The 115,185-nt window shown below is 43.7% G+C and overlaps 2 protein-coding genes across 5 annotated transcripts; both read left to right on the forward strand.

Moving 5' to 3' along the window:
* Positions 1 to 8,607: 8,607 nt before the first annotated feature.
* Positions 8,608 to 114,249, forward strand: LOC310635961 (7-dehydrocholesterol reductase-like). 4 transcript variants are annotated; one of them, XM_083355358.1, is made up of 9 exons: positions 8,608 to 8,696; positions 78,200 to 78,257; positions 89,047 to 89,150; positions 89,522 to 89,744; positions 91,360 to 91,447; positions 92,502 to 92,715; positions 106,440 to 106,644; positions 110,462 to 110,593; positions 113,347 to 114,249. In XM_083355358.1, exons 3-9 carry the CDS (start codon positions 89,053 to 89,055, stop codon positions 113,809 to 113,811), a joined length of 1,425 nt encoding a protein of 474 aa, XP_083211484.1. In that variant the 5' UTR covers positions 8,608 to 8,696; positions 78,200 to 78,257; positions 89,047 to 89,052; the 3' UTR covers positions 113,812 to 114,249. The 4 variants fall into 4 exon arrangements, with proteins under 4 accessions (XP_083211484.1, XP_083211486.1, XP_083211487.1 ...); XM_083355360.1 differs by having other exon boundaries at positions 8,609 to 8,696; positions 78,204 to 78,257; XM_083355359.1 differs by lacking the exon at positions 8,608 to 8,696 and adding an exon at positions 77,854 to 77,911.
* On the forward strand, positions 24,930 to 52,999 carry LOC310635979 (7-dehydrocholesterol reductase-like). Its single transcript, XM_083355396.1, has 9 exons — positions 24,930 to 25,201; positions 27,171 to 27,224; positions 28,539 to 28,560; positions 30,918 to 31,021; positions 31,394 to 31,616; positions 32,419 to 32,506; positions 33,566 to 33,779; positions 41,667 to 41,871; positions 52,787 to 52,999. The coding sequence occupies exons 1-9, from the start codon at positions 24,957 to 24,959 to the stop codon at positions 52,964 to 52,966; spliced, it is 1,335 nt and encodes a 444-aa protein (XP_083211522.1). The 5' UTR covers positions 24,930 to 24,956; the 3' UTR covers positions 52,967 to 52,999.
* Positions 114,250 to 115,185: the final 936 nt, after the last annotated feature.

The following is a 115,185-nucleotide window of genomic DNA, read 5'->3' on the forward strand; positions in this document are numbered from 1 at the left end:
GGGATATTGGGAATGTCAGCCAGTATTGTAATACTGAAAAGTATTTTTAAAAGTTGACTCTTTAAAATCCTGCAAAGTTCTATGTTATGGGCCTATATTAAAATAAACTGCAAGGCACCTGGGCCATAATGAAAGTACTACTAAATTACAGATAGTTCATGAAACGCAGGACATTAATTGAATTCATTGCATTTGCTATGGGTTTATGGCTTCAGTTTCTGGTTGGGTGGTTAATTCCATTTCCTGAAATGTTAATATTTTGTCATATTTAGAGTGTAGATACTACTGACCTCAATGGATATACCCCTCTTATGTTGTCAGCCCACAAAGTAATTGGGTGAGTAATGATTGCTACTGCTCAATTCAGTGAGAATGTCTAAGGGGAGAATACACAAAAGATAGTATTACTTTCAGGAAGGCAAAACAAGTTACATTATTTGTTACCAAAGCAGTTGTTCGCAGCTGTTTAATCCCTGAAAAAAAAGTTTTATACAATACATAACTGAGCTACAATAGTATGACATTGGGGAAAGAATGTATTTTTATTTCATTTTGATAGGCTAATTCAAATTTCTTGTTTGTTTGTTTTTTCTTGTTTAGTTTTCATATTTTTGGATGAAATTTAGAGTTTTGGAAACATCTTTGTAGGATAAAGTTTACAGTGTAAAACCATTCTCCTACCTCATCCTAGAATATTATAATATTGAACTACTTTATTGAATCATTTGCTAAGCACTCTAGTCATTTTATAAATGCTTTACTTCAAATTGCTTTGTTATTACTGCATACCACAACCAGTCTTTACATTCACACAAAACAGTCTGTGATTCAAGCCTATTTACATCATTCTCCATAATCTATAAATGTAAACTGTACCAACTTTCTTACATTCACATATTCTCACTATCTTGCTGCAGAGCAAAATCTGGCCTGCTTTCTCCCTGGCAGGATTACATTTTCCAGGTTGTATTCATTATCACCTCTTGTACCTTTGGAAACAGCCCCACATAGTAGAACACATGGTGTGACTAGAACAACTCTTTCTGTTACCAACCAGGCAGGCTGCTCAAAAGGAGGGGACGAGCTGTCTTAAAAAGTAAGTAAAAAAAGACAAAAGAAAGAAAAAGAGAGAGAAAAGAAAAAGAAAAAAGGGAGGAAAGAATAAAAGAATAATACATATCCCTCTTAAACTAACATATATTTATTTCCAGATTTTTTGTGTTCTTTTTACCCATGATTAAACCTATGTTTAATCTTTAGATGTTCCATTTAATAAATTCAATCATCTAATTATTTAAGTCTATTCAGAACATTTTTAGTTACCCTTTAGAATTTTCTTAAAATCAATTACCGGTACATTTAAATATCTAAGGCATTCCCATAGCTTCATTGAATTATGCAAACCCCTTCGCCACAACAAGGCAGTAATACATGAAGGCATGGCAATGTTTAAGTCAATTTAAATATCCCTGTTGTGAAAGATAATGGGTTCATGTGTTGTTACTCAAAGAAAAAAACACTTTTACCCAATTCTGAGTAATTTATGCAGACTTCAGCAGCCTTGCATTAGAGCAGGGGTCTCAAACTGCCAGCCCGCAGGCTGGTTGCATCACCCCAGCTCCGGAAATGCAAAAAAAATTGTGATATGTCATGACGCGGTGAGTTTGATACCCGTGCGTTAGAGGAAGAACATGTTAAGGCACTTCTAGCCTGGTGTGGAAAATTATTGGAGCATATGATGGTGATGTTAGGGTAAATATGGGCAAAGTACACTTCTGAGCTTGTTGCAGGGTTTGGTTCTCACATTAGCATATCCTGTTTGTAGAGATGGAGGTCAAGGATATGAAGGGACCGTGTGCAGAAAACTGCCTGCCTCAGTATCTTGTTTGCCACATGTCTGTGAGCTCACTCCAATTAGCACCGCCAAGGACTGCCAGGAACCATCAAGATATGTGAGACTCTACCCTGGCTGGGATGTTCTTAAAGATTGACAAGGTAATACACCAATAAACAATGCTTTTGCTGTGTGCTCTGTCCTGCTTGTTAAAACCAGTGCTTTTTTTGTAAAAGAAAAAGGTGCCGGAACTCACACATGTCATACAACCCGCCTTGCCTATCCTACAAGGTTCCATCCAAAAAAGGTGCCGGAACTCCGTTCTGAGCGTTCTATGAGAAAAAAAGCCCTGGTTAAAACTGTATAAAAGTAATAAATTCTGCGTAGGCAGACAGACATTTTGGACACCCTGAGATGACTGGTTTCTGAATCCCACATCTGGTGCCCGAACAGGGACATCCCTCCAGGGGAGCAACTCCCAACATATTTACCTTTGTCTGGAATAGACCCCAAGGTGCACCTTCGTCCTATGGGACCCCTCAAAGGTAAGTATGGGTTGCAATCTATCTCACCAACAGCAACAGCATGTACAGGAACTTCGATTCCTGCTACAAAAGTCAGGGCCTACAACGCTTGAGGCGGAAATAAGGAAGCTGGTTGGAGAGATAGGGAAACATTGTCCTTGGTATCCGGAGCGTGGAACACTCCATTTACAGGACTGGGTAAAGATAGGGCATACTTTACCCTGGGCTCATGCTCAGATATTACATCTGTGGTTTTAATCTTGTCATGCAGTGGAAACATTTGGCTCTCATGCTTGGCAGGACAACAATTGACCACAAAACCTCCACCTGATTACGATCAAATAAAATCCCCCCCAAGTCATCTTTAATTGGACCTTCAGCTCCTCATGAAGAGGTTAATTCTTCTGCTTCTTCACAGCCATTGTATAACCTCATGAGGCAAATTTTAGAGGAACAGTTAGCAAAAGATGGGGGGAATGTAGAAGAAATTGCTGACGGGTCTGGTCCCTTTGCTCCAGTTGATGCTCAGATTGTTTTACTAGCTGCCACTTTACAGGTTTCTTCTGAATGCGCTTACCAAGCATTTGGAAAAGTGCCTGTTTCTGGCAAGCCTCATCAAGCCTTCTCTAACATCAGGCAGAAGGCTACTGAGCCGTATCCTGATTTTGTTAACAGATTACAGGAAATAGGAACAGCCTCTTATCAAACCAATTTATTGGCAGCTGCTTTATCGCAAGGTAGCAAGCCTCAAGGAAAGTGTTATAACGGTGGTAAACCCGGTCATTATAAAAGGGAATGTCAAAATCCAAGGGGGGGTATGTCTGCAGCATCCCGCAGCCCTTGAATAGCTCTTTGGACTATTCAATTCCTTTTGTCGGAGGTGAGGACACCTCCCACTTCATACCTGCAAAAGACCCCAGGTTCAATATTCCTTTTAGTCTTTCCCCACTGTCTTTTGAAGTTGGTGGCATAAATTGTAAGTAACCATAAATGTTCTCATTAAGTATTTAGATTTAGATTAGGTTCGAATCTCAAAAGAGTATGGCTGACTGATGACAACAAATAAGTTTGAAATGCATATCAGTCTCCCTTTAACTCTTTGTTAGCAATCCAAAAAATTTACATATATATGTGTGTGTGTGTGTGTGTGTGTGTGTGTGTGTATTTGTACATTTGGAACATTAAGCTTGGGCTTGGAATGGTGAGAAAAATGGGAGATGGTTAAAGGGCCCTATAAAACCATGTTTGGTTGGAATCACCTCCTGATTTTTCTTGCTTCTTGCAGGACAAGCCATGTGTCTAAATGAATGTTGTTTTACTAGTATTTGTGTATATATGTCTGTGTATGTTGTTCTGTGTTATTCCAAGACTTGGAAGAGGGTTAAAACCCCCTCTAATAACAATAAAGAAAAAGGCCTTATTTGAAAACAAACAAACAAAAAGATTTGGAACAAGGAGCTCATTGGCTTGTGAACAGCTCCCTGAAATTATAATAATAGTGATTGGTTTGCCTGGAGAAAGTATGAAATGAAATTTTTGTATGTGAAATTGTTTATGCCAGCAGTTGGAATGGACGTGAATGAGTTAATTTGCTGATGTGTAAATGTGTGTGTGTTGGCCTTCAAAAAAATAAACCTTTATTGTCAAAGTACAACATGTGTACATTGAGATTAGCTGAGCCTCCCCCCGTGCTCTCTCCCCCCAACACACAGTGACAACAAACCCTCCATCCTACCACACCATGTGAACCAACTACACCACACACCGGCCTCCCAAGTCAATTCTGCATAAGATTATGTCCCATTTAAAAGCCTAACAGCCCACGGATAAAAGCTATTTTTCAGCCTGTTGGTACAGCTGGCTATATTCCTATATCTCCTACTGGATGGTAGGAGAGTAAAGAGATACCGTCCAGGGTGTGAGTCATCCCTGAGAATCTTCCTCACTCTTCCAAGGCAACGAACCCTGGCGATGTCATCCAGTGGTGTCAGGGAACAGCCCACAATGTCTTGTGCTGTGCTCACTACCCTCTGTAATACTTTTCTGTCCGCGGCTGTCAGACCAGCATACCAAACCACAATACCATACGAGAGGACGCTCTCTATAGTAGACCGGTAAAACAGGGTCATTAGCTGTTGTTCTACCCTGTTCTTTCGCAAGACCCTAAGAAAGTGAAGCCTCTGTTGGGCCTTTCTAGCCACCTGAGTTGTGTTAACTTTCCAGGTCAGATCTTCACAGAGGTAGACTCCCAGAAATTTAAAGGAGGAAACTCTCTCTACACAGTTCTCCCCGATGTAAAGAGGGGCAGGTTCCTGCTTTTTTCTCCGGAAGTCTAACACCATCTCTTTTGTCTTGCCGATGTTTAGGTGCAAGTTGTTGTTACTACACCATATGGATAGTTTTTGTACCTCCGCCCTATATGCTGTCTCATCCCCACCTGTAATAAGACCCACCACAGTTGTATCATCTGCGAACTTGATTATCACAGTGGATGGGTCAGATGATACACAATCATAAGTGTATAAAGAGTACAGGTAGGGGCTAAGCACACAGCCCTGTGGCGTGCCGGTTCAAAGCTTCAGGGGGGTGGACAAAGCAGAGCTGACCCTCACTGTTTGTAACCGATCCCTAAGAAAGTCTTGAATCCAATCGCAGATGGCGGGGGAGAATTTCAAGTCAGTCAGCTTCTTGATGAGAATGCTTAGCAAAATGGTGTTGAAAGCTGACCAATACAACCCTACCACCCCACCTCCATCCCAGGCTGTGAAAGGAACAGTAAATTGCTGATTTTATTGTTGTAAGTGTTTGCATGAGAAGAGTTTTATGGGGGATCTGTGAGTGAATTTATGGAAAATGCATGTGAAGGAGAGCAAGCTATTTTTTTTAGTAGTGAGATTTTTGTACAATTCCTTTTACCTTTTCTTTTCCCCTCCAGTCTCTTTCTCCCCCCTCCCCGCTGTGTTACTTTAAGAGAGAGAGAGAGAGAGGCAGAAGAAGGGGGAAAGGGCTGGTCGTTTATTTGGGTCAAAAAATGTTGCAATCTTATTCTGCTCCAGCTTTTCCTCGCTTGAACTTATCCAAAGTTATTTCGCTGGTAGATTTACAGCAATTGCTGGGTACTCTTAATTGGGTTCACCCATATTTTTCCTTGCCTACACATTTACTTAGCCCCTTATCTGATTTATTGACCAAAGGAAAACAACCTGGAGATCTCATTGCAGTTCCCTCTGCAGCGCTTGCCACAGTTAACAATATCTTGAGCATTCAGTTTGTAGATCGTATTCCTTATAGAGACTGTCAGTTAACTCTTTTGGTGTTTCCTACTAGCGAGCTGCCTACGGGAGTATTAGCTGTAATAGAAGACAAAAAGGTATATTGTATTGAATGGCTTTCAGTACATCTCAAAATGTTTTGCCTTTTACCGAGGCAGTTGCTGAATTAATAACTTTAGGATGCACTCGAGCTTGCCGCAGAAATGGGACTGATTTGATTAATATTGTTCTTCTTATTCCGAAATCTGACTTTAAATTTTATTTTCAGAATAATCTATCTCTTCAGTGTGCTTTAACTGATTATGTGGGCTGTATTGCATATCATTTGCCTAAAGATCCTCGGCTTGTGTGTTTAATGACTTCTTTTCCTGTCTGCCCATTGCTTTTGTCTTCTCCGCTTTTGCAAGCTCCAACTGTTTTTTCAGATGGAGGGTGAATGAGAGGAGCGATTGCTTACAAGGATTCTCATGATGATACATGGAAGGTGTCCTACACTGCAATACAGTCGTCCCCGCAATGCTCAGAATTGTCTGCTGCTATTTTAGCTTTTCATACCTTTTCTCAGCATCCTTTTAATTTAATTTCTGACTCTCTTTATGTGTGTCAACTTATTTTTAATCTTCCAGGTGTTTACATTACACCCAGGATTGACTCCAATCTCATGGCTCTGTTTTTAACTTTGCATCAATTACTACAAGACCGAAAGCATTTATACTTTGTTTCTCATATACGCAGTCACTCGTCTCTTCCTGGACCTCTTTCTGAAGGCAACAGTCATGCTGATGCTGCTGTTTATGTTTTACCCAGTTTGTTTTCAGATCCTTTCTTCAGTCACTTTTTTTCATCAAAATGCCAGGGGGCTGGCACAAGCTTGCCATATTCCACTTGACCAAGCCAAGCAAATTGTTTCATCCTGTCCCTAATGTTTTGGGGCATCCCCCTTGGGGGACACGGAAGTTAATCCCCATGGTTTTGCCTCTAATCAACTATGGTAAATGGATGTTACCCATGTTCCCTCCTTTGCTCCCTGGAAGTATATTCATTTATCTATTGATACCTATTCAGGAGCACTTTGGGCCACACCTCAATGAGGGGAAACAGCTAATCATGTTATTTCACATCTTTTTTTCAGTCATTACAGCCTCTTTAAAAAGTGATAACAGCCCGGCCTATTCTTCATCAGCCTTTTTGCAATTTTGTACAACCTGGAATATTGTTCTTACTCATGGGCTACCCTACAATTCCACAGGTCAAGCCATCATGGAACGTGCTAATTGGTCCTTTAAGGACTGTTTTCACAAACAAAAAAGGAGGGATCTCGGGTACCCAATTTGTCGTGGATAACACAACAGGTTAAAAAAGTATTATTTACCTTAAATCAATTGAATGTCTCCATTCAAAATTCGACCGCTTATCAGGGACACTTTCAATAGAAAACCAGCTTGCTTCCCACTCTAGTATATTATCAGGAATTACCAGACAAAACATGGTTAGGGCCAGTCCCTCTGATTACTTGGGGAGGAGGATATGCTGCTGTGCTTGCTCCTACAGGACCCTTGTGGATTCCAGCATGTTGTGTCCGCCCAGCTAAGGATGTCGTGGTACCTGTCCCTGAATCCAGTTCCAGAAAACTTCACTGACTTGAGCAGATTTCTATAAAACTTTAACTATGAGACTATATCTAGTTGGGGGTTGACTGCCTATGATCCACCCCCTGATGCAATTGCTTTGCACACCCCGATAGTAGCAGTCCCTGAGAATATAACATGCGCAAAAATAGTTAATTGTACATCTTCAAGTAAAAAACCTCACTGTCTTTGTATTAGTTCACCTCTTTTAAATTGTACAGCTTTTGAGGAGACTTCCTTTAATTTTGCTCATGTTTGGCTCCTGCAAGGATGGTTTTTTACATGTGGTCAAGAAACTTTTAATTACATTCCTGCTAATATTAGTGAAGCACAGTGTTGTCTCAGCCGGTTGATTCCTGTTTTGCTTTCCAAACAGCAAATTCACTCAAACCGTTCTCGACGTGGAGTCATGCTAGATAGCACTTGTGACTCTGAAACAGCTTTACTTAATAAAGCAGAATACGTAGCATTGGCTATATCTATAGTGGGTGTGCCAGCGCTTGCTGCTCGCGCTCATCTTAACATTAATGCTGTTGCGTGTAATTTGGCAAAAAACAATGCTACTTCTATAGCTATTTCAGCAATCAATCATGAGCTGCAAGCTTTGCGAAAAGCTATTTTACAAAATTGCGCTGCTATTGATTATTTGCTTCTGCGCCAGCATTCGGGTTTTGAAAGTTTTGAAGGAATGAGTTGTTTTAACATTTCAGATGAATCACGAACCATCCAGCACCAGCTCAATATTTTACACAATTTGGCCTCTGATTTGAAAATAGATACTTTAGGACCTTGGTGTGAAAGCCTTTGGGCTTGGCTACCCACAGGTTTATTGGGAAATGTCCTACGTTATTTAGTCATTATTTGTGCTATTTTGATTGGTGGGTGCTGTTTTGTTTAGTGTCTTCCTTTTGCAACATATGTATCACAGCTTTTCGCCCTAAAACCCCTCCCACACTGCCACAGGGTCACATATATGCCCTGTATAAGCAATTGCAAAGATGTTCCTCTCCTGAGTATGACCCTTTCATTAACTTTTTACAAAACCTTGGCTAACAAAAAAGAAAAGAGTGAGATGTAGAGATGGAGGTCAAGGATATGAAGGGACCGTGTGCAGAAAACTGCCTGCCTCAGTATCTTGTTTGCCACATGTCTATGAGCTCACTCCAATTAGCACCGCCAAGGACTGCCAGGAACCATCAAGATATGTGAGACTACCCTGGCTGGGATGTTCTTAAAGATTGACAAGGGAATACACCAATAAACAATGCTTTTGCTGTGTGCTCTGTCCTGCTTGTTAAAACTGTATAAAAGTAATAAACTCTGCATAGGCAGACAGACATTTTGGACACCCTGCGATGACTGGTTTCTGAATCCCACACCTGTTGTTTCTGATGATTTGTGAGAATCTACTTCTGGCTGACTGGCTGTCTATACGCAAGTATGGGCCTTCTACCAAATGCTGGACTGTTGTTTATAGCTTATTAATAATGTGTTGTGAATTGTGCAAACTATAAGTTATGGCTGATCACTAGTAGTAATCTGTGGTTCTGTTTTTGAGGTCTGTTTTTTAATTGGCCCTCCTGAAAAAATGATCTGGCTCTATTCATTTGTATGTTGATTTCTCTGGATGGGTAGATCAGTCTCTTAAATACCTAATTTAATTTCATCAGTTGAACATCCTTGTCAGAACAAATACAAATGCAACAAAGATCTTTACAATAGACAATAATGTTTTGTTGTTAGACTGTATTCCCCTTCCTCATGCTGGGATGGGGAAAGACAGTTGTTTTCTTTTGAGGATGTGGCTTATTCAGTTCCCCCACAGATCTATTCTCTCTGTCCCTGTGACTGCTTCATCCCCTGCCACAGATGCCTGCAGCGGAGCCTTCCTTTCCATTAACCACCCTTCATCTTCAATAAATGCCAGTTGGTAGGGGCAGGGAAGTTACCTTTAGCCCTTAAAAAAGAATTGCTGTATATCAAACATGTTTAGCAATATATCCAGTTCAGCTCCTAGAAATGGGAGAATAAAGTGAAAGGATGAGTTGTTATTGTAAAGAGGGATTTCTTTAGGTACACCTAGGTTGCAGGAGGGAAGTGTTCGCTAGATCTTCTTCTACCAACCCACATATTATTTTGTGTGACCACAATGTTGCTATGGTGTTTGAGCATGTGCACTTGATTGTACCATACTTAACTTCTAGCTTGGGTGATGTCCAGGTTTTAGCAAAATAGTGAAGGACATGGCTTTCTAGCAAATATGAGATTTGTCATAACTTTTTTAAAAAAGAAAAAGCCACATAGATGGCCATTGTTCTATGCAGAACATCCTGCAGATGTTCCATGAGGGCAGGCCCTAAAAGCCCTGGCTGGTATCTTCCAAAAGAGGCAGAAAGATCTGATAGCAAGAGCAGGAAGAAAGACAAGGAAGAAAATAACAGGAAGATGAAGATATTGGCCATGGCCCTGTCTAGAGGTCAGGCATTTGCAATCATAACTTCAGGAATGTGTTGGGAGGATTAGTCAGACCTCCAAGAATAGTATGGCTATCGGTTATCATCAAGCAGGGGGTTCTGCTTTCATGAGTAGGCCTGAGTGTACTTAAATAACTTCTGAGAATGTCCACTTATGGCATGTTAATTGTGGAAGGCCTATCTGTGCAATGAGGCCTATCTGCATGGTGCAGAAAGCAATCACATGCATAGGGGTACCAAAGGCTAGTATGAACACATAAGCTGGGCCAGTCTTGATCTGGTAAATGGCTAGACATGTGCATCAAATATTCTATGGAAGACTGTTGAATCAGAATCACAGGATCCAATGTTTCAATAGGTAAAGGTAAAGGTTCCCCCGCACTTGCGTGCTAGTCGTTTCTGACTCTAGGGGCCGGTGCTCATCTCCGTTTCAAAGCCGAAGAGCCAGCGCTTGTCCAAGGATATCTCCGTGGTCATGTGGCCGGCATGACTAGACGCCAAAGGCGCACGGAACGCTGTTACCTTCCCACCGTAGTGGTCCCTATTTTTCTACTTGCATTTTTACGTGCTTTTGAACTGCTAGGTTGGCAGAAGCTGGGACGAGTAACAGGCGCTCACTCTGCTACGCGGCACTCAGGATTCTACCCGCCAAACTGCCAATCAAGCTCAGCGTCCTAACCCACTGAGCCACCGCGTCCCAATGTTTTAATAGCTATGTATAAATTTCCTGCCATCTTCCCATTCCACGGCGCAAGAAAAATACAAGGAAACTGGCCAGTATAAAAACATTTGATAGCCTTCTTAAGGCAGCAGCTGCCAGATTCACACATCTAAGGAGAATCTCAGAGGAAAAGGATCAGGAAAGCCTCTAAGAACAGGACGAAGCACAAGAAAAGGAATCCTCCTGGACTGATGGTGGAAAAAAGAAATGACAATACACTACCTGAATTCCACATCACCCAGGTTAAATAGCCCACATTGTGCTTAGAGTGACAATAGGCCCCATCTGTATAAATGCAACTACGTCAGGCATACATGGGTATAATAGGGTGATGAGATTAAAGCAAGGGTGAGCAACTTGTGGCCCCCAAGCTCCCTTTGTGCCGTGTTGCTTTCTGACTGTGCCTACTGAAAACCGAAAGCATAATTTCCTGCCTTTTGAAGTAGGAAATGGATGCAAACACATAGGCATACTATAGATAAAAAGGATAAAACCTCTAAAACTCCTTCCAAGATCTTGGCACTTGTGTAATGTGAATCCCATCCACTTGTGGCCTTTAACTTTTCTCTCCCAAGCTGTTACCGTAAGTGTGACTTTGGTGCCTTTGACCAGTTAAAATTGGCCTCTCCTTGGAACTGTGCTCAAGATGTCATGGCAAAGATGGTTTAGGAGGAGAGATTTGAAAGATTTAAGAAAAGTGTCCTCAAAGAGGCATTCTTAGAGATAGTTCCAGAGGCTGCAAGGGGAAAAAATTGAGCTCAAAATTTCTGTTGCTAAGTGAAACAATTATTAAGTGTATTTTGCCCCTTTTTATGACCTTTCTTGCCATGGTTGTTAAGTAAATCACTGCAGTTGTTAAGTTAGTAATATGGTTGATAAGCGAATATGGCTTCCCCATTGACTTTGCTTGTCAAAAGTGATCACATGACTCTAGGACACTACAACCAACATAAATATGAGTCAGTTGCCAAGCAATTTAATTTTGATCATGTGACCATGGAGATGCTGCAACAGTCATAAGTGTAAAAAACAGTCATGGTCACTTTTGTCAGTACCATTGTAACTTCAAACAGTCACTAAATGAATTTTGAATTACAGAATTACAATTTTGTTGTAAGTCGAGGACTACCTATATAACTTTAGGGGAGTCACATGATATTTACAGCATTTTGCATCTCTTGATTCTGTTCCTGCTAGTATGAAAATAATACAGATAAAATACAGATATCCAAACCCTTTACTTTTTGTGAGCCCATCCCTGATGCTGTTTTCCCTGGATTTTATCATAGTTAAACAACCCACAACGTTTACTTGCTCAGTGGAAGAGAAAGAGAGTGCCATCATCTATTTACAGATAATACAGTTATAGGCATAACATTTGCACTATTCCAGGATCACCTCCATGCCTGTGATCAAATGGCATTTCCCCTTTTTAGCAACTGAGGTGACTTACTTCTGGCTTAGAAGTAGTGTAACTAAAGCCGTTATGAGGGTCATTTCTCCATCTGCATATTGCAGGAATTGCATAGAACGTGGGGGTTGGCCACATTCCCATTGTTGGGAATTTCAGTCTTCTGGATACTGAGTCATGGTATTATGCCATGTTTTTATTTTAGCATTCATCACTGAATAAAATTGTGAGCAGAGGATGTAATTTTAAGAATAGCACTAGCACCTAGACCAGGGGTAGGCAACCTCAGTCAGCATATTGCCCCTGACAATCTGGATCTTGTTGTATTAGACCTAAGACAAATAGGGTATATTCACATATTATCAAATGATACTTATCAAATTAACTCTTTTTCTGGGTTCTAACAATAAAATAATTCATAAATTAATCAAATAAGTTGGATCTTCATAACATAAGAGTCCACAAAACACCACCCAAGGCTAATACTAACTGAATTTAATATACCCAACTGTATCTACTAAGATTTTAATCACATTAGCATCTTATTTTTATTACTGGCCATTCTCCCGTTAGTACATTATTTTAGTCATAGGTTCCTTCCGAACCTGTGAGTTGTACATTTCATCACAGTTAATAGCCATTGAGAAAACCCTTATCCTCCATGATTTTGTCTCATTCCTTTAAAGCAGCAGTCCCCAACCTTTCTGGATTTGTGGACTGGAGGAGGATGGTGAAGAGGGTATGGTGGCAAGCGCAGCTCCATTTGCGCAAGTGGTGGGGAGGGAATGAGCCAAAACAGCACAGCACAGCACTTGCCATGAGAAGGTCCTCATGAGCTGCAGGGCAACTGGGGCGAGGCAAAGGCACCAGGATCAGCACTTGCAGCTCACCCAGAAGAGAAAGGAGGAGGAGGGGGCAGAGACAGGAGAGGCTTTAAAAGGAGACAGTTTGGGTGGGAGAGGGAGAAGAAAAAAAAGACGCAGCCTTGGGAAGAGAACTCAGCTGGAAAAGCCTCCAGAGACAGAAAAGACAAGCCACTGAGGGAACTATCTTAAAAAGGTACATTCCCATTTAAGAATTAGCTACTCGCTAGAAAGGAAAGTCAAGTAGCCAGTAGCCAACACTTAAAAGAAAATGTACCAAGTACTGGCTGCTGGCTAAGGCAGCCTCCCCAAATGGCTCCATTTATAAGTAAACAAATGCTACAGGCAAAATCCATTCAGGACAAAAATACTTCAAAATCCCAGGGACTTCCAGTTTGCCACAGCCGTCACGGCCTCCTGGGAGATGAGCTTTGTCTCCTCCGTCCAGTTTCGCATTGCTGGGGGTCCTTATTGATGAAACCTTATTGATGAAAGCCATAAATATGTTTTTATGTCTTAAAATAGAATATACTTAAATGGATAAGATGTGTACTTTGAATATAAGATGCTGTTATGAGTTGAGACAAAGAAAATTTTGGTTAGGTAAAACTCAGAAGCTAAAATATTAACTGCTGCTTTAATGGAATATTGATTTGTGCATAAGGATTATGTAAAGATGATCAGATATACGGTATATAAGTTAAAACTTTATTCATGGGAAGTAATAAATATATCTTTTTGTAATAGTAAAGGAAAAAAAATAGTTTTAAATATGAGATAGTAGATGTAAAGAGGAAGTATTAAATGTGGAAATAAAAGAAATTTTGGTTATTAAATTTAAGAATTTAAGATACTTGAGAATTATTAGAAAACAAGAATATTATATTGCATTACTAACTTGTTGATGTAAATGGTAAGAACATATAGATAAGAGGTGTATCTGGAACATTAAACTTTGGGAGGAATTGTGATAAAGGAGTTGGGGTCATTTAAAATTTGGAAATAATAATTATTAAATGTTAAATTTAAATATTAATGGAAAATTAAAAACAAGAAAAACTTTTTAGGTCATTGATTGTTTAAAAGATTGAAAGTTAAAGCAACTAAGATATATATAAACTAAAAATTACTGATAAATGTTAGAAAGTTATTTTCCATTTGATTGATAGAACAAGAATTGGATTAGATTAAATATGAGACAGTAGATATTAAGGGAGAAAGAGAGGGAATGGTGATTGTAACAATTTGAGTTTTGTACTAATGATATCTATGTGTAATAGAATTATTGTACTCAGCCGCCACATTGCTTTTCAAACATTTAAATGTAATATTAGAAAATCAATAAAAATTTATTTTAAAAAATACTTCAAAATCTTTTGTGGCAAAACTTACAGCTAACAATAGCAGAGTAATAAAATTAGAACCAGTAACCTCTCACCCCAAAATCCAACCCAGGACATAAGCCATCAGCCACAATAGAAATTGCCAAACATTCCTTAAGAACACAAAATCCACATTGCCCAAATCCCAGAACTTCAAAGTCACAAAATGTAAGAATCCTTCCACTCTCCCAGTTCAGCTGACTCAGAAACAAACTCCTGAAACGGCACTTTGCTTCTACCAATAAACATCTCTCTCTTTTTTTAAAAAATAAATCTTTATTTACATTTCGTGTTAAAAACACACCATACACCGAGAAAGAAAAAAAAAAACATTTACAATATACAAAAAACGAAGAAATCGAAAAATTGAAAACCATTTCAAAAATTTCACATTATATCTACTTCTAAACTAACAATTATATTCCACTCATTAAGTCTCTTATAACCATCCAACTCCAAAGCTTATTCATTAACAAAGACTATATCACTTCATTTTTGACCAACCTCCAAGCCACCCTCATTTCTTTAATCTTTTATCCATCCAAATATACCATTTATTCCATGATAGAAATGCTGGTGTCTCTTCTTTACCCTTCAACTTCTTAGTCAATGTGTCTGCTTCTGCACAATCAAGTATTCTCCTAATTATAACTTCATCCGGCGGGGTATGATTTGCCTTCCAAAATTGAGCATACCCCATCCTTGCCGCCATTAAGATATGTAAAACCAAATACCATATTTCCTTCTTAATATTTCCAGGCCTGGAGCCAAGCAGATACGTCTCTGGTTTAAGATCAACTAAACACCCTGTGATTTCCTCTATCCATTTTTGGATCCTCATCCAATATCTAACCACTTCCGGACATGTCCACCATAAGTGATAGTATGTGCCAATCCCTTTACCACACTTCCAACAATTGGCCGACAATCCAGGGAACATTTTGGAAAGTCTAGCCGGAGGGAGATGCCATCTATAAAGCATTTTGTATATGTTCTCCTTATATGACGTGGAAACCACCAGCCTCATATTAGTCCACCAAATCTCTTCCCATTTCTCAAGTGGAAGTGCATAACCAAAATTCTTCCCCCAGGCAATCATCGCATCTTTTACCACCTCCTCCCCTACTACCCTAGTTAGCAGCAATTTATAACACTTAGATATCATCCCTTTCTCCGGACCCAGCAGAATCTTATCTAATTCCTGCAGATTCAGATAAATACCCCTTCCTTCCTTATCCTTCTTATACCTTGACTGGATCTGCAGGTAGGCCCACCACTCCAATTGAAACCCTTGCTGAGCCAGATCTTGTCGTGTTTTGAGTTCTCCCCTGCTATCTAAAAGTTCTTTGTAAGTTGGTCTTCTTCCCTTCTTGAGTAGGATCGGATGGGTCAAGGCTTCCAAAGTTGATAACCAACACGGAATTTGTGCATAGTACTTAGCCCTTGTCTTATCCCAATTCTGAATCAGTATATCCCTTATGTAGTGGCGAGTAAACTGTTTGCTTGGAGGAGTACCTTCCCGCCAAAGAGCTGCATGCCATCCCTGCAGCAAATCAAATCCTTCCAAACTCAACAATCGATTATTCCTTAAACTTATCCATTCCTTGCCCCAAACTAAGAGAGCAGCCTGATAGTAAAGTTCCCAGTTTGGTAGGCCAAGGCCCCCTCTTTCCTTAATTTCTTGCATCATTTTTTCCCCAATCCTGGGCCATTTCCCCTGCCATACGAATTTAGAAAATACCCCTCTAACTCTTTTAAAAATTTCAGCGAAAGTTTAACTGGTGCTGTCTGAAAAAGAAAATTCAATTTCGGCAAAACATAAGATTTCACCGTGGCTACCCTTCCTAATAATGACAACTGTATCCTACCCCATTTTCCCAGGTCCATTTTTGTTTGTATGAGTAATTTAGAATAATTATCCTCCCTAATACTTGAACATCTTCCCGTCAACCAGATTCCTAAATATTTCACCTTCTTCACGATTTTAAACCCTGTAGTGTCCTCTAACATCGGTTTACTTCTATTTGAAAGATTTTTCGTCAATATATTTGTCTTATCTTTATTTACTTGTAGACCAGCCACGTTTCCAAATTCCTCAATCCTTTTTAGTAATTCTGTTGTGTATGTAAATAGTTATTAAATAGGGAATTAGCTGATTGCAGAATAGCAGGGTTTTGAGCGGGAAATCCTGGTGCAATCATTGGTTGCAATAACCTAGGAGCGGGAAAATAAGCTCCATCGATTGGCTACACTTCAAACACTACCCCTATATAAGGTTGCAACATTTGACAGTTGACAGTTGACTTTGTGTATTCAATAAACTCGTTCATTGTTAAACCACTCTGAGTCCTCGTCTATCAGAACCAAACAATTGGCGACGAAGGTGGGATAGACAGAAGACCAGAGAATTGGCGGAATTGTCGCACAAAGGCGGCAAATTCGAATACGTGTCAAAGTCAACCGAGCGGCCGCGGCAGAACAAGAAAAAGTCTCCGAATGGCGCAGATTGGGTCATTGAAGGAATTCGACCCAAACTTCCCCGAAGATTGGGAAGAATACGTAGGACAGGTCGAAGGGTTCCTGCTCGTGAACGGAATCACAGACGACCGGAAAAAAGCGGCAGCATTACTGACGATTTGCGGCACACCGGTCTATCGAGTCGCTGTCGGACTGTGTCAACCGCAACCGGTCTCAAGCGTGCCGTATGCCGATCTCCTAGCCAAACTAAAGGTCCACTTTACACCTAGGAGATCCGAACTATTCTGGCGGCGCATCTTCGAGAAAAGAAACCAGAGGCCGGGAGAATCCATACAAAAATTTGTCGCTGCCGTCAGGGAAGCCGCAGTACGATGTAAATATGATAATCTTGAAATAAGAATTCGCGACCGTGTAGTACTGGGCTTGAGAGACGAGCAGCTACAAAACAGAATTATATCCAAACCCACTGGCAATCTGCAGGAGGTGATCGACGAACTTTTAACGTACGAATCAACTGGGTATCGCGACCCCCCCCCGCAGTAGCATGGCAGCATCGTCCGAGATCAACCAAGAAGGCTATGTGGACTGCGGGGAGGTGGACCAACAGTGGGAAGAAGATATCGCTGAAGTCTCCAGGCGGTTCGGAAAATTGGCACCAAGACAACCCAGAAGTGAAGGGCCCGAACCTGCCCGCCGTCAACAACCCGCAACTCCGCAAAGACAAGCGACGGCGACACAACGACCCTGGCGGGACACCACAACCAGACCGCGCGACATGGACAACCAGAACCGGTGTGGCAGCTGCGGAGGCAACCATCCCCGTGCCTCTTGCCGATTTCGTACCGCAAAGTGCAGGGCATGTGGCAAGACCGGCCACATCCAGGCCATCTGCAGGAGCCGTGTTCGCGACAACCGCCTCCACGAAATCGATGTGTGGGCCGAGGGTAAGGTAACCCCTAGTTTAAGTGGCAAGGAGACCCCTAAACCCCGGGTAAAAATTCCAAATTTAGGGGAGGTGGCGCGTGTCAGCCGGAGGAAACAGGGAAATGGGTACAATTTTCCTGGAGGAAAATCAAAAATTACAGTCCACCTGCAAGGGGTCCCTTGCAGAATGGAAATAGACTCAGGGGCTTCAGTGTCAATAATTTCCACTGAAACCCTTGAGAGGATAGAACAAATAAGTGGAAGGAAAATTCCACTTAATTCAACAAATATTCAATTAACCGACTTCCAGAAAAGCCCCATAAAAATAAAAGGAAAGGTCAGCCTTAGCGTTAAATTTAAGGGATTTAAGGGGATCTTAGAATTAATAGTCACGGAGGGACATAGGACTAGCTTAATAGGGGTTAACTGGTTCCCTGCCCTGGGCATTTGGATCGGGGGGATAAATTCAGTAATTAAAAATAAGACCCTCGAATCAGTCTGCAATGAATTTGCAGACGTATTCGATGGGTCTTTGGGTAGGTACAAAGGGCCCCCAATTAAATTTAACCTAGACCCCTCTGTAAAACCGATCAGGCTTAAGGCCCGAAGGGTACCTTTCGCCCTAAAGGAAAAAATCGAGGCCGAGCTCGACAGGCTTGTAGGCCTAGGGGTACTAGAACCTGTTGAGGGTGGCTTGTGGGAAACGCCGATTGTCACACCCCTCAAACCCAATGGGGATGTGAGAATCTGCGCTGACTATAAGGCCACACTCAACATGGGAATGAAAAAGCATGCTTACCCGGTCCCGACGGTGAAGCAGGTCCTCGCCACGATCCAGGACGGCGCCATGTTTGCCAAGCTAGACTTGGCGCATGCGTACTTACAGTTGACTGTTTCTAAAGAGGCTGCAGAGGCACAGACGATAGTTACCCACAAGGGGGCGTTCCGAGTCCATAGGCTGCAATTTGGTATTGCAGCAGCTCCAGGCATCTTTCAAGAAGTGATGGAGAGGACCTTAAAGGGCATACCTGGAGTATGCCCTTACTTTGATGATGTCCTGATAGCTGGAAAAGATGAGGAAATGTTAGTAGAGCGACTGGAACAGGTACTGGGTAGATTTAGGAGGGCTGGTTTGAAACTAAAAAGGGAAAAATGTAGCATAGGGGTTAAATCCACTGATTTTTTGGGGTTTAGAATTGATAAAAATGGAATCCACCCTACCCCTGACAAAATTAAAGCAATTAAATGGGCCCCAGAACCAAAGAATAAGGCAGAACTGCAGGCCTTCCTTGGACTGGTAAATTTTTACCATACGTTTGTGCCCCACAAGGCTGTCATCGCAGAACCCCTCCACAGACTCTTAGATAAGAAGACTCCTTGGCAATGGCTAGACAAACACAGAGTAAGTTTCCAAACTTTAAAGGACATATTGTCCAGTAAATCAACTGTAACCCACTTTATAGAAAATAAACCTATTTACCTGGCGTGCGATGCTTCGCCTTATGGTGTAGGGGCTGTAATCAGTCACTTAGACAAACAAGGAATACAAAGACCAATTGCATACTATTCACGCACACTAACCAAAGCAGAGCGGAATTATGCTCAGATTGACAGGGAGGCATTAGCAATAGTGGCAGGTGTTAAAAAGTTCCACGACTACCTTTATGGCAGGAACTTTACTATACTGACTGACCACAAGCCCCTGTTGGGACTGTTTACCACAGATAAACAGACTCCCCAAATAATGTCACCTAGAATGCTGAGATGGTCCATTTTCCTCTCAGCATACTCATTCTCCCTCCAATACAGACCGGGCAAGGACATGGGACATGCGGACGCCCTTAGCAGATTGCCCCTAAACATAACAGAGGAAGACCCTGCACCTGCGGGACAAATAATGTCCCTACAGGATATCCCCGATTGGCCACTAACTGCTAAAGACATAGCTGAGGCAACAAATAAGGACCACACTTTAAAGAGAGTAATGGCCTGGGTCCTGAGCGGGTGGCCAAACGCCAACCCGGATGAAAAATACATTCCCTATTTTAGAAGGAAAGATGAACTGTCAGTTCATCTGGGATGTTTACTCTGGGGAAATCGTGTGGTTATTCCAGGAATCCACAAATCAGCCATTTTACTAGAATTACATGAAGGACATCCTGGAATAGTTCGGATGAAAGCGTTGGCTAGGAGTCACTTGTGGTGGCCAGGACTGGACAAGGACATTGAAGAGTGTGTTGCCAATTGCCATCTGTGCCAACGCTCTAGGCCGGAACAACAACACATACGTACGCATAAGTGGGAGTTAGCTAGAAATCCTTGGTCCAGGATCCATATTGATTTCGCTGGGCCTTTCCAAGGGTTAACATTTCTGGTAGTGGTTGACAGCTTCTCTAGATGGCTAGAGGTAGTACCAGTCAGTTCAGCAACCTCAGGTAGAACCATACAGGCATTAAGGGGCCTCTTTGCCACTCATGGGTTGCCGGATTTAATCGTGTCTGATAATGGGCCACAATTCACATCTATTGAATTTCAGGATTTCCTCAAGGCCAACTCGATTAAGCACAGGACATCAGCACCCTTCCACCCATCCACCAACGGCTTGGCTGAACGAAATGTGAGGACCACCAAGGACGCCTTAAAAAGAATCATTCGAGGTGACTGGCATCAGAGACTGGCCGAGTTTTTGTTGGCCCAACATACGACCCCATGTTCCGCTACAGGGAAAAGTCCAGCTGAAATGCGGTGGGGATGGAGACTAACCACCAAATTGGACAGATTACACCCCGACAGACTTCTGCCAAGCGCTGAATTGGACATTCCTAACAGAACATTTAAAGTGGGGGACTTGATCTGGGCCAGGAATTATGCCCAAGGGGACAAATGGATGCCAGGGGTGGTGACTGAAATTTTAGGACCTCTGTCGTACACTATTGAGGGGGAAGGGAATAGGATCTGTAAAAGACACACAGATCAGCTGAGGAAAAGATCCAGTGGGTGTTTGCCAGCAGAGGGGGGCCAAAGCTCAAATGGGGAAGGAAGCACATCCAGATTCATTAATAACAACATGCCAGAGAGCGTGGTAGAGGAATGGCAAAACATCTCTTTCCCTGTATCCCCACAACAACAACAATCTAGTCAAGTAGATTGGGAGGCACCCCTGCGAGGTAGGCCAGTGACTACTGAGTATCAAACACAAACCAACGCACAAAACAGCAACATGGAAACATCAGAGTCAAGTAACCCAGAGCCTAGGTCCAACACAGACGAGCAGCCAAGTGGTCAATCTGGAAAGGGGGTCCCCAGCAGCCAGACTAATAGATACCCTACTAGAATACATAGGCCACCAAAATATTTAAGGGACTTTGTAAAGAGTTAACAACAACTGGGGGGTAAGGGGTGTTGTGTATGTAAATAGTTATTAAATAGGGAATTAGCTGATTGCAGAATAGCAGGGTTTTGAGCAGGAAATCCTGGTGCAATCATTGGTTGCAATAACCTAGGAGCAGGAAAATAAGCTCCATCGATTGGCTACACTTCAAACACTACCCCTATATAAGGTTGCAACATTTGACAGTTGACAGTTGACTTTGTGTATTCAATAAACTCGTTCATTGTTAAACCACTCTGAGTCCTCGTCTATCAGAACCAAACAAATTCCGTGCTGGATTCCAGAGGGTTTTCCAAAAGGAAGACCATATCATCTGCAAACGCCTGCAGTTTATAAATTTGGTCTCTTATCTGAAGCCCAGTAATCTCCTCATCTTTCCTTATTATTCTCAATAGGGGTTCTAAGGTTAGGATAAATAAAAGTGGGGAGAGTGGACAACCCTGCCTAGTGCCCTTACAGATATCAAATTTGTCAGTTAAATTCCCATTTATCAACAATCTCGCTTCCTGCTTAGTATAGATTGCTTTAATCATATTACAGAATTTAGCCCCAAATTCCATATGTTCCAACTGACTCATCAGGAAATCCCAATTAACCCTATCAAATGCTTTTAGAGCATCGATAAATATTAAAGCTAATTGTTTATCTGGTCGGCTTTCATAATACTCCAGAACATTTAATATAATTCTGAGATTATCTTTTATTTGTCTAGTGGGAAGGAACCCATTTTGGTCTGTATGTATGAATTGGTTTAAGTAAATTTTTAATCTATCTGCAATTATTGTTGCAAATATTTTATAGTCTGAATTAAGAAGGGATATTGGCCTATAATTTTTAATATGCTTCGAAGGGAAGTCATCCTTAGGAATCAAACTAATATTTGCCTCCAACCAAGATTGCGGGACTATAGCCTCATCCAAAATTTCATTAAATAGATCTTTCATATGTTTTCCCAACGCTTCCACTAATACCTTATACAATTCTGCAGGAATTCCGTCAGTGCCTGGGGGTTTTTGACATTTCTGTTGTCTGACCGCTTTTTCAATTTCTGCTATTGTTATCTCCTGATCTAAGGCCTCTTTCTCATTAGGAAATAACTTAGGAAGGTCTGACTCTGTCAGGTATTGTTTAATCCTCTCCTCAGGAACCTTTTCTTCCTGATATAATTCTGTAAAAAAATTATCACTATCTTTTCTATCCCTTCTTTATCCCCTATCAGTGTCCCCCTCTTATCCTCTAACTGCTCAATTCTTCTACTTTCCTTCTCTTTCCTTATTCTATAGCTAAGCCATCTCCCTGGTTTAACTATTCAAAATAGTTCTGCCTCGCCACCCTAATTTGACGTGCTATTTTCTCTTGGTCCACAAGGTTGAGTTTATGCCTCCAAAAATCCACCTGCTCCTTCCTGTACACTTTCTGTGGGTTTACCTGGAGAGCCTTCTTTGCCTTAGTAAGTTGCTCAACAATTTCCCTCCTACTTTCCTCCTCCTTCCTACGTTTAACTGCCATCTGTTTTATTATCAAGCCTCTCAAATAAGCTTTAGCTGTATCCCAAACTATTCGTAGGGGCATCCCTTCCATCCTATTTTCTAAAAAAAACAGACTCATCTCTTGTTTAATTTTTTGTACAAAAACCGTATCCTTCAGGGTCTCCAGGCTCATCATCCATCTACTCCTCACTCTACTCCCCCTTATCAATGTAATAGCCACCGGGTTGTGGTCCACCCATTCGTTTGTCAAAATCATGGCATCTTTTGCATAAGGTATCAGCCCATCCGACAACCATACCATATCCAACCTAGACCATGAGTTATGCCTGGGGGAGTAGTAGGTATAACGTTGAGAGGCTGGGTTAATCACACGCCATATATCCCTAAGGCCAAATTCTTCACACATATCCCTAAATACTTTGGGTAAGACCCTCCTATCTTTCCCTTTTTTCTTCTTCAAATCAACCCTGCCTGTTTTGTAATCCTTAGCCCTATCTATCACCGCATTAAAGTCCCCCAAGAGACACATCTGCTCATACTCCAAATCTAATATTTTCCAATATATTTTCTGGAAAAAGTCTCCCTGATTATTATTAGGTGCATATATGCCTACCAGTAACACTTTGCTTCCCACCATTTCTATCTCCAGCATCAGGCTTCTCCCCTCCGGGTCCACCCATAATTCTTTAGGACACAAGTACTCCTTAACATACATTGCTACACCTTTCTTTTTCTCCTCAGCAGATGCTACAAATAATTTCCCTAGTTTAGAGTAACTCAACAAATTAATTTGGCTTTTCTTAATATGAGTTTCCTGAAGGCATAATACATCAGCTCCAAATTTCCTTAATCTGGTTAAGATATTTTTTATCTTAACAGGAGCATTGAGACCATTAACATTGAGTGTCAAAAAATTCACCCCTTGACACATCCTTACTTACGTGGGGCCTTAGATTTGGTAGTCTGTCTAGTTACCCTCTTATATTCTTCTCCCTTTCCCTCTCCACCCCCCTCCCCCCTCCGCTCCCCCGAGATTCCTCTCCTCCCTCTGACTTCTACTTTCCACTTCTCCATCACTCTCCTGATCACTAGTCCCACAAAAAATTTTATAGAAATCTTGTGCGTCGCATAGACTCTCAATCTTTATCTTTCGGTCTTCCCACATCACCAGGAGCCCCTCTGGAAGCAGCCATTTATATGTCACACCTTTTTTCCTCAATTGCGAAGTAACAAATTGATAGCATTGACGTTGCTCTCGGACCCTTCTTGGCAGTTGCTTAAGAATTGTAACCGGACGGCCTTTATACTGAATTGGTTGATCTCTAGCTCTATGGAGCACTTCATCTCTAAGCGCCTTTTTGGTAAACCTAACATGCACTTCCCTAGGGAGGCTGTATCGCCTGGCATAATTGGTATAAACTCGAAAAGCCTCATCAATATTGCACCGAACCTGTTTTTTCTCTTTCCCCACCAGGTCTGCAATCATTTCTCCTACCACTTCTTCCAGCTGTTCTTCTCTGTCTTCCGTAACATTTTGGAAGTGCAAAAAAAAGGCCGCTTTCTCCATCTCCAGGTACACCATATCATCTTCCAGCTTCTTGGATGCTTGCGTGCACCTGTGCTCCCATTTCTCCATCTGCTTCTCCATATTCTCAGAGTCCTTTTCTACTGTTTTAATTCGCTCTTCATGCGTATCCAGAGTCACCTGGACTGCACCCAATTTTCCTTTAATTTCCTTCATCTCCTCTCTTATGTCCCCCAACTCAGCCTTCAAGCTGTCAAAATTCCTCTCCATTATGTCCTGCATATTTGGAACATTGTATAAATCCCTTGAATTGTAGCAGATTTTTCTGTCGCTGGTAGGTTCTCCAGCGATTTCCTAACCCCTGGTGGCGTCGTAACTGGAGAGGCCGCTGCTGTCAAGGTAGAGGCCTTCCTTAAGGTTTTAGTTGACATTGTCGTTAAAGACATTTCAGTTTGTCCCAGGAGGTTTCTCCACACTACTGTACACCACAGGTTGACTCCTTCCCAGAAACTTTATCACAAACCCCGTACTTCCTTCTAATAATTTCACTTCCGCTCTTTAGGTAGAAAAAAGAAAGAAAGAAGGAGTCACATCAATATCCGTCAGTTTCTATAAGTCCGCAAAGCAATACACCAACTTTTTCAGGGAAGAGAAAGCTTCCACCAATCATGTCATATTCGTAGACAAGTCCATTTAAGCCTCTAATCAGCATTCACGGCAGCAAAAGACAAAAGGGGTAACAAAAGAAAAAGAAAAAAGAAAAAAAGAAAAGAAAAAAAGGAAAGAAAAATATTTGTTGCCAAAACCACCTCCAATAACTGGCTGCCGCTCCTTTCACTTCTGCTTAGCACCCCGCCGGCGCGCTCGCTCAGAAAGTCTTTAAACTCACTTCCACTCTTTCTCACTTCCCTGCTTTTTCTCAAACTGCCGAGTCATTGGCTTCGGGGCTGCCAAACTGTGGCCCTCTTTCAAGCCTCCGGATCCTCGGGGTGCTTTCCTTTTTCCAGCGAGGTGATTGCATCACACCTCGCCTCCAAAGATGCCCCCTCCGCTTCTCCCAGCCTCTCCAGGGCTGGAAACAGCAGAATATCGCCACAGGAGGCCTGAAACACAACAAGAGGCTCGGCCGTCTATCGCCTCTCCTCCCAAGGCAGCGCCATCTTGGATTCCAGCTTCACCAATAAACATCTCTCGAGCAGCCGGCTTCCTCTCGTCTATTTCAAATGGCGGGACTTCATTTTTTTCTTTTTTCTTAAAGATATACCCTCCCAACTGGAGAAACTGGTATGTTTATCTTGCAACCTTATGAAACTTTATGAAAAAGGTCTTTCATTGCTGAGTCTATCTAGTTAAATCCTGACATCTCATCTCATCTCCTCCAGGCTTGAATGATACTTATAATATAAATAACTTCAGCCTATTTCATCTGTTAGAGACCTGCATGAAGCTTTAATTACTCAATTGGACAAGCAGCTTTAAAGAACTTAAAAGACAAGGAGGTGCTCCTTTTTTAGGAGGCAAAATATTTCACAAAGTTGAAGCAACTCCACATAACTTTATATGGAATGGCTAGAATCATAGCTTCTTGTTATAATTCTGTTCACGTAGCCCAGAATTTGTAAGTTTGACTCTTTTAGTGGATTTAATATATTTCAAATATGGTAAGTTATGATTTAAAACAAGTCTCCTCCCATTTACTTGGTTTCATAGTATATGCTTGTGACAGGTTTTCTTTTTGTTTTGACAAGGAAAATTCTTCTGATAAGGCCGAAGATAGCATTGGCAAATTCAGGAAACTATCGAGAAATGAGGTGGTTCACTCCTTGGAATAGATCACAGTAACCTCTCTTAAATTTGCTTCTGCCCAAATTAATCTGAAAATTTGGGTTACCCTTGATGTTTGCCCCTGCAAGTCTGCATTAAAAGATCTTTCAGAAGACATTGCGATTTTAAAAATATTTATGATGTTAGCATCCCTTCTGCATATACTTACTAAGTGATAGCAGATGTATAATAATATGATGGCTTTAGAAGACACTGTAGATTCTAATCATCTTAACTTGCATAGAATAATGTAAACAAATTATGTTTACAATGCAAGCTCCAATCATTAGATAAAACTTAGAACTGATTGTGCTTGTGGCACATAGAAGCTTATGTTCAGTGGCTTCTGGTTCTGTGCAGTTAGTGCAACAGGCGATGTATCATGGGGCTCTGCACCCTACAGCTGATTTCTCTCTGTTTGGGGGCCCTAAATGGGCCAAAAGCCACCCTAGAGAGGTGGCAAAGAAGGAGGGAAGCCCCGACGATCATGGGGAGATGGCAGTCTATCTGGACATCCAGGGAAAGCTCTCCAGAAACCAGCAGAAGAAAGGCTAGTGTTATTCGTGGATCTAGCCCAAGCTAAGTGCAGCGGAAGCCATAAAGCACTAGAAGAAGCATCAGCTGGAAAGCAGGACTGATCCTGGCACTTCCACTGAGCCCCAAATAAGCGCTGATCAGCTGAAATGCGGCACTGATCCTGGCGCTTCTGCTGAGCCCCAAATAAGCGCTGATCAGCTGAAATGCGGCACTGATCCTGGTGCTTCTGCTGAGCCCCAAAGAAGCGCTGATCAGCTGGAAAGCAGTGCTGATCCTGGTACTTCAGCTGAGCTCTGACAGCCCCGAAGAAGCACTGATCAGCTGGCATCCGGCGCTGATCCTGGCGCTTCTGCTGAGCCCTGACAGCCCTGCAGTTCCAGCTGTCTCTGACTCAGACTCGTGCATTGCTGCCACCAGTTCAGCTCATTGCCCTCCCCTGCTGCCACTTCTTTAGGATGGTTGCGTACCACCTGCCAGGTACCAATGTACCACACGTTGAAAAGCCCTGTGTTAGGTGGTCGTTATCAAGTTATTTTTTTCTTTCATTTAGTGAGCTTATAAAATGTAATGAAATTAAAGTAATGGTGCAAAGAGTTGACTGATTGCCCAGAAAGCGATGTAAAATGGTATTATTAAGTGAACAAGGCTCCAGTTATAAAGAAATTAGAAGAAAAATTGGTAGAAACTTAACCAAAGTTTCTACTGTACACTTTTCCCAAAAGGTTTTCACAATTTTGGCTACTACTGTAAACAGAAATAAAAAATATTTCTTGCACATGGTAAAAAGAAAAAAGAAATTTGATTGCAATCCAAAATCAGTTTATATTCTTGAAATAAAAAGGATCCAATTTTAAGTAAGGAAATATATAACTTAATATCTTTATTTTAATAGGCCTATTATGCACTGGAATGGTTGTTACAGCTCTAGAGTAATTTTTCTGAACAAGTAAGTAATTAGAAATACTGTTGTAAGCTGTCCAGAGTCATTTGGTTGAAATGGACAACTATAAAAATCAATCAATCAAATAAATAAACACAAGTTGATTTATAAAACAAGATGATAATAATAATAATAATAATAATAATAATAATAATAATAATAATAATAATAATAATAATAATAATAATAATAATAATAATAATAATTTTATTTATATACCACCCTTCTCCCGAAGGACTCAGGGCGGTGAACAGGGCAAACATATAAAAACACAAAGATACAAAAGTTAAAAAGAATTAAACACAATGCCCAGCTAAAACAATAGATATATTAAAAACAACAGTAAAATCCCAACCCATCCCCCATCAGGCCAGGCCGGCTTGTTCGAATAAGTGAGTCTTCAGATCGCGTCGGAAGGAGCGAAGGTCGGGCGCCATCCGGAGCTCGACCGGCAAACGATTCCATAAATCCGGGGTGCCCACAGAGAAGGACCTCCCCCTGGGGGCCACCAGACGACATTCTCTGACCGGTGGCACCCTGAGGAGGCCCTCTCTGTGGGAAAGCACAGGGCGGAGGGAAGTTGATGCCAGCAGCAGGTGATCCCTGAGGTACTCCAGACCCATGCCATGTAGGGCCTTGAACACCATTACCAGTACCTTGAATCTCACCCGGAAGACAACTGGGAGTCAATGCAGCTCACGGAGCAGAGGTGTAACATGGGAGTATCGGGAGACTCCCAACACAACTCTCGCGGCTGCATTCTGTATCAGTTGGAGCCTCCGAGTGGTCCTCAATGGCAGCCCCATGTAGAGAGCATTGCAGTAGTCTAAACGAGAGGTCACGAGTGCATGAGTGACCATACACAGGGCATCCCGGTCTAGATAGGGCCGCAACTGGCGCACCAGGCGAACCTGGGCGAAGGCTCCCCTAGTCACAGCCACTATGTGATCTTCCAAAGTAAGCCGTGAATCTAGGAGGACTCCCAAGTTGCGAGCCCTATCTACGCGGGGTAATAGCTCACCCCCCATAGAAAGAGATGGAATATTCTGAATATCCCGGGATGCCGGGATGCACAGCCACTCAGTCTTGTCGGGGTTGAGTTAAAGTCTGTTCCTCCCCATCCAGACCCGAACTGCTTCCACCTGCCAGGTGCCAATGTGCCACAAGTGGTACACGTACCACTGGTTGAAAAGCCATGCTTTAGTTAACTCATCTCTGGAAAATGCAGTTCTTGATTTTTATTGTGGGTGGTTGAAATTGGATTTTAGGATCATATGAATCTGACATTTTTAGTGATCTTCTATTATGTTTTCAAAACAGAACATTCAAGCAATCATATACTGTAAGTAGCTGATACTAATTTTATTAATCAATATTTGTCCAAAACGTTTATCCTCTGTGGAACTTCAGAAGCAGCAAAATGTTTGGATAAATATATAGAATAGAGGTTTATATGGAATAAAGAACGTGGGGAGGCAACACAAGGCAAATAAGTTTTCTTTTAATTCCATTTTTAAATACATACATTCTGCTTGGGAAACCATTGCATATATTGTTTTGTACGCTGCATTTGTGGGATAGAAGCTAGTTGGTAGCAGGCTTTGGAACATTTTTTATTGTCTTGTCTTCTAGTACTTTGGAAAATAAGTTGTCCCCTTCTTCTTTGTGGCAGCCCCTGAAATACTGGAATACAGCTATCATGTCACTCCAGTCCTTTTCTCTAGACTGGCCATACCCAATTCCTGCAACCATTCTGTACATGGTTTTGTTTCCAGACTCTTAATCATCTTAGTTGCTCTTCTTTGCACTTTTCCAAAGTCTCAACATATTTTTGGGAATGTGGTGACCCAAACTGGATGCAGTATTCCAGCTGTGGTCTTACTAAGGCTTTATAAAGCGATCCTAATACTTCACATGATTTTGATTCTGTGCCTCTGTTTATACAACCAAAGATTGTATTAGCTTTTGGGGCTGCTGCCACACACGGCTGGTTCATGTTTAAGTGAACATCCACTAGGATTCCAAGGTCCCTCTCACAGTTACTGTTTTTGATCCAGGTTTCGCTAATCTGTACTTGTACCTTTAGTTTTTCCTGCCTGGGTATTATACCTTGCTTTTCTGCACATTAAATTTAATGTTGTTGGATAGGGCCCATTGGTCAAGTCTGTCAAGCGTTAGGTCTGTAACGGTCCTGGATTCTTTCCCCACCAAACACGGAACAAAAAACCAGGAAACCAGGAAACAGGAACACAGAAGCTAGAAAAGCAAACAAAGTTAGCACTAGAAGTGGTTTTGCTCCCAGTGCTCTAAATATCCTGCCCCTGCAGCTCCACCCAGCTCCACCCAGCCCCACCCTTCCCTTCCCAACAAGCCAGCATCCTGGTGGGTGGGTATAAATCCCACCCCGCTTCTTAGATACAGCCCTCTGGCTGTCCCCTGCTGTCCATGTAACATTCCATCCTGCCCGGTGAATTCTTTTATTGTCCTTTATTGTTCGTGTGTGTCAGCTTTAGGAGGAAGGAAAATCCAGCTCCAGTCTCCCCCAGGGAACACAACTCCAGACTGTCTCTGCAGTTCCGGTGGCTACTGGGACTTCCCGCAGTCCGCTGGCTGCCTGGCTGTCCCTTAATGTCCCAGCTGTCCAGTGGAGCTCCCAGCTGAGTGGCGGGGCTTCCTGGCATCCCAGTTGTTCAGCGGAGCTCTCAGGCGGCAGGTGGCATTGGCTGCAGCTCCCAGCGGAGCGTCAAGGCTGAACATGGCCGGCAAGACAGGCGGAGGCAAGGCAGACAGCTTCCCCCCCAGTAGAATGTTGAGCCTGGAGCTTGACAGGTGGCTCCCCCTACCAGGGCTCCACCTGGAAAACAAGAAGACACATTTAGGGATGTGTTAAGGGACCAGAAAGCCGCCCTTCCCCCCTGGCTTACCTGGGTATCGGTGATGGAACCTAGGCACTAAACACCTGGTTCCCGTACCCAGGAAGCGTCCATTACAGGATACTCCACCCACCTCAGCAGGTATTGCAGTTGCCCCCTTCGGTACTGGGAGTCTAAGATCTCCTGTACCTCGTACTGATCCCCTTGGATGGGACCTGGTTTGCCCACCCCGGGTTTCCAGGGGGTGTTCCCTGCCAGCTTTAAGAGGCTAAAGTGAAACACCGGGTGTATCTTTCCTAGGAGTCGGGGCAAGTGCAGTCTAACGGTCACCGGGTTAATGAACTTTGTAATACGGAAGGGACCCAGATATTTAGGGGCTAATTTCTTGCAGGGCACCCTTAACCGCAGGTATTTGGTGGATAGGTAGACATGGTCCCACACTCGGAACAGTTTCTGGAGCCTCTGTTTCTTGTTGGACTGGGCTTGTGCACTGGCCTCTGCTTTAACCAAAGCTTTTTTCACATTATCCCACACACACACCCCATGTGGGTTATCCAGTCCTGTGGTTGGTAGGATGTGGGGTCTTCTTGCTGGTACTCAGGGATGGCGACGAAGTCCTGAGGGTTTTTTTTTCTCCCATAGTAAGTTAGCTATGCCACATGAACCTTGCCTTATTTTTCCTAAGGCTGTTAAAAGCAGAATTAATTATGAAGAAAAAATCAAGTAGAATTGCATATTGCATAATTGGACATAACATTTCACAAAAGAAAGGTTCTTTTATACTCAAGAATTTTATCATACGTTTGTGTCACCTCTTCTTCTGCAGTTTCCAATGGCATCTCATAAAGACAGTCAATTTTCTGAAGGAAGAAAAAGTCAAAATGCTATAAATCAAAATGGAGCCTCTCATGGAGAGTGGGGTAGAGCATGGTAAGAAAATCTGCCATGTAGTGACTATAGCTGTGAAACATGTGTGCTTATAAAGAACTGTACAGGCTGGTTCTGTAAAATAGCCAGCTGCTGCTGAATTTTAGGGGCATTTGTTTAACAGCCAAAGGAGGAAGGGGTGTCGTAGAGTATTTAAATTTACTTCTTTGAAATATTTATATGCTGGTTTTCTGTTGACACATCCAGAGTAGTTCATGAAACTGGCTTGTTTCAGCAAATACTGTAACTGTTAAGGGCAACAACACACTAAAATTGTAGAAATCATAATTCTGTTCAGAGTCAACCATTGACAGTAGAGTTTTGAGGTTTCTTTTTTTTTTGGGGGGAGTAACAATCTCTATGTGTGTTTTTCAGGAAGGCTGATTGGTTTTCTTTGATAAGTGTCATCTTTCTACTCTTCTCTTGTCCCTTTATGGTCTACTATTTTATAATGTCATGTGATCAGTACCATTGCTCTTTGAGTGAGCCAGCCATCCAGTTGCTTACGGGAAAAGTTCACCTCTTAGATATCTGGAACAAGACGCCCTCTTTCTCTTGGAAAATTCTAATCCTTTACTTTTCTTGGGTAATATTCCAGGTACGTGTCTTGAAGCTTCTCTGTTGGAATCCAGTTATTGGGATCAAAATTAAGATTGTTTTTAAAGCTGCATTCTAAAATTGGAGCTCTACATGTGAAAATGTGACTAGCAATATTGTGTTTGGGTGATGCTGGGAATAATGCTAACAACTAATATCCCTGGTTTCTTTGAGACATTTTTTTGTCTTGCTCTGTTTCATGTTTCCAACACTTCCAAAAGATTATGACTGACAGAAGAAAATGAGAGACTTGTGGTCCTCCAGAAGTTATGAAACCGAACTTCCAAAACCCATTACCATTGGCTAGGCTTATGGACTATGCCAGGGGTTGTTATTTCAACCATATTTGCAGGGCAATAGGTTCCTCACCCAGAGCTAGATGGTTATTTGAAATAAACTAACACAGGCTCACCTTCAATCTTTAGTTGTTATTTCTATATTATTTCTATATGAATAGTTGATCATGGTATTGTCAGCTAGAAATTAAATGTTTTCTATAATTTCTATATCCCCAAATAAGTTTTACTAAAATAGTCACAGTTCCATATATATATATTAGCTACATTTTTAAACAGCTACACTATTATGAGAGGTTGGGATATGAGTAAATGTCAGTTATGAAAAAATAATTATATTTTTATTTATTTATTTTATTTTTATTTTTATTCCATTTATATCCCGCCCTTCTCTGAAGACTCAGGGCGGCTTATGGTCAATCCATAATTTATCCTCCTTCAAATGTACGATTGTACAACTTTAATGCACTTGTAAAGATATTGGCTTATACGTTCATTCCGTTACAGGGATTTTTGTTTATGATTCCTGACTTTTGTCATAAATTTATTCCTGGTTTTCGAGGAGGAGTACAAGAAGGTGTCATTTCACCTGCTGGTAAGACCATTTTTATTATATCAAGTAATAAAAATAAAGGAAAAATGAATGCCTCAAAACAATTATCTGCTAATTCAGCATGTTTCTAATTAAATGATACAATCACTGATCCCTACCATACATTTCCCTCTCACCCTCAGTTGTTCCTAGGAGTCTTTTTGTCTTACACTTGGAGATATGTAATGTTGCTTTTCTCTGTTTTGAAATGCCTTGGACCTTGCTGATATATAATCACACACACACACACACACCCATATTCATTGCTTGTAACCTGTGTCTATCTTCTTCAAACCTTCTGGGACAGGGCTGAGCAATTAATTTTTCCAAGGGGTCACATGAGAAACTGGGACTTTTGTGGAGGGCCAGACCAATAGGACTGTGAACGTGTGTAAACATGCACTCATGCACATATATAAATTGGGGGGGAAACTTGTTAGCTTCAAAATAAAAGCAATGAGGTTTTATTGTATGCGTGGTAAACACTTATTTACATTTTATTTCTAATTTCCAATTGATCTCATGCAAGCCTGACAGGGACAGCCAAAGGGCCAAATGTGGCCTGGTGGCCATAAATGCCCAGGTTTACTCTGGAGGGATGAGTCCTCTCCCCCTGCCTCCAACAAGAAGTCATGAACTGTGGCGGCACAGTGGTTAGAATGAAGTATTGCAGGCTAATTCTGCCAACTGCCAGCAGTTCAGTACTGACCAGCTCAAGGTTGATTCAGCCTTCCATCCTTCCGAGGTTGATAAAATGAGGACCCAGATGATTGATCCCTTCGTCTCCCAGCACCCAAACCCAGAGGAGACAGCTGTACTTTGGTCTCCCCATAAGGAGCTACTGTCTGGAGCACATGTGGTTGATCTCCTGTACTCTCCTTGTTCAGAGAGGTTCTAAAGAATCAATCTACTCACTGGTTCCTCGGTCTTTGCTGCAGTTGTGTTTAGCTCCTCATGCCTTCCCCAGAAAGCCTATTGTTTTCTGTTTCTGTTTTCTGTCATCCAGAGTTCTTTTGGAATTGGACAGCCTCTGAATCATCGTCATGCTCTGTTTCCTTTCAGGTGTAGTACTCAAATATGAGATAAACGGACTACAAGCCTGGTTTATAACACATGCCCTCTGGTTTGCAAATGTTTACTACTTCCAGTGGTTCTCGCCCACCATCATTTTTGACAACTGGATTCCAATCTTGTGGTGTGCAAATATTATGGGCTATTTAACATCCATATTTGTTTGGTTAAAAGCCTACTTCTTCCCTTCTAATGCGAAGGATTGGTATGTTGATATTATTTATAATTTATATTACTATAAATGTGATGATAAATTGATGAGGACTGAATGTTTTTTTCTGATCAGTAAAGCTAATTAATCCAGAAGCTATTTCTCTGCCTTCCTTGCTATTGTATTATTACTTGCTACTGAAGATCATAAATATCTAAGCTGCTATGGTCGACATGGTTGCATCCAACTTAGAAGGGAAAGCATCCAAGTAGCTGAACAATTTATACAGTGAGCAAGCACCCAAATTGGGGGACCCCCATTTCTTCCTTCTAGGACTGGGAGCAAGATTCGAGGATCCATCCATTGCCCTCAAAGAAGAGGAGCAAATCCATAAGATAAGACAAGCTGGTAGACCTGCACTGGAATATGTGCTAGAGTTTCACAAGATAGACAGCCGAATAGAGTGGTGGCCCAAACAATCCCTAGTTCATCACTTCAAGGAGAGACTGGATGACCACCTGTCACAGGCTTGTGTCTATCAAGCAGTCCCAAATCAGTTTCAAGAATGGTACCAGGCAGCAGTAAGACTGGACGTCCACTTGCGCGCTATAAGAAGTCCCCACCGCAAGAAGCTGGGCCGAGGGCAGACCAGCCCAATTGGCCGCCACCCCCCCAGAAAGCCTCCAACCACTGTGGCTACTGAAAACCCCAAGACACCTGCAGGTCCATTAATTAAATGCTTAGATGTGGACAACAGGGACATCGAGCAGCAAGTTGCCCAGTCCCCTTACCCTCAACAGCAGAATAGATCGGGACCACCAGCAAGGAAAAAACCAGTCCAGCAGCCAGCAAAAGAGAAATCCAACTGGATCACACTGGAACCCATTGCCCAAGTCACATCCCCCACCCAGGAGAGTGCCAAGGCTGAAGCCGGACCTGCTGCTGCTGTACCCTCCTACGATAACGATGACAAAGGAGAATGACCCGATGATGAGTTGACCTGTTCCATCTTTTTCTCTACCTGCCAAACCGCCCTGAGTCCTTCAGGAAAGGGCGGTATATAAATCTAAATAAATAATAATAATAAAAAAATAAACTCATAATCCCTAAGACGGAGGTGGGGCAGGTAGATCTGTAAGTGCTAGTGGACTCAGGATTCTTCCAGTGCCACGTGCCCTGAAAATGGACATATGACCAAGGTTGTTCTCCAAATACAAGAGGTTTGAGCAAGCCGATGGCTCGCTAATGGGAGGAACTTTAATCACACAATTAACTGAACTGCTACGCTTAGAAATAGGTAAGCACTGGGAGTTCATTCATTTCATGGTGGCTCCGAAAATGACTGAGGCTGTGATCCTAGACTAGCCTGGTTAGACAAATGGAAGCCATTTATCTGGTGGGAGAAGAGAATGAAGACTGTGAGATTACTTATAGGACCCAAGCTCCCCCCAACTCAACGGATGTTACAGGAGAGCTCAGCCCACCTAATGAGCTAGCGCAAATAGCTGCCCTGTCTCAACCAGGCGAGTCACTCATCCCCAGTGAGTACCGTGACCTAGCGGAGGCGTTTAGTGAGAAAGAATGCAACACCCTGTCTCCCCATTGACCCTATGATTGCTGTATCGAACTGTTACTGGAGCCAAGCTCCCACAACCGAGAATGTATGCTATGTCTCCCCTTGAAATGGAGGAGATGCAGCAGTATGTGGACAAGAACCAGCGAGAGGATTTGTTGAACAAGCCAAGTCTGCCATGGGAGCTCCGGTGTTATTTAAAGAAAAAACAGATGGGTCAATTTTTCTCTGCATGGACTATAAAGGTCTGAACGCTGTGAGCATGGAAAACAAATACCCCCTCCCCCTCCTGAAGGACTTACTAACCCACCTGGCAAAGGGGAGTGTCATCACTAAGTTGGACTTGAGAGAAGCATATTACTGGGTGAGGATAAAGGAGGGAGATGAGTGGGAGACTGCTTTTAACTGTCCCATGGGGAGTTACCAATTTAAAGTCATGCTGTTTGGATTACAGGGGACTCCAGCTGTCTTCATGCAGCTGAGTAATCAGGTACTACATGACCATTTATACAAAGGGTTTTTGGTGTATCTTGATGACATCCTGATATACAGCACAAATATGACTGACCATGTAAAACTAGTGAGAGAAGTGCTAAAGAAACTGTCGAATGCCAAACTGTATGTTAAACTATCAAAGTGTGAGTTTCACCAGACTCGACTAGATTATCTTGCCTACAGAATTTCCAGCGAGAGCATTGAAATGGACCCAACCAAAGAGAAAGCCGTAACTGAATGGCAGCCCCCAAAGACTCGCAAACAGCTCGAGAGCTTTCTGGGTTTCACCAACTTCTACCATCAGTTCATCCCCTCCTTTGCTGAAATTGTCTTACCCCTTACGGAATTACTGAAAACAGGCAAAGAGGGAGGAAAGCCGTGTCCAGGCCAACCACTAGCATGGACTATGAACTGTCAAACTGCTTTTGAGAATTTAAAAACGCTATTTCTGGTCAAACCAGTCTTAAAGCATCCTTGCCCAGGGAAGCCCTTTGTGATTCAAGCTGATGCCAGCGATGTGGCCGTTGGAGCTGTGCTACTGCAAAGGAACCAGAGTGGAACCCTACAACCCTGTGCCTAAACCTTGAAAAAATTCACTGAGTGTGAGAGAAGATGGGCTGTGTGGGAAAAGGAAACCTTCACGATCTGTTGGGTGACACTATCTAGAAGGAAACAAGGTGCCTTTTGAGGTATGGACTGATCACAAAAACCTAGAAGCACTCCTCACCAATTGTTCCCGAAACAAGTACGATGGGTGCAATACTTTAATCATTTTAATTTCACCCTAAAGTACATACTGGGAGGAAAAAACTTCTTAGCTGATGCTTTATCCAGACTGCCCCAGTACAAGAGCCAGCATGAAGAGGTTAATGAAGCAATTATCTCCACTCCACAAACTGCTTCTCAACTTACGCTGCACAGAGTCTCACCTTCAAGAGCCCCTAACCCCCGATGACCCTCGGGCAAAGAAAATAAAATGAGAGCTCCTCACCGACCAACGGTTCAAGGACAATCAAACCTCCCTAACATGCAGGAATGGTTTGGCTTACAAGGGGGGAAAGCTGTACTTGCCCAAGACCCTCCACCTTAATGCGCTCTGACACGGCCATGATGTAAAACAGGCTGGGAACTTTGGATATTTAAAAACACTACACCTCATCCGCCGGCAATTTTGGTGGCCGGGATTGAAACAGGACGTGGAAAACTATGTTCGGACTTGTGCTGTATGTGCCACCATGAAAAGAATTCTGAGGAAACCATCTGGGTTATTACAACCAGTGGCAGACCCTTCCCAAACATGGGAAGAAATTGCTATGGATTTTATAGACCTACCTGAATGTAGGGGAAATACGGTCATCTGAACTGTGATAGATCTGTTTTCAAAGCAGGCTCACTTTATTGCCTGCAAAGGACTCTCATTTGCTCAGTGATTAACCAAGATGTTCCTGAAACACATCCACAGGTTGCATGGTGCACCAAATCAAATAATCTCTGACAGCAGGGGTGCAGTTTACAGCTAAGTTTTGGAGGAGTTTTCTTAAACTAATTGGCTCATCTCAAGGACTATTGTTGGCCTTTCACCCATCTACCAATGGGGTGGCTGAATCTGCAAACTCAATAGTGTAACAATATCTCTGATGCTATGTGGATTATCAACAAATGAACTGAACTGAGCTCCTCCCTTTCGCAGAGGTGGCTTACAATAACTATGTTCATAGCAGCACAAGCTTCATACTCTTTTAAAAGAGTTCAGCCCAATACCCGAATATCCTCAGGAACCCTCCGCTTCCGAAACTCTTGATCAATGGTTGAGGGGTGGGAAGAAGTCTGGAAAACCACAAAAACTGCTTTGAAAAAGGCTTTCAAGACATATAAAAACAGGCAGATTTAAAAAGGCTCATCAAAGGACATTCCAAGTTGGGGAAAAGGTTTGTTTGTCCACAAAATATTTACGGCTTAAGTTACCTAGTAAGAAGCTAGGACTGAAGTACTTAGGACTCTTCTCCATTGTAAAGATTATTAACCAGGTCACAGTAGAACTAAAACTTCCCAGACTCTTAGGGAAAGCTCACCCTGTATTTCACTGTAGCCTACTGAAACCTTTTCAGGATTCCACCTTAAGACCTCCCGCTAAGAAGTCATCTGGAACTCTCGTAGTAGCAGGACAGACTCACTATGAAGTAAAGCATATTCTTGATTCTAGAATTTTTAAAGGGAAATTGTATTACTTACTGCAATGAAAGGGTTATCCATTGTCTGAAGCCACCTGGGTGAAATCTAGCGTTGTAAAAGCTGACACTCATTAATAGATTCTATAAGTAACTCCATAACAAACTTAGAGGCAACCTTTAACCTATGATTTTCTTTGCATTACAGGATTTGTGCTTTTTGTAAGGGGGGGCTGGATGTCAACGCTGCTAACATTGGATGTTCTTGCTTTGACAACAGATGGAAATGCAGCCATTTTCTCTATTGCTTTTAGAATTAGTTGCTGCTGGGAGGGGGAATAGGGATGAGAGTCCATTTAGCCATAACAATAATAACTTAATTGTGGGAACCCAAGGACATTGGGCCCAGAGTGGGTAGTGTTTTGGCGGGCTGGATTGCTGGGGAGAAAGCCCACGCTTCAAGCTAATTGGGCGATATGATTTATGACTGTTTATTGGAGGAGGGAATTACACTTTGTTACTTTGTATCCACGGGAGGGGAATTTAGTTTCTGGTTTCAACTACGTAGTGCTGATACTTTGTTTCTCAAATAAAAGATTCTTTAAGGTAAACAATGCCTTGAAGTTCTTTTGAAGAGTTTCATCTATCAGAACCATGACAGTAAGTTTCCCCACCCTGGGCAGAGTTATACTACCCCAGAAAGAGCAGGTATACACCTATAGTATATACCTGGATTCACCTCTATCTCTGTCACCACAGCAACACAATACATTTTTCTACCTGTACCTATCTAATCCTGAAATCTGCAACCTTTCTGGATAGGAATGGACTGGCCTCATCCTCTGATAAGCTCCCATTTGGATTACCATGACATCATAAACAGGACAAGTGTTGTATGGGTTCATTATTAATTCAGTGGTATTTATGAACTTCTTCAGTCTAAATCCAATATCACACCATCTAATGTTTCTTCTCTTCTTTTGGTAGTGTTTTCCACACTAGGCAAATACAATTCTTATTGTTATTAATAAGCATACAATTAAATATCAACATCTTTGTTACATTTTTCTAATAGTATCAATAATGTCAGTTTAAGATATCTTTCCTAATCAAAACATACCTTAATTGCATTTGCACTTAGTATGTATACATTCAATCAGTATCCTGTTTTCACCATTTTTCAAAATTTTATTTCCCATCAGTATTCAAAATGTCTCTATTGTTTATAATTTCAAATTTGGTTATATTTGGGTAACTAAAACCAAAACCAGTTTCATCCACGTTGCTAGTACGTTGCTCGTTGGTGCTTATTTCCTTTGGCTGTCAGCAGCTCCTGACTGGCTACTCAAATGTAGCCAGTCTTTCCCCCACTGGTTTGGAGGGCTTCCTCCAGATAAAACGGAAGGGCCACCACACTCCCACGATCAAACGGGTGTCCTCTCCTTGCTTGTCACCTCTATAGGGTGACTTTTGACCCTTTCCAGGGTTCCCAATGTGGCAAAATTGAATGTGGAAGATGGAGCCCCATCTTCCTGTGCCTGTTCTGCCACAACATCAAGCCGGAAGTTCCCCTTGGAATACTCTTCCAAGACAATATAATACTGGTACTGAAAGAATAGCTCTGGTTACCTACACTTTATTATTAGAGTTCCAGTAAAAATATTAATAGTCTTAATTTAGGACCAATACTTGCGGGAGTGCTTCTCAGCATCTACCTGTCCAGCTGTTAAATTCTGTAAAGTCTTCATAGGTAGTTCTCGACTTACAATCATCACGGAACCTGCCCATAACAGTCAGAAGCCACAATGGTCATAAAGCGGGTCACCCATGTGACCAATCCAATTTTATAACATTTTTTGCAGTGGTCATTAAGTGAGTGCCACAGTCATAAAATTATTAGTGCACTCATTAAGCAAACACATTCACTATGGGGCATTTTTGCTGAAAACTGGAAGTAAACACCAGATTTTAGCAAAAACACTGTAAATTGTGGCCATATGACCGCAGGATGCTGTAAAACAGCCATACGTGCAGGCCGGTTATCAATAGTAATAGCACTTAGGCTTATATACCGCTTCACTGTGCTTTTCAGCCCTCTCTAAGCAGTTTGCAGAGTCAGCATATTGCCCCCAACAATCTGGGTCCTCATTTTACTGACTTGGGAAGGATGGAAAGCTGAGTCAACCTTGAGTCGCTCAGAATCGAACTCCTGGAGTGAGCAGTGAGTTAGCTTGCAGTAGTGCATTCTAACCACTGCACCATCACCAAGCACCTGAAATGCAGTCATGTGACCAGGAGGTGGCCCAGCCAACGGAGCTTTGAATCTGTACTTTCCGGGGGCTTTGTCATACTTTGAATGGTGACTTGTAAATCAAAGACTATTTGCATTTACCCTGGAGCCAGGTCAATACTGACATTATCCACCTTTTGGAGTCAGTTGAAGATTCTTTTGGTAAGGAATGTCAGCTCTTATCTGGAAGTTATGAAGGCTAATATGACTTTTATTATAAGGTTACAGTAACAAGAACCTTGCAAGTCTGAATATTCTACCCCAAGGGCCTTCAAACGTGGTCCATTTATGACTTGTGGACTTCAACTCCCAGAATTCCTCAACTAGTGTGCTCCCAGGAAATCTGGGAGTTGAAGTCCACAAGTCATAAAAGGGCCAGGTTTGAAGACCCCCGTTCTATCCCCTCCCTGCTTTTATGCTGAAGAGAAATAGGGAGAGTTAAATCATAGATGTTTTCTCAAATCATATTTCTTCCCAGACTCAGCATTGTATCTCACCATTGTATTGGTCTCCTCTTGTTCCTCAAGAGTTATTCCTTCTCCCCATTACACTTAACAGGTTATAAATATCTGAAATCAAAATAAATAACATTGTAATTAATGTCAATTATTTGCATCAGACTAATCAGTAATGAAGGGACATGGTGGCTCAGTGGGTTAGGACGCTGAGCTTGTCAATCAGAATGTTGGCAATTTAATTTTTTTTTTTTTAATTTTAATTCCATTTATATCCCGCCCTTCTCCGAAGACTCAGGGCGGCTTACAAGCTTAGCAGTAGCCTTCATTCTATGTATATGCCTGCTTGTTAGGGCTTTCACACACACACACCAGCGGCATTATTACAAAGTCAGCTTATTGCCCCCAACAATCTGGGTCCTCATTTTACCTACCTCGGAAGGATGGAAGGCTGAGTCAACCTTGAGCCTGGTGGGATGCGAACCTGCACTAGTTGCAGGCAGCTGGTGTTACTTAAGGAGGCATTAGCCCACTGCTCCACCAAGGCTCTTTTAGCGGGTAGAATCCCAAGTGCTGCATAGCAGAGTGAGCACCTGTTACTTGTCCCAGCTTCTGCCAACCTAGCAGTTTGAAAGCATGTAAAAATGCAAGTAGAAAAATAGGGACCACTATGGTGGGAAGGTAACAGCGTTCCGTGTGCCTTTGGTGTCTAGTCATGCCAGACACACGACCACGGAGACATCCTCGGACAAGCGCTGGCTCTTCAGCTTTGAAACAGAGATGAGCACGGGCCCTAAGAGTCGGGAACGACTAGCACGCATGTGCGGGGGAACCTTTACCTTTACCTTAATCAGTAATCATGTCCATTTTGTTTGTGAGTGTTCTTGCAATTTCATTTGGTTTTCAAATTGATTGATGTACAAGAATGTTTTGTTTAATACTCTTAATATTCTATTTTAGCAAATTCACTGGCAATTTCCTCTATGACTTCATGATGGGAATTGAATTTAATCCACGCTTGGGAAAGTGGTTTGATTTCAAATTGTTTTTTAATGGCCGACCTGGAATTGTAGGATGGACTTTGATTAATCTATCCTATGCTGCAAAACAACAGGAATTGTATGGACAAGTCACTAATTCTATGCTACTTCTCAATGTCCTACAGGTAAACGTCAACGAGGATTAATGTTAAGTGCTATCAATAACAATTTCCCCCAAATAATTTCCTCATGTGATACGTTATAAGTTTGTGTGTGTGTGTGTGTGTGTGTATGTACACACAAAAATACAGACATGTATGAACTACATGCACACACCACTTTTCCATCTGTCTGCAATTTAATCAGTCTCTTAACTCTTTCAGGAGTACTGTAGTTCCACAAATTTCTTCCTTATATCAGTACCACCGTTTACAAGCTATTCTTCACAAAATAATGCCCACAAAATTATTGGAATTGTGAAATATCTCAATATGCTGTTGATTTCAACCTCAAAATCTCATAGGTTCTCATATGAGAATAGCAAAATGTCAGGCAAGTGTTCACAAAACAATATTCTTGCACAAGATTTCAGAGTGAGATAGGTAACATCAGTGTTTTTTGGAATGATTTTTTTCCACTCATACCATGGTTGAGCTCCGGATGGCACCTGACCTTCGCTCCTTCCGACGTGGCCTGAAGACCTACCTATTTGAGCAAGCCGGCCTGGCCTGATGGGGGATGTGCTGGGGTTTTTATTGGGGATTTTTATCACTCTACTGTTTTTAGCTCGGGCTCTTATTTAATTCTTGTTTAATTTTTGTATTCTGTATTTTTATGTGCCCTGTTCTCCGCCCTGAGTCCTTCGGGAGAAGGGCGGTATACAAATATAATAAATGAAATGAAATGAAATGATGAAAACATTGAAAATCTCAATATAAATCATTATATTGGAAGGTATATTGGAATGTTTCTCTGACAGTGCAGTAATAATTAAGCACTAACTTACAATACCCCTACATGGATAACTGCCTTGTCGTGGCGAAGGGACTTGCATAATTCAATGAAGCTATGCCGTGCAGGGCCACCCAAGATGGAAAGGTCATAGCAGAGAGTTCTGACAAAACATGATCCACAGGAAAAGGAAATGGCAACCCACTCCACTATCTTTGCCATGAAAACCCTATGGACAGTACCAAAAGACAAAATGATATGACGCTGTAAGATGAGCCCCTCAGGTCAGAAGGCATCCAATATGCTACTGGGGAAGAGCAGAGGGCTAGTACTAGTAGCACCAGAAAGAATGAAGCGACTGGGCCAAAGCCGAAAGGACGCTCAGCTGTGGATGTCTGGTGGTGAAAGGAAAGTCCGATGCTGTAAAGATTTTTTCTCCATAGGAACCTGGAATGTAAGATCTATGAATCAAGGCAAGCTGGACGTGGTCAAACCAGAGATGATAAGACTGAACATTGACATCTTAGGTATCAGAGAACTAAAATGGACAGGAATGGGTGAATTTAATTCAGATGACCATCAGGTATACTACTGTGAGCAAGAATCCCTCAGAAGAAATGGAGTAGCCTTCATAGTCAATAAAAGAGTAGGAAAAGCAATACTGGGATACAATCCTCAAAATGACAGAATGATCTCAGTTCGAATCCAAGGCAAACCATTCAATATCACAGTAGTCCAAGTCTATGCCCCAACCACCTGTGCTGAAGAGGATGAAACTGACCGGTTCTATGAAGCCCTACAGCACCTTATAGAACTAACACCAAAAAATGATGTCCTTATCATCATGGGGGATTGGAATGCTAAAGTAGGAAGCCAAAGGATAACCAGAAAAACAGGGAAGTTTGGCCTTGGAGTACAAAATGAAGCAGGGCACAGGCTGATAGAATTTTGTCAAGAGAATACGATGGTCATAGCAAACACTCTTTTCCAATAACCCAAGAGATGGCTCTACACATGGACATCACCAGATGGTCAACACAGAAATCAGATTGACTATATGCTCTGCAGCCAAAGATGGAGAAGCTCTATACAGTCAGTAAAAACAAGACCAGGAGCTGACTGTGGCTCAGACCATGAGCTTCTCATTGCAAAGTTTATGCCTAAACTGAAGAAAGTAGGGAAAAGCACTAGGCCACTCAGGTATGAATTAAATCATATACCTGTTGAATATACAATAGAGGTGACAAATAGATTTAAGGAATTAGATCTGATAGACAGAGTGCCTGAAGAACTGTGGACAGAGGTTCGCAACATTGTACAACAGGTAGCAACCAAAACCATCCCAAAGAAAAAGAAATGCAAGAAAGCAAAAGGGCTGTCTGAGGAAACTTTGCAAATAGCTGAGGAAAGGAGGGAAGCGAAAGGCAAGGGAGAAAAAGAAAGATACGCCTAATTGAATGCAGAATTCCAGAGAATAGCTAGAAGAGATAAGAATGCCTTCTTAAATGAACAGTGCAAAGAAATAGAAGAAAACAATAGAATAGGGAGGACCAGAGATCTTTTCAAGAAAATTGGAGAGATGAAGGGAACGTTTAATGGAAAAATGGGCATGATAAAGGACCAAAATGGCAGGGACCTAACAGAGGCAGAAGAGATTAAGAAGAGGTGGCAAAATTACACAGAAGAACTATACAAGAACGAGCTTAACGTCCCTGATAATCACAATGAGGTGGTCACTGACCTCGAGCCAGACATCCTAGAATGTGAAGTGAAGTGGGCCTTAGAAAAGCTGAGCAACAACAAAGCTAGTGGAGGTGACAGTATTCTAGCTGAGCTATTCAAAATCTTAAAAGATGATGCAGTAAAAGTGCTACACTCAATTTGCCAGCAAATTTGGAAAACTCAACAGTGGCCACAGGATTGGAAAAGATCAGTTTGCATTCCAATTCCAAAGAAAGGCAGTGCCAAAGAATGTTCAAACTATCGCACCATTGAACTCATTTCTCATGCTAGTAAAGTTATGCTTAAAATCCTACAAGCTAGACTCCAGCAGTATGTGGATCGAGAACTACCAGTAATATAGGCAGGATTTCGAAGAGGCAGAGGAACTAGCGATCAAATTGCCAACATACGCTGGATCATGGAGAATGCTTGGGAGTTCCAGAAAAACATCTACTTCTCCTTTATTGACTATGCTAAAGCCTTTGATTGTGGGGATCATAACAAACTGTGGCAAGTTCTTAACAAGATGGGTGTACCAGACCATCTTATTTGTCTCTTGAGAAACCTATATGTGGGCCAAGAAGCAACAGTGAGAACTGGACACGGAACCACTGATTGGTTCAAAATTGGGAAAGGAGTCCGGCAAGGCTGTATACTGTCGCCTTGCCTATTTAACTTATGTGCAGAGCACATCATGAGAAAGGCAGGGCTAGATGAAACAAAAGTTGGAATTAAGATTGCCGGAAGAAATATCAACAACTTAAGATATGCAGATGATACCACTCTAATGGCAGAAAGTGAAGAAGAACTAAAGAGCCTCGTTGCAGGTGAAGATGGAGAGTGCAAAAGTTGGGTTGAAATTTAACATTAAGAAAACCAAGATCATGCCATCCAGCCCTCTCAATTCCTGGCAAATAGATGGGGAAGAAATGGAGGTAGTGACAGATTTTATTTTCCTGGGCTTCAAGATCACTGCAGATCGGGACTGTAGCCAAAAAATTAAAAGACGCTTGCTCCTCGGGAAGAAAGCCATGACAAATCTAGACAGCACACTAAAAAGCAGAGACATCACCCTGTCAACAAAAGTGCGTATAGTCAAGGCGATGGTCTTCCCAGTTGCAATGTATGGTAGTGAAATTTGGACCATAAAAAAGGCTGAACGCCAAAGAATTGAGGCCTTTGAACTATGGGCTGGAGAAGACTCCTGCGAGTCCCTTGGACTGCAAGGCGATCAAACCGGTCAGACCTAGAGGAGATCAACCCTGACTGCTCTTTAGAAGGCCGGATCCTGAAGCTAAAACTCAAATACTTTGGCCACTTAATGAGAAGGAAGGACTCACTGGAGAAGAGCTTAATGCTGGGAAAGATTGAGGGCAAGAGAAGAATGGGACGACAGAGAATGAGGTGGCTGGATGGAGTCACTGAAGCAGTAGCCATGTGCTTAAATGGACTCCAGAAGACGGTAGAGGACAGGAAGGCCTGGAGGAACGTTGTCCATAGGGTCACGATGGGTCGGACACAACTTCACAGCTAACAACAACAAACTTACAATAAAAAGTTAAAATTAAAGAGAACATTATTTATGGAGATTCTCAACCATCCAGGTCCCAAAATCATACTTTTCCAAAAGGCAACTGAACTTTTTTGGTTTTTAATTGAAAACATTTTGCTTCTCATCCTAGAAGCTTTTTCAGTTCTAAGTGAGGACAATGGAAGGATTTATGTTCTTTGCAGTCATTTTGTCATTAGCACTTTCAGTTGGTTGGTAGGTCTCTGAGAGTAGTTGAGGCCACTTGGGGGTTTATCTATATCTCAGAGTCACTTGAATAAGAGTGCCAACGGTGTGGAACCTTTTTGGGACTGCTGAAACAACGGTATTGTAGTAGACAGGCATCAGGTACCATTGTATTCCTCCCCCTCTGATAAAGGAAGGCTGTTCAGTTTTAACATAGATGACCTCTTTGACCCCTCTTTCAAACCAGTGGTCCTCTCTGTCTGGAATATGAACTTTGCTGTCTTCAAAAGTCTGACCCTTTAATTTCAGATGCAGATAGACTGCTGAATCCTGTCCTGATGAGTTCGTTCTCCTGTGTTGGGTGTGTCATGTTTGTCAAAAGTTTACTTTGTTTTTTCAATGTACCAGTCTGCACATGTCTTGCTGCACTGTACTACATATACATTGCTCTGTTTGTGTCTGGGTGCTTTGTCCTTGGGGTAGACAAGCTTCTGCCTTAATGTATTCCTAGGTTTAAAGTGTGCAGGTATGTTTTGTTAAAGGTACGTGGTGGCTCAGTGGGTTAGGACACTGAGCTTGTCGATCAGATGGTCAGCAGTTTGGCGGGTCGAATCCCGAGTGCCACGTAACAGAGAGAGCACCTGTTACTCATCCCAGCTTCTGCCAACCTAGCAGTTCGAAAGCACATAAAAATGCATGTAGAAAAATAGAGACCACTACAGTGGAAAGGTAACAGTGTTCCGTGCGCCTTTGGTGTCGAGTCATGCCGGCCACATGACCATGGAGACGTCCTCGGACAAGCGCTGGCTCTTCGGCTTTGAAATGGAGATGAGCACTGGCCCCTAGAGTTGGAAACGACTAGCACGCATGTGCGGGGGAACCTTTACCTTTACCTTTTATGTATTGTTGGTTGAAAATCCTCTTGAGTTTTTCAGTTATTCCTGAATATAATTATTCCTATATTTTTGTTCCTTTTCCCCCACCCCTTTGCTGCTAGGTATTTATGCCTTCCTTTAAATATTCGTCCACGGACTTGTGCGCCCTCAGGGGTGCTCCCCCCTCCTGGGTGCGACCCGCCTTGCCAGCCGATTATAACCTCGAGGAAGGGCCCATTTATTGGGACCCTGAGAGTTGGCTGGGCACGGGTAGGGGCCTTTGACGTAGACCTAATAAGAGGCCCCTGATTGTTTTTCTTTCAAAAATTTTTAGGGGGTTAGGGAGGCGGGAGGGTTCTTTTGGTTGTTTGGATAAGGGGAGCTATCCAACTACCACTGTTCTGGCTAGGGCCGATGGAGATCGCTGGGGGGAGGAGCGGGGGTCGGTCACCTCCGGGGCTCCAGGGCTGGTCGTGGGGCTACCTATTCCCACGACATCAGGGAATGGCAGCAGATGGAGGAGCAGAGGGCCGTATCGATCTCAGGGAAGGCCTCTCCGCTACTTACAAGCGGTGAGGCACTCCGACCCTCTGGCTCTACCCCAAGGTCCCGGGAGTGAGGGTGTGCAGCCCCCTGAGCTCCGGCTGGTGTATTTGAACGCCAGGTCCGTCGCTAATAAGGCTCCTCTCGTTCATGATCTGGTTGAGGGTGAGCAGGCGGACCTGGCTTGCATCACGGAGACTTGGTTGGGCCCAGAGGGCGGGATTCCTCTGGTTGATCTTTGCCCACCAGGTTTCCGGGTGCTGCACCGGCCTCGGGCTCAGGGTAGGGGTGGGGGTGTGGCTGTTGTTATGAGGGAGACCTTGTGTCCGCGGGAGGCCACTGTTCCTCAGATAGTCGGGTGTGAGTCTCTCTTTTTGAGATGCGGCCCTGGTGCGCAGTTGGGCTTGCTGCTGGTGTACCTTTCGCCTAGTCATGCAGCAGCAGCCCTGCCTGAGCTGCTCGATGTCCTCTCTGCGCTGGTGGTTGAGTTCCCGAAACTTATAGTTTTGGGGGATTTCAACCTACCATCGCTGGGAGGATCATCTGAGTTGGCCCGGGAGTTCATGGCTTCCATGACGGCCATGGACCTGACGCAGGTAATTTCGGGACCGACTCATGAGGGAGGCCACACCCTTGACCTAGTTTTCTTATCTGGACGGTGGTTAGATGATCTTGGTGGGGGCTCTCCAATTATTATGCCCCTGTCATGGACCGATCATCATCTCCTGCGGCTGGTCTTCCGTTTTGCCACCCCCCGCCGTGGGTGTTTGGAACCAATTAAATGGTACCGCCCCAGACGCTTAATGGATCCCCAGAGGTTCCAGACAGCTCTGGGGTCCCCACCTGCCTCCCTTGCTCACAGCTCGGCAGATGCCTTAGTGGAAGCCTGGGAAAGGACGGCCACTGAGGCTCTTGACCGAGTTGTACCCCTGCGGCCCCTGACCCGGTGCAGATCCCGTCGAGCTCCATGGTTCTCTGCGGAGCTTCGGGAGATGAAGCGTCGGAGACGGGGCCTAGAGAGCGGTTGGAGGTCCAGCCGATCCGAATCCGACCGATTGCGACTAAGAGCCTACATTAGGTCTTATCTCGCTGCGATAAGGGAGGCGAGGTCTAACCACTTCGCCACCCTTATCGCGTCCGCAGATAATCGCCCGGCCGCCCTGTTTAGGGTGACTCGCTCCCTCCTAAATCAGGAGGTGAGGGAGGATCCCTTGCAGGGCCGTGCCGAGGAGTTTAACCAACATCTGTCGGACAAAATCGCTCGGATTCGGACCGGTCTGGACTCTGACTGGGCAGAGTCTGACGATCAGGACACGGGTGGTCTTGTCGATATCATCTGGGAGGAGTTTGATTCTGTGACTCCGGAGGAAGTGGACAGGATCATGGGGAGGCTGAGCACCACCACATGTTTATTGGACCCGTGCCCTTCCTGGCTGGTTTATGCAGCCCGGGAGAGGACACGCAGCTGGTTCCAGGCAGTTATATCGGCTTCTTTGAGTGAGGGTATCTTCCCCGCCGTCTTGAAGGAGGCGGTGGTGAGGCCTCTCCTCAAGAAGCCTGCCCTGGACCCGGCTGTATTGAATAACTTTCGTCCTGTCTCCAACCTTCGCTTTCTTGCGAAGGTTGTTGAGAGTGTGGTGGCGCATCAGCTCCCTCTGGTCCTGGATGAAGCGGATTATCTAGACCCGTACCAATCGGGTTTCAGGCCCGGGCACAGCACGGAGACGGCATTGGTCGCGCTGGTGAATGATCTCTGGAGGGCTCGGGACAGGGGGCATTCCTCTGTCCTAGTCCTATTAGACCTCTCGGCGGCTTTCGATACCATCGACCATGGTATCTTGCTGCGGCGTCTCAGGGGATTGGGAGTGGGAGGCACAGTTTTACGGTGGTTCTCCTCCTATCTCTTGGGACGTTCGCAGTCGGTGTTGGCAGGGGGGCAGAGGTCGACCGCGAGGTCTCTCATTTGTGGAGTTCCTCAGGGGTCGGTCCTCTCGCCTCTCCTGTTCAACATCTACATGAAGCCGCTGGGTGAGATCATTCGTGGCTTTGGAGTTGGGTATCATCAGTACGCTGATGATACCCAACTTTTCTTTTCGACCCCAAACCACCCCAGTGATGCCCTCGACGTGATGTCCCGTTGCCTGGAGGCGGTTCGGGTCTGGATGGGGAGGAACAGACTCCAGCTCAACCCCGACAAGACTGAGTGGCTTTGCATATCTTCATCCCGGGTTTATTCGGACATTCCACCTCTAACTATGGGGGGTGAATTATTACCCCCCGTAGATAGGGCTCGCAACTTGGGGGTCCTCCTAGATTCACGGCTCACCTTGGAAGATCATATAGGAGCCGTGACTAGGGGGGCCTTTGCACAGGTTCGCCTGGTGCGTCAGTTGCGGCCCTATCTTAGCCGGGATGATCTGTGCACGGTCACTCATGCGCTCGTGTCCTCTCGTCTGGACTACTGCAACGCTCTCTACATGGGGCTGCCCTTGAGGACCACTCGGAAGCTCCAACTGGTACAGAATGCAGCCGCGAGAGTGGTGTTGGGAGTCTCCCGATACTCCCACGTTACACCTCTGCTCCGTGAGCTGCATTGGTTGCCAGTTGTCTTCCGGGTGAGATTCAAGGTACTGGTAACGGTATTCAAAGCACTCCATGGCATGGGGCCGGAGTACCTCAGGGAACATCTGCTGCCGGCATCAAGCTCCCTGCGCCCTGTGCGTTCCCACAGAGAGGGCCTCCTCAGGGTGCCACCGATCAGAGAATGTCGATTGGTGGCCCCCAGGGGGAGATCCTTCTCTGTGGGCGCTCCGGAGCTGTGGAATCAGCTACCGGTAGAGCTCCGGATGGCGCCCGATCTTCGCTCCTTTCGCCGCGATCTCAAGACATTTTTGTTTGTACAAGCCGGCCTAGCCTGAGGGGGAGTGTTGGGGTTGTTTTATCTTTTGTTTTTTAATTTTTCTGGGGGTTTTTAGCGTTGTATTTATATTGTTTTTAACTAGGGCAATTGTTTAATCTGTTTTTAATGTTTGTATTGGTTATTTTATTCTGCCCTGTGAACCGCCCTGAGTCCTCAGGGAGAAGGGCGGTATATAAATGTTATTAAATTAAATTAAATTAAAATTAAATATCTTCAGCCTGGTGGTATAGGATCCTGATTATTCCCAGTTTGTGGTCCAGTGGGTGGGGAGAATCAAAATGAAATTAGTGATCTTTGTATAGGTTTTCTGTGTACTTCAGTGTTGAGGCTTGATATGTACTTGCACAATCCAGGAAAGCCACACTATTTTCCTTAACTTCTTCCTGTGTGAAATTAATGTTTCTGTCCACAATGTTTATATGTTTGGTGAAGGATTCCACTTTCTGTGTTTTAATCTTGACTCAAGTGTTATCTACATACCTATACCCTTGAGTAGATGGAATCAGATGCTTGCATTGGATGTCTAATTCTACCTACTCACTGTGGATGACACTTGATTCAAGATTAAAACTCAGAAAATGGAAGTGGAAGCCTTCACCATAAGTTCACCCAGGAAGATGTTAAGGAGAATAGTCTGACCTTCCTGGATTGTGCAAATACACATCAAGGAATTCAGAAGCCTCATCACTGAAGTATACAGAAAACCTATACACTTATTTACATTTTCATTCTCACCACCCACTGAACCACAAACAGGGAATAATCAGGACCCTACACCACCGGGCTGAAGGTATACCCATCACCAAAGAGGCCAAAGAGAAGAAACAAAAACATATCAAGGAAGAACTTGTGGCTATCCTAACTCGGCCTTCATGAAAATCACAAAAAGATCCAGCAGGAGCTCCTTCATAATAAACAAGGGAGAGAACAACAAACAGTAATGTTGTCATTCCATACGTTGCAGGAATAACTGAAAAATTCAGAAGGATTTTCAACCAACACAGCATACATGTACACTTTAAACCCAGGAATACATTAAGCGTATCTAGTATAAGGATAAAACACCCAGATGCAAACTGAGCAACGTGGCATGTAGCAATAGCACTTAGACTTATATACCACTTTACAGTGCTTTACAGCCCTAAGCCGTTTATAGAGTCAGCTTATTGCTCTGAACAATCTGGATTCTCATTTTACTGACCTCGAAAGGATGGAAGGATGAATCAAACTTGAGCAGGTGAAAATCAAACTCCCAAATGGCTGGCAGCTGGCAGTCAGCAGAATTAACCTGCAATACTGTATTCTAAGCACTGCGCCACCATGGTGCAGTGCAGTAAGACGTGCAGATCTGCGCATTGTGAAAACAAAACCACTTCACGAATGCATGACACCACACAGGAGAACAAACTCATCAGGACAAGATTCAGCAGTCCATCTTCATCTAAAAGAAAAGGGTCACTCTTTTGAAGACAGCAAAGTTCACATCCTGGACAGAGAGGACCATTGGTTTGAAAGAGGGGTAAAAGTAGCCATCTATGTTAAAATCCATCTTATCGGGGGGAGGGGGGTATATGATTCCATGTATCTCCTGTCTACAACCCAATACTTTCAGCAGTCCCCAAAATATTTCACACCTGTTTGCCCTCTGATTCAAGTGATTCTGAGGATATAGATAAACCACCGAGTGGCCTCAACTACTCTTGGAGAGCTAACAACCAACCCAGAGAGTGCTAATGACTAGATCAGAGGTCCCCAACCTTTTGGGCACCAGGGACCAGTTCTGTTAAGTCCGGAATGATGAACCACTCCCATAACTATGGACACAACAAGTTCCATGGAGAGAGGTTTTTCCGTGGACCAGAGGGTGTGTGGTTTTGTGTGCTGCCTGCATCTGGTGGATGGGGCTTTGCTTGTTTGTGTGGACTGGTTTCTGGCAAGCTGAGGCCAGGTACTGGTCCATGGACCGGGGGTCGGGGATCCCTGGACTAGATGACTGCAAAGAATATAAATCCTTCCATTCCCCTCCAGACAGTTAAAACTGAAGAAGCTTCTTGGATAAGAAATGAAACATTTTCAAAGAAAAAAACCCAAGAAAGTCCAGTTGCCTTTTGGAAAAAGCACCTTTGTGATAAAGAGGACATTGGAGTATCATGTTCTTCAGTTATAGGGCTCTATGAAAGCGCTGATAGAATCATTAATTTAGAATTTTAATTATTAATCCTATATAAATGTAATTCCAAAAACCATGACTTGCATTTTATATCTAGATAAATTTGAGCTTCTCTCTCTCTCAAAGATAGCATTTATTCACATGCTTTTTTTATAAGTGTAATAATAATGTGTATATTTTTCAGGGTCTGTACGTTCTGGACTTTTTTTGGAATGAAACATGGTATTTAACTACAATCGATATTGCTCACGATCACTTTGGATGGTATCTGGCCTGGGGAGACTGTGTTTGGCTTCCCTATCTCTATACTCTGCAGGTATTTCATCATATGCGCTTACTCTGGTTTGCATTCAGCTGCTTCTAGAAACAGTCGAATTTTCCCCCCTTTAAAAAAGCACCTTGGGTATCATGATGGCTGTTCATCTTTAAGGATTTTTTTTTAATGTTTGGGCCTACTGCTGCAGAGAGTAAACTGCCCTGGCAGTATTATTTGGGGGAGGTAATGGGCAACTCCTACTGTGATGGTTGCTATGGCAGTTGGAGGTTAGCTAGGAAAACAACTGGAAGCTGATGTTTTGTGTGGTGGCTGTAGGCCAGTGCCTGATAGCTGCATGCCAGAGTTGAAAAAGTGGAACACAGACTTTCAGAGAGAAAACCAGAGCTGAGGAAAAGCGAGAGAGAAAAGGGGAGAGAGACGGAGACTCCAAGAATTTGGATGAAGAGACCAGAGACTGGTGAAACTAGGATGAAGTGGGGGGGAAATAGAAAATATACAAAAATGTGATGATTGTTAAGTCGTGGGCTCTGGTGAGCAGAAAATGAAGACTCACAGCTGAGTACAGAGGAACTCCATTCTTTATTCAAGCTTGAACTGTACTAGAGCTTGGGCCGCTCCCAGCCCCAATATATAGCCAAGCCCTATGGTAGCAACCAATAAGATTGAACCCGCGCTTGCTGCCTGAGGCTGACCAATTACAAAGCCCGGAGATGGCCTGTCTGGGTTGCTGGAGAACCTTTAGTTCTCCAGCAACGCACATGGTGTGGAACCAAAAGCCCAGTACATAACACCTCTCCCTCCTAAGATCAGGCTATAATCCCCCTTAAAAAACTTGACAATAGTCAAGACTTATGGATCACTCCCAACAACCAATACATTATAACAAAACAATAATAATAATAATAATAATAATAATAATAATAATAATAATAATAATAATAATAAAAAATAATGCTTGTTAATTCAAGGTAGTTAGAATGACATTATGCGACCTTTACAGACATGCCCTTGTAATATGGACTACAATAAGATTTAACAATGGCTAAATGGCTTGTCAATGCAGTAAGCTCTACAAAGAGATGAAACAACGTCTCAATGAACATGCTTGCCAGCAGTTACAAAATGCCCCCAATTTCTGTAGGTAGTGGTACAATTGTCACAACACTATGCATCACTTTATTTAACAATATAGTCTGTAAGATATGCCGGAGGCTTGTGTGGCCTGGAGGAATGCCTTGGAGTTCCACTCACTTTGTGGTCTACCAGCTTACCCGGTGGGCTGGGTAGACCCATGTCCCTTTGTGCTTCATCGTCCAGGGGAATTGAAACGCTCTGGCTGGCCTCACCAGGTTGGCCCACCCCAGAGTCAGTCTGTTCTGCAGAGTAGGCACAGCGGTTGCGGAGATTCGGCTGGTTCGCTTGGTCAGGGGTCCCATGTTGCACTTCCGAGCTTCCTGGTTCTTCCTCGGAATCAACTTCAGCTGAAAAGGGAAAACCTTGGTGGTTCTGGTGTGGGCAGGCATGGGTGCCAGTTTGAGGACTTTGGGAGGGACTTATGCCACAGTCCTCACTTAGTGACCATTCTGGAAACCTCTTTCTAAGTTGGTCAATGTGTTTTCTGACCAGACTTAAAATATTTTGCAAAAACAAGTTTACAAATACATTTATCAGCAGTATTTTTGGCGCATATAATGGTGTATGATTTGCTTACTTCTTAATATGTTAAAAATAACATATTTAGCATAAAATAAAATGCACATTGTATAAACCTTTAAAAGTTATTTTTGTTTTGTTTTTTTAAAGTTTCTTTTTGTACTGATTTGTTTTGCCTCCTCCCCACCCCAAATTAAAAAAACCCCATCCAGTAATTTCAGTTTTACTAATCTGGCTAAAGGGAAATTGTGATCTATAACTGCCAAGAAGATTATTTATATTGCCATGTGATGATTGTCCCATTATTGTACTTGCATTGAAGATTCTGGAGTCTTCAACACCCTCTAAATCCATACATTTCCATTTTGAAAATGATTGAGTAATGATAAACACTTCAATGAAAGTTTTGACGCACTGTATATCCAATGTAAAATAGGCCAACAGCATGTTAGGGATAATAAGTCATGGTATCGAAAATAGAGATGCCAATCTCATAATGTCCTTTTACAAACCATTGATGCAACCCTCTGGAATATTTTGTACAGTTCTGGTCACTGCACCTCAGAAAGGATATAGTGGAGCTAGAAAAGGTTCAGTAGAGGGCAACTAAGCTAACCAAGGGACTAGAACATCTTCCCTTAAAATATTGAAAAGAATAAAAACCTGGTACCAAATCAAACTTCTAAAGTTCAGATTATTTCCCAGCATTTGGGGGGAAAGCCAAGTCTTTCACGTGACCATGGGGGGGAGGATGCTACAAAGATCGTTAAATGTGAAAGCTTTGGTTAATCTAAATCACTTTTTTGAGTGCCGTTGTAACTTAGAATGGTCACCAAATGAACTGTTGTAAGTCGAGGACTACCTCTACATTCAGTTAGCCACAAGTTCTCAGGGGGCCATTTAAGTCCTTCCTTCCTTTTTATTGCTATTTTAAAGAAGGGTTCGGTACAGTTACACACGTCTCCTTCCAGCTCTGAGGGAAGCTGTGTATATTACACTGCAATTTTAATCCTCGGCAGCATTTATCCGAAGCTCTCAAAATGGTTCCACTGAACGAGGGGCAGAGAGAAGCAAGCCACCTCCAGGCCGCGAGGGGCCTGGTTCAGAGTCCCGGCTCCAAGTGGGCGTGACCCGAGCCCCTCCTTTTCTCTTTCAAGGGGCAGGTCCGAGGGCATGTTTCTGGCCGTAACCAGGAAGTCAGACCAGAAACTCCTGGGACCGCCGGGCCAGCGGTGACTCTGGACCGCTGACCATGGAGGGTGCCGGCCCCGTGGTAAGCAGCAAATGGCGGGAAGGCGAGATGAAAGAGAGCCCGAGAGGAGGCCTGGAAGTAAGGCAGGCAGGAACTACAACAGGGGTGTTGGCTGCGTTTCAGTCCCACTGTTTCCCACGTGATCCTCGAAAGAATTTGGGGTCAAGGTTGAATGCGGTTCTTGCCCCCCAAAGTCGAGGTCAGCCACCGATCTCCCAGCTTCATTTGTACAAGGATTGTCAGGGTGGGCAGCTACAACTAATAGAAGCAGATGGGCGCAAGTTCGCTATGCCCTTCCCCCTTCACCTCCGGGCAGATATACTTAGCACAGGAAAGTTTATTTAAATCCCAAATGAGAAAGGAGTGATTACAGATGATGTACATCATCATCATCATCAATTAAATATCAAGTAAACTGTCAACATACAACTTTAATTGATGATGCTGATGGTGATGGTCCAGTATGAAAATTGAGGGCAAAGTTGCCCACTATTTGGAAATAATGATGATAAACTTGCTTCTGTGGTTAAAAAGAGAGGCCCATCAACTTTTCCTAAATGGAAAGACTCATCCTTTTCAGTGAAAGCAAGTTAAATAGAAGGAAATCCATTATTTTTTTAAGAGTTAGGGTTCCAATTTGTCTAGATTTAGAAGTGAAGAAATATATAAAGCTCATTTCATAATTTTAAATATTTTGGATCTTTACCATCAATACTATAAATGACTAAACTAAAATGGTAGGATGGAAAACATTTTCTGCTTTGGGAAAACATCTTTTTATAGAAGGGCTGTTTCCAGCAGTAGAATTATGTTATTTGAGAAAAATCACTTTAAACCTAGAGGATTTAGTATAAGCTCACAAGAATGATATATATAGAGGACTTCTGCTAAAAGAGAAGGAAAAACTAACTCAGTAGTTTATAATAGATTTTTTTGTATTTGTCTGTTGGTATTTGTTTATTCCTGTTTTTGAATTATACAGTGTTACTGCAGTACTTGTCATTAATTGGTTATGGAAGTACCAAACCACATGACTTACCACATGACTCTTTCTTTAGGCTGGGAAGAACTTTCTGACTGCCCCTTTTCTTATGTCAGTGACTTCCCAAATGGCTGACTTCCTGTCCATTCTCTATGGCCGTCCCTCTCTTCCTATTGCAACATGCCAAGTATCAAAAAACAATGAGTACTGGGACAACATTTTCGCATCAAAATGAGTCGAGTACCAAATTCGATGAGTTTTAAAGCAGTTGAGTACTAGGGTACCACTGTATAATCTCCTGTGTTAATAGATTTGTCAAAGTTATTTTGTGACTTTTTTAATATTTCTCAATTATCTGTACCCATATTTAATAATAAAGGGATTTTTGATTGCACTGCAGACAAAGCTGCTTTCTAAGAATGTATTACTATATTATTAAATATTAAATAACTTTATTTCTAAAAATATTGTGCATGAGAAGCCAGGGAATAATCCACTTTCAGAAGAAGCATTCAATCAAACGTAATATACAGGTAGTCCTCACAGTGACCACAGTTGGGACTGACAACTTCATAAACACTAAACACAAAGTCATTTGAGTGCAGCATGATTTTACTTCCAGATTCTCCATTAACTTTGCTTGTTGCAAGCCAGTTGGGAAGCATGCAAATGGCAATCATGTGAGTGCAGGACAGTGCGGCGGTTGTAAACAATGGTTGCATTGTTATAACTTCAGACGGCTGCTAAACAAAACGGTAGGTGAGGATTATCTGTATATGTCTTATATAAAAGGATTTTCTTAGATGTTAACTGCAGTTTGACACTGTTAATTCATCATGTATTTATAAACCAATTTTCCTTTGTTATCACACAGGTATTTTATCTCCAAAGGTGCAGTAGTCGATCAACTAGGAGGAGATTTAAATTCAACCCCACTTCATTGGGCAATTAGGTTTGAAGCAAATCCTTCTTTTGATTATTGAAATGCTTACAGTTGCCTGTGTAGTATTGTGATAAGGTAAAGGTAAAGGTTTCCCCGCACATGCATGCTAGTCGTTTCCGACTCTAGGGGCCGGTGCTCATCTCCGTTTCAAAGCCAAAGAGCCAGTGCTTGTCTGAGGACGTCTCTGTGGTCATGTGGCCAGCATGACTAGACACCAAAGGTGCACGGACGCTGTTACCATCCCACCGGAGTGGTCCCTATTTTTCTACTTACAATTTTACGTGCTTTCGAACTGCTAGGTTGGCAGAAGCTGGGACGAGTAACAGGCGCTCACTCTGCTATGCGGCGCTCGGGATTCGACCCGCCAAACTGCCGACCTTCCGATGGACAAGCTCAGCATCCTAACCCACTGAGCCACTGTGTCCCTTTTAGTATTGTGATACAGTAGGGCAAACTGAAGTTTTGATTTTGTGACAGTGACTTTAAAATTTGCATCTTTCATCTTGCAGCCAAAGACTTGCTTAAGTGGGATTTTAGGTCAACCTAGAGTCCTGTCCTTCTACATACAAAAAATGGGGCTGGGAAATAGAAGCCACTCAGTTGTTAAGAAGACTGACATAAGACGAAGTGAACATCAGGAAAAACTAGTCGATGCTCTGAGAGGTTTCGTGCTGATATCTTGCAAGCCAAACATCTTCCCATGTTCCTGTCTTCCATACTGACTACAGATAGTCTTTGCTTAATGATCCTAATTGGGATTAGAATTTCTATCGCGTCAACAATAAGCTGAGGATCTGAGGGTAGGTTTTGTTGGTGCTAGACTTGCCTCCATGCCTCATTGAATCCTGCAAGCCAGCTCTCCAGGACAACTTTTAATGTGCGCTTCAGAACACATGCCAGAAGCGCTCCTGGAAAACCTGTCTGTGGACTTCAGTGTGCTGGAAGCTGCTGGCCCTTTGCACTGCTTTGCAGGAGGAAAGCTGGAGCAAGAGCAAGCACAGGGCCTCTGCCATCTCTAGGCCCACCTTAGTTCTTCCTGAAGCCTGCCCTCATCATTCCGCTTTGTTCAATTCTGCCACCACCTTTGCTGCCTCCTCCCCAGCTGGACCAAGCAAGCTCTCTTTGGCAGATGAGAATCAGCTATTTTGCTATACTCGCTGCATGCATCCCCTGGCTGCACCCTTGCCCAGCTCCTGGATCATGGGCCAGTAGCAGGAGAAAGAAGATACTGGGCTGGGAAAGGCAGGGGGCAGCAGGGTTTTGTGGCAGAGTGGAGGGCAGAGATGGGGCTGATAGGCGCATGGGTGGAGTTGAAGTTTGTGTGGATAGGCTGCCAAGTGCCCGAATTTTAATCACAGGAATGCGGGATGCTGCAAAGGCTGGAATTTTTAAGACCAGTGATAACTACCATTTGTTCACTACTGTTGTAAGTTCAAGTGGTTGCTGAACAAATGATTTTTAAGTGAGGACAACCCATAGTTAGTTAGAATGATCTCTTAACTAATGATCTCTTTATATGTGACTCACTATGCAGGTAGTCCTCGACTTACAACAATTCATTTAGTGACCAGAGTTACAACGGCACTGAAAAAAGTGAATTGTGACCATTTTTCACACGACTGTTGCAGCATCTCCAGGGTTACGTGATGAAAATTCAGATGCTTGGCAACTGACTCGTGACATAAATAAAGGTTGCAGTCTCTTGGGGTCATATGGGAACATACGTGTTTTGTCCGTACATAGATCACCTGTATGCACCAGCATATTGTTCTAAGCGAGGAGATGTTAGCGATAAAAGCCAGTGGAGGGGCGAATACAGTAGTGGGTAGCAGAGGAAGAGTGGGAGGTGGGTTCATGCACAGAATGCAGGGGATGATGTGAGATCCTAATACTTTTCCACTATTTATCTCTTAAGACTCCTCCAGCTCTGCCTCAGCCAGATATGATCAGCCCTCATCTGGATCTTACTCAGAATGGCTGGAATGAACTTCTAACGAACAATAGAGCCAACATTTTTTGCCTTGCACACACACCTTTTAGACTAAGCTGGGATTTGCACTTGGCTATTACTAGTTCTCGGCTGACACTTAAAAAATAAGAACAAATTTAGAGCTGAATCAATTTCTTATGTGTTTGTTCCATAACATTGCTTTTCTTTTTTCCTTAAATGTTTTTAAAAGATTATTTTTATTCTATATTTAATCATTTATATTAGCTCAGACATATTTTGGTTACCATTGTTCCATAATTAGGATATTTTTGCTTTTGTTAACTTTCATTCTCACTCTGAAGTTTAAATATAAATTCTGAAATTTAAAGCCCTCCCCATTGACATGTATTAGTATTTCTTTTCCATTAGAAATAATGTTATTTTGTCTCGATAAGAAAATGTTTTAAAATTAAACGTGCTCTTTTTTTCTAGGCAAGGGCATTTATCTATGGCCATATTGTTGTTAAAATATGGAGTGGATCCAACTCTTATTGATGGAGAAGGATACAGCAGCCTGCATTTAGCTGTGCTTTTTAACACATGCCTATCATAGCTTACTTCATATCAAAGGGTCAGGTATGTCACTTTATACAGTGCTGTAATTAATCATGTAACAGGCATTAATACTTATGTGCCTTGGGTTCCATGAACATTGAATTTTATAACTGCACAGGTACAAAGATTTCTTGCATGTTTAGTTAATTAGGAATTTCCATTCCAAACAGCTGTTTTTGGCATATACCAAAAATAAGAATGAAAAGAAATGGAATAAACAGAATACAGTGTCAGCAGTACAAGTAGTTTCTGACTTACATCTATTTGAGCCTAACATTTCCTTTGCTAAGCAAGACAGTTGAGTTTTGCCCCATTTTACCACCTTTGTTGCAACAGTTGTTAAGTAAATCAGTGTAGTTTTTTAAGTTAGCAACATAGTGGTTAAGTGAATCTGACTTACCCACTGACTTAATTTTGTCATAGATTCACAAAAGGTCATCACGTGACCCTGGGATACTACAGTAGTCATAAATCCATTATAGTTGCTAAGCATCTGAATTTTGATCATGTGACCGTGAGGATGCCACAGCTGTTGTAAAGTATGAAAAACTGTCATAACTCACTTTTCAGTGTCATTGTAACTTCAAACAGTCACTAAATGAATGGCTGTAAGTTGAAGACTACATGTAATGGCACCATTGAGCAAGAGCGGATCCTAAACTTAGTATCTCCAATTCCTTCAGAACCAGGTGTTCACTTCTATACAGAGCTGCATCAGGAAAGCGGTGATCTGAATATTCGGGGAGAAGGTATTCCACAGGAGGAATGCTAGCATTAAGGAATCTCTCTTGTGAGATCACCGAACTCCTTAGGCAGCAGTCCCCAATCTTTTTGGCACCAGGGACCTGGGGGGGGCAGAATCGTTTCGGTTTTGTTTGCTTGCCCACCGTTCAACTCCAGCTGTGCAGCCCAGATCCTAATAGACACGGAATACCGGTTCGTGGTCCGGAGGTTGGGGACAGGATCCTCAGGAGGATCTCTATCAAAGATCTTATATAGGCAGATTCATATTGGGATATTGGGAATGTCAGCCAGTATTGTAATACTGAAAAATATTTTTAAAAGTTGACTCTTTAAAATCCTGCAAAGTTCTATGTTATGGGCCTATATTAAAATAAACTGCAAGGCACCTGGGCCATAATGAAAGTACTACTAAATTACAGATAGTTCATGAAACGCAGGATATTAATTGAATTCATTGTATTTGCTATGGCTTTATGGCATGACATTACATTATTTGTTACCAAAGCAGTTGTTCTCAGCTGTTTAATCCCTGAAAAAAAAGTTTTATACAATACATAACTGAGCTACAATAGTATGACATTGAGGAAAGAATCTATTTTTATTTCATTTTGATTGTTGTTGTTGTTGTTAGTTACGAAGTCGTGTCCGACCCATCGCGACCCTATGGACAATGTTCCTCCAGGCCTTCCTGTCCTCTACCATCTTCTGGAGTCCATTTAAGCTCACGCCTACTGCTTCAGTGACTCCATCCAGCCACCTCATTCTCTGTTGTCCCCTTCTTCTATTGCCCTCGATCTTTCCCAGCATAAGGCTCTTCTCCAGTGAGTCCTTCCTTCTCATTAGGTGGCCAAAATATTTGAGTTTTAGCTTCAGGATCTGGCCTTCTAAAGAGCAGTCAGGGTTGATCTCCTCTAGGACTGACCGGTTTGATCGCCTTACAGTCCAAGGGACTCGCAGGAGTCTTCTCCAGCACCATAGTTCAAAGGCCTCAATTCTTTGGCGCTCAGACTTTCTTAGGGTCCAACTTTCACTGCCATACATTGCAACCGGGAAGACCATAGCCTTGACTATATGCACTTTTGTTGACAGGGTGATGTCTCTGCTTTTTAGTGTGCTGTCTAGATTTGCCATGGCTTTCCTCCCAAGGAGCAAGCGTCTTTTAATTTCTTGGCTACAGTCCCCATCTGCAGTGATCTTGGAGCCCAGGAAAATAAAATCTGTCACTACCTCCATTTCTTCCCCATCTATTTGCCAGGAATTGAGAGGGCCGGATGCCATGATATTGGTTTTCTTAATGTTTAGTTTCAACCCAACTTTTGCACTCTCCTTCTTCACTCGCAACAAGAGGCTCTTTAGTTCCTCTTCATTTTCTGCCATTAGAGTGGTATCATCTGCATATCTTAGGTTCTTGATGTTTCTTCCAGCAATCTTAATTCCAACTTTTGATTCATCTAGCCCTGCCTTTCTCATGATGTGCTCTGCATATAAGTTAAATAGGCAAGGCAACAGTATACAGCCTTGCCGGACTCCTTTCCCAATTTTGAACCAATCAGTGGTTCCGTGTCCAGTTCTCACTGTTGCTTCTTGGCCCGCATATAGGTTTCTCAAGAGACAAATAAGATGGTCTGGTATGCCCATCTCTTTACGGACTTGCCACCTGTTTGTTATGATCCACACAATCAAAGGCTTTAGCATAGTCAATGAAGCAGAAGTAGATGTTTTTCTGGAACTCTCTAGCTTTCTCCATGATCCAGCGTATGTTAGCAATTTGATCTCTAGTTCCTCTGCCTCTTTGAAATCCTGCCTGTACTTCTGGTAGTTCTCGATCCACATACTGCTGAAGTCTAGCTTGTAGAATTTTAAGCATAACTTTACTAGCATGTGAAATGAGTGCAATGGTGCGATAGTTTGAACATTCTTTGGCACTGCCTTTCTTTGGAATTGGAATGTAAACTGATCTTTTCCAATCCTGTGGCCACTGTTGAGTTTTCCAAATTTGCTGGCAAATTGAGTGTAGCACTTTTACTGCATCGTCTTTTAAGATTTTGAATAGCTCAGCTAGAATACTGTCACCTCCACTAGCTTTGTTGTTGCTCAGCTTTTCTAAGGCCCACTTCACTTCACATTCTAGGATGTCTGGCTCGAGGTCAGTGACCACCTCATTGTGATTGTCAGGGACGTTAAGCTCATTCTTGTATAGTTCTTCTGTGTAATTTTGCCATCTCTTCTTAATCTCTTCTGCCTCTGTTAGGTCCCTGCCATTTTGGTCCTTTATCATGCCCATTTTTGCATGAAACGTTTCTTTCATCTCTCCAATTTTCTTGAAAAGATCTCTGGTCCTCCCTATTCTATTGTTTTCTTCTATTTTGTTGCACTGTTCATTTAAGAAGGCATTCTTATCTCTTCTAGCTATTCTTTGGAATTCTGCATTTAATTGGGCATATCTTTCTTTTTCTCCCTTGCCTTTCACTTCCCTCTTTTCCTCAGCTATTTGCAAAGCTTCCTCAGACAGCCATTTTGCTTTCTTGCATTTCTTTTTCTTTGGGATGGTTTTGGTTGCTACCTGTTGTACAATGTTGCGAACCTCTGTCCATAGTTCTTCAGGCACTCTGTCTATCAGATCTAATTCCTTAAATCTATTTATCTCCTCTACTGTATATTCAACAGGGATATGATTTAATTCATACCTGAGTGGCCTAGTGCTTTTCCCTACTTTCTTCAGTTTAAGCCTAAACTTTGCAACGAGAAGCTCATGGTCTGAGCCACAGTCAGCTCCTGGTCTTGTTTTTACTGACTGTATAGAGCTTCTCCATCTTTGGCTGCAGAGCATATAGTCAATCTGATTTCTGTGTTGACCGTCTGGTGATGTCCATGTGTAAAGCCGTCTCTTGGGTTGTTGGAAAAGAGTGTTTGCTATGACCATCGTATTCTCTTGACAAAATTCTATCAGCCTGTGCCCTGCTTCATTTTGTACTCCAAGGCCAAACTTGCCTGTTATTCCAGTTATCTTTTGGCTTCCTACTTTAGCATTCCAATCCCCCATGACGATAAGGACATCATTTTTGGGTGTTAGTTCTTTAAGGTGCTGTAGGGCTTCATAGAACCGGTCAATTTCATCCTCTTCAGCACCGGTGGTTGGGGCGTAGACTTGGACTACGGTGATATTGAATGGTTTGCCTTGGATTCGAACTGAGATCATTCTGTCATTTTGAGGATTGTATCCCAGTATTGCTTTTCCTACTTTTTTTTATTAACTATGAAGGCTACTCCATTTCTTTTGAGGGATTCTTGTCCGCAGTAGTATACCTGATGGTCATCTGAATTAAATTCACCCATTCCTGTCCATTTTAGTTCGCTGATACCTAAGATGTTGATGTTTAGTCTTGTCATCTCTTGTTTGACCACGTCCAGCTTTCCTTGATTCATGGATCTTACATTCCAGGTTCCTATGGAGAAAAAATCTTTACAGCATCGGACTTTCCTTTCACCACCAGACATATCCACAGCTGAGCGTCCTTTCGGCTTTGGCCCAGTCGCTTCATTCTTTACTAGCCCTCTGCTCTTCCCCAGTAGCATATTGGACGCCTTCCGACCTAAGGGGCTCATCTTCCAGCATCATATCGTTTTGCCTTTTGGTACTGTCCATAGGGTTTTCATGGCAAAGATACTGGAGTGGTTTGCCATTTCCTTCACCAGTGGATCACGTTTTGTCAGAACTCTCTGCTATGACCTTTCCATCTTGGGTGGCCCTGCACGTCATAGCTCATAGCTTCATTGAATTACGCAAGCCCCTTCGCCACGACAAGGCAGTAATCCATGAAGGGGATTCATATTAATAGGCTAATTCAAATTTCTTGTGTTTTTTTTCTTGGTTAGTTTTCATATTTTTGGATGAAATTTAGAGTTTTGGAAACATCTTTGTAGGATAAAGTTTACAGTATAAAACCATTCTCCTACCTCATCCTAGAATATTATAATATTGAACTACTTTATTGAATCATTGCCTAAGCACTCTAGTTATTTTATAAATGCTTTACTTCCTTCAAATTGCTTTGTTATTACTGCATACCACAACGTCTTTAACTCTACATTCACACAACACAGTCCGTGATTCAAGCCTATTTACATCATTCTCCATAATCTATAAATGTAAACTGTACCAACTTTCTTACATTCACATATTCTCACTATCTTGCTGCAGAGCAAAATCTGGCCTGCTTTCTCCCTGGCAGGATTACATTTTCCTGGTGGTTTTCATTATCACCTATTGTACCTTTGGAATCAAAATTCTGCCAATATCTTCTGCGGCAGTGTAGCTGACAGATCCCTTTAGCACCATAGTGAAAAAGCCCCACATAGTAGAACACATCGTGTGACTAGAACAACTCTTTCTGTTACCAACCAGGCAGGCTGCTCAGAAGGAGAGGACGAGCTGTCTTAAAAAGTAAGTAAAAAAAAGACAAAAGAAAAAGAAAGAGAGAGAAAAGAAAAAGAAAAAAGGAGGAAAGAATAAGAGAATAATACATATCCCTCTTAAACATATATTTATTTTCAGATTTTTTGTGTTCTTTTTACCCATAATTAAACCTATGTTTAATCTTTAGGTGTTCCATTTAATAAATTTAATCATCTAATTATTTAGGTCTTTTCAGAACATTTTTAGTTACCCTTTAGAATTTTCTTAAAATCAATTACATTTAAATATCTAAGGCATTCCCTTTATATTGGCCATCCCAAACATTTTTATATTTCTCATATCAAAAAGCAGAATAAAAAAAGAGAAAAGAACAAAATACTATCTTCGCCACAACAAGGCAGTAATACATGAATGCATGGCAATGTTTAAGTCAATTTAAATATCCCTTTTGTGAAAGATAATGGGTTCATGTGTTGTTACTCAAAGAAAAAACACTTTTACCCAATTCTGAGTAATTTATGCAGACTTCAGCAGCCTTGCATTAGAGCAGGGGTCTCAAACTGCCAGCCCGCAGGCCGGTTGCATCACCCCAGCTCCAGAAATGCAAAAAATATTGTGATACATCATGACGTGGTGAGTTTGATACCCGTGCGTTAGAGGAAGAACATGTTAAAGCACTTCTAGCCTGGTGTGGAAAATTATTGGAGCATATGATGGTGATGTTGGGGTAAATATGGGCAAAGTAGACTTCTGAGCTTGTTGCAGGGTTTGGTTCTCACATTAGCATATCCTGTTTGTAGAGATGGAGGTCAAGGATATGAAGGGACTGTGTGCAGAAAACTCAGTATCTTGTTTACCACATGTCTATGTGCTCACTCCAATTAGCACCGCCAAGGACTGCCAGGAACCATCAAGATATGTGAGACTCTACCCTGGCTTGGATGTTCTTAAAGATTGACAAGGGAATACACCAATAAACAATGCTTTTGCTGTGTGCTCTTTCCTGCTTGTTAAAACTGTATAAAAGTAATAAATTCTGCGTAGGCAGACAGACATTTTGGACACCCTGAGATGACTGGTTTCTGAATCCCACATCTGGCACCCGAACAGGGACATCCCTCCAGGGGAGCAACTCCCAACATATTTACCTTTGTCTGGAATAGATCCCAAGGTGCACCTTTGTCCTACAGGACCCCTCAAAGGTAAGTATGGGTTGCAATCTATCTCACCAACAGCAACAGCATGTACAGGAACTTCGATTCCTGCTACAAAAGTCAGGGCTTACAACGCTTGAGGCGGAAATAAGGAAGCTGGTTGGAGAGATAGGGAAACATTGTCCTTGGTATCTGGAGCGCGGAACACTCCATTTACAGGACTGGGTAAAGATAGGGCATACTTTACCCTGGGCTCAAGTTCAGATATTACATCTATGGTTTTAATGCTGTCACACAGTGGAAAAATTTGGCTCTGATGCTTTGGCAGGACAACAATTGGCCACAAAACCTCCACCTGATTACGATCAAATAAAATCCCCCCCAAGTCATCTTTAATTGGACCTTCAGCTCCTCATGAAGAGGTTAATTCTTCTGCTTCTTCACAGCCATTGTATACCCTCATGAGGCAAATTTTAGAGGAACAGTTAGCAAAAGATGGGGGGAATGTAGAAGAAATTGCTGACGGGTCTGGTCTCTTTGCTCCAGTTGATGCTCAGATTGTTTTACCAGCTGCCACTTTACAGGTTTCTTCTGAATGCGCTTACCAAGCATTTGGAAAAGTGCCTGTTTCTAGCAAGCCTCATCAAGCCTTCTCTAACATCAGGCAGAAGGCTACTGAGCCGTATCCTGATTTTGTTAACAGATTACAGGAAATAGGAACAGCCTCTTATCAAACCAATTTATTGGCAGCCGCTTTATCGCAAGGCAGCAAGCCTCAAGGAAAGTGTTATAACGGTGGTAAACTCTGTCATTATAAAAGGGAATGTCAAAATCCAAGGGGGGGTATGTCTGCAGCATCCCGCAGCCCTTGAATAGCTCTTTGGACTATTCAATTCCTTTTGTCGAAGGTGAGGACACCTCCCACTTCACACCTGCAAAAGACCCCAGGTTCAATATTCCTTTTAGTCTTTCCCCACTGTCTTTTGAAGTTGGTGGGATAAATTGTAAGTAACCATAAATGTTCCCCTGTTAAGTATTTAGATTTAGATTAGGTTCGAATCTCAGAAGGGTATGGCTGACTGATGAAAACAAATAAGTATGAAATGCATATCAGTCTCCCTTTAACTCTTTGTTAGCAATCCAAAAAATTTACACAAATATGAGCTGTCACTGTTGTGACTACTGCCTGTGGATGGCCTTCGGTTAGGCCAAAACAGGAAATAAAGATTTGTCCCATGTTTGGGGCCTACCAAGGTAATCTAAATAGTTAACAAGCATTTAACATATATGTATATGTATATATTTGTACATTTGTATATTTGGAACATTAAGCTTGGACTTGGAATGGTGAGAAAAATGGGAGATGGTTAAAGGGCCCTATAAAACCATGTTTGGTTGGAATCACCTCCTGATTTTTCTTGCTTCTTGCAGGACAAGCCATGTATCTAAATGAATGTTGTTTTACTAGTATTTGTGTATATATGTCTGTCTATGTTGTTCTGTGTTATTCCAAGACTTGGAAGAGGGTTAAAACCCCCTCTAATAACAATAAACAAAAAGGCCTTATTTAAAAACAAACAAACAAAAAGAGATTTGGAACAAGGAGCTCATTGGCTTGTGAACAGCTCCCTGAAATTATAATAATAGTGATTGGTTTGCCTGGAGAAAGTATGAAATGAAATTTTTGTATGTGAAATTGTTTATGCCGGCAGTTGGAATGGACATGAATGAGTTAATTTGCTGATGTGTAAATGTGTGTGTGTTAGCCCTCAAAACCCTACCACCCCCACCTCCGTCCCAGGCTGTGAAAGGAACAGTAAATTGCTGATTTTATTGTTGTAAGTGTTTGCATGAGATCCCCCATTATGGGGGATCTGTGAGTGAATTTATGGAAAATGCATGTGAAGGAGAGCAAGCTATTTTTTTTAGTAGTGAGATTTTTGTACAATTCCTTTTACCTTTTCTTTTCCCCTCCAGTCTCTTTCTCCCCCACCTCCCCGCTGTGTTACTTTAAGAGAGAGAGAGACAGAAGAAGGGGGAGGGGCTAGTCATTTTAACTGTGTTTTTTTTCTCTGCTTAGAATTCTGGTCTGAGGAAGGGGGTGGATGTGAAATTTAATGCCCACTCTTGCAGTTTCAGCTTGCAGGTTTTTTTCTGGAAAGAAGAGACAGTACTAGTTGGACAATTCTTTTTGAAATCTTTGAGTTTTAAAAGAAATTACTCTGCGTTGTTTTGTTTAGATTTGTAAGTTTTAACCTACTTGACGGAGGTTTGTTTCCATTTGATTGGAATCTGATTAAATTGGAATTTGAGTAACTATATTGAAAGCAGTACTAAAGTTTAATATAAAACTGTTTCAGTAACTCAGAATATCTCATTCAGTTTGTTTATTTTTTTGTGGACTTGTTTTGTGTTTTCTTTTTTCTTTTTACAGTATGTTTTTGTTTCTGGGCAGGACACATTGATGGATGATATTTTAATTGGAGCCCAGAAGATACAGCCAAAATGGCTTTCAGAAATACAAAATGATTTAGGTGTCTATGGATTACAGATTGCCCTGGAAAAAATACAATTGCACTCTCCCTATCTTTATTTGGGTCATAAAATGTTGCAATCTTATTCTGCTCCAGCTTTTCCTCGCTTGAACTTATCCAAAGTTATTTTGCTGGTAGATTTACAGCAATTGCTGGGTACTCTTAATTGGGTTCACCCATATTTTTCCTTGCCTACACATTTACTTAGCCCCTTATTGGATTTATTGACCAAAGGAAAACAACCTGGAGATCTCATTGCAGTTCCCTCTGCAGTGCTCGCCACAGTTAACGATATCTTGAGTGTTCAGTTTGTGGATCGTGTTCCTTATAGAGGTTGTCAGTTAACTCTTTTGGTGTTTCCTACTAGCAAGCTGCCTACGGGAGTATTAGCTGTAATAGAAGACAAAAAGGTATATTGTATTGAATGGCTTTATTTACCTCATACCACATCTCAAAATGTTTTGCCTTTTATCCAGGCAGTTGCTGAATTAATAACTTTAGGATGCACTCAAGCTTGCTGCAGAAATGGGACCGATTTGATTAATATTGTTCTTCCTATTCCGAAATCTGACTTTCAATTTTATTTTCAGAATAACCTATCTCATCAGTATGCTTTAACTGACTATGTGGGCTGTATTGCATATCATTTGCCCAAAGATCCTCAGCTTGCGTATTTAATGACTTCTTTTCCTGTCCGCCCATTGCTTTTGTCTTCTCCACTTTTGCAAGCTCCAACTGTTTTTTCAGATGGAGGGTGAATGAGAGGAGCGATTGCTTACAAGGATTCTCATGATGATACATGGAAGGTGTCCTACACTGCAATACAGTCATCCCCGCAACGCTCAGAATTGTCTGCTGCTATTTTAGCTTTTCATACCTTTTCTCAACAGCCTTTTAATTTAATTTCTGACTCTCATTATGTGTGTCAACTTATTTTTAATCTTCCAGGTGTTTACATTACACCCAGGATTGACTCCAATCTCATGGCTCTGTTTTTAACTTTGCAGCAATTACTACAAGACCGAAAGCATTTATACTTTATTTCTCACATACGTAGTCACTCGTCTCTTCCTGGACCTCTTTTTGAAGGCAACAGTCATGCTGATACTGCTGTTCATGTTTTACCCAGTTTGTTTTCACATCCTTTCTTCAGTCACTTTTTTTCATCAAAATGCCAGGGGGCTGGCACAAGCTTGCCATATTCCACTTGACCAAGCCAAGCAAATTGTTTCATCCTGTCCCCAATATTCTGGGACATCCCCCTTGGGGGACACGGGAGTTAATCTCCGTGGTTTTGCCTCTAATCAACTATGGTAAATGGATGTTACCCATGTTCCCTCATTGGCTCCCTGGAAGTATATTCATTTATCTATTGATACCTATTCAGGAGCACTTTGGGCCACACCTCAATGAGGGGAAACAGCTAATCATGTTATTTCTCATCTTTTTTCAGCCATTGCAGCCTTGGGTATACCCTCCTTTTAAAAAACTTCAAGCATTAAGGGGAGTCTTTGCAACCCACGGTCTACCAGATGTAATAATAACTGACAACGGACCTCAATTTACCTCCCGTGACTTCCAGATCTTCACGAGGAGGAACTGTATTAGACACGCAACATCGGCCCCGTTCCACCCGTCCAGTAATGGCCTCGCAGAGGTCATGGTGAAGACCACAAAGGACTCCCTGCGCAGAATGATCGTCGGAAACTGGCACCGTCGACTCGCCCGCTTCCTCCTCGCACACCACACCACCCCCGTGTCCACCACCGGGAAATCCCCGGCAGAACTAAGATGGGGTCGCCAACTGGTTACTCGACTTGACAGACTGCACCCAGACAGGCCAGCGGCCGAGAAAACCAACAATCTGCCACACAAAACGTTCACTCAGGGACAAAATGTCTGGGCCCGAAATTATGGGGGAAGGGATAAATGGACCCAGGGGGTGGTTCTCGATCAAACCGGCCCCCTGTCATACACCATTAACGTGGGCGGGGGACTCACACTTAGGAGACATGCAGACCAGCTTCGCCCCCGGTCACCCCCCAACACCACCACGCCAGAAGCGGCAGAAAATCCTGAACCCCCCAGCACCAACTACCCGGAAGATATCCCTTGCCATACAGACCCGCCGCCCATTCCCCCCGTGGAAGCCCCCGCAACCATAGAAGAACCTGCACCTCGCAGATCCACTCGTCAGAAGAGGCCGCCAGCATACTTGACGGATTTCGAATGGGCCGGAAGTTCGCCTACCAGTTCCAACACCAGTTAAAAGTTTACTTCAAGTTATATGTTCAGCTCAAGGGGGGGGAAAGGGGTGCAATATATTCAAAACATAATGACAGCTGTCATAGGCCGCTTTTACGCGGCCGCACTGACAGCTGTCAAAAGGCAACGCACGCGCAGTCGCTCATGCGGCCTACAAGTACACGCGGCCGTTTGACAGCCGCGTGTACTCGAACTGTCAAAACCGCGGCTAACCCTCAGCGGCAGCCGCGAGCTGTCAAAAACTGGCGCATGCGCAGTAACGGCGGCTAGCTGTCAAAACGCCGGCCGCCCGCCAAAACCAGCTGACGGGATTCCCTCCCCGGTTAACTCGTTTGTGCCGTCGCTGGGGAGATTCTGCTCTGACAGTTGACCGATTGGCCCCCTGTCCTTGGCGGGAAGAATACACCCAGCTGATTCGCTGCCCCGTTTGGCAGCTGCCTATATAAGGCACGTTTCTCCTTGATCTGTTGTCCGGGCTGACAAAAATAAACCTGTTAAACGAAGACGCGTCTCCCTCGTCCTTCCTGCCGCTAAACCAACTTCTATAGCTATTTCAACAATCAACCACAAGCTGCAAGCTTTGTGAAAAGCTATTTTACAAAATCACACTGCTATTGATTATTTGCTTCTGTGCCAGCATTTGGGTTGTGAAAGTTTTGAAGGAATGTGTTGTTTTAACATTTCAGATGAATCATGAACCATCCAGCACAAGCTCAATATTTTACACAATTTGGCCTCTGATTTGAAAATTGATACTTTAGGACAGGGGTGTCAAACTCAATTTCATTGAGGGCCACATCAGCATTATGGTTGCCCTCAGGGGGCCGGGTGGGTGTGGACGGGTGGATGTGGCCAGGTGGGCATGGCCAAGTGGGCATGGCTGGGTGGGTGTGACCAAGTGGGTGTGGCTGGGTGGGCGTGGCCAGCTCAATGCTGCTCACTCAGCGCAGCTTACTCGAAATGAAAGAAAGTTGGCAGCAGTGCCCCTGAGGGGCAGGCAGGGTGGCAAAAACAGTTTTTAGCGCTCAGCTCTACTATACCCGCAAATCAAGCAATCGCACCAGGGTTACCCTTGTAGGTAGGTGCACTTGGAGCAGGCAGAGTGCCACTCAACCTGGTTCCCAGAGGGCCAACTTCCTGCTTCGGCCTCGAGGCCCCCGAAAAAGCCCTAGTGGGGCGGGGCCGGATATTGGCTCATTGCAGGCACCCCGATGAGCATTGCATAGCCGTAAGATAGGTAGTCCTCGTTTAGCAACAGTACAGTTACAACAGTGGTGACAAAGTAACTTTGCAGCCAATCCTTGCATTTAGAACTTTTTCACGTTTGTGTGGCAAATGGCAGCTGAAGTAAGATCCTAAGTCAGTTGCAGTTTCACTGAGTGACTGCATTGCTTAACAACCGAGTGGCTGGTCCCAATTTTGTTTGGTAAATGAGAACTACCTGTATTTCTATGTCCTTTTTGGTGGGGTAGAGGTTTCAAATTCAGGAAACCTTCCTAAAAAAGGACCAGAGACTTACTTTCCCCAGGCTAGGAGTGCCCCTGAAGTACACACACTTGAACAGCAATTCAACACATAATCTCACTTCTGTACCCATGCCAGCTTTTCAAAACCACACCGGCAGTAGGAGATCCCACTTCAGTTTCCATTTTACAGCTTTACCCTGTGCAGCAGAAACCCAGCAGCTGCAAAATTACCCATAACACAGCCTGGAATTAAAGGATTCTGCCCTTGGCAGCGATAGGCAGTTGAAGCAATCAGTGAAGTTCTTCCATAATTTTATGTTATACCGCCATTTACCACAAATTTTGAGTGGGGCTTCTAGTTCCAACAAAATGGGCTGACTCAGGAAGATCTCTCGTGACTTCAGGCATATGCTCGGAATCTCATTTTCTGTGAGCTGAACATTCTTGCCTGGATGTGATCCTTGCACTTCAAGTGCCCGGCACAGGAGCCCATGCATGAAAGAAACCCGGCAGAGGAGCCGGAGCGGCTCCGCTGCTGGGGGTGTGTCTCAGCCAGGGCCTTGCAGGATCCAGGCCAGGCGCCTCTGCTTGCCCTCAGCCGCTCTGGCTCCTCTGCCAGGCTTCTTTCACGCACGGGCTCCTCTGCCAGGCTTGTTTCACGTGTGAGCTACTTTGCCTGGTGCTGCTGGGGGCGCATCTCGGCCGGGCCTTGCAGGATCCGGGCTGGGTGCCTCTGCTCACCCTCAGCAGTGCCTGGCAAAGTAGCTCGCACACAAAACAAGCCCAGCAGAGGAGCTGGAGCGGCTTCGCTGCTGGGGGTGCGTCTCAGCCGGGGCCTTGCAGGATCCAGGCCGGGCGCCTCTGCTCACCCTCAGCAGCGCCCAGCAAAGGAGCCCATGCATGAAAGAAGCCTGGCAAAGGAGCCATCTGTGGCTCTTTCTCTGGCCGCCTCAAGTCTGCCTTCCTGCCTGGGCACCTCTCCCCCTCACTGGCTGGGTGTTGCTCATCCTCCCCCCAGAGTCCCACCTCACTCCCTCCTACCTCCTCCTCCTCCACTTTTTTTTTGGAGCCGCAGGAGACTAATGAGCTGCAAATGGTGCTGGGCTCCACCAGCCCACGTGCACTTGCCTCCTACTGAGCAAGTGCTCAGCCGGGCCAGCGCCGAGGTGGTGGGGGCCGGACCTTTGTAATTTCTGGGAGAGTTGTGCGGGCCAGATTCAATCATGTGGCAGGCCATTTGTGGCCTGCGGACCTTGTGTTTGACATGTCTGCTTTAGGATCTTGATGGGAAAGCCTTTGGGCTTGGCTACCCACAGGTTTATTGGGAAATGTCCTACATTATTTAGTCATTATTTGTGCTATTTTGATGGGTGGGTGCTGTTTTGTTCAGTGTCTTCCTTCCTTGTGCAACATATGTATCACAGCTTTTTGCCCTAAACCCCCTCCCACACTGCCACAGGTTCACGTATATGCCCTGTATAAGCAATTGCAAAGATTTTCCTCTCCTGATTATGACCCTTTCATTAACTCTTTTTAGAAAACCTTGGCTAACAAAAAAGAAAGTGTACTTAAATAACTTCTGAGAATGTCCACTTATGGCATGTTAATTGTTTGTGGAAGGCCTATCTGTGTAATGCTATATAGTAGAATCCACGAAGGCTGGAGAAGGAAGAGGAAGGGTTCCTGAAGAAAAGAAACAAATACTTCCCAAAAGGGGACTTCCCAAAAGGGGACTCCTTTGCTAGATGACCCATGTGTAAAAGTGGAGGATTCTTTTGATTCTCACCTACCTTCAGGAGCCTTATCAATGTTTCCACAATACATTTAGTTTAATTAGAGTTAACTTCTCAGCTCATCCAATACACTGAATCCTAAACAAACCAAATGGACTGGATTTACACAGTGCACTAAGCCCCAGCCTGTCCATGTTTAACACTAATAAAATTTAGTATACTGTACAAATGCAACTGCTGAATCATTAAATCAAAAAGGAGTCCCTGTGGATTTTACTCTGCTAGTCATTGCCGACTAAAGGGAGCGATGTTTATCTCCATTTCAAGGCCATTGAGCTGTCATTTCCGTGGTCATGTGGCCAACATGAGGTCACAGAGCACTGTTACCTTCCCACCATAGTGGTAGCTATTTATCTACTCGCATTTGCATGCTTTCAAACTGCTAGGTTGGCAGAAACCAGACGAAGGACGGGAGCTCATCCTGTCACGTGATGATTGGGTATGAACATGGGCTGCCAGCTGTCCAGCTGACAAGCCCAGTATTTTAATTTGCTGAGTCCCGCACCAACCAAATCTTTAAATGCCTTGGTTTATATAAAGACAGCTGCACAGTAGTGGCATGGCAGCCTTGTCTGCATGGTGCAGAAAGCAATCACGTGCATAGGGGTACCAAAGGCTAGTATGAACACATAAGCTGGGCCAGTCTTGACCTGGTAAATGGCTAGACATGTGCATCAAATATTCTATGGAAGACTGTTGAATCAGAAGCACAGGATCCAATGTTTCAATAGCTATATATAAATTTCCTGCCATCTTCCCATTCCGCAGTGCAAGAAAAATACAAGGAAACTGGCCAGTATAAAAACATTTGATAGCCTTCTTAAGGCAGCAGCTGCCAGATTCACACATCTAAGGAGAATCTCAGAGGAAAAGGATCAGGAAAGCCTCTAAGAATAGGACGAAGCACAAGAAAAGGAATCCTCCTGGACTGATGGTGGAAAAAAGAAATGACAATACACTACCTGAATTCCACATCACCCAGGTTAAATAGCCCACATTGTGCTTAGAGTGACAATAGGCCCCATCTGTATAAATGCAACTACGTCAGGCATACATGGGTATAATAGGGTGATGAGATTAAAGCAAGGGTGAGCAACTTGTGGCCCCCAAGCTCCCTTTGTGCCGTGTTGCTTTCTGACTGTGCCTACTGAAAACCGAAAGCATAATTTCCTGCCTTTTGAAGTAGGAAATGGATGCAAACACATAGGCATACTATAGATAAAAAGGATAAAACCTCTAAAACTCCTTCCAAGATCTTGGCACTTGTGTAATGTGAATCCCATCCACTTGTGGCCTTTAACTTTTCTCTCCCAAGCTGTTACCGTAAGTGTGACTTTGGTGCCTTTGACCAGTTAAAATTGGCCTCTCCTTGGAACTGTGCTCAAGATGTCATGGCAAAGATGGTTTAGGAGGAGAGATTTGAAAGATTTAAGAAAAGTGTCCTCAAAGAGGCATTCTTAGAGATAGTTCCAGAGGCTGCAAGGGGAAAAAATTGAGCTCAAAATTTCTGTTGCTAAGTGAGACAATTATTAAGTGTATTTTGCCCCTTTTTATGACCTTTCTTGCCATGGTTGTTAAGTAAATCACTGCAGTTGTTAAGTTAGTAATATGGTTGATAAGCGAATATGGCTTCCCCATTGACTTTGCTTGTCAAAAGTGATCACATGACTCTAGGACACTACAACCAACATAAATATGAGTCAGTTGCCAAGCAATTTAATTTTGATCATGTGACCATGGAGATGCTGCAACAGTCATAAGTGTAAAAAACAGTCATGGTCACTTTTGTCAGTACCATTGTAACTTCAAACAGTCACTAAATGAATTTTGAATTACAGAATTACAGTTTTGTTGTAAATTGAGGACTACCTATATAACTTTAGGGGAGTCACATGATATTTACAGCATTTTGCATCTCTTGATTCTGTTCCTGCTAGTATGAAAATAGTACAGATAAAATACAGATATCCAAACCCTTTACTTTTTGTGAGCCCATCCCTGATGCTCTTTTCCCTGGATTTTATCATAGTTAAACAACCCACAACGTTTACTTGCTCAGTGGAAGAGAAAGAGAGTGCCATCATCTATTTACAGCTAATACAGTTATAGGCATAACATTTGCACTATTCCAGGATCACCTCCATGCCTGTGATCAAATGGCATTTTCCCTCTTTAGCAACTGAGGTGACTTACTTCTGGCTTAGAAGTAGTGTAACTAAAGCCGTTATGAGGGTCATTTTCCATCTGCATATTGCAGGAATTGCATGGAACGTGGGGGTTGGCCACATTCCCATTGTTGAGAATTTCAGACTTCTGGATACTGAGCCATGGTATTATGCCATGTTTTTATTTTAGCATTCATCATTGAATAAAATTGTGAGCAGAGGATGTCATTTTAAGAATAGCACTAGCACCTAGACCAGGGGTAGGCAACCTCGGTGTTGCCTACCCCTGACCTAGACTCATTTACCACTTTGTAGTTCTTTACAGCCCTCTCTAAGTGGTTTACGGAGTCAGCATATTGCCCCTGACAATCTGGATCTTGTTCTTTAGAACTATGACAAATAGAGTGTATTCACATATTATCAAATGATACTTATCAAATTAACTCTTTTTCTGGGTTCCAACAATAAGATAATTCATAAATTAATCAAATAAGTTGGATCTACATAACATAAGAGTCCACAAAAGCACCACCCAAGGCTAATGCTAACTGAATTTAATATACCCAACTGTATCTACTAAGGTTTTAATCACATTAGCATCTTATTTTTATTACTGGCCATTCTCCCCCATTAGTACAGTATTTTAGTCATAGGTTCCTTCCTAACCTGTGAGTTGTACATTTCATCACAGTTAATAGCCATTGAGAAAACCCTTATCCTCCATGATTTTGTCTCATTCCTTTAAAGCAGCAGTCCCCAACCTTTCTGGATTTGTGGAGTGGAGGGGGATGGTGAAGAGGGGATGGTGGCAAGCGCAGCTCCATTTGCGCAAGTGGTGGGGAGGGAATGAGCCAAAACAGCACAGCACAGGACTTGCCATGAGAAGGTCCTCAGGAGCTGCAAGACAACTGGGGCGAGGCAAAGGCACCAGGATCAGCACTTGCAGCTCACCCAGAAGAGAAAGGAGGAGGAGGGGACGGAGACAGGAGAGGCTATAAAAGGAGACAGTTTGGGTGGGAGAGGGAGAAAAAAAAAAGACGCAGCCTTGGGAAGAGGAGTCAGCTGGAAAAACCTCCAGAGACAGAAAAGACAAGCCACTGAGGGAACTATCTTAAAAAGGTACATTCCCATTTAAGAATTAGCTACTCGCTAGAAAGGAAAGGAAAGCCCCTTCATGGATTACTGCCTTGTCGTGGCGAAGGGGCTTGCGTAATTCAATGAAGCTATGAGCTATGCTGTGCAGGGCCACCCAAGACGGACAGATCATAGCAGAGAGTTCTGACAAAACGTGATCCACTGGAGAAGGAAATGGCAACCCACTCCAGTATCTTTGCCATGAAAACCCTATGGACAGTACTAAAAGGCATTGGATTTGGATTTCTCTCATTAATTCTTCTTCCTTCTCAGGAAGTGATTAGAAATTCCAGGATTAGTGAAGTTTTGCCTTTGCCTGTGAAGCATAGAAGTCAGTTTGCTTTCTCTGGCAATGATATTGCAAGACTATTTGTGTCCCTTACATGCTATTCAGATTGTGTCAAAGTCTGTAAATTATATTTGTTATTTCTATCTTTATTTATTATGTGCATTTTTTCACATAGTTTACTGGCTCACTGATTTACTAGTACTATTCTAGACCCTTCAAAGGAATCTTATAGCTTTTTTTTGTGATATTCAAAAATTTTCTAGAACATGGACACAATTGTGAAGTTGGATCCTTTTGAAAACTCAACATTAGTATTCAGCTCAAGACTCATTTCTAAATTTGTATACAACCAGTACCAACCACTACCAACAGTAGATCGTAGGTGATTAGGAACATCACCATTTCAGAGTGTGGTAGACGGATAATGTTCATTCATGTGTAAATGAAAAACTAATAAACTTTGGACTGCAACCCAACCTCCTTTTCATGGCAAGCTCTGAAAATGATTAGATATTATTGTCATTCATAAATCTTTTACTAGAGAAGGGAAGCACATCATTGGGTACAATTCTTTAAGTGGAAATAGTATAGCTGGCAGAAATCTCATCAATGATTCTTGTTTGTGGTTGCATAGAAGGATCTTCCCCTTCATGGATTACTGCCTTGTCGTGGCGAAGGGGCTTGTGTAATTCAATGAAGCTATGAGCTATGCCATGCGGGGCCACCCAAGACGGACAGATCATAGCAGAGAGTTCTGACAAAATGTGATCCACTGGAGAAGGAAATGGCAACCCACTCCAGCATCTTTGCCATGAAAACCCTATGGACAGTACTAAAAGGCAAAATGATATGATGCTGGAAGATGAGCCCCTCAGGTCAGAAGGCATCCAATATGCTACTGGGGAAGAGCAGAGGGCTAGTACTAGTAGTGCCAGAAAGAATGAAGCAACTGGGCCAAAGCCAAAAGGACGCTCAGCTGTGGATGTGTCTGGTGGTGAAAGCAAAGTCCGATGCTGTAAAGATTTTTTCTCCATAGGAACCTGGAATTTAACATCCATGAATTAAGGAAAGCTGGATGTGGTCAAACAAGAGATGACAAGACTGAAGATCGACATCTTAGGTATCAGCGAACTAAAATGGACAGGAATGGGTGAATTTAATTCAGATGACCATCAGGTATACTACTGCAGGCAAGAATCCCTCAGAAGAAATGGAGTAGCCTTCATAGTCAATAAAAGAGTAGGAAAAGCAATACTGGGATACAATCCTCAAAATGACAGAATGATCTCAGTTCGAATCCAAGGCAAAACATTCAATATCACAGTAGTCCAAGTCTATGCCCCAACCACCAGTGCTGAAGAGGATGAAATTGACCGGTTCTATGAAGGTTGGTGATTGAGTTCCCCAGATTTATAATTCTGGGTGACTTCAATCTGCCATCCCTGGGGGGATCATCTGAGTTAGCTCAGGAGTTCATGGCTTCCATGATGGCCATGGACCTGATGCAAGTAATTCAGGGCCCAACTCATGGGGGGGGTCACACGCTCAATTTGATTTTTCTATCTGGCCGGTGGTTGGATGATCTGGGTGGGGGTTCTCCAATTGTTACGCCCCTGTCACGGACTGATCATCATCTCCTGCGGCTGGTCTTCCATTTTGCCAATCCCCGTCGTGGGGCTGTTGAACCAACTAGATGGTTCCACCCCAGGCGCCTAATGGACCCTGAGCGGTTCCAAGTGGCCCTTGGGTCCCCACCTGCCACCTTAGTTCACAGCTCGGCCGAGGCCCTAGTGGAAGCCTGGGAAAAGGCAGCCACTGAGGCACTCGACCAAGTTCTACCCATGCGGCCCCTGACCCGGTGCAGATCCCAGTGGGCTCCGTGGTTTTCCGTGGAGCTCCAGGAGATGAAGCATCGGAGACGGGGCCTAGAGAGCTGTTGGAGGTCCAGCCGGTCTGAATCTGACCGATTGCGACTAAGGTCCTTCGCTAGGTCTTATCTCACAGCGATGAGGACAGCGAGGTCAAACTGCTTTGCTGCACTCATCACGTCCGCAGAAAATCGCCCGGCCGCCCAGTTTAGGGTGACTCGCTCCCTCCTGAATCAAAAGGTGAGGGAGGAGCCCTTGCAGGGTTGTGCCGAGGAGTTTAGCCAGCATCTGTCGGACAAAATCGCTCGGATCCGGACCGGTTTGGCCTCCGACTGGGCAGAGTCTGACAGTGAGAACATGGGTGGTCTTGTCGATGTCATCTGGAAGGAGTTTGACCCTGTGACTCCAGAAGAGGTGGACAGGATTATGGGGAGGCTGAGCTCCACCACGTGTTTATTGGACCCGTGCCCCTCCTGGCTGGTTTATTCGGCTCGGGAGGGGACACGAGGCTGGCTCCAGGCAGTGATAACTGCTTCTCTGAATGAGGGTAGTTTTCCCGCCGCCTTGAAGGAGGCAGTGGTGAGACCCCTCCTCAAGAAGCCTGCCCTGGACCCAGCTGTTTTAAACAACTTTCGTCCAGTCTCCAACCTTCGCTTCCTTGCGAAGGTTGTTGAGAGTGTGGTGGCGCAGCAGCTCCCTCTGTTCCTGGAGGAAGCTGATTATCTAGACCCATACCAATCGGGCTTCAGGCCCAGGTACAGCACGGAGACGGCATTGGTCACGCTGGTGAATGATCTCTGGCGGGCTCGGGACAGAGGTTGCTCCTCTGTCCTAGTCCTATTAGACCTCTCAGCGGCTTTTGATACCATCGATCATGGTATCTTACTGCCGCGTCTTTGGGGGTTGGGAGTGGGAGGCACCGTTTTACGGTGGTTCTCCTCCTACCTCCTGGGACGTTCGCGGTCGGTGTTGGCAGGAGGGCAGAGGTCGGCCTCGAGGCCTCTTGTTTGTGGAGTTCCTCAGGGGTTGGTCCTCTCGCCTCTCCTGTTCAACATCTATATGAAGCCGCTGGGTGAGATCATTTGTGGTTTTGGGGTTGGGTATCATCAATATGCTGATGATACCCAGTTTTTTATTTCTACCCCAAACCACCCCAGTGATGCCCTCTCCGTGATGTCCCGTTGCCTGGAGGCGGTCCGGGTCTGGATGGGGAGGAACAGGCTTCAGCTCAACCCTGACAAGACTGAGTGGCTGTGTGTGCCGGCGTCTCGGGAAATTCAGAATATTCCATCGTTAATTGTGGGGGGTGAGATATTACCCCCCCATAGATAGGGCTCACAACTTGGGTGTCCTCCTAGATTCACAGCTGTCCTTGGATGATCATATAGGAGCTGTGACTAGGGGGGCCTTCGCCCAGGTTCGTCTGGTGCGTCAGTTGCGGCCCTATCTAGACTGGGATGCCATGTGCACAGTCACTCATGCACTCATGACCTCCCGTTTGGACTACTGCAATGCTCTCTACATGGGGCTGCCCTTGAGGACTACTCGGAGGCTCCAGCTGGTGCAGAATGCAGCCGCGTGAGTGGTGGTGGGGGCTTCCCGATACTCCCATGTAACACCTCTACTCCGTGATCTGCATTGGCTTCCAGTTGACCTCCGGGTAAGATTCAAGCTGCTGGTTATGACCTATAAAGCCCTAAATGGCATGGGTCCGGGTTACTTACGGGAGCACCTGCTGCCGGCATCAACTTCCCTTCGTCTAGTGCGCTCCCACAGAGAGGGCCTCCTTAGGGTGCCGTCGGTCAAAGAGTGTTGACTGGCGGCTCCCAGGGGGAGGGCGTTCTCTGTGGGCGCACCAGACCTTTGGAACCGTTTACAGGTGGAGCTCCGGACGGCTCCCGACCTTTACTCCTTCCGATGTGACCTAAAAACATATTTATTTGAACAAGCCGGCCTGGTCTAATGGGTTTAGGGGTATTTTAACACTTTGTATTAATTTATTGAATTGGGCTTTTGTATTTAATATTTTTTTAATTTTTATATATTGTATTTTATTGTATTGCCCTGTACACCACCCTGAGTCCTTCGGGAGAAGGGCGGTATAAAAATTAAATTAAATAAAATAAATAAATAAGTAAAATAAGCCCTACAGCACCTTATAGAACTAACACCAAAAAATGATGTCCTTATCATCATGGGGGATTGGAATGCTAATGTAGGAAGCCAAAAGATAACCAGAATAACAGGCAAGTTTGGCCTTGGAGTACAAAATGAAGCAGGGCACAGGCTGATAGAAATTTGTCAAGAGAATACGATGGTCATAGCAAACACTCTTTTCCAACAACCCAAGAGACGGCTCTACACATGGACATCACCAGACGGTCAACACAGAAATCAGATTGACTATGTGCTCTGCAGCCAAAGATGGAGAAGCTCTATACAGTCAGTAAAAACAAGACCAGGAGCTGACTGTGGCTCAGACCATGAGCTTCTCGTTGCAAAGTTTAGGCTTAAACTGAAGAAAGTAGGGAAAAGCACTAGGCCACTCAGGTATGAATTAAATCATATCCCTGTTGAATATACAGTAGAGGAGATAAATAGATTTAAGGAATTAGATCTGATAGACAGAGTGCCTGAAGAACTATGGACAGAGGTTCGCAACATTGTAGAACAGGTAGCAACCAAAACCATCCCAAAGAAAAAGAAATGCAAGAAAGCAAAATGGCTGTCTGAGGAAGCTTTGCAAATAGTTGAGGAAAGGAGAGAAGTGAAAGGCAAGGGAGAAAAAGAAAGGTACGCCCAATAAATGCAGAATTCCAGAGAATAGCTAGAAGAGATAAGAATGCCTTCTTAAATGAACAGTGCAAAGAAATAGAAGAAAACAATAGAATAGGGAGGACCAGAGATCTTTTCAAGAAAATTGGAGAGATGAAAGGAACGTTTCATGCAAAAATGGGCATGATAAAGGACCAAAATGGCAGGGACCTAACAGAGGCAGAAGAGATTAAGAAGAGGTGGCAAAATTACACAGAAGAACTATACAAGAATGAGCTTAACGTCCCTGATAATCACAATGAGGTGGTCACTGACCTCGAGCCAGACATCCTAGAATGTGAAGTGAAGTTGGCCTTAGAAAAGCTAAGCAACAACAAAGCTAGTGGAGGTGACAGTATTCTAGCTGAGCTATTCAAAATCTTAAAAGACGATGCAGTAAAAGTGCTACACTCAATTTGCCAGCAAATTTGGAAAACTCAACAGTGGCCACAGGATTGGAAAAGATCAGTTTACATTCCAATTCCAAAGAAAGGCAGTGACAAAGAATGTTCAAACTATCGCACCATTGCACTCATTTCTCATGCTAGTAAAGTTATGCTTAATATCCTACAAGCTAGACTTCAGCAGTATGTGGATCGAGAACTACCAATAGTACAGGCAGGATTTCGAAGAGGCAGAGGAACTAGAGATCAAATTGCCAACATACGCTGGATCATGGAGAAAGCTAGAGAGTTCCAGACAAACATCTACTTCTGCTTCATTGACTATGCTAAAGCCTTTGATTGTGTGGATCACAACAAACTGTGGCAAGTTCTTAAAGAGATGGGAGTACCAGACCATCTTATTTGTCTCTTGAGAAACCTATATGCGGGTCAAGAAGCAACAGTGAGAACTGGACACGGAACCACTGATTGGTTCAAAATTGGGAAAGGAGTCCGGCAAGGCTGTATATTGTTGCCCTGCCTATTTAACTTATATGCAGAGCACATCATGAGAAAGGCAGGGCTTGATGAATCAAAAGTTGGAATTAAGATTGCCGGAAGAAATATCAACAACCTAACATACGCAGATGATACCACTCTAATGGCAGAAAGTGAAGAAGAACTAAAGAGCCTCTTGTTGCGGGTGAAGAAGGAGAGTGCAAAACTTGGGTTGAAACTTAACATTAAGAAAACCAAGATCATGGCATCTGGCCCTCTCAATTCCTGGCAAATAGATGGGGAAGAAATGGAGGTAGTGACAGATTTTATTTTCCTGGGCTCCAAGATCACTGAAGATGGGGACTGTAGCCAAGAAATTAAAAGACGCTTGCTCCTGGGGAGGAAAGTCGTGGCAAATCTAGACAGCACACTAAAAAGCAGAGACATCACCCTGTCAACAAAAGTGCGTATTGTCAAGGCTATGGTCTTCCCAGTTACAATGTATGGCAGTGAAAGTTGGACCATAAGAAAGGCTGAGCGCCAAAGAATTGAGGCCTTTGAACTATGGTGCTGGAGAAGACTCCTGCGAGTCCCTTGGACTGCAAGGCGATCAAACCGGTCAGTCCTAGAGGAGATCAATCCTGACTGCTCTTTAGAAGGCCAGATCCTGAAGCTAAAACTCAAATACTTTGGCCACTTAATGAGAAGGAAGGACTCACTGGAGAAGAGCCTTATGCTGGGAAAGATCGAGGGCAATAGAAGAACGGGACGACAGAGAATGAGGTGGCTGGATGGAGTCACTGAAGCAGTAGGCGTGAGCTTAAATGGACTCCAGAAGATGGTAGAGGACAGGAAGGCCTGGAGGAATGTTGTCCATAGGGTCGCGATGGGTCGGACACGACTTCGCAGTTAACAACAACAACAATTATGCACTGGAATGGTTGTTACAGGTGTAATTTTTCTTAACAAGTAAGTATTTAGAAATACTGTTTTGTAAGCTGTCCAGAGTCATTTGGTTGAGATGGACAACTCTAAAAATCAATCAAACAAACAAATAAACCCAAGTTGATTTATAAAACAGGATACCACCTGCCAGGTGCCAATGTGCCACAAGTGGTACACGTACCACTGGTTGAAAAGCCATGCTTTAGTTAACTCATCTCTGGAAAATGCAGTTCTTGATTTTTATTGTGGGTGGTTGAAATTGGATTTTAGGATCATATGAATCTGACATTTTTAGTGATCTTCTATTATGTTTTCAAAACAGAACATTCAAGCAATCATATACTGTAAGTAGCTGATACTAATTTTATTAATCAATATTTCTCCAAAACGTTTATCCTCTGTGGAACTTCAGAAGGAGCAAAATGTTTGGATAAATATATAGAATAGAGGTTTATATGGAATAAAGAACGTGGGGAGGCAACACAAGACAAATAATTTTTCTTTTAATTCCATTTTTAAATACATACATTCTGCTTGATCGAGGAATACTAAAAGTTCAGTGAATTCTCCTTTTTTTATAATATTCATGGGGTGGCTACTGAAATCAACTTAGATGATTTGAGGCAGCTGCACCAATCAAGTGAGGAAGTATGAGATGATGCTGAAGAGTTGGAGCAAGTGATTGGATGGTGATTACCATATGCACTTAATGGGGTGTAGTTAAAAGAAGGAAAGGCTTAAAAAGGGATAGGGGAATTTTATGTTAGTATTCTTTCTTTTGCTGAATGAGATTAAACGAAGGAGTTATTTCTTTATCTGAAGCTGAAGAATAAAGGCATAGGTAAGGAAAATTAACAGAATTCTAAGTGGACTGCTTCAAATTGAATTAATAAATAATAGTAAAGCAAACTGATTGGGAAACCATTGCATATATTGTTTTGTACGCTGCATTTGTGGGATAGAAGCTAGTTGGCAGCAGGCTTTGGAACATTTTTTATTGTCTTGTCTTCTAGTACTTTGGAAAATAAGTTGTCCCCCTCTTCTTTGTGGCAGCCCCTGAAATACTGGAATACTGCTATCATGTCACTCCAGTCCTTTTCTCTAGACTGGCCATACCCAATTCCTGCAACCGTTCTGTACATGTTTTTGTTTCCAGACTCCTAATCATCTTAGTTGCTCTTCTTTGCACTTTTTCCAAAGTCTCAACATATTTTTGGGAATGTGGTGACCCAAACTGGATGCAGTATTCCAGCTGTGGCCTTACTAAGGCTTTATAAAGGGATCCTAATACTTCACATGATTTTGATTCTGTGCCTCTGTTTATACAACCAAGGATTGTATTAGCTTTTGGGGCTGCTGACACACACTGCTGGTTCATGTTTAAGTGAACATCCACTAGGATTCTAATGTCCCTCTCACAGTTACTGTTTTTGATCCAGGTTTCGCTAATCTGTACTTGTACCTTTAGTTTTTCCTGCCTGGGTATTATACTTTGCTTTTCTGCACATTAAATTTAATGTTGTTGGATAGGGCCCATTGGTCAAGTCTGTCAAGCGTTAGGTCTGTAACGGTCCTGGATTCTTTCTCCACCAAACACGGAACAAAAAACCAGGAAACAGGGAAACAGGAACACAGTGTTTAACAGAAGCTAGAAAAGCAAACAAAGTTAGCACTGGGAGTGGTTTTGCTCCCAGTGCTCTAAATATCCTGCCCCTGCAGCTCCACCCAGTTCCACCCAGCCCCACCCTTTCCTTCCCAACAAGCCAGCATCCTGGTGGGTGGGTATAAATCCCACCCCACTTCTTAGATACAGCCCTCTGGCTGTCTCCTGCTGTCCATGTAACATTCCATCCTGCCATCGATTCCACTGCCCGGTGAATTCTTTCATTGTCCTTTATTGTTCGTGTGTGTCAGCTTTAGGAGGAAGGAAAATCCAGCTCCAGTCTCCCCCAGGGAACACAACTCCAGCCTGTCTCTGTTGTGATTCAAGGTCAGCCTGTGGGTTCGGCAGTTGGGTCGGACAACTCAGAGGAGGAGGAGGGGGGTGTTGAAGAGCTTGCTGATGATGGCCTTGAGGCTCCACAGAGCCCTCAGCTGGGCCCCTCCCACCTGGTCACGACGGAGACCCAGCTGTGTGAGCCTGACAGCGTGGATGAAGATGACCCACAGCTGGCCTTGTTCAAGGACGCCCGACGCAGGAGGCAGTCAATCAGGAGTAAACAGAGGAAGGCAATGGGGCACCTCGGAAGGAGGGAATGTGTGGGCGGGCTGGTTTGCTGAAGGCAATCGCTTGGATAGTTCCTGTTTCATAGCTCCTGTTTCATGGTTGGTGTCTTGTCTTGCTCTGTTTTATGTTAATAAATTTGGCAGGCTTTATTCCAGCCTCTTGCCATTTGTAAAGGGGTTGTCCCTGCTTTTGCTGCAGGGCCAGTAGCAGGCTGGTACAGAACAGTCTCTGCAGTTCTGGTGGCTACTGGGACCTCCCGCAGCCCGCTGGCTGCCTGGCTGTCCCTTAACGTCCCAGCTGTCAGGTGGAGCTCCCAGCTGAACAGTGGGGCTTCCCGGCATCACAGATGTTCGGTGGAGCTCTCAGGTGGCAGGTGGTGTCGGCTGCAGCTCTCAGCTGAGCGGTGGGGCTTCCCGACATCCCAGCTGTTCAGCGGAGCTCTCAGGTTGCAGGTGGTGTCGGCTGCAGCTCTCAGCTGAGCGGTGGGGCCGAACCTGGCCGGCAGGATGGGTGGAGGCAAGGCAGATGCTTGCCCCCCCCCAGCGGAATGTTGTGCCTGGGGCTTGACAGGTGGCTCCCCCTACCAGGAGTCCATCTGGAAAACAAGAAGACACATTTAGGGATGTGTTAAGGGACCGGACAGCCGCCCTTCCCCCCTGGCTTACCCGGGTATCGGCAATGGAACCTAGGCACTAAACACCTGGTTTCCGTACCCAGGAAGCGTCCATTACAGGATACTCCACCCATCTCACCAGGTATTGCAGTTGCCTCCTTCGGTACCGGGAGTCTAAGATCTCCTGTACCTCGTACTGATCCCCTTGGATGGGACCTGGTTTGCCCACCCCAGGTTCCCAGTGTTGTGATTCAGGGTCAGCCTGTGGGTTCGGCAGTTGGGTTGGACGACTCAGAGGAGGAGGGGGGTGTTGAAGACCTTGCTGAGGGGGTTGAAGATCTTGCTGATGAGAGCCCTCAGCCAGGCCCTTCCCACTTGGTCACCACGGAGACCCAGCTGTGTGAGCCTGACAGCGTGGATGAAGATGACCCACAGCTGGCCCTGTTCAAGGACGCCCGATGCAGGAGGCAGTCAATTAGGAGTAAACAGAGGAAGGCAATGGGGCTCCTCGGAAGGAGGCAGAGAGAAGCCACACCCTGAACTCTATATAAGGGGAATGTGTGGGAGGGCTGGTTTGCTGAAGGCAACCACTTGGATAGTTCCTGTTTCTTAAAGCTCCTGTTTCTTGGTTTGTCTTGTTCCGTTTGTTTTTGTAGCAATAAATTTGGCAGGCGTAATTCCAGCCTCTTGCCTTCTTGTAAAAGGGGTTGTCCCTGCCTTTCCTGCAGGGCCGGTAGCAGGCTGGCACAGAACACTCAGGGGGTGTTCCCTGCTGGCTTTAAGAGGCTACAGTGAAACACCGGGTGTATCTTTCCTAGCAGTTGGGGCAAGTGCAGTCTAACGGTCACCGGGTTAATGAACTTTGTAATATGGAAGGGACCCAGATATTTAGGGGCTAATTTCTTGCAGGACACCCTTAACCGCAGGTATTTGGTGGATAGGTAGACATGGTCCCCCACTCGGAACAGTTTCTGGAGCCTCCGTTTCTTGTTGGACTGGGCTTTTGCACTGGCCTCTACTTTAACCAAAGCTTTTTTCACATTTCCCCCCCCCACACACACACACCCATGTGGGTTATCCAGTCCTGTGGTTGGTAGGATGTGGGGTCTCCTTGCTGGTACTCAGGGATGGCGACGAAGTCCTATCCATGCACCACTCGGAAAGGGGTGTAGCCAGTATTGCTGTGGATACATTTTATAACTATCGTTTTATAACTATCATTCTTTTTAGCCTTAATTCTACCAAAATAATAAGCAAGAAAAGTTCAGTCAAAAGCTGAGGGTTTTTTTTTCCTCCCATAGTTAGTTAGCTATGCCACATGAACCTTGCCTTATTTTTCCTAAGGTTGTTAAAAGCAGAATTAATTATGAAAAAAATCAAGTAGAGTTGCATATTGAATAATTGGACATAACATTTCACAAAATAAAGGTTCTTTTATACTCAAGAATTTTATCATACATTTGTGTCACCTCTTCTTCTGCAGCTTCCAATGGCATCTCATAAAGACAGTCAATTTTCTGAAGGAAGAAAAAGTCAAAATGCTATAAATCAAAATGGAGCCTCTCATGGAGAGTGGGGTAGAGCATGGTAAGAAAATCTGCCATGTAGTGACTATAGCTGTGAAACATGTGTGCTTATAAAGAACTGTACAGGCTGGTTCTGTAAAATAGCCAGCTACTGCTGAATATTAGGCATTTGTTTAACAGCCAAAGGAGGAAGGGGTGTCATAGAGTATTTAAATTTACTTCTTTGAAATATTTATATGCTGCTTTTCTGTTGACACATCCAGAGTAGTTCATGAAACTGGCTTGTTTCAGCAAATACTGTAATTGTTAAGGGCAACAACACACTAAAATTGTAGAAATAATAATTCTGTTCAGAGTCAACCATTGACAGTAGAGTTTTGAGGTTTCTTTTTTTTTTGGGGGGGAGTAACAATCTCTATGTGTCTTTTTCAGGAAGGCTGATTGGTTTTCTTTGATAAGTGTCATCTTTCTACTCTTCTCTTGTCCCTTTATGGTCTACTATTTTATAATGTCATGTGATCAGTACCATTGCTCTTTGAGTGAGCCAGCCATCCAGTTGCTTACGGGAAAAGTTCACATCTTAGATATCTGGAACAAGACGCCCTCTTTCTCTTGGAAAATTCTAATCCTTTACTTTTCTTGGGTAATATTCCAGGTACGTGTCTTGAAGCTTCTCTGTTGGAATCCAGTTATTGGGATCAAAATTAAGATTGTTTTTAAAGCTGCATTCTAAAATTGGAGCTCTACATGTGAAAATGTGACTAGCAATATTGTGTTTGGGTGATGCTGGGAATAATGCTAACAACTAATATCCCTGGTTTCTTTGAGACATTTTTTTTTTGTCTTGCTCTGTTTCATGTTTCCAACACATCCAAAAGATTATTACTGACAGAAGAAAATGAGAGACTTGTGGTCTTCCAGAAGTTATGAAACCGAACTTCCAAAACCCATTGCCATTGGCTAGGCCAGGGGTCGGCAACCTAAAAAAGGAAAAGAGCCACTGGGAACCGGTTCCATCACAAATTAAAAAAAGTGGGAGCCGCGTGCGTGTGTCCATGCACGCGCATGCACAAAAATGCGCAAAAAGGTTTTTTGCGCATGCGCGGACGCACGCGGCTGCCATTTTTTTAAAAAGTGAGATGGAACCGGTTCCCGGTTGCCCGACGGCGACGGCCCATCTGCAAAGCTGCCGCTTTCGGCAGCTTTGCAGACGGGCCGCGGCAGCCTCCTCAAAGAGCGGCGCCCCTGCCCATTCCGGGAGGTGCGCACGTACCTCCGCGCGAACGGGCAGCGGTGCCGCTCTTTGAGGAAGCTGCCACGGCCCGTCTGCGAAGCTGCTGCTTTCGGCAGCTTCGCAGACGGGCCGTGGCAGCTTCCTCAAAGAGCGGCGCCCCTGCCCATTCCGAGAGGTGCGCGCGCACCTCTCCGAACGACCGGAGGTGCGTGCACACCTCCCCAAACCTTTGGGGAGGTGCGCGCCTACTTCCGCGCGAATGGGCAGCGGTGCCGCTCTTTGAGGAAGCTGCCGCGGCCCGTCTGCAAAGCTGCCGCTTTCGGCAGCTTCGCAGACGGGCCATGGTAGCTTCCTCAAAGAGCGGCGCCCCTGCCCATTCCGAGAGGTGCGCGCGCACCTCTCCGAACGACCGGAGGTGCGCGCGCACCTCCCCAAGCCTTTGGGGAGGTGCGCGCGTACCTCTGCGCGAATGGGCAGCAGTACCGCTCTTTCAGGAAGGTGCCGCGGCCCGTCTGCAAAGCTGCCGAAAGCGGCAGCTTCGCAGACGGGCCGCGGCAGCTTCCTCAAAGAGCCGCATGCGGCTCCGGAGCCGCAGGTTGCCGACCTGTGGGCTAGGCTTATGGACTATGCCAGCGGTTGTTATTTCAACCATATTTGCAGGGCAATAGGTTCCTCACCCAGAGCTAGATGGTGATTTAAAATAAACTAACACAGGCTCATCTTCAATCTTTAGTTGTTATTTCTATATTATTTCTGTATGAATATTTGATCATGGTATTGTCAGCTAGAAATTAAATGTTTTCTACAATTTCTATGTCCTCAAATGAGTTTTACTAAAATAGTCACAGTTCCATATGTATATTTCATCTACATTTTTAAACAGCTACACTATTATGAGAGGTTGGGATATGAGTAAATGTCAGTTATGAAAAAATAGTTATATGGTCAATCCATAATTTATCCTCCTTCAAATGTACAATTGTACAACTTTAATTCACTTGTAAAGATATTGGCTTATACGTTCATTCCGTTATAGGGATTTTTGTTTATGATTCCTGACTTTTGTCATAAATTTATTCCTGGTTTTCAAGGAGGAGTACAAGAAGGTGCCATTTCACCTGCTGGTAAGACCATTTTTATTATATCAAGTAATAAAAATAAAGGAAAAATGAATGCCTCAAAACAATTATCTGCTAATTCAGCATGTTTCTAATTAAATGATACAATCACTGATCCCTACCATATGTTGGCCTACATTTCCCTCTCACCCTCAGTTGTTCCTAGAAGTCTTTTTGTCTTACACTTGGAGATATGTAATGTTGCTTTTCTCTGTTTTGAAATGCCTTGGACCTTGCTGATATATAATCACACACACACACACACACACACCCATATTCATTGCTTGTAACCTGTGTCTATCTTCTTCAAACCTTCTGGGACAGGGCTGAGCAATTAATTTTTCCAAGGGGTCACATGAGAAACTGGGACTTTTGTGGAGGGCCAGACCAATAGGACTGTGAACGTGTGTAAACATGCACTCATGCACATATATAAATTGGGGAAAAAACTTGTTAGCTTCAAAATAAAAGCAATGAGGTTTTATTGTATGCGTGGTAAACACTTATTTACATTTTATTTCTAATTTCCAATTGATCTCATGCAAGCCTGACAGGGACAGCCAAAGGGCCAAATGTGGCCTGGTGGCCATAAATGCCCAGGTTTACTCTGGAGGGATGAGTCCTCTCCCCCTGCCTCCAACAAGAAGTCATGAACTGTGGCGGCACAGTGGTTAGAATGAAGTATTGCAGGCTAATTCTGCCAACTGCCAGCAGTTCAGTCCTGACCAGCTCAAGGTTGATTCAGCCTTCCATCCTTCCGAGGTTGATAAAATGAGGACCCAGATGATTGATCCCTTCGTCTCCCAGCACCCAAACCCAGAGGAGACAGCTGTCCTTTGGTCTCCCCGTAAGGAGCTACTGTCTGGAGCACATGTGGTTGATCTCCTGTACTCTCCTTGTTCAGAGAGGTTCTAAAGAATCAATCTACTCACTGGTTCCTCGGTCTTTGCCGCACTTGTGTTTAGCTCCTCATGCCTTCCCCATAAAGCCTATTGTTTTCTGTTTCTGTTTTCTGTCATCCAGAGTTCTTTTGGAATTGTCATGCTCTGTTTCCTTTCAGGTGTAGTACTCAAATATGAGATAAACGGACTACAAGCCTGGCTTATAACACATGCCCTCTGGTTTGCAAATGTTTACTACTTCCAGTGGTTCTCACCCACCATCATTTTTGACAACTGGATTCCAATCTTGTGGTGTGCAAATATTCTGGGCTACTTAACGTCCATATTTGTTTGGTTAAAAGCCTACTTCTTCCCTTCTAATGCAAAGGATTGGTATGTTGATTTTATCTATATTTTATATTACTATAAATGTGATGATAAATTGATGAGGACTGAATGTTTTTTTCTGATCAGTAAAGCTAAATAATCCAGAAGCTATTTCTTTGCCTTCCTTGCTATTGTACTATTACTTGCTACTGAAGATCATAAATATCTAAGTGTGTCATTTCAATTCCTAAGGTCTGATGATGTTGGAAAATTATTTCTGTGTCCAGCTTATCATATACAGATTCTGCCTGCCTGTCTTGAGCATTAAGGTCTTCTAATTGGGGGGGGTCTCATAGGGTAACCATGTTTTTATATCAGAAATGTCCCCTTCAAGTGTCTTAAAAGAAACAGTTATTCAGTCACTCTTAAAGAAGATATGCCTGGAACTATTGTCTTATTTCCAGTATCCCCTTTTTGAGCAAGGTTCTTGAGAAGGTGATGACTTTTCAGCTTTATGCATTCTCAAAGGATATGAATTATGTGCACTCATTCCACTTTGATACCATTCTGGTTTTGACATTGAAACTTGTTTGTTCTGACAGATGATGTGCTCTGGAGAAGTGCAATTTTGTTGGAACAAATCCTAGATATCTTGGCAGCTTTTGATACCATTGGTATGATATCATTCTGAATCGATTAGCTAGATCAGAATGTTCTTCTTAATTAGATTTATTCTATCTCCTGAATCAGCTCCAGAGAACAGCGTTATGGCGCTTGCGTTCAGTCTTGTAGGCTGTTAAGTTCCTTCTCTCAACTATGTTGTTTAGCGTTTATATAAAACTGCTAACTAGGTCATTAGAGGATTAGAATTAGGTGCTATTAGCATACCGATGACAGCCAACTATATTTCTTCATTCTCAGAGTCAGGTAAGATTGCCGACATTGGACTACAACTAGTTACTATAATGGCCTGTATGAAATTCAGTATCTTGAAGTGGAATCCTGACAAAATTGTCTTTATGAATTGATATTTTGTGAAGCCAGAAATTAAGTGTCAACACTGCTAACATCGGATGTTTTTGCATTGACAACAGATGGAAATGCAGGCATTTTCTCTATTGCTTTTAGAATTAGTTGCTGCTGGGAGGGAGAATAGGGATAAGAGTCCAGTTAATCATAACAATAATAACTTAATCTTGGGAACCCAAGGACACTGGACCCAGAGCTGATAGTGTTTTGACGAGCTGTGGAGAAAGCCTGTATTCGACCTAATTGGGGAATGTGGTTTATGAATGTTTATTGGGGGGAAGGAATTGCACTTTGTTACTTTGTATCCAGGGGAGCAGAATTTAGTTTCTGGTTTCAACTATGTAGTGCTGATAATTTGTTTCTTGAATAAAAGATTCTTTAAGGTAAACAATGCCACAAAGTTCTTTTGAAGAGTTTCATCTATCGGAACCATGACATTAAACCAGAAACTAGAAATTTTAACTATCTTGGGGTCCCGAGCCCCAGTCACTGTCCCTAGACTTGAGGGATAGACCGACAAAGATTTAGGGAAGATTCCAACATGGAAAAGGGAGTGATGCCTGAAACCAGCACCCTGGCATTGGCTGCTACCTCAGGTCTTCCATATGGGAGCAAGACCCAAATGGCGAGGACACGATCTGGTCATTGGAATGGACCTTCCCCAGTGGAGACTCAAGACACCTCGAGACGGCTTTGCCACAATCAAGTGGTTCGAAGCCAGATGAGGTAGAGCTGCAAAGATGGATTTCCCACAAATCGCATTCCCCAAACCAGTGGAGAGCCATGAAATCAACTACTGCTGAGGACTCTGGTGAGTGGAAGTACCAGTCCATAGTCAGTCAGTGGAGAAGTTGGTGGAAAGATTTAAGGAGCTGGAGATGAAAAGTAGGGAACAACTTTCCTGTTCTCCATATGTGAGCAATTATGATGATCGGCAAGGCAGCCACCAATTCATGCCGAAGGGAAGCCCCAGCCCTACCTGCATAGGTCAAGTGGCTTCCCCGTCCACAAAGCCACCTATCATAACCTCCAGTCCCGTGGGGAGGGACAACTCCAGTTGTTGCCCCTCCAAAAGCCCAGACTGCCATCGGTGAGACAATAGCCTGAGCCTTCACTGGGACAGATGAAGTGTGGATCAATGTACCTGCCAGCCACCCAGCCCGAGGCCCATACAGCAGTGGGGAATGCCGCAGCCCCCAAACATGCAGCAGCAGATGGGGGCCTTGGAGGAACTGGGGGGTGAATGCAGCATCTCCAATCATGCAGCAACTGCTGAGGGGCCCACAACCACTGGAGATCCTGCAAGAACCACCGCCGGGGTCGCAAGGGGGCCTACAACAGCTGGGGATACCACAACCGCTTGCAAGTCAGCAACAGTGGGGGTGGCAACAGCCCCCGAACATGCAGTAAACACTGGGAGGCCTGCAGAGCTGGGGGTGCCATTCCAGCAGCCTCTGAGATCATTGGGGGTCATATAGCAATTGGGGATGCCACAGCCGCTAGCAGCACAGCAACAGACGGGGTGGCAACAGCCCCCGAATGTGCAACAACCGCTGGGAGGCCTATAGCAACTAGGGATATAGCAGCCACCACAGGGAGGCCAGCAACCGTTTGGGGTGCAACATCCACAGTGGGCAGGCCAGCAACCACCAGGAATGTAGACTCCCTGGGGAGCATAGCAACCACTGATGGTGCCACCCCTTAGACCAACTTTCGATGGAGACTCGTAGAAGCTGATCTTCTTCCTCAACCAGGTGCATTCCCACGTGAACAACTGTGCCTATTTTTACCCAAACCCAGCCACTATGGTCGACATGGTTGCATCCAACTGAGAAGGGGAAGCATCCAAGTGCTTAGAAATAGGTGGGCACTGGGAGTTCATTCGTTTCATGGTGGCTCCAAAAATGACTGAGGCTGTGATCCTAGGGCTAGCCTAGTTAGACAAATGGAATCCATTTATCTGGTGGGAGAAGGGAATGAAGACTGTAAGGTTACCTATAGGACCCAACATCCCCAACTTGACGGATGTTACAGGAGAGCTCAGCCCACCTAACAAGCTGGTGTAAATAGCTGCCCTGTCTCACCAGGCGAGCCACTCATCCCCAGCGAGTACCGGGACCTAGCGGAGGCATTTAGTCAGAAAGAATGCAACACCCTGCCTCCCCATTGACCCTATGATTGCCCCAAACCAAGAATTTATGCTATGTCCCCCCTTGAAATGGAGGAGATGCAGCAGTATGTGGACAAGAACCTAGTGAGAGGATTTATCGAACAAGCCAAGTCTGCCATGGGAGCTCTGGTGCTATTTAAAAAAAACACAGGTCAATTAGTCTCTGCGCAGACTATAAAGGTCGGAATGCTGTGAGCATGGAAAACAAATACCCCCTCCCCCTCCTGAAGGACTTACTAACCCACCTGGCAAAGGGGAGTGTCTTCACTAAGTTGGACTTGAGAGAAGCATATTACCGGGTGAGGATAAAGGAGGGAGGTGAGTGGAAGACTGCTTTTAACTGTCCCATGGGGAACTACCAATTTAAAGTCATGCTGTTTGGATTACAGGGGACTCCAGCTGTCTTCATGCAGCTGATTAATCAGGTACTACATGACCATTTATACAAAGGGGTTTTGGTGTATCTTGATGACATCCTGATATACAGCACAAATATGACTGACCACGTAAAACTAGTGAGAGAAGTGTTAAAGAAACTGTCGAATGCCAAACTGTATGTTAAACTATCAAAGTGTGAGTTTCACCAGGCTCGACTAGCTTATCTTGGCTACAGAATTTCCAGTGAGGGCATTGAAATGGGCCCAACCAAAGAGAAAGCCGTAACTGAATGGCAGCCCCCAAAGACTCGAAAACAGCTCGAGAGCTTTCTGGGTTTCGCCAACTTCTACCATCAGTTCATCCCCTCCTTTGCTGAAATTGTCTTACCCCTTACGGAATTACTGAAAACAGGCAAAGAGGGAGGAAAGCCGTGTCCAGGCCAACCACTAGCATGGAGTATGAACTGTCAAACTGCTTTTGAGAATTTAAAAACACTATTTCTGGTCAAACCGGTCTTAAAGCATCCTTGCCCAGGGAAGCCCTTTGTGATTCAAGCTGATGCCAGCGATGTGGCCGTTGGAGCTGTGCTACTGCAAAGGAACCAGAGTGGAACCCTACAACCCTGTGCCTACACCTTGAAAAAATTCACTGAGTGTGAGAGGAGATGGGCTGTGTGGGAAAAGGAAACCTTCACGATCTGTTGGGTGACACTATCTAGAAGGAAACAAGGTGCCTTTCGAGGTGTGGACTGATCACAAAAACCTGGAAGCACTGAAAACTCCTCACCAATTGTTCCCGAAACAAGTACGATGGGTGCAATACTTTAACCATTTTAATTTCACCCTAAGTACATACTGGGAGGAAAAAACTTCTTAGCTGATGCTTTATCCAGATTGCCCCAGTACAAGAGCCAGCATGAAGAGGTTAATGAAGCAATTATCTCCACTCCACAAACTGCTTCTCAACTTACGCTGCACAGAGTCTCACCTTCAAGAGCCCCTAACCCCCGATGACCCTCGGACAAAGAAAATAAAATGAGAGCTCCTCACCGACCAACGGTTCAAGGACAATCAAACCTCCCTAACATGCTGGAATGGTTTGGCTTGCAAGGGGGGAAAGCTGTACTTGCCCAAGACCCTCCACCTTAATGCGCTCTGACACGGCCATGCTGTAAAACAGGCTGGGCACTTTGGATATTTAAAAACACTACACCTCATCCGCCGGCAATTTTGGTGGCCGGGATTGAAACAGAACATGGAAAACTATGTTCAGACTTGTGCTGTATGTGCCACCATGAAAAGAATTCTGGGGAAACCATCTGGGTTATTACAACCGGCGGCAGACCCTTCCCAAACATGGGAAGAAATTGTTATGGATTTTATAGTAGACCTACCTGAATGTAGGGGAAATACGGTCATCTGAACTGTGATAGATCTGTTTTCAAAGTAGGCTCACTTTATTGCCTGCAAAGGACTCTCATTTGCTCAGTGACTAACCAAGATGTTCCTGAAACACATCCACAGGTTGCATGGTGCACCAAATCAAATACGGTAATCTCTGACAGCGGGGGTGCAGTTTACAGCTACCTTTTGGAGGAATTTTCTTAAACTAATTGGCTCATCTCAAGGACTATTGTTGGCCTTTCACCCATCTACCAATGGGGTGGCTGAATTTGCAAACTCAATAGTGTAACAATTTCTCTGATGCTCTGTGGATTATCAACAAATGAACTGAACTGAGCTCCTCCCTTTCGCAGAGGTGGCTTACAATAACTATGTTCATAGCAGCACCAGCTTCATACCTTTTAAAATGGCTACAGGGAAAGAGTTCAGCCCAATACCCGAATATCCTCAGTGACCCTCCGCTTCCTAAACTCTTGATCAATGGATGAGGGGTGGGAAGAAGTCTGGAAAACCACAAAAACTGCTTTGAAAAAGGCTTCCAAGACATATAAAAACAGGCACATTAAAAAAGGCTCCTCAAAGGACATTCCAAGTTGGGGAAAAGGTTTGTTTGTCCACAAAATATTTATGGCTTAAATTACCCCAATGGTCATAAAGCGTGTCACCCATGTGACCAATCCAATTTTATAACATTTTTTGCAGTGGTCATTAAGTGAGTGCCACAGTCATAAAATTATTAGTGCGCTCATTAAGCAAACACATTCAGTATGGGGCATTTTTGCTGAAAACTGGAAGTAAATGCCAGATTTTAGCAAAAACATCATAAATTGTGGCCATATGACCGCAGGATGCTGTAAAACAGCCATACGTGCAGGCAGGTTACCAATAGTAATAGCACCTAGGCTTATACACCACTTCACTGTGCTTTTCAGCCCTCTCTAAGCGGTTTGCAGAGTCAGCACATTGCCCCCAACAATCTGGGTCCTCATTTTACTGACTTGGGAGGGATGGAAGCCTGAGTCAATCTTGAGCTGCTCAGAATCGAACTTCTGGAGTGAGCAATGAGTTAGCTTGCAGTACTGCATTGTAACCAGTGCACCATCACCAAGCACCTGAAATGCGGTCATGTAACCATGGGTGGGGCAGCCATCAGAGCTTTGAACCTGTACTTTGCGGGGGATTTGTCATACTTTGAATGGTGACTTGTAAATCAAAGACTACTTGCATTGGCTTCCGATACATGCACGTGATGCTTCCGAACGTGCAGCAACAGTCTGCTTCCTGCTGCCCATTTCTTTCTTTTTGGGAGGATCCTGAAAAGGGTCGAAAATTGCCCTAGAGGGGTGATTACCAAGAGGAGGACTTCCCTGCGATGGCGGAAGGGCAGCAGCCCTCTGCTGGAATCCAGGATCATCTCCTTTGGCCCAAAGAAGAAGAGACCGGCCATAAAGATGGCTGCTCACTAAGCTGCTCCCTGCCAAAAGCCAAAAGCACTACCTAGCACTAAGAAGCAATCTGGAGGACCTGGGTGAGCTTTTACCTTTCCTATTCCTTTAACCATCTTCCTGTGGGACTTTCCTGAAAATCTCCTTCCCCATTTTTTGAAAAAACGGCGAATATCTACTTTGGGAACAAATCTTAAGCCCCCCCCATTTCGTTCAAGCTGAACTCGAACGTTCCCCCCATTAGGGTCCCCTTCGTGTTCAAACACAAAATAGAGCGCGAACTAGATAAGCTGGTGGCCCAGGGAATCTTAGAGCCCGTAGATGGGGGGAAGTGGGAAACCCCAATCGTCACCCCCCCTGAAATCCAATGGGGAAATTAGGATCTGCGCCGACTAAAAGTGTTCGGTGAACCGCGCCCTAAACCCGCACGCTTACCCATGGTCAGCCACGGTCAGCCACGTTCTCGCTTCCCTCCAAGGCGGCGCCATCTTTGCGAGGCTCGATCTTGCGCAGGCATACCAGCAACTCACGGTTACCAGGGAAACAGCTGACATTCAAACTATAGTAACACACAGGGGAGCGTTCCGGGTGAACAGGCTGCAGTTTGGGGTCAGCGGTGCTCCTGGCATTTTCCAGGAAGTTATGGAGAAGATACTCAGGGGCATCCCAGGAGTCTGCCCCTATTTTGATGACATCCTGATCGCAGGAGCGTCAGCAGAAGAGTTGGCAGGTAGGCTCAGGGAGGTACTGTCCAGGCTGCGCACAGCTGGCCTGAAACTAAAGAGGGAGAAATGCAGCATAGGTGTTCCCTCCACAGAATTCTTGGGATTCAGGGTAGATGCCAAGGGAATCCACCCCACAGAGTCCAAGGTGAGGGCCATCAAACTAGCACCCACACCCAAGAACAAGGCAGAGCTACAGGCATTCCTGGGCCTGCTGAACTTCTACCATGCATTCCTCCCACACAAGACAGCCATTGCAGAGCCACTCCACAGGCTACTGGACAAACAGGCAGCATGGGTCTGGACTGCCGCCCACAACCAAAGCTTCAGGGCTTTAAAGGCACTACTGTCGGATAAGTCCACAGTAACCCATTTCATCGAGACAAAGCCCATATGCATCACATGCGATGCATCCCCTTACGGTGTGGGCGCAGTACTCAGCCACCTCGAGCCCAATGGGGCGCAAATTCCCATAGCATACTATTGCAGGACGCTGTATAGAGCGGAAAGAAACTACGCCCAAATAGACAGAGAAGCACTGGCAATCATGGCAGGAATCAAAAAATTCCACAATTATCTGTATGGCAGGGAATTCACTGTCTACACAGACCACAAACCACTCCTAGGCCTGTTCACAACGGACAGGCAGACCCCCCAAATCCTGTCCCCCAGAATGCTCCGGTGGTCCATCTTCCTTGCAGCCTACAATTGCAAATTGGTGCACAAGCCAGGGAAGGAGATGGGCCACGCAGACGGCCTAAGTAGGTTACCCATTGACACCCCCGAACCAGACCCAGCACCAGCAACACAGATCCTAGCCCTGCAGGAGCTACCAGAATGCCCACTCCACGCCAAGGACATTGCCAGCAACACAGCCACCAACAACATCATGAGCAGGGTACACTCATGGGTTCACACAGGTGGCAGGACAAGTCCCCGGGGCCTGAGTTCCAGGCCTACTTCACCAGGCGCAATGAGATCTCCACGCACAGGGGTTGCCTCCTCTGGGGGAGCAGGGTCATCATTCCCACCGCAGTACAGGGCAGAGTATTGGACTCCTTACACGAGGGATACTCGGGGGTGGTTAGGATGAAGGCCCTGGCCAGAAGCTACCTCTGGTGGCCAGGGCTGGACAAGGACATTGAGGAACGGGTCAAGGCCTGTTACACGTGCCAGAGATCCAGGCCAGAGATGCCACACGCACCCGTGCAAAGGTGGGAGGCCACACACACACCCTGGTCCCACATCCACATTGACTATGCAGGGCCATTTCAGGGCCAACTGTTCTTGGTAGTAGTGGACAGCCACTCCAAGTGGCTGGAGGTAGTCCCTGTTCCCAACATGACCTCGGGGAGGACAATCCAGGTGCTCAGAGCTCTCTTTGCCACACACGGCCTCCCCGACGTAATTGTGTCTGATAACGGGTCTCAGTTTACCGCTAATGATTTCCAGGCGTTCTTGAAGGCGAACTGGATTAGGCACGCCACCTCCGCGCCCTTCCATCCATCGACCAACGGGCAAGCGGAACGGATGGTAAGGACGACCAAAGACGCACTCTGGCGCATCATCAGCGGGGACTGGCATCACAGACTGGCGAAGTTCCTACTCGCCCAACACATTACACCATGCGTTGCTACCGGGAAGAGCCCAGCAGAACTGCGGTGGGGACGGCGTCTCATCACCAAACTGGACCGTTTACACCCAGACTGAGTAGCAGCCGAGGCGGTTAGGCCACCACCATCAGCAGCAGCAGCAGCATCTTCATCGCAATCATCACCAGCGCACAGAGTTCTCAACGTGGGGGACCTGGTCTGGGCGAGGAACTACGGGGCAGGGCATCCATGGGTTCCAGGGACAGTGGTGGAGAAAACTGGACCCCTCTCTTACATCGTGGGGGTGGAGGGGGACAGACACGTAAGGCGACACATCGACCAGCTCAGAGGAAGGGTCCCTGAGCGCACCACACATGCCCAACAGGAGAGCCACACCCCAGGAGAGGTCAGCCCAACCAGAAACAACACAGAGCAGGAACCAGAGGAGGAGGGCCTCCTGAACCCAGCTCTGTTCAACCCAGCACAAAGGCCCCAAGAACCAGCTGTCCAAGCCCAGGGCCAAGCCACACCCAGACAGTCCACCCGGCCCCACAGGACACCTGCCTACCTGGCGGACTATGTGTGCAAGTGATCTCCACACAGTTACATTGTTTTTTTGTTGTTGTTGGTTGTTGTTAACATACAGTGTACATAGTTGTAGCTAGTTGCAAATTGTTATCATTGTTATGTGGTTCTTCTCTAAGGGGGGAGGAGTGTTATGTATGCAGGCACGTGCATAGCAACAGCCACCAGGGGGCATTGGCCTGAACGGTTTTGGCGAGAAACCCAGTTTCAGTGGGAAACCTAGGGCCAACCCCATTGGCTGTCTGCTTACCTGGCTAGGTATTTAAGGAGGCCAGGTAACCCTCATCCCTCAGTACGCTACCCCCTTCCAATAAAGAGCTGAACACGTACTCCGGCTGGCGTCTCTTCCTTGCATCGGACCCACTACACAATAAGTATAGGCTATTTTAGAATATTTTATTGCAATTAGATAAAATCTAAAAACAGGTTATTGATATGTATTAGTAAAAATATATTTTAAATTTTGTTGATTGACTAGGTTATAACTAGAAGTGTACTAACTTGCTTATTTTGACTATATAATCACTAAGGGAATTAGAGAGGGCATCTCTATTGATGTAATCTGAACTATTTACAACTGGTTATTTCTTATTTTAACTACCCAACCTCCATATTGTTTCACAAATACATGTTTATGTAAATATTAAAAAATCAATAAAACTTGTGTGTATGTGTATATATACACATACATGGGGGGCCGCATCAACATTCGGGAGCACGCCCCCGCTATCTTCAAGAGATGGCGCACTCCAACCCCCCGGATTTACCCCGTATTCCTGGGAGTGGCGATGAGCAGGCCCCTGAGCTCAGGCTGGTGTACCTTAATGCCAGATCAGTAGTTAATAAGGCTCCCCTTATCCGAGAGTTGGTTGAAGAGGAGCATGCCGATCTGACTTGCATTACTGAGACCTGGTTGGGCCCAGAGGGAGGTGTCCCTCTGACTGAACTTTGCCCACCAGGTTTCCATGTGCTTCACCAGCCTCGGGCTCAGGGAAGGGGTGGGGGTGTTGTGGTGGTTGTAAGGGAGACCTTGTGTCCGCAGGAGGCTACCGTTATTCAGATATTCGGGTGTGAGTCGCTCCTCCTGATATTTGGCCCTGGGGTTCAGTTGGGCTTGTTGCTGGCATATCTTTCGCCTACCTGTGTAGCAGCAGCCCTGCCCAAGCTCCTCGACACCCTCTCTGGGTTGGTGGTTGAGTTCCCCAGACTTATGGTTCTGGGGGACTTTAACCTGCCATCCCTGGGAGGTTCGTCGGGGTTGGCTTGGGGGTTTATGACCTCCATGATGGCCATGGACCTGATCCAGGTAATTCAGGGCCCGACTCATGAGGGTGGGTCACACACTTGACCTTATTTTTCTATCTGGACGGTGGCTTGATGATCTGGGAGGGGGATCTCCAGCTATTACTCCCTTGTCATGGACCGATCATCACCTCCTGCGGCTGGCCTTCCACTTCGCCCCCCGTCGCAGGGGTATGGAACCGACCAGGTGGTTCTGTCCCAGGCGCCTAATGGACCCTGAACAGTTCCAGATGGCGCTTAGATCTGTGCCTGCTATGTTCACTCACAGCCCGGTCGATGCCTTAGTGGAAGCCTGGGAAAGGGCAGCCATGGAGGCACTCAACCGCATTATTCCCATGCGGCCCCTGACCCGGCGCAGATCCCGGCGGGCACCATGGTTCTCCGTGGAGCTCCGGGAGATGAAGTGTCTGAGACGGAGCCTAGAGAGCTGTTGGAGGTCCAGCCGGTCTGAGTCTGATCGATTGTGATTAAGAACCTTCATGAGGTCTTATCTCGCAGCGATGGAGGCAGCGAAGTCTAATTACTTCGCTGCCCTCATCGCGTCCGCAGATAATCGCCCGGCCGCCCTGTTTGGGGTGACTCGCTCCCTCCTGAATCAGAAGTGAGGGAGGAGCCCCTGCAGGGTCGTGCCGAGGAATTTAGTCAATATCTGGCGGATAAAATCACTCAGATTCGGGCTGGCTTGGACTCCGACTGGGCAGAGTCTGACGACGGGGAATCGAGCGGTCTTGGGAATATTACTTGGGAAGAATTCGATCCTGACTCTGGAAGAAGTGGACAGGATCATGGGAAAGCTGAGTTCCACCACTTGTTTATTGGACCCGTGCCCCTCCTGGCTGGTTTATGCAGCTCGGTAGGGGACACGAGGCTGGCTCCAGGCAGTAATAACTGCTTCTTTGAGAGAGGGCAGCTTCCCCGCCGCCTTGAAGGAGGCGGTGGTGTGGCCCTTCCTCAAGGAGCCTGCCCTGGACCCGGCCTATAACTATCGTCCGGTCTCCAACCTTCGCTTTTTAGCGAAGGTTGTTGAGAGTGTGGTGGCTCATCAGCTTCCTCTGTTCCTGGAGGAAGCAGATTATCTTGACCCATATCAATCGGGCTTTAGGCCCGGGTACAGCACAGAGACGGCATTGGTCGCACTGGTGAATGATCTCTGGCAGGCTCGGGACAGGGGTTCCTCTTCTGTCCTAGTCCTATTAGACCTCTCAGTGGCTTTTGATACCATCGACCATGGTATCTTACTGCGGCGCCTCAGGGGGTTGGGAGTGGGTGGCACTGTTTTACACTGGTTCTCCTCCTACCTCCTGGGTCATTTGCAGTCAGTGTTGGCAGGGGGACAGAGGTCGGCCTCGAGGCCTCTCGTTTGTGGAGTCCCTCAGGGGTCGGTCCTCTCGCCCCTCCTGTTCAACATCTATATGAAGCCGCTGGGTGAGATCATTCATGGTTTTGGGGTGGGGTATCATCAGTACGCTGATGATACCCAGCTTTTTATTTCCACCCCAGATCAACCCAGTGATGCCCTCTCTGTGATGTTCCGTTGCCTGGAGGCGGTGAGGGTCTGGATGGGGAGGAACAGGCTTCGTCTAAGACCGAGTGGCTGTGCATACCAGCATCTCGGGTTGTCCATTCTATTCTATCTTTATCTATAGGGGGTGAGGTGTTAACCCCCGTTGATAGGGCTCACAACTTGGGTGTCCTCCTTGATTCACAGCTCAGTTTTGAAGATCATATAGGAGCTGTGACCAGGGGGACTTTTGCCCAGGTTCGCCTGGTGCGCCAGTTGCGGCCCTATTTGGACCGAGATGCCCTACGCACAGTCACTCATGCGCTCGTGACCTCTTGGATAGACTACTGCAACGCTCTCTACATGGGGCTGCCCTTGAATACCACTCGGAGGCTCCAGCTGGTTCAGAATGCGGCCGCGCGAGTTGTGATGGGGGTCTCCCGATACTCCCATGTAACACCTCTGCTCTGCGAGCTGCGTTGGCTTCCAGTTGTCTTCCGGGTGAGATTCAAGGTGCTGGTGATGACCTATAAAGCCCTAAATGGCATGGGTCCGGGTTATTTACGGGAGTACCTTTTGCCGGCGTTAACTTCCCATCGTCCTGTGCGCTCCCACAGAGAGGACCTCCTCAGGGTGCCGTCAATCAGGGAATGTCGACTGGCGGCCCCCAGGGGGAGAGCATTCCTGCCCTCTGGAATCAGCTTCCTGTTGAGCTCCGGATGGCTCCCGACCTTCGCTCTTTTCGCCGCGACCTGAAGACTTGGCTATTTGAACTTGCCGGCCTGGACTGATGGACTGGGATTTTAGATCTTAAATTTTAAAAATTTTAAATTTTAGAATGTGTTTATTGTTTAGGGCTATTTGGTTTAATTTCATTTTATTTTTTGTATATTTTGTATATTATGTATATTATGTGTATATTATATATATAAAGACTACTTTCATTTACCCTGGAGCCAGGTCAATACTGATGTTATCCACCTTTTGGAGTCAGTTGAAGATTCTTTTGGTAATGAATGTCAGCTCTTATCTGGAAATTATGAAGGCCAATATGACTTTTATTATAAGGTTACAGTAACAAGAACCTTGAAAGTCTGAATATTCTACCCCAGGGGCCTTCAAATGTGGCCCTTTTATGACTTGTGGACTTCAACTCCCAGAATTCCTCAACCAGCGTGCTCCCAGGAAATCTGGGAGTTGAAGTCCACAAGTCATAAAAGGGCCAGGTTTGAAGATCCCTGTTCTACCCCCTCCCTGCTTTTATCCTGAAAACATCATAGAGACTGGACAGCCATTTGCCTGAAATGGTATAGGGTTTCCTGCTTGAGCAGGGGGTTGGACTAGATGACCTCCAAGGTCCCTTCCAACTTTATATTATTATTATTATAAATCATATTTCTTCCTTAGACTCAGCATTGTATCTCACCATTGTATTGGTCTCCTCTTGTTCCTGAAGAGTTATTCCTTCTCCCCGTTACACTCAACAGGTTATAAATATCTGAAATGAAAATAAATAACATTGTTATTAATGTCAATTATTTGCATCAGACTAATCAGTAATGATGTCCATTTTGTTTGTGAGTGTTCTTGCAATTTCATTTGGTTTTCAAACTGATTGATGTACAAGAAAGTTTTGTTTAATACTCTTAATATTCTATTTTAGCAAATTCACTGGCAATTTCTTCTATGACTTCATGATGGGAATTGAATTTAATCCACGCTTGGGAAAGTGGTTTGATTTCAAATTGTTTTTTAATGGCCGACCTGGAATTGTAGGATGGACTTTGATTAATTTATCCTATGCTGCAAAACAACAGGAATTGTATGGACAAGTCACTAATTCTATGCTACTTCTCAATGTCCTACAGGTAAACGTTAACGAGGATTAATGTTAAGTGCTATCAATAACAATTTCCCCCAATTAATTTCCTCATGTGATACGTTATATGTTTGTGTGTGTGTGTTTGTGTTTGTGTGTATGTCCACACAAAAATACAGATGTATGAACTACATGCGCACACCACTTTTCCATCTGTCTGCAATTTAATCAGTCTCTTAACTCTTTCAGGAGGACTGTAGTTCCACAAATTTCTTCCTTATATAAGTACCACCGTTTACAAGATAATGCCCACAAAATTATTGGAATTGTGAAATATCTCAATATGCTGTTGATTTCAACCTCAAAATCTCATAGGTTCTCATATGAGAATAGCAAAATCTCATGCAATTGTTCACAAAACAATATTCTTGCACAAGATTTCAGAGTGAGATAGGTAACATCAGTGTTTTTTGGAATGATTTTTTTCCACTCATACCATGATGAAAACATTGAAAATCTCAATATAAATCATTATATTGGAAGGTAAATTGGAATGTTTCTCTGACAGTGCAGTAATAATTAAGCACTAACTTACAATAAAAAGTTAAAATTAAAGAGAACATTATCTATGGAGATTCTCAACCATCCAGGTCCCAAAATCATACTTTTCCAAAAGGCAACTGAACTTTCTTGGTTGTTAATTGAAAACTTTTTGCTTCTCATCCAAGAAACTTCTTCAGTTCTAAGTGAGGACAATGGAAGGATTTATGTTCTTTGCAGTGATTTGGTCATTAGCTCTTTCAGGGTTGGTTGGTAGGTCTCTGAGAGTAGTTGAGGCCACTTGGGGGTTTATCTATATCTCAGAGTCACTTGAATAAGAGTGCCAACGGCGTGGAATCTTTTTGGGACTGCTGAAACAACGGTATTGTAGTAGACAGGCATCAGGTAGCATCGTATTCCTCCCCCTCTGATAAAGGAAGGCTGTTCAGTTTTAACATAGATGACCTCTTTGACCCTTCTTTCAAACCAGTGGTCCTCTCTGTCTGGAATATGAACTTTGCTGTCTTCAAAAGTCTGACCCTTTAATTTCAGATGCAGATAGACTGCTGAATCCTGTCCTGATGAGTTCGTTCTCCTGTGTTGGGTGTGTCATGTTTGTGAAGAGTTTACTTTGTTTCTTCAATGTACCGGTCTGCACTTGTGTTGCTGCACTGTACTACATACACATTGCTCTGTTTGTGTCTGGGTGCTCTGTCCTTGGGGTGGACAAGCTTCTGCCTTAATGTATTCCTAGGTTTAAAGTGTGCAGGTATATTTTGTTAAAGGTACGCGGTGGCTCAGCTTGTCGATCAGATGGTCGGCAGTTTGGCGGGTCGAATCCCGAATGCCGCATAACAGAGTGAGCACCTGTTACTCATCCCAGCTTCTGCCAACCTAGCAGTTCAAAAGCACGTAAAAATGCAAGTAGAAAAATAGAGACCACTACGGTGGGAAGGTAACAGCGTTCCGTGCGCATTTGGTGTCGAGTCATGCCAGCCACATGACCACGGAGACGTCCTCGGACAAGCGCTGGCTCTTCGGCTTTGAAATGGAGATGAGCACTGGCCCCTAGAGTTGGAAACGACTAGCACGCATGTGCGGGGGAACCTTTACCTTTACCTTTTATGTATTGTTGGTTGAAAATCCTCTTGAGTTTTTCAGTTATTCCTGAATATAATTATTCCTATATTTTTGTTCCTTTCCCCCCACCCCTTTGCTGGTAGGTATACCTTCACCCTGATGGTATAGGATCCTGATTATTCCCAGTTTGTGGTCCAGTGGGTGGGGAGAATCAAAATGAAATTAGTGATCTTTGTATAGGTTTTCTGTGTACTTCAGTGTTGAGGCTTGATATGTACTTGCACAATCCAGGAAAGCCACACTATTTTCCTTAACTTCTTCCTGTGTGAAATTAATGTTTCTGTCCACAATGTTTATATGTTTGGTGAAGGATTCCACTTTCTGTGTTTTAATCTTGACTCAAGTGTTATCTACATACCTATACCCTTGAGTAGATGGAATCAGATGCTTGCATTGGATGCCTAATTCTACCTACTCACTGTGGATGACACTTGATTCAAGATTAAAACTCAGAAAATGGAAGTGGAAGCCTTCACCATAGGTTCACCCAGGAAGATGTTAAGGAAAATAGTCTGATCTTCCTGGATTGTGCAAATACACATCAAGGAATTCAGAAGCCTCATCACTGAAGTATACAGAAAACCTATACACTTATTTACATTTTCATTCTCACCACCCACTGAACCACAAACTGGGAATAATCAGGACCCTACACCACCGGGCTGAAGGTATGCCCATCACCAAAGAGGCCAAAGAGAAGAAACAAAAACATATCAAGGAAGAACTTGTGGCTATCCTAACTCGGCCTTCATGAAAATCACAAAAAGATCCAGCAAGAGCTCCTTCATAATAAACAAGGGAGAGAACAACAAACAGTAACGTTGTCATTCCATACGTTGCAAGGAATAAATGAAAAATTCAGAAAGATTTTCAACCAACACAGCATACATGTACACTTTAAACCCAGAATACATTAAGCGTATCTAGTACAAGGATAAAACACCCAGATGCAAACTGAGCAATGTGGCATGTAGCAATAGCACTTAGACTTATATACCACTTTACAGTGCTTTACAGCCCTAAGCCGTTTATAGAGTCAGCATATTGCTCTCAACAATCTGGATCCTAATTTTACTGACCTCGAAAGGATGGAAGGATGAATCAATCTTGAGCAGGTGAAAATCAAACTCCCAAATGGCTGGCAGCTGGCAGTCAGCAGAATTAACCTGCAATACTGTATTCTAAGCACTGCGCCACCATGGTGCAGTGCAGTAAGACATGCAGATCTGCGCATTGTGAAAACAAAACCACTTCACGAATGCATGACACCACACAGGAGAACAAACTCATCAGGACAAGATTCAGCAGTCCATCTTCATCTAAAAGAAAAGGGTCACTCTTTTGAAGACAGCAAAGTTCACATCCTGGACAGAGAGGACCATTGGTTTGAAAGAGGGGTAAAAGTAGCCATCTATGTTAAAATCCATCTTATCGGGGGGAGGGGGGTATATGATTCCATGTATCTCCTGTCTACAACCCAATACTTTCAGCAGTCCCCAAAATATTTCACACCTGTTTGCCCTCTGATTCAAGTGATTCTGAGGATATAGATAAACCACCGAGTGGCCTCAACTACTCTTGGAGAGCTAACAACCAACCCAGAGAGTGCTAATGACTAGATCAGAGGTCCCCAACCTTTTGGGCACCAGGGACCAGTTCCATGGAGAGAAGTTTTTCCGTGAACCAGAGGGTGTGTGGTTTTGTGTGCTGCCTGCATCTGGTGGATGGGGCTTTGCTTGTTTGTGTGGACTGGTTTCTGGCAAGCTGAGGCCAGGTACTGGTCCATGGACCGGGGGTCGGGGATCCCTGGACTAGATGACTAGAAAGAATATAAATCCTTCCATTCCCCTCCAGACAGTTAAAACTGAAGAAGCTTCTTGGATAAGAAATGAAACATTTTCAAAGAAAAAAACCCAAGAAAGTCCAGTTGCCTTTTGGAAAAAGCACCTTTGTGATAAAGAGGACATTGGAGTATCATGTTCTTCAGTTACAGGGCTCTATGAAAGCGCTGATAGAATCATTAATTTAGAATTTTAATTATTAATCCTATATAAATGTAATTCCAAAAACCATAACTTGCATTTTATATCTAGATAAATTTGAGCTTCTCTCTCTCTCTCAAAGATAGCATTTATTCACATGCCTATTTTTTTTATAAGTGTAATAATAATGTGCATATTTTTCAGGGTCTCTATGTTCTGGACTTTTTTTGGAATGAAACCTGGTATTTAAAAACAATCGATATTGCTCACGATCACTTTGGATGGTATCTGGCCTGGGGAGACTGTGTTTGGCTTCCCTATCTCTATACTCTGCAGGTATTTCATCATATGCGCTTACTCTGGTTTGCATTCAGCTGCTTCTAGAAACAGTCGAATTTTCCCCCCTTTAAGAAAGCACCTTGGGTATCACGATGGCTGTTCATCTTTAAGGATTTTTTTTTGAATGTTTGGGCCTACTGCTGCAGGGAGTAAACTGCCCTGGCAGTATTATTTGGGGGAGGTAATGGGCAACTCCTACTGTGATGGTTGCTATTATGTGGCAGTTGGAGGTTAGCTAGGAAAACAACTGGAAGCTGATGTTTTGTGTGGTAGCTCTAGGCCAGTGCCTGATAGCTGCATGCCAGAGTTGAAAAAGTGGAACACAGACTTTCAGAAAGAAACCAGAGCTGAGGAAAAGGGAGAGAGAAAAGGGGAGAGAGACAGAGACTCAAAGAATTTGGATGAAGAGACCAGAGACTGGTGAAACTAGGATGAAGTGGGGGGAAAATAGAAAATATACAAAAATGTGATGATAATGTGAGGTTGTTTAGGAAGCCAGCTGAGAGTGGAGATGGTGAGAAAAGAGTGGGTTGAAAGGTGATAAGAGATAGGGAAAGATACTGAAGAGAGCAGAACAGATTGGAATTGAAGGTGGAAGTGGTACAGGTAGTCCTTCTCTTACAACCATAATGAAGCCTACTCATTGCAGTCATAAAGTGGATATGATCAAAAAGGGTTGAAAAGGAGGAAGACCCCTTTAATGAAAGGTGGAAGAGACAGGTTCAGAAAAGGAGGCGAGATTGTCGTGCAGGAATACAAGCTAATTTGAGGGCTAATGGACATGGAACTCCGTTTCTATCTGTCCTATTTGCCATCATTTGCTCCCTAGACAATAAAATGGATGATCTGAAACTTGAACTGGCCACGAACAAGCAGTGTATATCAGAGGTAGTGGCCCTTTGAGAGCTGTATGGAACGAAATTTCATTTTGATGTATGCCGTTCGGTGTACATTCAAAGTGACAATAAAGTTCTTCTTCTTGTTGTTATATTATTATTATTATTATTATTATTATTATTATTATTATTATTATTATTATTATTATTATTATTATTACCTGCACATTGTGGTCATAAAGTGGGCCATAAAGTGGATGTGATTGATCCAATTTTATGGTCATTTTTTTTGTAGCAGCTGTAAAATGAACAGTGTGATCATTAAGCAAATTCATTATTCACTATTGGATGTTTTGCTGGAAACTGCAAGTAAACACCAATTTTTGGTAAAAACATCTCAAATCATGGTCATATGACATTGGCACTACAAACAGCCATGCTTGGTTATCAGAACTTCAGATGTAAATCCCTTTTTCAGGGTCCATTATAACTTCAGAAGGTTGCTAAGTGGCCAGTTGTAAGTTGAGGACCACTTGTAGTGTTGTTGTGAAGAAAGGCACTTGGCACAATTCTGAACCTGATAAGCTAGCAGATAAAGTAAGCAATGGCTATGAGTTGACAATGAATTGTCAGGTCAGGATTGCCGTGGCTGATAAAGATTGGAGATTGCTGGTGAAGTCACCTGTGGTCACTGGTGATTAGAAGGTGCATTTTGTTATTACAGAGGTATGATCCAAGTCTGGGTGAGAGACAGGGAAGAGTAGTAGGCAGGCCCCCTTGAAACAGAATAAAACTGCCCTGAAGTTGAGTAATGGGTCAGTCGGATGGGGTTCCAAATAGGTGTGGGAAAGGATCAACATGATTGTTGTGAATGTGGGGGAAGTTCACAGGCTAGCAAGAGTGGCTTTGGCTTCATATGTCTATGGCTTTTTCCTTGAAGACGTTTCGCTTCTCATCCAAGAGGTTTCTTCAAACTAAAGAAGCTTCTTGGTTGAGAAAGGAAACGTCTTCAAGAAAAACAAAGAAAGTCCAGTTGCCTTTTGAAAAAGCACCTTTGGGACTTTGGTTTCATAGCTGGAAGTTGGGATACAATAACAGGAGTTGAAAAGGATCTCATAGTCAGGGTTCCAGAGATTGACATGATTGGTCAGATCACTTTTGCAAACTGATCAAGTGAGCATCTAGCTTAACTATTGCAAAATCTTACAAGCCAAATTCTGGGCCCTGCTGTGGTTGTAGCAGCCATGTTCCTAGTGATCTCATTTGGTTGTGAATGAGCATAAGAACTTCTGAGTGCTAGTGAAACACAGTTAAGCACAGGGATGTGGCCTGTTTGAAATTTCCTTTCCTAAACTTTGGGTTCTTTAGCAGCTGTGAGACCAAGGCAAGAGGAGGGGAGTAATCAGAGGCCTTGCTCTGACTGTGAATGGAGGTTTTGCTCTATCTGCCTGTTTATTAGTGCAATTGTACTTTTTTCATTAAAATGTTTAGACTGCCAAAGCTCTCTGGGCAGTGTACAATAAAACACACAAAAACATAATGTAAAACATGTATGATAAGACCAAAATACCAAATAAAAACATCACATAAACTAAAAGCGTGGTACTGAAAAGCCAGTTAAAATCCTGCGAAAATGAAATGGTCTTCACCTAACACTAAAAGGATGATATTGTGGATGCCAGTTGAGCATCTCTGGGGCAGAAATTCCTAAGACGCATAGGGCCCTAAAGGTTAAAGTCAACGCTTTGAATTGCTTTGTGGATGAGGTTAGATATTGTGGAGAAAGTCTATGTGTTTGTTAAAAGTTGACACTGAGAACTTAAGCAAGAAACCAGATAATGTAAAGGAAAATAAAGAGTGCTGACTAAATCTGACAATATGTTAACATTTTTTTCATTCTTTTTTTTACCTCAGGGGTTGTACTTGGTCTATCATCCTGTCCAGCTTACCACCAGTTATGCAGTTGGAATTCTTCTAACGGGTTTGATGAGCTACTGTATTTTCAGAATTGCCAATCATCAGAAAGATCTCTTCCGTCGCACTGATGGCAACTGTAAAATATGGGGCGAGAAACCCCAATATATTGAATGTACCTACACATTAATCAATGGAACTAAACAGTACAGTAAATTGTTGATTTCAGGATTCTGGGGTGTGGCCCGCCATTTTAACTATACTGCAGACTTGATTGGCTCCCTGGCATACTGCCTGTGTTGTGGTTTTAATCATATTCTTCCTTATTTCTACATAATTTTTATGATTATTCTCCTGGTCCATCGCTGCATTAGAGATGAACATCGATGCTCCCACAAGTATGGCAAAGACTGGAAAAGATATACTGATGTAGTACCCTACCGATTCATTCCAGGGATTTTCTAAATGCTTATTTTAGACTTAAAATATTTTGCAAAAACAAGTTTGCAAATACATTTATCAGCAGTATTTTTGGCGCATATAATGGTGTATGATTTGCTTACTTCTTAATATGTTAAAATAACATATTTACAATAAAATAAAATACACATTATATAAACCTTTAAAAGTTATTTTTGTTTTGTTTTTTTAATGTTTCTTTTTGTACTGATTTGTTTTGCCTCCTCCCTGCCCCAAATTAAAAAAAAACAAACCCAGCCAGTAATTTCAGTTTTACTAATCTGGCTAAAGGGAAATTGTGATCTATAACTGCCAAGAAGATTATTTATATTGCCATGTGATGATTGTCCCATTATTGTACTTGCACTGAAGATTCTGGAGTCTTCAACACCCTCTAAATCCATACATTTCCATTTTGAAAATGATTGAGTAATGATAAACACTTCAATGAAAGTTTTGACGCACTGTATATCCAATGTAAAATAGGCCAACAGCATGTTAGGGATAATAAGTCATGGTATCGAAAATAGAGATGCCAATCTCATAATGTCCTTTTACGAACCATTGATGCAACCCTCTGGAATATTTTGTACAGTTCTGGTCACTGCACCTCAGAAAGGATATAGTGGAGCTAGAAAAGGTTCAGTAGAGGGCAACTAAGCTAACCAAGGGACTAGAACATCTTCCCTTAAAATATTAAAAAGAATAAAAACCTGGCACCAAATCAAACTTCTAAAGTTCAGATTATCTCCCAGCACATGACCGGGGAGGGGGGGGAATGCTACAAAGATTGTTAAATGTGAAAAACAGTCCTAAGTCACTTTTTTTTTGAAAATTTTTTATTAGTTTTTATAGGGTTAAAAAGGAAGGTAGGGAAATGGGAATTTGGGATAGGGTAAAGGAAAGGTTAAGGGTGAGGGTTGGGTTTTCCCCCAATAACATTCAATATTTGGCAAACAGCATGTTGTCTGGGTAAATATACATAAATAAAGATAATGAGGCTAACAATAACGCTGATAAGGTAAATTATCAAAATCAATACTAAAATTTCAATGTATAACATTCTTACTCAAATAAATTCAAAGTTGCATATCACATTCCTTTCTCTCTAACTCATTTATCTAGCCACTGATAAAATTTATTCCAAGTTCTGTAATAAACTAAATGCTTTTTCTCTTTAATCTCTAACGTTAATCTATCCATTTCTGTACAATCCAATATTTTCTTAATTAATACTTCTTCAGTTGGTGACTTTTCATTTTTCCAATATTGGGCATACATAATTCTCACTGCTGTTAATACATGTAACATTAAGTATCCACTCTCCTTGTCATAGTTAGGTCCTATCATTCCTAAGAGAAACAATTCTGGTTTAAATTC

The sequence above is a fragment of the Vipera ursinii genome, assembly GCF_947247035.1.
Source record: "Vipera ursinii genome assembly, chromosome: 1".
Classification (NCBI taxonomy): Eukaryota; Metazoa; Chordata; class Lepidosauria; order Squamata; family Viperidae; genus Vipera; species Vipera ursinii.

Excerpts from the sequence above, each read along its gene's own strand:
- LOC310635979 (XM_083355396.1), top strand. The coding sequence starts at position 24,957 with ATGCCCCCTCCGCTTCTCCCAGCCTCTCCAGGGCTGGAAACAGCAGAA. Across the intron at positions 25,202-27,170 it reads CCTCCCAACTGGAGAAACTG|GCCTATTATGCACTGGAATG; the intron begins GTATGTTTATCT and ends TTATTTTAATAG. Across the intron at positions 31,617-32,418 it reads TTTCTTGGGTAATATTCCAG|GGATTTTTGTTTATGATTCC; the intron begins GTACGTGTCTTG and ends ATTCCGTTACAG.
- LOC310635961 (XM_083355358.1), top strand. The coding sequence starts at position 89,053 with ATGGCATCTCATAAAGACAGTCAATTTTCTGAAGGAAGAAAAAGTCAA. Across the intron at positions 89,151-89,521 it reads GGAGAGTGGGGTAGAGCATG|GAAGGCTGATTGGTTTTCTT; the intron begins GTAAGAAAATCT and ends TGTCTTTTTCAG. Across the intron at positions 89,745-91,359 it reads TTTCTTGGGTAATATTCCAG|GGATTTTTGTTTATGATTCC; the intron begins GTACGTGTCTTG and ends ATTCCGTTATAG.